The sequence below is a fragment of the Carettochelys insculpta genome, chromosome 15, assembly GCF_033958435.1.
Source record: "Carettochelys insculpta isolate YL-2023 chromosome 15, ASM3395843v1, whole genome shotgun sequence".
Taxonomy (NCBI): Eukaryota; Metazoa; Chordata; order Testudines; family Carettochelyidae; genus Carettochelys; species Carettochelys insculpta.
The window spans coordinates 29,345,266-29,485,945 of record NC_134151.1 but is presented as its reverse complement, the minus strand read 5'-3'; the positions used below and the strand labels follow the sequence as shown (position 1 = coordinate 29,485,945).

At 41.8% G+C, this 140,680-nt stretch overlaps 2 protein-coding genes and 1 long non-coding RNA gene across 8 annotated transcripts; 1 reads left to right on the top strand and 2 right to left on the bottom strand.

Annotated features, from left to right (window-relative positions):
• Positions 1–15,203: 15,203 nt before the first annotated feature.
• Positions 15,204–19,877, bottom strand: WNT8A (Wnt family member 8A). Its single transcript, XM_075009624.1, has 6 exons — positions 19,807–19,877; positions 19,681–19,714; positions 19,324–19,462; positions 17,744–17,869; positions 17,250–17,392; positions 15,204–15,764 (listed from the first exon to the last, which is right to left on the bottom strand). Exons 1-6 carry the CDS (start codon positions 19,875–19,877, stop codon positions 15,204–15,206), a joined length of 1,074 nt encoding a protein of 357 aa, XP_074865725.1.
• Positions 19,878–39,524: 19,647 nt separating this feature from the next.
• On the bottom strand, positions 39,525–54,632 carry LOC142021407 (uncharacterized). Of its 4 annotated transcripts, none has more exons than XR_012647677.1 (4): positions 54,507–54,632; positions 43,424–43,498; positions 42,107–42,318; positions 39,525–41,695 (listed from the first exon to the last, which is right to left on the bottom strand). It is a non-coding gene; the product is annotated as an uncharacterized LOC142021407 (long non-coding RNA). The 4 variants fall into 4 exon arrangements; XR_012647676.1 differs by lacking the exon at positions 42,107–42,318 and having other exon boundaries at positions 39,525–40,239; positions 40,383–41,695; XR_012647678.1 differs by lacking the exon at positions 42,107–42,318 and adding an exon at positions 46,508–46,838 and having other exon boundaries at positions 54,507–54,622.
• Positions 54,585–132,732, top strand: FAM13B (family with sequence similarity 13 member B). Of its 3 annotated transcripts, none has more exons than XM_075010164.1 (24): positions 54,585–54,769; positions 69,407–69,573; positions 70,730–70,920; positions 71,408–71,620; positions 77,418–77,595; positions 78,151–78,295; positions 84,554–84,711; positions 98,786–98,827; positions 101,175–101,330; positions 105,074–105,212; positions 111,723–111,787; positions 112,335–112,389; positions 112,829–112,976; positions 116,278–116,343; positions 117,523–117,733; positions 121,351–121,480; positions 121,869–121,950; positions 122,243–122,472; positions 122,953–123,036; positions 125,895–125,990; positions 126,939–127,022; positions 127,118–127,290; positions 128,500–128,601; positions 129,916–132,732. In XM_075010164.1, exons 3-24 carry the CDS (start codon positions 70,764–70,766, stop codon positions 130,037–130,039), a joined length of 2,838 nt encoding a protein of 945 aa, XP_074866265.1. In that variant the 5' UTR covers positions 54,585–54,769; positions 69,407–69,573; positions 70,730–70,763; the 3' UTR covers positions 130,040–132,732. The 3 variants fall into 3 exon arrangements, with proteins under 3 accessions (XP_074866265.1, XP_074866267.1, XP_074866266.1); XM_075010165.1 differs by lacking the exon at positions 54,585–54,769 and adding an exon at positions 55,087–55,423; XM_075010166.1 differs by lacking the exon at positions 116,278–116,343 and having other exon boundaries at positions 54,588–54,769.
• The last annotated feature ends 7,948 nt before the right edge of the window (positions 132,733–140,680 follow it).

The window sequence follows — 140,680 nt, the reverse complement described above, 5'->3', positions numbered from 1 at the left end:
AAGTATTTGGTAAGATAGAGTTCTCCAAAGGCAAAACACATTATCTGCTTGCAGTCAGGTTTCAAAGAAAAGAAGTCATCAAGCTTTTTGTCAGCAGTTAGCTTGACTATCAGGCAGGGTGGCTAAACATACAAAATGTATCAGAGAGGTAGCTGCGTTAGTTTGTATCTTCAAAAACAACAAGAAGTCCTGTGGCACCTTATAGACAAACAGATGTTTTGGAGCATAAGCTTTCGTGGGCAAAGAGCCCCTGCATCAGATGCACCAAAATGTACTAATCACAGTGACCTGAAAATAGGTTACTTTCAAGATGATTAGGTACAGTAGAATCCTGCTTGAGCAGCACTGTGCTATATATTTAATCAAGGAAGAGGTGTATTTCAAGACTTTATTAAGGAGTTTTGTGCATTTAAAAATACGAGTGCAGGTATCAGACTATCTTGCTCTGGAAATAGGAATGAGTGAGAATTCTTCAGGCTATCATAGCATTTTATACCTTAGCACTAGGATTAATGATATACCAGACCCCACTTAAATACTAACATAGAGTAAGCCGTGCTAGTCTATAAACTATCAAAACAAAAAGCAGTCAAGTAGCACTTTAAAGACTAGCAAAATAGTTTATTAGGTGAGCTTTCGTGGGACAGACCCACTTCTTCAGACCATAGCCAGACCCCACTTAAGTATCTCTTAAAGAATAGATCTTCTAAAACAGTTACTTTATTCCCAAATCAAAATAAATTACAAGAAGGTCCTTACTATTAGCAAGATGGAGTGAATACCTACTACAAAATGTCTCTTCAGAGAAAGCTTTTTATGCCCACAAAGTTGATGGAGTCCGTAGGTTTCTGCAGTATATGACAATTATATAGCGTGTTATATTTATCTATGCATCTGTTATGTTGGCTTTGTATACATCTTTAAATCTCTAAGGATTTTAGGGCTTTGCTAGTGCAATGCTAGAGTGGAAGTGGCTGGTGTCTTCCCTGCTTGGGGAATTCTGCAGTGAGCTAGAGGGCCTAGTGTAGAGCCTAAGGCAGGGGTTGGCAACCAAAATAAAAAGAACCATTTTTTTCCAATTCCGTAAAAAACTCAGTAATTCAAGAGCTGCAATGCATGTGAATATGAGATGGTCCTTAATACATATCGTCAAACTATACTTTTTGCAACCCGTATTTTAAGAACCATGCACACACAATGATTTGTAATGTGATACATGTTTACTGCACAATGTTCACAAACTTTTTACAAATTCTATTTCCTCACACGTATGTATTTGTACCACTGTCTTCCTGACTTGCACTCCCGAACCTTCTCTCGCGCTGGAGGACGCTGGGGGAGTTAGCCAACATTTTGAGATCACATATTGTTTGGTATTTAGATACAAGTTGCTCATTTTTGGGCTTTTAGATGTTCACCATTTATGAAAAATAATCAGTAGTGTGGGGCTTTTTTTTGTTTGTTTGTTTTTTTTTACTTTGCAATTATAGCCTTGGGAGCCACAAAGAAGTCCTTAAAGAGCCGCATGCAGCTCTAGAGTGGCAGGTTGCAGATGCCTGGCCTACAGGCTGCACTATGTTGTTTTGCTGAAGCAGTGGATTTTGTGGGTTGCTGGAGGGGTGTAGAATCATCTCAATACAAGAATTGCTGTTGGATACTGAGTTCAGACCCTAAGTCTTCAGTCCTGGCAGCCATTGTACATTCAAGTCAATACAGATGGTTACAGAGGCTAGCTACACTGTGTGCTTTCACTTGGAGACTTTACTTTTGTTCTTGTTTTATCATTCTCTTAATAAGTCATTTAGACTGAAAGCATCTGTGTGCTTGGTTGGAATGGTGATATACTAAATGAGGAATTACAATTAAATAAAAAGTCAGTTTGGGGGGCATGGACTAGAGGATGACTACTGAATCAGCTGGAAGCATCCTTAAGAAATGTCCTGTCTCTAATAAAAACCATTAGTTACATTCTTCTTACAGATCAGTATCCCCTCTAATCTTTTACATGCATGTGCAGAATAAATTTCTATGTGCACTTAAGGCATGTGTGAATGTGCACCACCAATCAAAACACAAAATCCAGCTATGGGCGCTCTGCTAGTCAGCTGGGCGGCATTTGAATTTCACTTGAGTGGCTGCACAAGCACACAGCTTAATGGGAACACTGCTGTAGATACCCCTTCACAATTAGCCACCTGTGTGAGAGCTGGCCTCACGTAAGGCAGAACATGGCTGTTTCTACTACCAGTTTTGCTGATTTATCAACCAGAATTAGCTTCAGAACCTAAGCCAACACATTATTTCACAATTATAGATATCCACAAGATGAGTTCTCTTACCTCTTCAAGTCACTATGGCAAATTTTAGAGATTACTGACAGAATAAATTTGAATGGTAAAACCAAAGGGGAAAAATAGAGGGACAAGGTTTGATTTTCTAGCAAAATCCATTCTGATTTCAACTGGTTTAGGTTAAGTGTCAATGTAATGATGACACCTTGTACACTTACGGGATTTGCCATATTCTAAAACAGACTCATGATCCACCTTTCAGCATCCTGTCTCCAACCGGGGACATTGCCAGATGTCTCACAAAAAGGTGAGAAACCCTTCTTCCTGGTGCCAGCGGGTGATCAGCTCATGTTCCACATGATAAGGCTAGATAACCCTTGTAGTTCTGATTGCAGTGCAGAGGCTGCTCCTAGGCTTGTCAATGACTGACCCTTTTATTCTTTAGGAGTTTAGTGAACTATTTAGCCCCAATAATACCCCATAATACTGAGTTTTTCTGTCCATCTGTTTAAAATAGGTTGTCTTTTTGATTTAGTAAAGGGCCCCTTTGTTACCTGGAACAGGCAAATGGAAATGTCCCACTGACATGAAAGAGTTTAAAACTGAGTTCATCTTTAAAAGAACATAAGAACAGCCACATTGAGTCCAATCAGTGATCCAGATAGCTCAGTTGTCTTCTGACAGTGGCCTGTGCTTCAAATGGACTGAAAAGAATAGGGCAATTTATTGAATGAACACCATCTCCTGTCATCCAATCCAAGCTTCTAGCAGTCAAAAATTTCTGTCAGTGGGAAGTCCTGTCATTACCATTTCTCTTGAAAGGAATATTTTGTCATAATTCCATGCTCTAGAAATACTGTTTTAGAATTACATCCACAATGAATACGTTCATAGCCATTTGCGTTGTGCCAAGTTGCATTTTTGGAAGGCTTGACAGAGGTGCTCCCAACAGTTATCAAGGAGGAAAACTGCACTAAACTGGGAAAAGCTTCACTCAGGGCACTGAGAGTGAAATAATCCTGAGGTAACCTAAGGCTAGCTCCATATTGAGGTGACATTTTCAGGGTTAAAGTAAAAGAAGTCTTGAGCATCCATCTTTGCCACTCATTTACGTTATCTCTCTGAAGGTACCTGGCTTGTACTTGAGGAGTTCTGAAAACCAGAGGGGCAATTTAGTGCTTCCAGCTGCTTAAAAGGAACTGGACTGTGATTTGTGACAGTTGTCTGGTGATTGAGATAAAGCTGTAATATATGCATGGCCTCTTCCTATTCCCTGATCATGCAGGAAAAGAGTTGTTTTAGATCCTTACAATTGCAGATCTGACAGAGGGGCCTGAACTGATACAGCTAATCTGATTTCAGTTCTTATCTGAACTCTGGGACTGTTTGAAATCTAGCTTCAAGTCCTGCAGCCTGAACTCCACTGCATAAGATGTACATTTGAGAGATGCATGATCCAGTGAAGTGTACATGTCCTATGTATCATGGGAATTAAATCTGTCATGCCCTGTTGGGACAGGGTGTTAGTTACCTGGCTGATTCAGGTAAGAATCCAGGGCTGATTTTGAGCTGTTTCACAGAGGTCTGGCCTGCAGCAGCAGCAGCAGTCACTTCCCTATTCAGTGGAAGTACTCCACCCCTCATGCCACTTCCTTCTTGTCCTGCCAAGGGGGCACTGACCACCCACACAAGAACTCTTTGCCTTGGCACTGACGTGGACTTGGAAGCAGGGAGCCAAAGAGTGAGGCTGCCCCACACTCACCCAGCAGCTGCATCTCCTGTCCTGCAGAACTGGGCCTGCTTCCTTGCTCTGGGCTGGCACTGTGAAGTGGCACACAGGATCATGGCCTCATTCAGGTTTGGGCCAGCAGGGCCTAATGTAAGTGAGTGGCATTGCAACATGGCACATGCATCTCAGCACCCAGAGCGGGGAGCCGGCTGCAGCCCTGCAGGCAGGAGCTGTTGCTGCTCAGTGAGGGTGGGATGGGCTTATTCTTCAGGCCCTTTCCAGGGTTGTTGGTGCCACCAAGTCATAATACCAAAGCAGGTGGCTGGGCCCAGGCCCAGGGGACAGCAACTGCTGCTGCAGGGCACAGGTGTGCCCACGAGCCACCACTAAATACTGCCCTGGTGTGGAAAGCACAGTCCCCAGCCTGCAGCTTTACTTCTTGTTCCAGGGGCTGGGATTGTTCAGCATCTTGCAGGAGGTGCTCAGTCTGTTTGAACAGAATCTGTGGCCTTTACTCCTTTCCAAACTGGAGGAGGGATTGCGGGAACCTCCAGCCTCCTTCCACAATGCCCCTGAATGGTGTTGTGCATAATAATGAGTAGTGCAGCTTGTATTAATAGATAGCAAAAATACCATCTTCAGAATATACAAGGGAAAAGGTTGATCTCACAAACGATAACCACAGCTGGTGTGGGTCTGCACTGCAGCCCTGACCCAAAGCCCACTGAAATCACTGGCAAGCGTCCCACTGACTTCAACACAACCAAGTCCCAGGGGAGCTGCTCCACCTTTCAGAACTCACCACTTGGCCATCCTAGTCATGCTCCAGTTCTGTGAGGAGACGAGCCTGATTTTGAGATCCAGCCTCACTGTCTCCAAATAGAAGAGGCTGAAGCCAACCAACTTTATTTTGCCTATGGACCATATGTGAGCCCAGTCTTAGGTGAAAGGTTAAAGCCTTAATCCTTTGTGTCTTTCCCCACTGCTTTTACTGTCTTTATTCCATCCTCATCATCTTTTATTGCATACTAAGGGCAACTGAAACCATCTGAGGAGGAAATTAAGTTTTGTATACTGCCTAGGCTTTACACACGTGCAACTCTTGAAGATCTGTTCTCTCCTGGGTGTGACCATATAGAGCTTCCATTAATGTTATCAGGAGTCATAGTTGAGCACTTCCATTCCACCAAGGAACCCCCTTCTCTGAACCTCTTCATGGGCTTCCTGGCCTTCCACAACAGGTTCCAGATCCTTGTCCTGACCGTCTGCATCCTGCACCACTCTGCTCCTGACTAGATATCTGTTCTCAGTTCTTCCTTGCTGCTCTCTAGGAAGCCTTCTCCCACTCTAGGCTGCATTCGTCATCTTTATGCTGTCCATTACTCTCGGGAGCTGCCTTCTACTTCCCACAGGATGTCTTCATTACCTGGTCAGGGTTGATCTTTTAGGGTTCAATTTCATGTACCTAGTGTGGATGCATGAAATTGAATTATCAGGTCAACAGTCTACCCGTTCTCCTCAATCTCGCGAGGAGTAAGGCGGTCAACAGGAGAGTTTCTCCCTTCAACCTTCCTCAGTGAGGATGGCCAGGTAAGTCAATTGTAGATAAGTCAATTCCAGCAATGCAACAAACATAGCTGGAATTGCATACCTATAATGGACTTTAAGATCTAGCATAGACCTGGTCTCAAGAATCAGTGGCCCTCCCTCTCTGTATCCTCTTGGGGAAAAAATAGTTTGGGTTCAAAGCCATAAAGTTGGCTCTAGATCTAGATCTCTCCAAAGATCAGGTCCATCTCTTCAGGCAGTACTCTTCACCTATGAAGCCTTTCAGTGCTGGTTGCTCTGAAGGTCCCCATTCAGTGCACAGACTCACCTGTTTCTGAATGACACCTAGGCCACTGAGGTTAAGGGATGGTCTCCTTACTTGTTCATGAAGTAGTGAGTTTACCAGTGGCACTTTAGCAGCCTAAGGGGAATAGCAAATATATATATATATGCTAGTTATATCAAGGTCATTGCCCCAGCTGCCCTTACTTTTCATTGTATTGCTCATTAGCTAAGGTGGCATGTTCTTTAGGGCAGACTGTTTGCCTGCTTCTGGCTGTATAGCTTCTAATCTAGTGCAATCCTGAACAAGGCATCTGGATGCTACTAGAATATAAATATTTAATAATTAAGAAGTTGTCATCTCTAGTCATTAAGAGACCAAATAAAATACTTTCAAATACATATGTTTCCATATATTCTTCCCCCATTTTGAAACCTATTTGGGCAATACCTCTAATGCTTATCCTGGGTTTTGCAAAAAGTAGCAGCTTTGTAAATGTTGAATCCACTAATTAGCAGGAATTTAATGAGATGTAGTGGAAAAGAATTTTAAAAGGTTTTGATGCATTGTGCTGGCTGTGGCCTGTTAGATAGGTCTTGATTGTGAATGGACACCAAAACTGACACAAAAGTACTTCCACTGTCTGAAGAAGTGGGTCTGTCCCATGAAAGCTGATCACCTAATAAATTATTTTGTTAGTCCTTAAACTGCCACATGACTGCTGGTTTGTTTTTGTTAGAATACAGACTAATACAGCTACCTCTCTGTTACTATTCTACATGGACACAGTTAATCTAGATGCTTGCTTAGCCAAACATCTACATTAATAAAATCTTATTTTTGGAGGAAATCTTTGTTGTTAAAAAAAGTCAGGGTTTTCAATGTCTTTAACTTGCAAAATCGCATTGACTAGTTTCAATATTTTTCAGCTTCCTTCCAGCAATTCAGCATAGAATGCTCCTGAATGCAGCACTGTAGGAAAAGAGAAAAAATAACAGGAGAGAGGAAGGGGTTAAAGACCATTGCTAGTGGTGCATCTCCCACTCCCCAGCTCTCCAGAGCCCTGGAATAAGTGCAGAATCTGCACTTCCCTGAGTTAGGCCAGGTCTACACTAGACATTAAAGCTGATTGCAGATACACAAATCTAGCTATGGCAATTGTGTAGCTTGGATCGATTTATCTACAAATGACTTACCTGGCCCTTCTCACAGAGGAAGGTTGAGGGAAGAAACCCTCCCATTGACGTCCCTGATTCGTCACATGATTGAGGAGTATGGGGGTTGACTACAGACCCCAGTTCAGTTTTGTACATCCTTACTAGGTGCATGAAATTGAACCCTAGAAGATCAACCGTGACTGCTTCGGTCTTCTGTGTAGTGTAGACATACCCTTACATTTGTTGGGACTTGGAAATGCTCCGTCGCTTTTGTTTAGGGACCTAATTTTTAGGCCACTTCGATTTAGGGACCTAATTTTTAAGCACATGTAAATATTTTAGCTAAAAATTACAAGTGCGATTTTCAAAGTCACCTGATAAGATATGGGCACCTAACTCTCTTGAATGTCAACAGGATTTTGGTACCTAACCCCTGTAAGATCCTTTTAAAAATCTCAGCCAACAAATCCTGGATAGTGCATCTTGCAGACACCATCATTGTCCTCCACCCCATTCATTTATATGGAGCTGACAGAGGCCATCCAAGGGCTGATTAAGACCCTTTATCTTTGTGATGCTAAAGAAGGTTTTTGCAAGTCGAAAAGGGCCAGTGACTTTTGTTTGAAGGCTTTAGGGAACTGCTGGGATTCAGTGGTTCCACTAAACAAGAGGCAGCATGAGCAGGGAGTCTCACTGCATATGAAAAGGTCGCTCACCATGTTCAAGAAAGGAGATTCTTACACTTGTCAGCTTGAGTGATGGAGATCCTCTACTCTGAGAGCCATAATATTCATGTCATAGAGCTGCCAGAGGTGTTGGTGATGGATGACCAAAGAATATATTTTCCTGACACTTTAATATGATGAGATGGGAGGAGACAGCAAAAGCATTCCATACAGAGTACAGACCCATAGTGGGGCCTTGGCCGGGGTCAGCAAACAAAAAGAAGAGCCATTTTTTCCCAATTCCGTACAAAACTCAGAGAGGAAGCCGTGCTAGTCTATACACTATCAAAACAAAAAGCAGTCAAGCAGCACTTTAAAGACTAGCAAAATAGTGTATTAGGTGAGCTTTCGTGGGACAGACCCACTTCTTCAGACAGACCACTGTCTGGCTATGGTCTGAAGAACTGGGTCTGTCCCACGAAAGCTCACCTAATAAACTATTTTGCTAGTCTTTAAAGTGCTACTTGACTGCTTTTTGTAAAATACTCAGTAATTCAAGAGCTGCAGTGCATGTGCATATAAGACGGTCCTTAATACATATTGTCAAACCATACTTTTCGTAACCCCTATTTTAAGAACCGTGCACCTACAGTGATTTATGATGTGACATGTTTACTGCACAATGTTCACAGACTTTTTACAAATTCTATTTCCTCACACTCTACTTGTATGTTTGTACCACTGTCCTCCTGATTCTCACTCCTGAACCTTCTCGCTCTCTCTCTGGAGGATGCTAAAGGGAGCTAGCCAATGTTTCGAGATCACATATCATTTCTATTTACATATGAGTTGTGCACTGTTGGGCTTCTAGATGTTCATCGTTTATCAAAAATAATCAGGAGGGTTGGTGTTCTTTTGTTTGTTTGTTTGTTTGTTTCACTTTGCAATATAGCCTCAGGAGCCACAAAGAAGTCCTTAAAGAGCTGCATGCAGCTCTGGAGTGGCAGGTTGCAGACCCGTGGCCTTGGCAGAGCAGACAAAATGCCAACCCAATGCACACATAGCCAGGCCTATCCTCTGCAACAGCCAAGCAAGTGAAGTGGGGCTGACCTTAATAAAGTCAGTGGTTACTGGTGATGAGATCATAGTCAGAGAGAAACTGGACGCCTACTGGGTCAGACCAGCGGTCCACCAGACCAGTGCCCTTTCTTCCTGCAGTGGCCAAAGCCAGATGCTTCAGAGGGAATGAACAGAACAATTATTATGTGATCCATCCTCTGCTGTCCAGTCCTAGCGTCTGGCTTCATACTCATTCAGAATGCTTCGTGTTCCTTGGCGAACAACCAGCTGTTTTCCAACTTTCTTTGCAACAGTCCTAACTTCACACTAGCAGTTTAAAGCCTACCATTCATGTTCCCCCACTTCGTTATAGACCACAGGACCAAACCCATTCTCCCTGCAGTCAGAAGCAAAGCTCCTGTTGGTGCCACCTTCCTGCTATTGATTTCACTCACGAGGGATTTATTATGGAAGATTTATTAAGGAAGGAAGATCAGCATAGATGGGATTGAATGAGAGAACATAGAGAACTTCATGTATCCGGAGAGCAACATAACGTATGATCTAGACTGTAAGAAGGAAATAGCAATTAGAATACCAAAAGCAAGAGCGAATTTGAAGGCAGTGGATAAGATCTGGAAGAGCAAAGCAATTAGCTTAGGAATGAAGTGGAGTGCCTTGCAAACGTGTGTATTCAGCAGCATGTTTTACGGATGTGAGACATGGATAATAACGAACGATGTGAAGAGAATAATATTGGTGTTTGAGAGGAGTTGTTATAGAACGATCCTGAGAATAGGATGGATGCAGAAGGTCACGAATGAGGAATTATACAGGAAGATACAGCCTAAAGAGAACCTACTGCAGAAGGTTATACAACAGAATTTACAGCTATTGGGGCACAGGTGCAGAATGAACGATGAACAACAAATCAAGACCCTGGTATTCGGCATAATGGATGGTTCGAATAGGAGAGGCAGACTCCACAGAGAGTGGGTAGAGGATATATTAGATAGGTGTGGAGCTAGTCTACAGAAACTAAGCCACTGTGCACTGGACAGGGAAAGATGGAGGGAAATAGTGAGGGAGGGATCAGACACCAACAGGCGCTGAGCCCGTGGTTGTTGTTGATGATAATGATGATGATGATAAGGGATTTATGCTAGTGTGACTCTAGGTTTCAGTGGACTTATTTCTGATCACACACCTGTATAAACAGAAATGAGCCCAATAGGCACATGAAGGTTATGGTTCTGCAGCTGGCTTGGTCTTTGACTTTCGTAGGTGTTCCTATGCAGAGTGGCTTTCCTGTGACTTACTCTGGCTTGTGAGGAGATAGTTTGGTAGGTTGGGGATAGCAGAGATGGAGTCCGGTGCCATGATTCAGTGGAGTATGTATGTAAGATTTCAAATTGAACTGCTGCTTAGGCATTTGCTATGACACACTTACTTTTAGCGCTCAGTCTTGATCAAAGCTAGGTCAGCATGTCTCCCTGATCTGGAAATTATACCTCCAATGCCAGTGTAGACCTATTCTCAGTGCCACTTGACTGGAGCATAGGCCTTATGCTGGGTCTCTGCAAAGGAGTGAATTCTACCTTTTGTGACCATTGCAATAGACCTGAATTTGGCCAACTTTTTGCTTGGATGTGCATCCATGACTTTGACACCATTCCAGTACAGAATGCCCCTACACCCACCCACTACAACTCAAGTCTCAGGAACAGGAAGAGTGGGGTATCTGTGGACGTAGTTTGATGACCAAATGTAAGTTTGCCAGTTGTCACTGGAAATACTCACACACATGCCCCATTTCATTGTAAAGACTGTAAGGTTCTGAAGGCTTCATGTCCAATTCAGGACTGCTCTAAATACTCAGGCTAAAACAACTCCCCTAAGAATCATCCCTCAGCTGAGGGTCAATAAAACACATCATGCTCCAATTCTGCCTCCTCCAGTCCCTGTCACTTCCCCTGCTCATCTAAAAGGAACAAGCCCTTCTTGTCTCTTCTGCATGCCCCAACAAGTTCCCCACTGGTGAGTGGGAAAAGCGGACAGTATAAAGTTGCCTTTATGTACTCCTTGCACCATGATAACAATCAGTTTCCCCTTTAGGAAAGCTTTAAAGTAACTTTTTCACCTTTGTTCCGGCAACATAAAATGACCTTATGGGGCATTGAGAGTCAGGGCAGGTCTACACTAGACATTTAAGTTGACTGTAGGTATGCAATTCCAGCTACAGCAATTGCATAGCTATAATGGACCTATCTATAATCGACTTGCCTGGCCATCCTCACAGAGGGAGGTCGACGGGAGCAACTCTCCCTTTGACTCCCTTATTCCTCACAATATTGAGGTGTACAGGGGTCAACTACCAACCCCAAATAGTTTAATTTCCCACAGCCCTTCTTGGTGCACAAAATCAAGCCCTGGTAGATGAACCCTGACTGGGTCAATCTGGGTAGTAAAGACATACCCACAGATCTCTAGGTTTGAATTGACTTCAGTGGTAATGGCTTTAATAAATGCAGTGACTCCATAAGGATTGGTCTCTGCAAATGTTTTCTCTCTGGAAGAGAAAATTCCAGGTCTTGAATTGTAAGTTCAATAAAGATTTTGGATGCTTTAGGTTCTATGAATTTTTGCTGGATAAAATGTGGTAAACTGGGCAGCAATTTAAGTAAAATTGCCTTTCAAATAATTAAGTTGGGCTGCTGGATTGGGGGTCTGAACAAGCCCAAGGACTATTAGAATGTGACAACTTGTATACATGACATTTGCAAATGTGAATATTGTTGTAAGTGAATAATAGTGCCCTGGGGTGTAATGGGGCACTGTCAGTGTTGTGATGGATTGAGAGGATCTTAAATTTCAATTGTTTCTTACTGAACCTGGCAGGGATTGATTGAGTACTGTATCTGAGCAACAAGATGGATGGAGAAAGCCTACTGAAGGGCTGTAATACTGAGATTTCTTCAAGGTGCAGATCTGCTTAGTGTGTTTCTCATTTGTGTCTTAGGGTCTTCCCTATGGACTAAGAGACAGCTTGATTATCTTTTCAATGAATTAAAAAGGGCATCAAAGTTTTTGCTTTGAAATACTGTCCTCTTTAAAGTATCGGAGGGGTAGCCGTGTTAGTCTGGATCTGTAACAGCAACGAAGGGTCCTGTGGCACCTTATAGACTAACAGTTTTCTGTTAGTCTGTAAGGTGCCACAGGACCCTTCGTTGCTGTCCTCTTTAAAGCATCGTGATGCCTTTGGTTGGAACATATTGTAAATGTGTGATTATTCAGTGGATGATTATTCATTGTTCATTTAGTAATATTGTTTGGAATGATTCTGTACGAATAAGTAGGAAAACCATATTTTGGCCATATTGTGTTCTCAGGTACAACCCCATGGAAGTCAGTGGAACTGGACTACTGCAAACAACTGGAATTTCAGTGTTCCCTGCCATGGTCCTGATCCTGCAGACAGAGCTGTGTCTTCTTTTTGGCTTGTGAGAAGGCTTACCAATATTATATTTCACATATAAAGGGCGCTTTTCATAATACCCTGCCTCACCTCTCCTCCCAGTATCATCATCACCAATAATAATTAAGCAGAACTCACTGGCATTCACTGGGGTATATCTTGCTGCTTTTTGCAGCACTCTGTAACTCTCAGTCTTATACAGAGATATAAAAATAAGGGCTGTCCCTTGTAATAAGAGATGGGAGGCAAAACCTTACTTATATGTAGCTCTGCTGAATTTCATGGGACTATTTACAGGGGTGACAGTAGGCGCCTTCATAAGAATCTGCAGGATCAGGACCCTAGTTAGACCAATGATGTGACTATAGATTCTGGGGGAAGGAGTGGGAAATAAGACTTAAAAGAGTTGCTTTAAGGAGAATAAAATATAAAGGAGCTCAGACCTTACAGACTGGGATTTTCAAAGGTGCCTAAAGGAGCAAGTTGTCAGCATATATAGTTCACAATCCCAGAAGAGCCCATCCTCCTTAGATGCTTTTGGAAATCCCAGCCCTGCTGAATTACTGTTTTGTGTTCCACATAAAAAAACAGTTCTGTCATGTACACAGCCTCAGATCCCACCCTTCTCGTCTCTCCTCCACCACCCTCCCAGCAAAACCAAAGCCCTTTGTGTGATTTCTGATAGAAAACCTTCCTCAAGCTGCTACTGTTAACTTGCTTTAAGACCGAACATTTTAACACTAAGTACCTTGATATGTTGGGCCCCAATGCAGCTGCGCCACTGTAGTGCATCTGGTGGAGACAGTCTACATTGGTGGCAAAGTGCTCCCCCATAGGCATCATTATCCCACCCTCAGGAGAGGGAGAAGCTGTGCTGGGGGTAGAGTCTCCTGCAGATACAGTGCAGCATGGACATTGTTTGGCTCAATGGAACTTGTCTTGTCTCATTAGGGACATTGACTCACGAAGTTGCATTGACTTACATGTTCATGTAGACAAGCCCTTAGTCTCTCATCCTTCTCTAGGCTTTCCCTGGGTCACCTCCTTTTGGTGGCCGCAATGTTTATTGTGTCAGTCTGCTTCCACACAAGCCCCTTAAGGGCCTGCTCCTTTGTTGAAAAACCTTATCACAATACGATTATTAAAAAACAAAATCAGACCTGATATTTAAAGCTGAACCTCTCCACGTTAATGTCCCTCCTGCAGAAGTTAGGGGTTATCACTACAGACTGTTTGATCACTTGATTACTGTATTTATTACTTGAAATATTTTAATTTTCTACCAAGGGAACCAGACATCGTGAAAAGGTAACTAAATACTTCTATATTTTGCTTCCTGATTAAACCTCATCTCTCAATCTCTGACTGGGCAAAACTAGTAGCAGATTAGCAAACCCCAGAAAACATAGTCAGGCTTTTCTGGCATAAGGCTTCTAGACTCAGGGAAAGGATGAATCTAGCCCATTAAGTTTAGCAATGGCAAAATTATAACTGCAGTGTCCCAAAAGAGGAGGAGGAGGGCAGAATCCATTCTAAGTGGCAGTAGCAAGTGTCTCCTCCTGTTCTCTCAGGCATGCATGGCATCAGGTTGTTATAAGAAGCATCAGCAGGGAACCTTAGCAGACACATTCACAACTATCTCCGAGTTTTCTCTCATGCAGTCTAGTTCAAAGGGCTCATCTTGTTCCTTAGAATAAAGAATTTTGCAACAAGTGCTGACACTTACCACATCAAAGCACAACGGAGTTTGCATTGTTTGGAGAATTTAGGCCATAGACAAATTGAAGAGAGGTGGAGTTTCAAATTTTGCTTTAGCAAACTAGTGCCTGGATGCTTAGTACTCAGGAAAGATTGTACAATAATTGGTAGTATAAAACCCTAGAGATTTAGAGCCTAAGTAACACATACTGAAGGAAGGAAGAAAGCCTTTTAGCTTCACTATGCTTTGGATTAGTAATAAAAACATGGAAAAAGTGCCTGCCTCTTCTTCCAAATATATTCATGCTGTACTTTTATGAGTCCAGGAGGAAAAAGTCATTGCTTTAATGAAAATGTTTATTGCAAAATATAGTCCAAAATCATAACTTTTTGGATACAATCAGAATATATATATATATAGATAGATTGTGTTGAAGTAACAATATAACTTGCATAATAATCAATTATTATGTACAGAGTGTGCCAAATTCTCCTCTACTGACTTCTTTTTTATTGGTGCCCTATAAATTGTGTTGTTTTGTCCAGATACAGATACATAAAACTGTCTGTTTTTATATATATATATATATATATATATATATATATATATATATAGCATGAAATCTGTACATATTGTCTGTACATCTAGGAAAGCATTTGAGGTGAAAAAAAGTTATTGACCCAGACAGTGTAAACCATGATGTTGTGAAGACCCTTCTCACATCAGAAAGTGCATAAGTTTTACATTAAAATTATTTCCAAGCAACATGTGCATCAACCACACAGGTTCGTATTCTGCTCTAAGGCTTGTGCAGCATCACTGAAGTCAACAGGGGAGCAAGCACATATAACAGAGCCAAATTTCAGCTTGGTACAGCCGATTCTGATCTCTGTTATTCTGATGCCTGGAGTTTCTCTGCTACCTTCAGTGGGTTTTATTCCAGACTGACCATGGTATAAGTGATATCTGAATAGGTCTTGATCATCTGATATCACCAAAGTGACCATGAGAAAGAAGTAAGTTACAAGGAAATATAGAAAACAGTGAAGTAGGCAGGAAAGTCCGAGGTCCATCAGGGCCCACGCCCTGCTCTGTGTAATCACATAACATGGGTGATATGGACTATACCTACCTGACCCCAATGGACAATTCCCACTTAATGCTTTAAGAGGATCGGCTCCCCATCCCACCCCCCATGTCCCTCCAGATTCTGTGGAAATTTCTTCCCAACTTCAAATTTGGTGATGACTTAGCATCATTGTCATGAGTCCACTTGCTGACAGCAGAGGGTTGCTGGTTATCTCTTGTGCCCCCTGTTTCGCCGCCTGGTGTAGTTGGGAGAGGAGGTGTCTTTTCTGGAGCAGTAATGCTTGGTAACCACTTGCTTGCACTGCTGGCATTTCACCATGCAGCACCAGTGGAACTTGCAGTTGCAGCTGGTGACAATTTCAGTCCTCTTCTCCTCCACTCTCAGGCCGCACTCAGTGCAAAGCCTCCTGCAGCTCCTCCTCTCCCACTGAGACAGGTTCTTGCCACTCTGCAGGCATTCCCGCCCCTCAGTGCCATGCAGGCCCAGGCTGGCGTTCCTGACGCAGTAATCGGGAGAGTCTTCCAGGAAGACAAGTTCTGCAGCTAGCACAGTGCTGAAGGTCTCCGCCGTGGCCCCACGGCTGTCAGCGCTGTTCCCCGCTCTCATCCTCCTCTTGTCCATCTCCAGCTTGTGGGCCTGATCATATTTGATCTTCAGATAATTTCCGATTTCTCGAAACTCAGCAAGCTGGAGCCAGCATGTTTGGATGCTACAGCTGCCTGATACTCCATGGCACTTACATGTCCTCTTCATTGTTGCCTTCACAGCCTTGGATGAAAAGGAAAAGCAGTGAGGTGCAGCAGAAAACCACAGCACAACAGGGTCTGGTGCTTAGCTAGTGGCATATGTGATCTCTCAGTCACTGGTTCTAATCCAGCTCAAGCTGGTTGTGGTGGAAAGTCAGTGGTGTGTAGTGGCCCATGTGAAATGAATGGGTGGTCTCAGTCCAGTTTCTGATGGACACATATTCCATTGCTAACTGGGTGCTGATAGAGATGCAAATATTCAGTGGGCAGAGTTACTATCCCCTGTAGGAGGGGTCTCGCCAGGTGTCTTGTGAAGAACCTTGGCATGGTATGGCTCTTACCTGTGCTGACCCAGATCTGTGGATAACTTCATGTGAACAGCTGTCAGGCCATCAGTGTTCACTCAGAATATATGAAAAAATCATAGGCACGTAATGGTAATTACTCTGCATTTCTGCAGCACCTTTTATCCAAGCACTTCACCAATATCATTTGCCAGTCACTTTCTATGGCAGTTACAGGGTGCTAACACTGTAGTGTTTATGTACAGTTATTAGGCTTTACCCTGTGAAATACGCATGCTAAATGGTGCCACCCTTATCTTACAGCTAGGGAAACTGAGGCACAAAAAGTACGTGACTTGCCCAGTGATCCACTGTAGCACTGAAATTGCTTTTCTCCTGCTACCAAGCACTAACCCAGTGGTTGCCAGCCTTTTCACTAATGCAGACCCCCCCACCCACATCATCGACCACACACTTTCATATTCCGCTCTAAGGCTTGTGCAGCATCACTTAAATCACCAGGAAAGCAAGCACACGTAACAGAGCCAGATTTCAGCTTGGTACAGGTATGATCATTTTTGTTTATCTTTAATTTTTTTTAATGGACACCCTATAGTAGCCTCATAGACCTGCCAGGAGTCTGCAGATCCCAGGTTGGGAAGCACTGCTCTAACCCACAAACATTTCCTCTCCTAAAGAAAGCCATGAGCTGAACAAAACAAAAAGCAGTCAAGTGTTGGTCTGAAGAAGTGGGTCTGTCCCACGAAAGCTCACCTAATAAACCATTTTGCTAGTCTTTAAAGTGCTACTTGACTGCTTTTTGTTTTGATAGTGTATAGACTAGCACGGCTTCCTCTTTGTTACTATTCAACATGAGCTGAACAGGTACTTACAAGTTATGGGACTGTGAAAGACTAGGTTTCACAATTCTTGAGAAATGGGGTGGCCATTATTTTGCTGGCTGTTTGCTTTGTATGAGCTATTTGAATTGAAGTGCAAGTGAAGCTGCTTGCTGTTTCTGATGTCCAGATTCTAGGGCCGGATTCAGAACTCTTGACTCCTTACTTATGCACATGGAGTAGTATTTACTTCTGCAAGAAGTCTTACTGAAGTCAATAGGGCAATTCAGAGTTGGAAAATGAGACCTGTAAAGCTTTGGAAATGTGCTGATTATGAAGATATTTTGGAAACAGAGAAACCCTTGATTTTTTTTTTCTACTTACAATTCTCCCTGCTTCATTGTTATGCAGATTCATTAAAGCTCTGGCATCTTGTCCTGTCTCCAAAGCATCCACAAATAGTTTGGAAATTCTCTCGCCAAATTCGACATTATCACTGCAGCCTCCCCAGACCCATCCTCGGCCACCTAGGAAAGGATGCATCGTTCATAAATAATGACTATGTGCAGAAGCTTAGGGTATAGGATTTCAGTACAATGTGCAAACCTAGGGCTGTCAGAAACAAGTTGGAGGAATCAGGCTGGCATTGGCAGGGATTAGCTGAATGAGCAGAACCAAGGAACCTTTTCAATGTGTATGAACGTTAAAAGCCAGAGCAGTCCCGGGAGCCAATTTCAAACTCTGTTACAAGGAAGGTAGTGGGGCTGCACAGTTGAACCAGAGTTGAATGGAGCGCTGCCAATTTCCAAGTCTGAAAATTGTGATCCTATCAAACCAAAAGCAGAGCAGTGTACAAGACCAATAAAATTGCAGCTCACCTACACGGCCATTCCTTGAATCATCACAGCCACAGTTGTCAAAGTCTCCCATGCTGCAGTTTCTGGTGAGTGTGTACATTACTCCAGCTGAGCTGATAGCATGAACAAAAGAGGTTTCTCTGGTAGCTGGAAGGAGAGGAAAAGAGAGGCTGGCACCCTGAAGAACAGGAACCCTCTGACCCATTTTAATGGTAAGAAGGCCCCCTCCTGGAGTTTTCAACAGAGCCATGGCTGAGTGTGTGGGTATGGTCTGGGGGGAGGGGCGGGAGGAATTTTTGCATAAAGCAATTAGGACAAAAGATAAGAGTGTTGCAGGAATTAAAACCTCCCTGTTAGAAGATGGCAAAATGCTTGTGAATTTGATCTTCTGTCAGCTTTGTTTCAGTTTCAACAATGTTAGCTGGCATGACAAGGTGTCCCCACCGGACCTGTGTGTATCTATGTATGGAAAAGAGTTTTGTGGTGCAAATGAGCTGTTCTATAACAGACCTGATCCTAACTCCACCAAGATCAATTATCACTGGCTTCAACTGATACCCAATCAGAGTTACCCTGTAGCTGCCTTCTGTCCATGTCACTTTCTTATGCAGTGGCAAGGTCCTACCTGGCCTTCTTGACACAATGCAGTTGCACCCATTTAACATAAATCAGTTTTTAAACTCATGAAAATCCATCTGTGGGCACACTTTTTAATTCCAGTTTATGCATTTTAATTTCTTTTAGTCTTAAACTGGCTCCCTCCATATAGGCTAAATGACAAGAAGCCACACTTAATCAGAAGTAAGAGTACATGTGCATGCACACTGGTTGAACCAATTTGGGATTAAAGTCACATCTGAGGTACATTGGTACAACTTTCTCATGTACACAAGCAAGCCCTTAATGTGAGGCTGTGTCTGCCACTCACCTCCATCTCTCTCACCCCCCCTCTGACATTTGCTGTCATTCTAATGTATGTATCTATGTAGTCTAGATCCTACCTAATTACAAACTGGTTGTTTGGAGGGGTCTCAGGAAAGAAAGGTGTGAGCTCTAAGCAGAAAACTTAGGAGGATGTACATAGCTGGAACAGGTCTAGAAGAGCAATGAACCAGGCATTTTTGGTAGTTAAACCAAAAATAAAAATAAGATGAAAACCAACCAAATAACAGAGGTGCCCACCTATAAAATCCCTACACTAAAATAAATGACAACACAACAAGAGTTTGGAATTGCTATACCGAACAGCCAATGGGTGGTTGAAGATGAAAATGATGAAACGGAAGAAGGCAAATGGAAACGCTCAAAAAAACTGAGACGAAATGAAAGGAAGAAATCATTGTTTAAAGGATACACAGCAGAAAATAGAAGACTAATATAAAATTAAACTAAACACCAAACAAGAACAAAAACCCCAGGATCATCAACTCCAGGAGGAATATGCTGCAAAGAGCAAAGAGGTCAAAGCAAGTCAGCAAAAAAACAATTTGATGTTATACACTCAATGGCAATAAAGGCACAGGTCACTGCAACACCAAGTGTCATCAAAACACCAGTCAGCAGAAGGTGAACGCATGCCTTGCCTCCAAATGCACACTTACCACTCCGCAGTCTGTTATGTGTCGAGAGCTGCAGGGCACTTTCTGGGCAGTTCCAGCGCTCCCAGGTGAACTGATGTTTACATTCTTCAATTCCACCGTGGGCGCCCACAGCTACGCTGGTGGAGTAGGTCAGATACGCCTTGCATAGAAAAGAGAATGGGTCTTAAAACTCCCAAACCTTTCCAAAGGCCACTTGAAAGGAAATGCAAATGGGTTTCAACTATTTCCCCTCATTACACAGAGGGAGTTGGTGTCCATATGCAGATCAATCAATGTGGTTCCTGAGAAAGGCAATAACTGGTTTGCTAACAGGGAATTTCAATGTATAAATTCATAACAGCCCATGTATAAATTTACCTTTGGCCCAGTCATCAGAAAGTTGTTCACAGACCTGTAACAAATAAAACAGGGGAAGTGAGATTATTTAATGCAGACTCAGAAGCAGCACCAAAAAGTCCTCCTTCAGCTGCGCTGAGCCCCTACCATGCGGATGTGCTGAAAATGGCACAGTAAATCCCAATGCTGATGAAGAGGATGAAGGCATTGCATCTCATGGCTGTCACATAGGGGGAGGTTTTAGTCCACTAGCTGATCTAAAGGTCTCTGGCACCAGAGATAGCTGAATGAGAAGGGCAGGTCTGTTTCTCTTCAGATCCACAGTGGGGATACTCAGAACAAGGAAAGTTACAAGGATCCCAGTCTCGGATATTTATAAGGTGAAGTGCTGAATGGCCAATGCCCCCTATTGATTTGCTACCCAATGACCCTATTGGGTAAAGAAACCTCTGATCCAATGGGTGACAAGATAGCAAAAGAACCACCTAATGCTGCACTTCAAAAGCCAAGGAGCAGTTGTCAGCCAGAGTCTGTGATGATTCTCAAGAAGAGTAAACTTCCCTAACAATGGGTCACCTTTAATGCTATTAAACACACCAGCATTCATCTCTGGCTGGCTCTTCCTAGCTAAGGCCCACTTGCTATTTGATCATACTTCACTTCTGCACAGGGCCCACTTCCCTAGTTCCTCTAAAATAACAAACAGACCAATTTCTTTAATGTCCCCACTGTCTTAATGCTCCCCGCTAGGAGAATTTCCCGAAGCACTCGCTGCCAGTTTTATAAAGCTCCATCGGCGCTGGGTCTCCCTGATTTGTAGGGGTTCATTTATAAGCAGATTTCCCACCACCATACTTGCACTGATGGAAGGGTTTGTGATTCCATAAGGGCAACCAGAGGCGGCAACAAATGGCATTTCCTACCGCAATGGTGTTGGGAAATCTCACTAATTTACACTGTTGCAGCTTGCAAACCCTGTGCAAAGAGTGTGCAAAAAAATCTATTCCTTGCTTATATCCCCATATGTGACTCACTTTTTTTAATAGCAAGTTCAGGTTTTGGGGGAAGCAAATCCTGCAGTGTAAAGTTTGCCACAGTGAACATGTAATTGTGTGCTGGTTTCAGATGTGGGAGCCTCTCAGGTGTCCGTCAGCATACGGACTGGAGGAGTTGAAGTCTCTCGCCTATGTGGGAGTTATACCAGTGTACAACTACAGAGCAGAGTTATTTTGAAATAACCTATCCCAGGTGAGATTTTTCCGGAATAGCTTAGTTCGAAATAACGCTGCTACACAGCAAACGCATTTAGAAGTAGTCGAGCACTATTTTGAAATAGAGATATTTGACGCACTGTGGCTTATTTTGAAAAAGCTCCTATTCCCCGTCTACACAGCCCTTATTTCGAACTAGATGCTATTCCTCATAGCCAATTTTGAAATAAGCCAACTGCTATTTTGAAATGCTCACAAAGTTATTTTGAAATAATGGCCACGCATACCCTGTGACAGGAGAACCCGTCCCAAGGAGTGTGTTCGGGGTATAGTTATGGCCAATATTGTTAAGGGCAACAACAAATAATACTGCCAATTGATGACTATTGGTAACAGCAAGCTTTTGTTTATGGGTACTTTGGGGCAGCGGGATCTGTAGTGGGGGGGGGGGATGACATTTCGTAAGGGGGCTCAGCATGACCAGCTGCTGGGTCTCAGGCTAAGATCCATCCCATTAAAAATGTTAAAATCTGTTACTGTTTTTAATGTTTGTGTAGTCACATTTATATACCAATTAATGTTGTTTTTATATTCTATGTTTTTATCTTTTTACACATTCCAAAAGGTTTCTTTTTTTCCCCCATACGAACATAATCCAAACCAATGGAAATTTTGGTTACTTAGGTGCTTGGGGACCCCCAGCTAATTGCAAAAGTGAGGCCCGAGGTAATACCCTGCTCTGAGGGTCTTGGGTTTAACACTGAATTACCGTGTAACTATCGACAAGCCATTTAACCATTCTCTCTGTCTTGGGGTTCCCCACAAATGATGATTAGCTACCTCCCAGGCATGTTGTCTAGTTAAGAACTAAACTAGCAAATTTCAACCCATTTTTGAAATAACATGCAGAGCATCTACACGCAAAATGCAACTCTTTCAATCTGATATTGAATGAACGCAGCTCTTCTTATGGAAGCCTATTCTACTACTGGATCAGGAAGAGCTCATTCTTTCGAAAACTTCTTGAAAAAACAAAAAGTGTGTGCAGATGCTCCATGGGCCTTTTTTTTCCCCCAAAAGGTCAGTCCTCATGGCGCTGGATTTTTCGCTTCTTGGTCCATTCTTTTGAAACAGCTGGGGCTGTGGGGACACTCTATTGAAAGACCAGATCTATCTTTCGACTCACATTTTGGGCATGGACACTATCTTTCAAAAGAAGTGTGTTAGAAGAGATCGTCCAGAAGAACTTCTTTCGAAATATTGCTGTAGTGTAGACATAGCCAACATGAACCAAGTCTTGGTGATCTTCTGATTAAAGGCACCATGGAATTGCAATGGATTAGTTAGGCTGCTCTTTGTTTGTTTGTTTTTCCATTAAAAGACTGTATTAATGAAACGCTTAGCAAAAATATTAGAACAGACTCTACCTCACAGTGTCTGTGACACTCACCCATATGGGTCAGCTCCCTGCTCCTTTGGAAAGCAGAAGGAAAAGAACATTTGTACTTCTTGGCACAAGGTTTATTAGCAAACAACAAAAGAAACCTATCATCTTAGATCTTAAGGTCAGTGCCAGTCCTCAAATCCTCCTAGTGGACCAATAGGCATCCGCCTCTGTGGCAGGGCTTCAGGGGCTGGTTCCCTCAAGCTCCTCCCCCACCTGTGTGTCTCAGCCTGGTCTGCTGCCCCCAGGCAATTAAAAAGCCCTCTCTGGGAGCAGTTTTTCCTGTAAGCTGTGTGCCTGTATAGCCACATGCAAAAAATTCAGATGCCACCGAGCTGATTAGCAAAGCACTCACAGCGAGGTTTTGTGTTTTTACAGGTGGTGCACATTCACGCATGCCTCAGTGCACATAAAATTTATTCTGCAGGTGGATGGAAAAAGTCTGCACATGAATGGAAAAGACTAGCGGGAACATTCTCTGGGACCCCCAGCACAACCACCGGGAGCACAGCAGGGCTGGAGTGGCTTCTGGCTGCTAGCTCTGGGCCACTGCCAGCATGTGCCTGTGGCCTGGAGCAGTCGTCCTGTCCATAGAGCAGCAGCTGCCCCAGTCGTCCTCTAGATGGGATGGTTCCCAATATTTAGGTTAGCCTGCGGGTCTTGGGCGAGTTGCGGCTGGCAGCAGGGGTCAGTAACCCACCTCGCACTCCCTGTGGCAGCCAGAGTTGCCGGGAAGCAGCGCTATGCATCAACCTGCTCCGCTTTGCTGCCCTCGCCCAAGGCAGCCTGTGCTAGGGCTGGGGTGCTCTACTTTCCACTGCCACCATGAAGCAGAGCAACTGAGCTGGCCTGGGAGATGGTGGTGGAGCAGAGCAGAGGTGGCTGAATTGCTCCTCTTCCCTCTAGCTCCCACCACCACAAACCCCCTGGTAATCCCTGAGGTAATCCCCAGGGGAGGGGGCTTGAAGGAAGGGGTGTCATTGTGGGGAGAGCTGGACTCGGGGGAAGAGTATGGACACCCACCTGGGCTGCAGGGACTTACGTGCCAGCAGACATTTACAGGCTGGATTGTAGCATTGCTCAGTCTGCTGGTGGCCCCCAGGCCATGAGTCTGAGACCCCAGCCCTAGATCATGTGTAAGAAAAAACTTGAGTCAGCAGAGCAAAGTTGCAAACAACCATCTTGCAATCTGAGGATTAAAAGTGTAGGCTGGTGAGAAAATAACAACGGCAAGTTAAGAATAACTCTCACAACCACAGCTCTTTCACGGCGCTAGTGGCCTCCTGCGGGGCTGACAAATTGGGACATGTGTCAGCATCTGAACGATAAATGTAATGACAACATCTTTGTCCAGAGCTGTAAAAAGACATGTATTAAAGAGTCACCAGCATTATTTGGAGAAGCTCAGTCATTTAAGCCCAGGTATAATAGCTTGGATTATATGATGCATTTTTATACAGATCTCCTTTCTATTGTGTTTAGTGCAGCTATCGCTGCAAGCATGTTAGTGTTCATTATCAGAGAGAGATAGTGCAATGCAACAAAGGTTTTGGAGCATCAGCTACCTCAGTTCATAGTTGATCCTCCTAACCATGTGATAGAAAAATAGCTTTACAGGGTGTGGTATTCTTCTGGAGTGATTGTGTTGTTTGCAGTATCTCTGTCAGGTTAAAACGCTACATTCACACCACACCTTCCCTAGGCTGGGACATTAATAACAGCCTCTCACATGTGGATCTTAATCTTCTATAACTTTTCATCACCTCTGCGGATTGTTGATAAACAAGAGAATATGTTCTCACAAGCTGGGCAGCTCCAATTCATTATTCTCCACCTACAGAAACATAGCTGAAAACTTAGCTCCACTGTGTGATCATAAGCTGCTTCAGGGCGCAAATAAGACTATGAAACCATAAACATGTAGAGCTGAAATAGTCACATTTTGGTAGAACCCTCCCCTCCCATTCTACCTCCGTTGAAAAACTTAACTTGAGTCACTTGACTGGCATGTTAAGGAAAGAGAGAGATTTCTTCAGATATTTACGGTAATAATAATTCTTTGCACATCTCAAGCTTTTCATCCATGACTCTCAAAGCACAGAAGGGTAACTGTAATTACTTCCATTTTACAGGTGGGGAAACTTGAGGCAGGGAGCAGTGGAATGACTTGCAAGAGGTAACACAGTGAAGTGGTGGCAAAGCTTCCAAGGACATAGGAATTCAGTGATTAGAGCACTAAGCTTAGTTTCAAAATACCTAAGTCTTATGCATGGGTGAAGTTCATTAGCACCTGTGTGAATACTGACAATTTGGCTTTGCAGGGCTTCACAGGGTCTGTTTCATGGATTTTGCTCTCCCTTGTTTTGGCATTACCCAGAAATTTGCTTTGAGTTTTAAATTGAGATAAAGCTAAAATCTCAAAGCAAAAGTTGTCTGTCCTATTGTTGTAGTTGTTTCAGTACCAGGATGAGAGAGAGACAAGGGGGTCCAATAAAAGATATGCCATTGCCCACCTTGTTTCTGAAAGCAAAATTGGTTACTTTCACCTTCTTGTAGGTGAAAACCTACCAAAAGAGACTGGGGTGAACCTTTTGACACACCCAGTCAGAGCAGAACCTCCAGCAACAAGCAACCAATGGGTTCAACAAAATGTTGTTTAGGTGTTTGTGGGTGGATTATCTGGCAAACATCTGTCAATTATGTTGGGCAGCAAGACTGGGTTTCAGTGTCAATTCAGAGAACAAGAAGAAGTCCTGTGGCATAGAGAGTAGAGTCATAGAGAGGTAGCCATGTTAATCTGTATCTTCACAAAAGAGCAGTCCTGTAGCACTTTGAAGACTAGCAAGTCTGTCCCATGAGAGCTCATCACCTAGTCAATTATTGTGCTGGGCTTCAAAGTGCTACAGGACTGCTGTTTTGTGTCAATGTCAAGTTTGCCATGACAGCTGGGAAAGTTCAAAGGGGTTTCAGGTATCACTGGAAACAGTTGATTCAGAGAATGCTTTGTGGTTTGGCAGATATTGTCGAATTTCTGCTGAATGCTATTGACTTTACTGATTAAATGTTAATATGGTGTTTCTAGTTTTCTTACTGTTTGGGTTTGTTAATCCACTCCTGGTCTGCACTTCTCACAGCCCTTGGCACAAGAGATAATCAGTGTAATGAAGTACATGGATGCATTCCCTATCAGCTGTGATGGTCATTAAATATGAAGCCTGTAACGGATTCCTGTCTACCCTGTTGACTTCATTGTGTGTTGTCACCCAGATCTGCCTTCCTTCATGAGTGTATTTTGTGAAATTGTATTTCATTGCCTTTTTTGGTTTTTGGCCAGAAAACTAAAGTCCATGTGTCAGAAATCTGATAGGCAGAGTCCTGTGCAAACACAAAAGGGTTAGTTTTTTAGGTCCTCCATGGGTTTGTGAAGATTGACACACTCCTGATGGAGGAAGCATTGGTGTTTGGGTAGGGATCTGCTGGGTCACACCTGCTCTCACTGGACTGGACAGTAAACGCTGCACCTTGTAGGCGATCAGCATTGTGAGCTTTTGGGCTTTCAAATGTGATGGCAGAATTTGGACCCCCTAGGATTAAAGAAAAAAGCAGGATTGGAGCCACTCTCTGGCATGGTGTAGCTGTCATGTTATCCCAGTTTTGTTTCCTCTTTGAACAACAGTTTTACAAACTCTATATTAAGTGTGGAAAATTTGCATGGAGAGAATGGGAAGAAGGTGCAGCAGGCTGAGGGAGAGGAGGAGAAGGTGGCAGAGGTCTTCGAAAAGACGGCCCTGAATCAAAATCAAGACCTAAACACCTCTGCAATCAGAGGTATTCAAAATCTGAATTCCAATATGGAGTTCGCATTTTGCTCCTCTTTTTTTAAGGGGCTGTAGAAAACAGCCTATACTCTGGAGTCGAGTGTATATGAACTGTGTATCCATCTAGATATCCCCCCTTAGAGATGGCTCTAAGTCACAGCATAATTCTTACCATGGAGATGACAGGAACTTCTGGCTCAGCTGAAAGGGCTGTATTAACTGGAACACTAGTGTTTTTCTCTGAAACATGAATGAAGATGTTTCTGTTCATATTAGGATTTGATTCCAAAACCCTGATTGCTGGTCCTGAATTAAGTTATGAATGTTAACTGGAGGCTCATGGCATAGTAGTTTTTGGGAAGGGCTGAACTGGAGGTGTTTTAGTCAGTTAATGGACAGTGTGGAGAATTCACCCAGCAATAGAGAGACTGGGAGAAGGCTAATGCTTTATTATTTATATACCAGAAGCATTCACAGGTTCCAACCAAGACAAGAGTTTCTTTGTGATAACTGGTTAACTATGCACAGTCCCTGCCCTGAAGAGCTTACAAATTAAATAGATAAACTACAGGCTGGAAAACAGCTGGGATTGGAACCCAGGTCTCATTATAGTCATTAGACCACACTGCCTCCCTGAGGAATATTGGTGAGACATGTGGCAGAAGCAATACCAGCCCTGCAACCACCACTGTGTCCTCCGTGTAATCTGGTTGTGTCTCCAGTCCCATTAGAAAATCCAGGCTTCAGGTCTGATGCAGCAGTCTGCAAGCACTGATATGGTTAGAGCTCTACCATGTCTGGTGATGGATCCCCAAACCCAACCAAACCAATGCAGCTGGGCAGTGGAAAGCTGGATAAAACCAACATTGTCTATATTGTCCTTAGCAAGTGATACATTCAGACCCCTAGCGTCAAATCCTGCATTGCTGGCCCCGTTACAATAAAACTCCACCTGGGTAATTAGAGAGCTTCCCCACTTCCTGGAAGGCTTCATTTTATTGTGTTCACCTCCTGTGTTCTCCACAGGAAGCCAGGGCGAGGTGTAATGCCATATACTTGGTTTGTATACAGAAACCCTCCCAAGCAGGGGGCGTGGATGACTCTTTCTGGCCATGGTTTGTGTTGTTTGAAAACTTGCAGAGAGCCATGACCTGTGTGATGGATATGCAGCTCCTCCACACAGGAAGGTTTTTCTACCCTTTCCAACTGAAGGTCCCAAATCCTGCAGTGAGGGAAGTATAATATTTGCCTTTTGCTGCTGTATTGTTCCCCATCAGTTGCCATGTTTCTCAGGCAGATGAGTAGCCTAATGTTGCTCTTAAGGCCAGACCCTGAACTCCCTGAAGTTAGTGGGAGTTTTGCCTGGGTAGAGATTATGGGTTAATTAACTAAAGGTGACCTGAAGTTCACATAAAAACTGCAACATGCACTTTTTAGGCTGCAGTTTTGAAACCCACTCAAGCTGAGGCTCCTAACTCCATCTTTAGGCACCTACCTAGAAATGACTTGAATTTCAGAGGTGCTGAGGTCAGTGAGAGCTAAAGGTGCTCAGCACCTCTGAAAATCAGGTCAGCCGAGCATCTGGGTTGCACATTTCACATGAATTCTTTTGGTTCCAATGAGTGAGCCAGATTATTCTCTTCCAGGGTCACAAACCCATGGGAGGAATGAGGGAATCCTCCCAAAAGTCCATGCGGCTCACCCAGTTGACAGTCTGAGGCATTGTCTACAGAGTGGGAAGAAAGGGCAGTCTCCTAACTGGGAGTCTAAGGAATCCCAGCCCCAGCACCACAAATCCTGCTGTGCATGTGTTAGATCATTAGCCTCTTCCCATCAGGGCTGAAAGCTCCCTCTGCTCCAGACAGCATAGCTGGGAGAGCAGGAACTGTGGCTGAAAGTTAATGCTGCAAGGCAGTGTTTTCCAATTTTGTCTGACCACAGAACTCTTTTAAACTTGAAAGAAAATTTGCAGAACCCCATTCCCAGGCTCTACCCACCTCGGCCCCCAAACCCCACCCCCATCTCTAGGCTTTACCTGCCTCAGCCCCCAAATCCACCACCCTAAACTCAGGCTTTATCGTCCATCCTGCAAAACCCACCCCTCTGCTCAGGATTACCCCACCCCACCCCCAACCCAGCTCCTGGGACTAACCCGTCTCTGGTGCTGCCTAGGAAGCCTATGCCGAGCGGCCATGTGCACCCAGCAGAAGGAAGGCTGGCATGGATGTGTTCCCTGCAGCCGCTGAAATAATGGAACTAAATTCAGTTGGCGTACCAGATGGATCCATCCCACTGCCCTGCTAGCCATTAAATGAAGTAAATTTAGCTCTACTGTTTGAGCGGTGGCAGGGCAGGGAGCCACAGAGGACTCAGATATTGTAATGGAATTTTCTTGCAGAACCCTTATTTTCACTTTGCAGAACCCCAGGGTTCCATGGAACACCATTTGGGAAACTGCTGCAGGAAACAGAGTTAATTTCCAAGGCAAAAATCGATAGGAATATCCATGATTTCCTAGGGGAGCTTTCTGGCTCCACCCTTTCTAAAGCTGGCCCTGCCTCACTGACATTGGCTGTATCTACACTAAAGAAATAACTTTGAAGTTGCTTACTCTGAAGTAAGCAACTTCAAAGTTGTGTGTGTACTTACACCCTATTTCAAAGTAGGGCACGACTCCATTCCCTGGAACAGAGTAAGGACTTCGAAGTTGGGAAAGTTAACTTCAAAGTAAGGGAAAACATGTGTAGACTCTCTGCTGGCTACTTCAGAGTAGTGCCTAACTTCGAAGTTAGTTCCTGGTGTAGACGTACCCATTGTGATCAGAGTTCCCTGTAAGCCATGGGCTTGTGCAGCTGCTCTCATGAAATTCAAATGCTGCCCAGCTAATTAGCAGAGCACCTGCAGCTAAGAGTTGTGTTTCTCCTGCTGGTGCACATCTGTACATACTTCAGTGTACATAAAATTATTCTGCACGTGGAAGGAAAAGGTTAGCATGAGCATTGATTAGGATTAGCATGCATTTGGGTCCTTTGGTACCAAGCTGTGGAAACCAGCCTTTGGCCCAATGGCCCCCCTCTTTAGAGGTATTTAGGCAGACCTATGCTACTTGCAGCTACCATTGGCCACAGTTCGCTGTTCCTGGCCAATGGGAGATGTGCAAAGCAGTGGCTCAGCCTGTGCTGCTTCCTGCAGCTCCCATTGGCCAGAAGCAGTAAGCTGTGGCCAATGGAAGCTGCAAGTGGCCATACCTGTGGATGCTCAGGTAAATAAAACATCTGGAGGCCTAGCAGGGGCCAAACCTGGTGAACTGCATCCAGCCACTTATTGCCCACCCGTGATCTAAGATATTGTTCTCATGATACTTGTTATGTGTTAATCAGGAGTAACGCTTCATTGCTTTTGCAGGCCATCTACAGGTCCCCAGCCACCCGGCAGCCCCTCCATAATCACTACTAGTAGTATTCCATCCAAGTGCTGCAATGAGGATCGAGTCCCAGTGCACTGAGAACTCTGTGAATGCCTGTCTCTGCCCTGTCATGCTCTTAACTCAGAGATCGCCATGCTCTTTGGTGGGCTTTAGTGATAGGCCCAATCACTCAACCTCAATGCTGTTCCCTACAACTCTCTCTACAACTCCCTATAACCACACAAAACTGTTGGCAACTCATTAGCAGTGCCAGAAGCAGAGCCCTTCGCAGCCCCGTTGTCAGGCAGCTGGACCACTGCGACCTAGTTTCTGGGCAGACCCAAAGGCCAGGCCAACAGTTCACAATGAACTGTACATTTTCTCTCCAGTTTTTTTTACGTGTTACCCTGTAGCCCTCACTGGAGTACAGTTAAATGCTCAGATTAGCCCTGCTTGCTCTGGCTTATCTTTCAGGCTGGTATATGCTCCTAAAACGCATTCTATGGAAATGCCACTGAGGAGAATTTGCAGCCTGTGATAAGATACAGCTAGTGTGAGAATTCAGTTATGTTAAACATTGATCGTACCAGACCATTATCGACATCGCCTAGACAGGGAGACAGCCTCACAGGGGCCTCGGGAACCTTGCCAGCACCTCATTAATGGCAGGACCAAGGCTATGTTAACCCAGTCCATACCAAAGGACATTTGCCCACCTATAAATTGAAGTTGAGTTCCCCCATCCCATTCTCATCATGACATTCTCCCTCTTCCACACTTCTAATTCCTTCTCTCCCTCCCTGTCTCCTACTCTTCCTCAAAGAACAAGCCACGCACCCTCTGACTCCTCAGCCAGGGAGCAATAAGCAAATTAGCATGCAGGCTGAGACGGCTTGATAAAGTCCTGGTGTGTCATTAGGTCTACAGCACAGAGGCACCAGTATTCTGTCTGCGTTATGAGGGGGTGATGACAGTCTTCCTACCAAAATTCCTCTGGTAGTGCCAGTGGAATGAGCAGTTCCTCACTCCCTGGCTAGAAAGCTGGTGAAATCCTCACTCCTTGCTGTTTAAAGGTATCTTCTCCCCATCCTAGCCCCGGTTGAGTTTTAGTGACAATAATTGTATAGCGGAATGCATGGTAACCCAGAGGCAGAGTGTCCAAAGGAAAGAGATTTAGAGATGGTGCAGGAGACCTAGGGGGACAAAGGCACAAAGGACAGTTAGGGATGCAAAGAATCAAAGTCTGTGGGGTACAGGGATTACAGAACAGAAAGCGTCAGAACATGAAAAGACGTGTGTGTGTGTGTGTGTGTGTGTGTGTGTGTGTGCGTGCGCACATGCCTGTGTGCTATGGTGCACAGGGGGCATGCATCACCCCTGTTTCCAAGCCCTTTTTTAATTAACCCTTAATCATGTCCCTCTTGTGGCCTCACCTCATCTTGTCATAGCCTCCTTCCTTTTTGTAGCCTGCACAGACTTTGATTCGAGTCTCAACTGTGCCACTAACCAGTACGGTGTTGGGAAAGTCAGTTTGCCTCTGTGCCACAGATTCCCCAGTCAAAAAATGGGTGTGATGATATTTTTACAAAGCAGTGTTTTCAACCAGGGGTATGAGTACTCTTGGGGGTTTACCAATGTTTTCCAGGAGTACATCAACTCATCTAGACATTTGCCTAGTTTTACAACAGGCTACATAAAAAACATTTGTAAAGTCAATACAGTCTGAAAGTTCATTCAGACAGTGATTTACTTCTACAGCTTCCTATGCTGTATGGTGAAATGTAAGTACAATATTTCCATTCCAATTCATTTATTTATCAATAAGAGGGTAGAAAGTCAGCAAGTTTTCAGTAGTAGACTTCTGTGATATTTTTACATTTTTTTTAAGCAAGTAGTTTTTTAAGTCAGGTGTTACTTGGTGGTATGCAAAACAAATCTGACTCCTGAAAAGGGCATTGACATCTGGACAGGTTGAATGGCACTTGTTTCTAGACCTCATATTACTTTAGGATGATGTTTCTCAGCCACTGGTATAGGTACCCTTAGAGGTACATGAGAGAAGTCTGGGGCTACTCTATAAAAAATGTTTGAGGAACACTGTTACAAAGCACTTTGATATCTTCAGGTGAAAACTGCTCTGTAAGAAGCAATGGGCTTAAACTGCAGCAAGGGAGGTTAGGTTGGACATTAGGAAAAAGTTCCTAACTGTCAGGATGGTCAAACACTGGAATAAATTACCCAGGGAGGTTGTGGAATCTCCATCTGTGGAGATATTTAAGAACAGGTTAGCTAAACGTCTATCAGGGATAGTCTAGACAGCACTTGGTCTTGCCATTGGGGTAGGGGGCTGGACTTGATGACCTCTCAAGGTCCCTTCCAGTCCTAGTATTCTGTGATTCTGTGAACAATGCCACCTGGTGACTCCTGCCTAAGAGTAACCAGGAAGTTTCATCCTCCTTGCCATTTGGTTGCAAATGTTTGATGCTGTTTCCATTCCCAACCCAAACAATGAAATGTGATTGCTTAATACAGTAAACCCTGGATATAGCGGGCCCCATTTTACCAGACATTGGTAATAATGGACGTCTGCTATTCTGCCCCCAAAGAAAATAGGTTCACAGCAGCGACAGGATCCCTAGCCACTGTGGGATCCCTGGGAAAAATCCTGGGAGAGCCACCGCCACCGGGTCCCACCCTGTGCCACAGCTGGGACCACCACATCACAGGATCCCTGATTGCGGCTGGGAGAGCCCCCACGCTCAGGGCAGACCATGAGTGGCTCATAGCTGGGGAGCCCCCTTATTCCACCCTGAGCACAGGTGGCTCAGGGCCAGGAGGAGCCCCTGCGCTCAAAGCAAACCCTTGGATATAACAGACTTTCTGTTTTAACAAACCCCATACCCCCATTAATCCATTATATCAAGGGTTTACTGTATATATTTAAGGCATTTGTGGATCAAGAAGGTGCAGTATCTCTTTAATACATTGAGGACTGTGAATTCTGTGAGATCTGAGAATGTAAGAATGGCTAGGCTGGGTCAAACTAAGGGCCCATCTAGCCCAGTACTCCATCTTCTGACAGTTAGCAATGCCAGCTGCCCTGGATAGAATGAACAGAACAGACGATCATCAAGTGATTCCTCCTCTGTCACTCATTCCCATCATATAGAAAGCAGAGATGAGGAACACATCCCTGCCCATCCTCACTGATAGCCATTTATGGATTTACCCTCCATTAATTTATTTAGCTCTTTTGTTCAACTGTTACAGTCTTAGCCTTCACAACATCCTCTGGCAGAGAATTTCATAAGTTGACTCTATGTTGTATGAAGAAATACTTTGTTTCAGACCTGCTGCCTATTTCATGTGGTCACCCCTATTTTTTTGAGGAGTAGATAACGCTTCCTTGTTTATTTTCTTCACTCCATTCATGATTTTATAGACATCTGTCATATCCCCTTTGTCATCTCTTTTCCAAGCTGGGAAGTCTCAATCTTATTTGTTTCTCCTCATAAGGAAACTGTTCCATACCCCTCATCATTCTATTGCCATTTTCTGAACCTTTCCCAATTCCAATACATCTTTTTTGAGATGAGGTGACTATATCTCCATGCAGTACTCATGGGCTACGTCTACACGTGCCCCAAACTTCGAAATGGCCATGCAAATGGCCATTTCGAAGTTTACTAATGAAGCGCTGAAATGCATATTCAGCGCTTCATTAGCATGCGGGCGGCAGCAGCGCTTCGAAATTGACGTGCCTTGCCGCCGCGCGGCGCGTCCAGACGGGGCTCCATTTCGAAAGGAAGCCACCTACTTCGAAGTCCCCTTATTCCCATGAGCTCATGGGAATAAGGGGACTTCGAAATAGGCGGGGCCCTTTCGAAAAGGAGCCCCGTCTGGACGCGCCGCGCGGCGGCAAGGCGCGTCAATTTCGAAGCGCTGCTGCCGCCCGCATGCTAATGAAGCGCTGAATATGCATTTCAGCGCTTCATTAGTAAACTTCGAAATGGCCATTTGCATGGCCATTTCGAAGTTTGGGGCACGTGTAGACACGGCCATGGTGTGGGTGTACCATGGACTTATATAGAGGCAATGTGAGATGTTTTGTCATATTCTCTGTGCTTTTCTTAATTATTCCCAACCTTTTGTTAGCTTTTTTTGATTGTTGATGCAGAATGAGTGGTGTTTTCAGCCAGAAAACTATCCACAATGACGCCAAGATCTTTCTTGAATGGTGACAACTGATTCAGACCCCATCCTTGAATATGTATAGTTGGGATAATTTTTTCCAGTGTGCATTACTCTGCATTCATCAACACTGAATTTCATCTGCCATTTTATTGCCCAGTCATCCAGTTTTGTGAGAGTTTCTGTAGCTCTTCACAGTCAGTGATATGGCCCAGGGTGACCACTTCAATGTATTTGATATTTTAGCTTTAAAAATGTCTCAGTAGAAAAACAGCAGTTAGAAAATGCATGTTGGCTCATGTCTTATCACCCTCTTTGAACAGGGAATTCTAGGGGCTTCCTTCAGGGTTGATTTCTTCCAAGGGGGGACTTCTAAAGTAAACTGCCTCTGTTAACAACTCCTGGCCCTGTGATAACAAGTTTACCTTAGTTTCTACAGACCAAAATAGAGGGGACACTTCAGTATGAGGCTTCAATAGCTGCTTGCTCCCTTTGATATTTCTGTAAAATCACAACATTTTGTGGGTGGGCGAGGGTCTCCAGTATCTCTACATGCCTGTATCTCTTTAATACCCTGGGACCAGAACCACTACACCAGGACTGCGTGCAAATTTTTATGAGTGCTCATTTCAGAAAAGACAGAAATGTGAATCCCTCAGAGATCTTCTGAAAAGAGATCCTTTTCGTTAAGGTTGATCAAGAACCACCCTTATCATTAAAAAAAAGAATCAGAGTCAATGGCAACATGCTGCTCCCAAAGATGAATTCTACTGCTTTCATGTATTTGCCTACTCTGTTGCAGGAAAGAATTTAAGAATGTGCTTCCTCAGGAATATTTTTTGGTTGAGCCTGTGCAAGCTCAAGACCTCATCGTCGGACATGATGGCCTACCTACGGTATTTTTTTGGTTGCAAAGCACCATCTAGTGGAAGGACCTGATATTCCAGGCACAGAGTTACTTTGCAGTGGTTGAAAGTAGAGAGAACTAGAACTCTTTCAGGGCCAATATATCCTTTTACTCCAAATGTGTAGTTTTTTCTGAAGTATGCCGTGTTGTTGGTTCCTCTGAGTATCCTCTGTCTACATTTTTAGGCTGCCTAAACAGTGAAGGACGTGCAGTTGATGTGCGGTTGATGGGGCTCCTCTATTTGAAGTGAAAAGCAGCTACATTTTAGCAGGATTTTATAGCTTCATAGAGTTAGAAGAGCCTTCAGGAGGTCATTGAGTCCAACCCCCTCCTCAAAGCTCCACTTTCTTTTAAAGATAATTCAAGCTTATCTGTATATAAACTCAGTGAGACCCCAGCAGCTGACAGACTCATGTTCTTGTTTAATATGAATTGTAATCAGTAAGGATCAGGAGTTGTTCACAATAGAGTTAAGAGTTTGGTTATTAACTTAATTGAGAGCAAGGATCAGTGATGATCACATCTAGTTTTTAGGGCATATCTATACTTAACAGGGAGATTAACCTGCTTTTGCACACCTAGTGGGGACACGCAAAATCAAATTATCAGGGCTCAACAGTAAACCCCTGTACTCATTATTATTAGGCATAAGGGAAGTCCATGGGAGAATTTCTCCTATCAACCTCCCTCTGTAAGAACGGCCAGATAAGTTGATCATATCATAGATGTGTCAGTTCCAGCTATGCAATTGTCATAGCTGGAATTGCATACCTAGGATCGACTTTCAATTCTAATTTAGATCTGGGCTTTGGTAGCACTCTTCAGCCTGGTCTACACCAAGGATCAGAGTTGATCCCAGATACACAGTTCTAGCCATGCCATTCGTGTAGCTAGAATCAACATATCAGGATCGACTTTCTTCCCTGGTGTAGATCAGGGATCTTTGGGCACATGCTGACCTCCCTTACTCTGTGCGTCAGCATGAAGTACCAGGGTCAATGGTTGAGCCCAGAGAGATCGATTTTGCCACATCTTCACATGTGGCAAAATCGATCCCTGGAAGATCAATCATGGCACGCCGCCCCCATAAGTATAGACATACCCTGTATCAGGAGATCTCAAAGCACTTTATAAAAGAAGTATCATAATGCTAGAGGCAGAGTTGGGAACAAAATCCAGGACTCCTGTGTCTTAGGCTACTGTGCTAACTACTAAGTAGTCATGCTGCCTCTCCCAGGTAAGGGAATTTAAACAAATTAGAAATTGCTGAAATTTCTGTCTTTTCTTTTTAAAGTGCCTTAAAAACTAATAATGGCCAAGGTTATGGCTTCTATGATGATGACCAGCTGTTCTGTAGTTTAAAACCTGGTGTGGGTCCTAAACTGCGTGGTCCATTTGTGAAAGTTTGACACAAGACCACTGACGCCGATGGAAGCTTTGTCGTTGACTTCAGCAGAAGGAAGATCAGGCCCTAAAACTCTCATCTCCTTGAGGTTGGTGATGTTATTTGTATCTGACGTATGGGCACAAACTGAGGCACAAAAGGCAACGGTCTGATTCCAAGGCACTTAGCACTCACAATTCCAGCTGAAATCAATGGGCACTCTAAGGCCGTTTCTACCTGGTAATACATGGCCTGAAATATCCTAATGAGGCGTGGATGCAAATTCCCCACGCCTCATTAGCATGCGGTCACGTGATTTGGAGTCCGGAAGACCGTTCTTCCGGACTCCAAAACGCCGTGTAGAAGCACTGCCCCAGGGGAGCTTCCAGAAGGAACTCCTTCCGGATGCCCCTTCTTCCAGAAAGTTTTTGGGAAGAAGGGGCCTCCGGAAGAAGGACTTCCTTCCGGAAGACGCCCAGGGGCCGCGCTTCTACACAGCGTTTTGGAGTCTGGAAGAACGGTCTTCCGGACTCCAAATCACGTGACCATATGCTAATGAGGCATGGGGAATTTGCATCCGCACCTCATTAGCATAATTCGGGCCTGTGTAGAAACGGCCTAAGTGTTATCAGGCCCCAAGACATTTTTGCCCAATGTCACACTGTGGATCACTCAGAGGGCCAGGATTATGGTACTTGCAGCATTCCCGGTAAGCTGAGTTCTTGGGCAGCCACCCAAGAGAGATTCAGGTGCCCTCCAGCTCATTAGCAGAGTGCTTACAGCTGGCAGCATGTGTGTCTATTGATGGTGCACATCCACATGTGTCTCAGTGCATGTAACAAAATTTACTCCACACTTGGTGGGAAAAATTTAGCAGGATTATCAATTACTTGCTCTCTGTTTAGTGTTATAATGCTAGATCCCATTTCCCCTGAAATCAGCAAATTACCTCTTAGAGAGGAAGGCTGGGCTGTGTTAAGGGCTGTAAACTAGGACGGAGTGCCCAGTTCAATTTGCTGCTCTGCCACGTGCTTCCTGTGTGACCTTCGATTAGTCTTAGTCTTTTAAAGCACCATCTGTTCAATGGGGATAATACCTCTGCTCTGTTGTGAGGCAAACTACGTGAGAAGCTCATCAGGTGCTCTCCCCAGGCATTATGATGATGGGGCTATATAACTGTGTTAGAGAGACTTCAGCAGGGAAACCATCTCTCCCTGTCCCAAGTACAGGACAGGGAGAGATGGGGGAGAGGCAGCTCCTCCCAGCTCCATCAAGCCCTGGAGAGCTGGGAAGGAGGCAGCAGCTGCTGGCCCTCCCCCAGAACCCCAGGGAAGCAGCAGCTGCTGGTGATCCCCAAGAGCTCTGGGGAAGAAGCAGCTGCTGGCCCTGCCTTGGAGTCCCAGGGAAGTGGCAGCTGCCCACACTCCCCACCACTTCCCCGAGGCTCAGGAAAGTGCCTGCGCAGCTGCTGGTGGAAAAGGAGGGCGAGGGGGAGGGCCCAAATACAGGACAATTTGTCCCTTTTAAAAAATAAATTGGGACACATTTTTGGTGCTCCAAATACAGGACTGTCCTGCCCAGTATGGGACAAATGGTCACCCTAAATTTCAATCTCTAAGGCAGGGGCTGGCACTATGGGTGCTAGGGGGCCGAAGCTGCCTCCCCCCGCCCCAAGCATTTTAATCCAGCAGATGGGAGGCCCCTAGGTCTGCAGAGGGGGTGGAGTTTTACGTGCTGTTCCTGCACCCTCAGGACATTCTCTTAGCTCCAACATTCCAGTTGGCTGGAAACTGGCCAATGGAAGCTGAGAAATTGTGCTGTACTGTCTTGATCCTCAACAAATTCTCTGTTCCCATTGGTCAGTTTTGTGTGTCCCACCAATAGGAGTTGAGAGATTTTGCTGGGAGTGGGGTAGTGCAGCCCAATTTCTCAGCTCCCATTGGCTGGTTTCTGCCAATAGGAGGTGAAGGATTTTGCTGGGGGAGGGATTGGGAAGCCCTGCTCCCCAGCACAGACAGCCATATGGAACAGCCTTTGAGCTGGGACTGCTGGCAATCAGGGAAGCGTGCCTGAGCATGCTGCTGGCTGGGATCTGCTTAAGTAAGTATCTTCTGGTACCACACTCCAACTTCCTCCTAGACCCTGCAACCTTCTCTTGCAGGTCAGAATCCTCTCCTACACCCACACCCACTCCTGGGCTCTGTACCCCAATGCCTTGTCCCAGCTTACAACCCCCTCCTTTACCCAAACTCCCTCTCAGACCTCCCAATGTCTCCTCCACCCCAGTCCCCTACTGCAGACACTGTACCCAGTCTATAAAAGTATTGGAATGGTCCCCATTAAAAATAATTGCCCACCCCTGCTGTAAGGTAATGGCTATATAGAAGCCACTGAAATAACATGGAGAGCAGTGGGAGTAACCAGTGTAAACCAAGGACTGTAGAAGAAATGTTGGCCCTGTGGAAACCAGTGGCAAAATTCCCATGGATTTCAATGGGGCCAAGGTGTTACCTGCTCTGCTGTATGTGGCAGTGAGTCTCATTAGGTTTTCAGTCCTGTGGGCCTAATATTGTACTGAAAAAGGAATGATTCCTTTCAATATAATATAGCGTTATCTTTTGTAATAGTATGTCTTGTCAAGGTTGACTTTGAGCTCATTTGCATATGCAAATCAGTCACTTGATTTCCACTCATGTTATGGAGACCAGAATCTGGCCTAGTTTTTAATATGGACATAGGATCCACCTCATCTATAGTATGTTATGCAATGCTCTGTTATTAAAAGTTAAAAACATTTATTTCCTCCAGGGTCTTGCTTTGCTTAGTGCTTTCAAATGTGAAGCTTACCGAACCAGGCACTTTAAGAAATTATCCTTTATTCCCCCTTAAACAGGCATAAAATATAACTAGAGCTGGGCCAAGACAGTGTGGAGCTAACAATCACACTGTATTCCTAATTGTGGCCAATTCAGTCTTCAATTACCCATTGTGAACATTTGAACAACTACTTGCTTGCAAATAAAGCCAGGTCTGGGCGGGGTTTGACATTTCAAAATAGTTAAGTATTTTTAAAGCACACAGCAACAACAAGCTGTAAAGTCAAATTGGGATCCAAGCCCTAGGCATGGTGAGTGGGCTGTTAAAAAAGAATGCTTGGGACAATAAAATGGTGTGGCATGGGCTTTGGAATGAAGCAATGGCGATTTTCAGGCAGGTGTCTTAAAATGAAAGTTGAAATGCAGGCCAAAAAAAAAAAGCTCCCTTCTTGAGGTTTTGTTTAAAGCCAATTTACATGTGGTCACACCCTTCTGCAAAAAGTGTCTGAGTAACTTAGATGCCCACAGCATGAAAGTGAGGTTTGGGCATGCATGTGTTTGCAAGGCAGCTCTCAGTGTGCTCACAGAATCACCCAGCTCACTCGCAGCAGGGTCGAGCAAACTTTTTTGTCGGGCCCCTTTTTGCATGTGTAATTAAAAAAAACTATGTAGAAGGTAGAATCTTTATTAATTGATCTATAAATGTGAATACACACAAAACAGTAACAGATTTCAACATTTTTAATGAGATGGATGAGCCTGAGATCCAGCAGCTGATTGTGGGAGCCCGCTTCCCACTTTGTGCACACCTGACCTCCAGCCTGTGTACACTTTCCTGCAGGGAAGTGGTCTGCTTTCCCATTTAAAGCCAGCTGCAGAATGAATACATCCTTTTGTTACATCACCAACACCAGGCACAGGGTGAAATACAGACTTCAGTTATACTGGTATAACTCTGGAGTAACTGTGGAAGTCAGTGAGAGGATGACACATTTAGTTCAGTGTGAGAGAATGAAATCTGGCTGCTTCTTCAGCATGTTCCACTCCTTATCAGCCCTGTACAGGACTACCCGAGCATTAGAAGTGGAAAAAGTACCCAAAATGTAACTTGTGTAAAAGAACAGATGCTTTGGGAGGAGGTGAGTGGAATTTGGTTTAGTTTCTGGGAGCTGTTGTTTCTCTCAGTACCAGAAAAATTAATGTCACACTGAGGAAATCTCCTGTGGAGCACCAAGTGGATGTATGAAGTAAAATAATCAGAAAAGGAAGTAGGTAAAGGCCTTGTTTGCCTTCTTGTTTTCTAATAGCACTGCTTTTCTCTGCTTCACTTCTTGAGCTTCTGATTTTCCACCTCTTCTTCCATAGTCACTTATCCTGAACTCCAGCGAAGATGCAAAACAATCCTAAAATCAGGTTTCATGGGGAACATGGTCAGAGGAAGGTATATGGGATTTTTGTTTGGTTATAATAGCCATACATGGCTCATGATAAAATGGCAGTTCTACTGCCAATAGTGGTCTACATTCTGCTCTGTGACGGCAGTTACCTTGGAGTAATTCCATGAATTTCAGTAGCGTTATAGTGGTATAATTGAGATCCCTGAACTGCTGTGTTGTAAGACAGAACACTTTCTCTCCTCCGAAAGTACATGGTCTGGTTTTCTGCTGTCATTGGAGATAATCTTGGACATGACTACAAAGGAAATTTTATTGGCAAATAATACAATCCATGAAGTTGATTTATTTGAGAACCATTAAAACTAAACACTACCCTGGTTGTTAAATATAATGGGCCAAATTTCCACTGCTGCTCAGTAACTTTATCCGGGCTTTTCAAACATTGGGTTGATTGCATGCTGGTGTTGAATGCATATATATTTTAAATAACTCCAGAGAAGTCACAGCACTTGTGTAAATGAGACCAGAATTTGGTCCAGTTATCAACTGCAGTAACCCATCCATGGGCCAGTGTGTGTGATCAATCTCTGCGATGCAGTGAGAGGTATAAAGAATTAACTCATGGATCTACTGCCCAAGGCTTCCCATGGGAAGGCTTGGGTGAGAAAACAGGGCCTCTCAGTTCATCCAAGGGAATCTGTGCATACAGGCAACACTGGATCTACAGAGTTGTCTGCACAGGATGCTCCTCAACACTGCTCCCTCCTCAACCAGGGCAGGAACATTGGCCTGGAAGGTGTTGATAAGCCATTTTTACTCCATCCCTGAATTCCATGCAGCAGTACAAGTGATGGTACCAGGGTGTGCTTCTCTTCAGTCCTGCCTTAAACCCTGCAGTGCCTATGTATGGGGATTAAACTGATACATGGCTGGAATTCCTGCCCTTCTGCACAGGCGCTGGGAGAGCTATGCAAGCAGGTCCCATGCTGGGAAAAATGAAGACTTTGGGGCTTAGTTTTGTCAGACTTCAATATACTGTGATAATAGCCTGCAGCTGGAATTCCACTCTGCTGCTACATTCAGTAAGAACTTCAGGGAATAGAATGTCCTATGTCTATAGTACATCTACCACAGTGGGGCTACAATGTGGCTTGGACTTCCAGATGCAATTTTAAAGCAAAATTGTTAATACTTGGGATGATTTCAGGCTTGTAAACCTCCTTGTGTTAGGTTTGAAAGACCAATAGTTTTTCAGACATGGAAATGCATGCTTTGGGCAAGTAAGAAGGCCATTACAAGACTTGATTAAAAATCCTGCCCCACACCCTGACCAGTTCCAAACAGGCAGCTAACAGTGAATTTAAAAAAAATTGAGTAAACCCTTCCCAAAGGAGAAGTCTGTCGTTTTCAGTTTTATCCGCAGGGGGTGTTCTCTTGGCGTTTCTGTTCAATAGCTGCCAGGCTGCAGAACAAAACAAACATCTCTAAGGTACAGTACTGTTCTGATCAGATTGCAAAATGCAGATTTTTAAAACAAAAATTTAGGGAATATTTGTGCATTTTCTTCTGAGATGAAGTTGTCTCCTTTCTGTTCCCACAGGGCTCATGTTATTTCTGTCTACAGACTTGTTTCGTGTGTGGTTGCTTTGACGGGGATGGGAAATCACTGTGTAGGATTTCACTCTCCTCCAAACCTCTTAAGCAGGGGCAGCCACTGTTATAGGTCAGGAGACCAGCCACTCCATCTCCTCCACCATGCACCATCACAGACCCACTGAGTATTTCCTATCTTTAAATCTCCTCCCCAGATCCCCCATACTGTCACAAAGCAGTGCATCTCAGAATGGATGGTGCCGTGTACAAACTTGCCTACCTCTTGGAACTGAGCCACAACTGCAGTGGGGAGATGAGGGCCCAGGATTGTGGTGGGATTAAGCCTGAGGAGGTGGTGGTGTGCCAGCATGTCAGGAGGTCCTTGTCCCAAGCCAGCCAGAAGGTATTTGGTGGTGGGGAAATGATGCCATTTGAATGATCTGCTAAAAAAGTCAGGCTCCATCCTAGCATATGTGGATGGCAGGACACTCTCTGCAAAAGCAAAGATCCTGGGTTACTGTTCTGTCCAACCTATCCTCTCCAAAGAGAACCCATTGCCAAGTTCAGGCAGGAGTGCACCAAGACTGCCAGGGTAACAGTCCAAAGATATATACATGCTGACCACACAAACGCAGTCATAGGGCTCACAGAATTCTCTTCCATTGGTGGAGGGAAAATAGCCACATGGGGTAGTGGCACTGGGCTAGAGAAGATGGATTAGCAGAGGGTGGGACTGGTTCTCATCCACAATCTAGGCCAGTGGTGTCCAATAGGAGTTCAAAGATCATCACACTTGTAGTCACTATATTATATTATACAAAACTTCTTAGAGCCAGGCATCCCCAGCTTCCTCCCCATTCTAATTTAATTCTGGCGACTCACCAGAGTGCTGGAGCTGCCGCCAGGGTCAACACTGGAGCCGCTGCTGCCGCCATGCACTTCTCCCACCAAGCAATGGGGTGTGTGCGTGGAGCGGACAGATAGCACTCCCCATATGCAGCTCTCAGGAGGAGCCCCATGCGGCTTGAAAGTTGCGGGTTTGCCACTCCATATTCACTACTACGCAGAGTCCTATTCACCACATGCAGCGAGTGATGAAAGTATTGGACATCCCTGATCTAGGCTGCTTCCATCTGCAGCAAGAGCAACAGTCTGACGCATGGTAGCCAGAAGAGGGCAATGCTTGCTGCTAATAGGTGATCAGATTGTATGGGCCTATTTTTTGGGAACCTGTATAGTCTCTTCAATGCAGGATTTTTACAATAGAATCCATCTACCTATGTATCTGTTAAGAGACTGGCAAAATAAGTTAAACCCAGAGTGGCTGATCCTGCTCCTTTACAGGTAACCAGGAATGTTTCCTTTCTCTTCAATAAGAACAGGAGTAGTCTCACAGTAAGTAGAAAGACAAAGAAGTGCAGACAAAACATAAAATCTGTAAAGGCTTGTGTAGCAGAGGGCCAGCTTAATCCCTAGTGTAACTCCTCAAGAGAGGGATTTGGGTTAATTAACCACCTGATTTGTGTTTCTTTGGTATATTAAGTGGGATGTGCTATCTGGAACTAAGCCATCCTGCTATCGACCTCCCCATCACTACCTGCATTTTGTGTCTTCATTTGTCCTGTCAGATTTCATTTTTCTGCAAAATCTGGTTTGTCTGACATGCTGGGTCCTGACAAAGGAAAAACAAACACATTCATGGGTTTATTAGTTGGCGTCTTTATCAGCCATCTCAACTATTCTCTGCTTTAAACATATAAATACTGCAAAGCTGACTGTAAAAAAAAAAAAAAATCAAAAAAAAAAAAATCAGTGTGACTGGGATAAGTCTCCCAAGCAATCAGTTTTTCAGAACAAGCAGAAAGAGAAAGTTATAGTTGTCTGTCTCTGAATAAATGTATAAGAACTTTATTCTAAAAAACAGGGAAATGTCTAAATGTATTGCTTTTCATTAAATATACAACAGTCACTCCTTTAGCCCACACCACAATTTTCTAGAATATCAGCTACCAGTAAGCAAACAGTGAAGCTACAACTCCAATAGGAGCAAATAAAAGAACAAGAAGTTTTCATTTGTCTGAAGCACACTTAAATATACACATGCATTTCTGGCTTAACTAATGTGAATAACAATAAAAGGATTGGTTCACAGAATGCTTGGTTAGCTCTTGCACTCAGTATTCAAGTTTCATGCTCAGTGTTTTACATGTTCCTTTAAAAAAAAATCGAGCAAGCGTACCTGTCTTAAGCACTTTACTTGTCACTCTCCTATACTAAATGCTGCTTTTTAAAAAAGAAAATTTAGGATAACTGAAATCATGTATGTAATTTCATTGACTTCAGTGGAGCTTCCATCATGGATTGACGTGGCCCAGAGACTACAGATAAAAAATATTCCTTCCTTGAAACTGATTTTACTGTCAGCTGCATTGAAGCAACAGAAGCAGATATTCACAAGCACAAGTGTAGAGCTACTGAAGTCACATGCTGTTATGATTTTGCTGCTCTCTCCTCAGTGGCTTCATGACTATCTAAGCTATTATGGTTTTAAGAAGGTCATGCTTATCCTTCTGCTCCATCCTATCTCTATGAATATCGATTAGTTTACTGCTATTGCTAACTCAGCCCTTGTTCAAACCACTGACTATTGCTGGGGGAGGGGGAAGAGGGACTTTAAGGAAAAAAGTGTATAAATAAGTTTAAAGTCTGTTTGGTTGGTTGGTTGGTTGGTTTTTTTAAGCTACTCAAGTAAGGATATTGAAAGCAAAAGTTTTCTCCCTGTTTCTTGTTTAATGGAGCCCAGATCATGAGTTATCCTTGTAACTAGGACTCTAGATTATAGAATATGTGCTGTAGTGCAGAGCACCTGAACTTTAAACTTCATTTAAATCAATAGAACTTAAACATGTGCTTCAATGCTTTGCTGAGTGGTGGGCACTGGAAACAATTTAAGGCTAAATTCTGAGACCACCAATGGCCTGGTAGGGCTATGAGTAATAAGTATAGGGGAGGAGGGACAAAGAATCTCTCCCCAGCAATGAGGAGCTACCAAGCTATTCTGGGGAGGGTACTTTAACCTAAACTCTGGAGAGATCCCCAGCTTCCCTTGAAGGAGAACAGGAGACTTGCCACTCAGCAGATCCTACATCCATTGTGTAAGACTTCCCATACTTCTCCCCTTGTGCAAGTGAATCAGACCAGTTTTGGTGCCAGAGGAACTCACTAGCTTCAGAGAGAAATGAGTATTTGGGAGAATCTCATGTCTGAACTATTGACTTTAAGAACTATTAAGAGTAGCTGGTAACTCTGGTGTAACTTACTCGGCCTTGAAATGCATTTTATCTTACTGGGTAGCTGAATGGGAATGCATAGCATGTGGGATGCAGTTAGTACCCAGCTTTACAACAGTGTCTGCTAATGCCACTGCACTTGGTATATCAGCATCTTTGTGATGAGATAACGCCTACGTCAGGAGGGTTTAGCTGCACCCTTGGACATGCAATGCAAGATTATCTGTATAATCCTTTCTGCTGTTCAATCTGGCTATTCTCAATCCAGCTATTTTAAAATTAATGATTGAAAAAAATTCCTCACTGTCTGGAGCCTGATGCAAAGCTTATTTAAGTCCATGTGGTGGCTTTCCATTGGTGTTTTTTTTAAGTAGCTGTTTGATCCTACTCTGAGTGAGTCTGGAGAGTCACATTTGTGCATACTCCTCCCCTAGTGAATTGCTAAATGGTGCATGTATAAAGAATGCCCCTTTTCTTTTGGCCAAAATGTCATACATTCATGTGTGGCCCTTTTTACCTATAGGGATCAGTATTATAGCTCTCCTACTCACTTCCAGCCTCCTTAATGCTACCTCTTCCTCCTTGAGAACTAGCTAAGCCTTGAGGTATCCACTGGACATCAGCGAACAGAGAGAGGTGCTCTGTAAATGTATCTTCCAACTGTTAGGTGTAGGATCAAACCGTTGTCATTTCTAACCCCATCTCACCCATTGAAAATAAACATTCAACACAGACAAATATTGTCAACCCTAATGAGGTGGAAATAAACAGGCAGATAGACTTTACCATCAGAAGGAACCATTGTCATTATCTAATCTGCTCACATAAGACGATGAAATTGATGTGACCTTGGAAAGGGACAGTCAAGTTGGACAAATGCTAAACTTAGACTGAAGATTCACACAGCAGCCATCTATCAGTCTTAAAGAGTCTATTGTTACAACTGCTCCAGGTAAGAGATTGCTGAGATGCTGTATCACAGAGGACTTTTGGCCAGAGTTTTCAGAAGGGGTCAGCACCCTGGAGAGTTTCCAAAGAGGTCTGATGCATTGTCTGTAAGTGCAGAGCACCCAGAAGCTCACATTCAGAGCAATGAGTAAAATGGGAGCTTTTTGACTATCTAGTCACTGTTCTGGGCACTGGGCCCTTCTGAAAACATGGGCTCCTGTGTACAGTCAGTTTCACCATTTCCTCCGCATAATCAGTTAACCCTCACTGCCACCATTTGTACAGCGTAGATGTTTCACACAGCAAAAATAGTTTTGCTTAATTGGTATGAGAATTTTTTGGGCAGGTCCAGCATTAAAAGTAGCGTTCATTACAATGATAACTAAGCTCAAGAAAGGGGTGGGGGAAGGAGGTCACATTCGCACGTGCACATTCATACTCACGGTCTCAAGCACTGGAGATGTCCAGCTTCTAGCAGGAGAGACAAAGCACTGTAGATGTCTTCCTGAGGCACGATGGAATGCAACGTGAGGGACCACTGGCCAGGCAGTCCGGACGAAGGGCCTTCCCAGGAGGTGCAATCTTGTGAGTGCCCGAGCATCTGGCTCCTTCTCCTTTTAAGGACATGCTCCTTCTGGTCTGTGGCTGGATGACTTGGCCATGTCTGGTTGGTCAAACCCCACCTCTGATAGTGTCCGAGCAGGGGGCATGTGATTGCTGCCTGATCAGGGCCCCAGATGCTTTGTCTACCTGGGAGCTCTGCTGATCTCCCAGCTGCTCAGACAGCCCACACATTCCAGGAGAGGGTAGAGGGAGAGCCATATCCCAGGCATTCAGTGAGAGACAGGAGTGGAGAAGTGTAACAAGCTTTTTAGACATACAGATAGATTGCTGCTGCTCCTACCACACAAGTGAGTGCAGCCTTCTGAGGACTAGGTCAAAGCCTGTGGCTGAGCCAATAAGCTGACACAACTGACTTAATAACGCTGTTAGTGCTGTCTCAAAATAACACACCCACTCAGCTAGAAAAGTGATTTGATTTTCATGAATGTAATGGTATTTTTGGTGCTAAAGATAGATTAATGGTGAGATTATAGAAGAAACATCCTTTTATTTTCAGCATCAGAAATGCTGGGCGTGGGCCTGTGCAGTGCAGAGCACTCCTGTTCTCATTGGCTTCAGCGCAGTTGAGGGTGATCGGCACTTCTAGGATTGCTCTGTCCCTTGGCAGGATTGAAAAAGAAAACAGAGCAGAGCTTCGCTGAAAGGGTTTTCTTAGACCATGCTGTGCCTTTTGTTCCATTTTGCTGCCAATAAAAATATCCCTCTTTGGGAACAGAGACAGGTTCCCAGGCTGAGCAGAAGAATTGTGGGTGTGTAGCTGAGGCAACATTCCCTTGGTTTGGCGGGAGGCTGGTCATGTTCATCTACTGCTATGTTTAGATTACCTAACATGAGCCTTTCATTGATTAAACATTTAAGCCTTATTTATCATCTCCACTGGTACTAATAAACCAGGCCCTGGTATGGACAGTCTTTCTACTCTAGCAGTTACACATGGGGCTTGTCTACGCTACCACCTTCCTTTGAAGGAAGGATGGTAATTAGGGTGTTGGGAGTTTACTAATGAAATGCTGCCGTGCATCGGCAGCGCTTCATTAAGCAAATTCCCCCCCACATCAACTTCGAAGAATTAAACTTTGAAATACGAGCACGGGTCTAGCCACGGCTTCACCCGCCAGTACTTCAAAAAGCCAGGGCAACTTCGATGTCCCCTTACTCCTCGAAATTTTGAGATACACACACATCTCATAGAGGTGGAAGGAACCTCGGGAGGTCATCGAGTCCAGTCTCCTGCCCTTTTGGCAGGACCAAGCACCATCCATTTTTTAAATCTATCTACCTCAGATACCTAAATCGCCCCCTCAGGGACTGAACTCACAGCCCCGGGTTTAGCAGTTGTTTTTAGCTCCATGTCAGTTAGCTGTGCTTTTTAGTTTACTAATAACCACAGTCCCACAATTGTCTTCTGAACCCCGAGCTCCCTATATCTGGGCTCCCTGTTGCTTTAGAGCAGCACAGTGAATGGAGACTAGTATGGATTATATGTACTTAACCTATGCACTAGGGTGTTGTGGGAAATCATTAGTTAGTAAATTCCAAACTTTTCAAAAGTGGACTTTGATATATGAGTGTCTGGATTGAGATACTTTAGGCTAGATATTTGGAAAGGCTGAGCACCCACACCCCTAGCTGAAGACTGAGGGAGCTAGAGTACTTTTGAAAATTACACCTAAGGCACCCCAAAATGGAACACCTAGAATCAAACGCCACCAGTGAAAATTTTGGGAACACATTTTTATAGCTTCATATGAAAGGAGCAGAGTCAACACTCATCAGCCCAGGCCTGCTCTTCTTTAAGCAAACCACTGATAAGAAAAGCACTTCACAGAGCAGCCTGTTGGGAAGTCTTACTGTTTGGCAACATTGAGTAGACAGTGCATGTTCCCCCTTCAAGAATAACATTTTGCCAATATCAAAACAAAAAGCAGTCAAGTAGCACTTTAAAGACTAGCAAAAAGGTTTATTAGGTGAGCATTCGTGGGACAGACCCACTTCTTCAGACCATAGCCAGACCAGAACAGACTCAATATTTAAGGCACAGAGAACCAAAAACAGTAAGCAAAGAGGACAAATCAGAAAAAGATAATCAAGGTGAGCAAATCAGAGAGTGGAGGGGTGGGGGGAAGGTTTGCCAATATATGTGAGATACATATATAGAAAAAGAGAAACCGGGCACTCCTGAATCTAATTAAATACCTCAGATAGAAACATCTGTAGATGGACAAAGTTCAAAACAGTAAATGTTTTGCTAACAAATTGAGATTGTCCTTCACAAATAGGAATAGTTGACACACATGATTGGATGTTATAGGAGACAAAATATCTTGTCTCTGAATTCTGAGGCCCTCCACTACAAGAATGACTTGGAATGAAAACACAGCAGAGCTACTGAACAAAGTGTGCAGAGTTGGAGGTCAGTGTAGAACTGAATACAAAGGTGAAGTATCCTAACTAAGTTTCCACAAGGTCTTGTAAAACACGGGCCATATCTTCAAAGAAGCTCCGTCAGTAATTCCAAATCACTGGTGTGGACTTGGATGGGGCTATTTCTGGGAGACTCGACTTATGTATCTGAAAAGCTGAAGTTTTCAGAGTGCCTCTCGTAGTGAAGTATCGGGGGGTAGCCGTGTTAATCTGGATCTGTAACAGCAACGAAGGGTCCTGTGGCACCTTATAGACTAACAGAAAAGTTTTGAGCATGAGCTTTCGTGAGCACAGACTCACTTCATCAGATGCTCGTCTTGGAAATCTGCAGGGCCAGGTATAAATAAGCCAGAGCAAGGGTGGGGATAACAAGGTTAGCTCGGTCAGCAAGGGTGAGGCCCACCACCAGCAGCCGATCTGGAGGTGTGAACACCAAGGGAGGGGAAGCTGCCCCTGTATTTAGCCAGCCATTCACAGTCTTTGTTTAAGCCAGAGCTGAGGGCGTTGAATTTGCAGATGAATTGTAGCTCAGAAATTTCTCTTTGGAGTCTGGCCCTGAAATTTCTTTGCTGTAGGATAGCTACTTTTAAGTCTGCTACTGTGTGGCCTGGGAGATTGAAGTCCTCTCCTACGTTTTTTTGTATATTGCCATTTCTGATGTCTGATTTGTGTGTGTTTATTCTCTTACGTAGACTGTCCAGTTTGTCCGATGTATATAGCAGAGGGGCATTGCTGGCACATGATGGCATAAATTATATTGGTAGATGTGCAGCTGAATGAACCCACGATGGTGTGGCTGATCTGGTTAGGTCCTGTAATAGTGTTGCTGGTGTAGATATGTGGGCACAGCTGGCAACAAGGTTTGTTGCATGGATGGGTCCCTGAGTTAGAGTGACTGTGGTTCGGTGTATAGTTGCTGGTTAGGATTTGCTTCAGGTTGGCAGGTTGTCTGTGGGCAAGGACTGGTCTGCCTCCCAAGGCCTGTGAAAGTGGGGGATCATTGTCCAGGATGGGTTGTAAATCCCTGATGATGCGCTGTAGAGGTTTTAGCTGAGGACTGTAGGTGATGGCTAGTGGTGTTCTGTTGGTTTCTCTCTTGGGCTTGTCCTGTAGTAAGAGGCTTCGTGGCACATGTCTGGCTCTGATCTGTTTTTTCACTTCCTCAGGTGGGTATTGCAGTTTCAAGAATGCTTGGTAGAGATCCTCTAGGTGTTTGTCTCTGTCGGAGGGGTTGCAGCAAATGCGGTTATATCTTAGTGCTTGGCTGTAGACAAGGATCATGTGGTGTGTCTGGGATGGAAGCTGGAGGCATGAAGGTAGGTGTAGCGGTCAGTAGGTTTACGGTACAGGGTGGTATTGATGTGGCCATCGTGTATTAGCACCATGGTGTCCAGGAAGTGGATCTCCTGTGTGGACTGTTCCAGGCTGAGGTTGATGTTGGGGTGAAAGTTGTTGAAGTCCCGGTGGAATTCCTCCAGAGTCTCCTTCCCATGGGTCCAGATGATGAAGATATCATCAATGTAGCGTAAGTAGAGACGGGGTGTTAGTGGACGAGAGCTAAGGAAGCGCTGTTCCAGGTCAGCCATGAAAATATTGGCATATTGAGTGGCCATGCGGGTCCCCATAGCTGTGCCGCTGATTTGAAGGTATATGTCATCGCCAAATCTGAAATAGTTGTGTGTGAGGATAAAGTTACAGAGCTCAGCCATCAGATGTGCTGTAGCATCCTCAGCGATACTGTTCCGGACAGCATTTATTCCATCTTTGTGTGGGCAAAGGTGCAGATTCTGCAGTTATTCCCATATAAATCAAGATTAACTCCCCCTAAAGTCAATGGGATTGTTCCAGGGCTGATTTAGAATCTGACCTACTCAGGTGCTTTCTGACTGCCTAGATCTGCAAGCTGTGCAGGATTCTTGAGCCGAGCAGCTGTGGAGGATGCCCTAACACTCCAATCATAGAAACTGGTGTTAATCCTAAATACTGGGAAGTCCTTTTAGATCCACCAGGCTATTTAATTCTGCTCAGAAGAGACCTATGCTACCTGATGGTTACAATGTTGGTGGCTGTTGGCAACTTCTCCATACCAATTCTCTCAGCTTTGCTACCAGTAATAGCAACACAGGCACATGCTAAAAGTGTCTCAAGGAATTAGGCCTGCCTAGGCTACCATCAGGGATCATGCACCTTTTTAGGTAAGAGAGACATGAATGTACATTGTTGTTTCACAATCTTTTTTCTCCGATTTTTGATCCAACTTCAAAGTAATCAATACTTTTGCTTAATTAGGACTGTCTGATCAGTGTAGCCCACAAGTCACCAAGACCTGAAGGGAAGAAGAACAGGTACTCCTTCTCAATTGGACATGCAGGGTAAGAGCAATATACACAGAGTACTGTAGTGTGGTACCCAGTCTAAGGGCAGAACTGCAGGACTAACATCTTAGGCAGTTAACTCAGAGGCCAAGGAGAATACAGCACTGTAACAAAAGTAGCACTAGCCTTGCAACTGTGATACCTACTACTTTATTACTGGCAGTGCAGTGTGATGTTTTCAAAACCTGTACGGTTGATACCGCAGAAAGAGATTAGTTATTTTATATTTTTGAACAAACTCATTTTTCTGAGCTGTTTTTTACTGACTTTTTGAGTAAGTTTATGAAGCACCAGAAGTCTCTTTCCCTTCAAAACTTTTGAAAAGAGGGAGTTCGGATAGAAAAAAGAATGTATTGGTGAACAAATGAGACAGTGGACAGAAAAATAGCCTAAAAGCAGCAGCTTAAGATTGTATATATTTTTCCCCTGCTGAGAATGTTGGAGATATATGAAAGGCTGTAGGAGAAACTGGCATAAAAATGTGCACTTGGTGCCAACTTGGAATAGGAGTATACGGTTTCAGACCCAACATAGCAAAGCCAGTGCTGTTCCTACCTATCTAAGAAGAAGACTTGCCACTGTCTCCCTCCCCACCAGTTGTGTGCCATCAGTTGTTTTTTTTTTTTTGTGCTGGCACTTCTGGGTACTGAGTACCAGCACCTCAGCAGCCCCAGCTGTAGGATTGGCTGGGGAGGGGGGTGGGGAGCCAGCTGAGTACTAGCTCCACTTTGTTTACAAAAAAAAAAAAAAGTGACTGTGCGTCACATTTCCTTTGGTTTTATTCCTGTCAGTTGGCCAACCTAGCTGTAGAAGAGCCAGCTGGAGTCCCTTCTCTCATGAACTGCATTGTGCATCATCAACAAAACTGCTTACAATACAATACTTGTATTGCTACTTATGAGGCTGTACAAATCAGAAAGAGCACAACTTGAATTTCATACACCAGCATGAGCTCAGTGCTATACAGTGAGAAATCTTGGTAAACATTCAAGTGGAAAAATTGCTGTAAAAGTCAATTGACAGTGAATGAATATAGACCCCACTAAAAGGTAGTTTTCCCTGACCATAGCCTCACGTGAAAAACTTAGGAGCTCTTTTGCATACTTGGCTTAATCTAATTCTTGACTCCCCCACCCTTCTGCCCCTCTACACTCTGATTTGTTCACCTTGATAATATTTTTCTGATTTGTCAACCTTGATTACTATTTTTGGTTCTCTGTGCCTTAAATATTGAGTCTGTTCTGGTATGGCTATGATCTGAAGAAGTGGGTCTGTCCCACAAAAGCTCATCACCTAATAAATTATTTTGTTAGTTTTTAAAGTGCGACTGTTCTGCTTTTTTGTTTTAACTCATATAATTATACTATTTTGGCAGAAAGACCGGGCATTAAACATGGGAAAATTTCAGATGAAAATAGGACTTTTTTTTCTGTCAAATTTTGAATTCAAAACTTCCATCAGATTTAAAAAACATGTTTAAAATATTTACATAATTTTCCATCGTCTTTGTAAGATGTGGTCCTTTCTGAAAGGGTTGTGATTAAGTAATTTTAATTTACTTAACACTTTAATAAATCTCCAGTATATGGCTGCAACCAACTAATACTTAGTAAAGCCACTGTACTTGTATAGTCTGTGTGCGTAATGTAACTACTGATTACAAAGAATTGGGGTGCAAGTTTGGTTTTTACATTGCCACACTAATCTCTACAAATCCTTAATTTAAAAGAACTTTTGTGATTTTTAGTTTAGGAAATTTTAATTCCTAGATTTATCTTTTGGTCAAGTAACATTCTAATTATCTGGTGATACATGTACTTTTCAGAATAAAATACTCTCAATAAGCTGTTTTGATTCAGAAAATGGTGTTATCAGTTTTTCTGTACACTATGGATGAAAAATGGGCAGAAATATTGTGAAGTGAAGTAATTAATATAAATAATTTGTGGCCTTGGATCTCAATAGTGTGGGTGGAATTTTTAACTTGCACAGAGACCTACTGATTTATTGATGTCACAATCACTGTAAGGTTAATAAGGTGTTACAGAAAGATGAATTCTTACTTTATGTGGGTCATTGCTTAAATTTCAATCTCAAATGATCATGTTACTATACACTGCTGGTCATTTTGAAAGCAGGGCCAGCACCCCCAGTTGTAGTTATTTGGGTAGCATTAACTGTGCAATGCCAGGATCATCTTTTGCTGATTCTACTGACTTAGTGAGAAAGGATTTGTTAATTTTGCTTGTATAAACAGAGGCCTTAACATGTGTTTTCAGCAATCCTACTCTGCTTGCAAAATTTTGCAGTACTTTTGTGGTCACCTAAAGAGCAAGGCTCTCTCAAAACATTTCTTGAAAGGTTCAATTAAGTCTGTTCAACCTAATTATCTGCTCCGATGTCTACTAGCAATAGGCTTGGCTCTGTATTATACACTGAGTCCCACAATCACACATCTCTCTGGCACTACAGGCCCTGCTCGTAAGGCAAATGCCTTCCCTGGGACATTGCTTACGTTTTAAGAAGGTGTGGGGGTCACATTGCGTTGGGACACACGTAAAAAGAAATCAAAGCTGTCTGACTGAGGACTTCACTGGGCTGCCAGAGACTCGGACAGAAAAGGGCTTGATGCCCACTCCAGAATCTCCAAGGCACATCGTCTCCTGTTCTGCTTCCTCCCCCTTGCGATGTACTTCCTTCCCCTCCTGCACTCCAAGTCTCCCTTCCCGTCCATCTTAGCCCCTGCTGCCTCACCTTGCTTTACCCGAGCTCACCCACCCTTCTCTTCCAGCCCTACCCTCTGCCTGCCCTCAGCTCTCCTAGGCCCATCCCTGCCTACCCTCAGCTCCCACCTCCTGCCTCCCTTCGGCTCTCTGCGCCATCTGCACCCCAGCTCCCTTATCGCCCCTTCCCCCTACAGCTCTGACCTCCTCTTTCCTCCTCTCCTGCCTCCCCCCCACGGTCCCGCCGGTGCACGTGACCCCGGAGGCGGGGCGCGCGCGCGCGCGCCCTACTGCACCTGTCAGTCACGTCGTCACTTCCGCCAGTCGCTGCCGCCGCTAATCCGTTGGGGGATCCTGCCGGCGGAGGAGCTCCAGCGACGGAGGGGCCTGTGGGTCATACTGTGTCGGGGCCGGACAGCTGCTTCGTGCTCAGCGGCAGCTGCGGGTAGGACAAGGCGAGCTGAGCGGCGGGGCCCACACGGGACCCCGGGGTAGAAAGAGGCGGAGGAACCTGCTGCTGCTGAGAACGGCGGGGAGGGAGAGTCATCACCTGGCAACGGTGAGGGGGGCCTGGCATCGCGCATGCGCTTCTGGCGAAGTGGGGGGGGGGTGATAAAGAGGCGAGGGGGCGAGTCGGGCTGTGTGCGGGGGAGGGGAGAGTCGCGTTATGTTGGGACCCTGCGCGAGCAGCTCCGGCCTGTGATGTGACTTGGGGGGGGGGGGGGGGGGCAGATGCTCCGTACATGGGGCAACGTTGGGGGCGCGTTAACTTCCTCCTCTCTCTGCCCCGCTCGCTCTCCGCCAAGGGCAGAGGAGGGCGGTGTGGCCCGGAGTTCCGCGGGCGCCTTGGGCTGGGCCGCTGGACGAGGAGAACGAGCATTTCATTCCAGGGGCCTGGAGCTGGGTGGGGCGAACTTGCTGTTTGTGCTGCTTTGGGACATCTTTGTCACAGAGCCCGGCCTTCGTACTCCCAGCGTGCACTGACAGGCAGCGGAGCTGAGCCTCATCCGTGCTTCCCCCCACTGATCTGCCTTACGCCGCTGTGGAGGAACTTAGGTTGCATTTGGGTTCAAAACTAGGCAAGTTAGGAACTTGCACCTAGGAAGTGGGAACTGGGTGGATAGGGACTCTGTGGCAGTAGTGCCTAAGTCTTCTAAGGGGTCTCAGACCTCATCAGTGCTAAGACTGTTCCGAGGATTTGTCTTCTAATCTGGTACGAAATTCAGCTTCTCAGAAATGCTCTGTGGCAGGGGCCCTTATTGATACTGGAGCTTCCTAGGGAGTTAAAGTTTATCATCAAGATCTGGCTAAAAAATAGTGAGAGAGAGGTAGCCGTGTAAGTCTTTAAAGTGCTACATTTCTGCTGATTTATTCAGTGATGTGCTTTCGTGGGACAGACCCAGTAGACCAAGTTATGTATGTTGCTTACCGCTGTAAAAGTTCTCACCCAGTCTGCTCTAGTTAGGTTGATCCAACCTTAGTGGAAATGTGGCTGGGTCAGTGGGATGGTTCTTGTACCAGCATAGCTACTGCCTCTTAGAGAGGTGGATGAACATGTTGGTGAAACCCTCCTTCTTTGTTAACCTAGGAAGCACTGTGTCACTGTAGTATGGATGTGTCCAAAGGCACATCTTGACACCAAAGCACTGTGTTCCTTTTGGAATGAGTTGAATTTTGTGAAAACAGTGAGTAGTCCTGTAGCACCTTAGCGATTAATGGATTTATTAGGACGTAACATGGGTAAAATCCACTTCATCAGATGAACAGATTCATGGTCCCTCACTGACAGGGAAGTCAGTGTTGCAACATAAAACAGTTGGTACAAAGCTACCTATTTTGTAGCTTCCTTAGCCCTTGAGGGAGAAGCATGTTGTGAAAATATTGTGATTTTGCTAGTAAGCATAAAGGAAAGAAAATGAAGTGGCAGGAAAGTTAATATACTGCCATAAATGTTGAGATTTGCTTAGTACTGCTGTTCATTGGTTGCAATTCAGCCCCTTCTTTGTATAGAAAGTGAAACTGAACATATTAAAACTGTTGATAGTTTTCATATTTCTGAGAAGTACTCAAGGATGGAACATGTGGCAATAAATTGAGAGCATCCAAACACTAGTAAATATTACCTAGGATGACTTTAAAGCAGTTAAGGTGCAATAGTACCTCTGTAGGCAAGGTAGAAAGGTGAGGATAGCAGAACTTTCAGCAAATGTTCTATAAGGGGTTATTATATTTGCCAACACTCAGGGGGAAAAAAACAAGTTTTCTTTTTTTTTCATTTGGAATATGGGGATTCTATTGTCTGTTCAGCTATTTAATAATTTCTAGTCCAGTTGTCTTTCGATACTCAATAATTTAACTGTTCTTTTGGATGCATATCAATATTTTTGGTAACACCAAGATTCTTCTGCTGATCATGAATGACAGATAAGACATTCTGGACCACCTGCTTGAATCTTTATTGAAATTTTGAGGGATTTAAATAACCATATTGAACAAATCCTCAGATGCTCCAATTTAATGTTGCATTGTTTCTTGTTTAGCCAAGTCCCTTTATAATATCAGCAGGGAGATTTACTTCTATACCTGCATTACTATTTTGAAAGAGAGAGGTAGCAAAGCTCTGGTGTATGAATTTAGCTTTCTTTCTCACCTCTGGAAATTTTGCTTAGTCTTTTTCAGGCAGAGTAATAAATGGAGCATGGCCTGAATAATTTTCTGGTGTCTGGGATGGGAGATAATTTAACTTAAAAAAAACAAAAAAAAACAAAAACAAAACCTAAAATCCTCTACATTTTGAATCTACTAACCTTGGCAGTTTTTCTAGAAAAAAAAGTTAGCCAAAGTCTTGGATTTCTTAAGACATCTGAAGAGTTGTGTTAAGAAGTTTTGATTACCCCTAATCTGCTTATGATTTAGAATAATGTTGAAAATAATTGTAATTTGTGCCTTTTTGAAGATGCATAGTTTTGAGAGGAAGATCAGTGGCTTGATGCCCAAGAACACCAATAAAATTTATACTGGTTTGTTGGCTTATAAGCATTAATGGTGCAACTGATATGTTTTATTTATCAGCTTCTTCCATTTCTGATGTACACTGCTTCCAAGAGTGAATAGTCAAGACGTATATTTTGAAATAAGGCTAATTAAAACCCTAAAGTTATTGGACAGCTCTGTGGAAGATTTTTCATAAATTCCAAGAACCATTTCATCAGAGAAAGTACAGTGTGAACCACTCCTTAGTTCACATAGTTAGATGGGGGGAAAAAATCTAGGATTCATCACTGATTGAAAAATTTCATCTGCATAAGTGATTTTTGTCCCCTTTAATACTCCAGGCTGTGCAAAAGTAGTAGAAATGGACATTTAAAAAAAAAAGGGTTAAAAAAACCCTACATTTCATGGTGGTCATGCTGAAAAAATCTGAAGCTATCCATCCTACCAGAAACAGATATTTGAAATTTAAGTGGGGATTCTCTGTGTCATTAATATCAGTGCAAGCATTAATAGTCAGGCAAAAAGTGATCTGTGTTCTTTTATAATACTGTGTTAAGTGAATGATTTTCCTAAAAATCTAAGCGCCACACACCTCTTTCAAGGGAATCTAGGAAAAATAATGAAAAGTCATTAGAACAGACACAAAATCTGTTCCTCCACTCTTGACACAATTGCAAGAATAGAAGTAACACATTTTACGGTCTCATGAAATGCGGTTATACTTATCTTGGACAAGTGAATGAGTAGAGTTTGTATTTCTTGCAGAAAACAAAGTTGAAGAAATAGGCCTTGCACTTGGAAAAAAGGTGGGAAGGCTTGTGATGATCCTTTGGGAGTTCATTTCTTTTTGAATACATAACCGTTGGTATATGCGTTACCTGTGGGTCACAAGCTTCCTCATGAGGTTCATTGGAAGGGCAGCACAAACTGCCACACAGTGGGTGAATAGAATTTTTCAAAACTGAAGCTGTGAAAGGGAATGAGCCTGGTAATCCTTTTTTCTGAAAAAGAGGCTGCAGATGTGAAAATGAGAGGTCCGTGCAGAATGACAAACTACTTATGTTTTGTGTGTAATACAAAATAACTTTTGTTGCCAGCTAAACACCAGGATAAAAGAAATAACTCACTATTGGAGGTCGAGAGAAGTAATTTCTTACACAGCCATTACGTGTTTAGATTTTGAACAGGGAAAGTGATACCTTTGAGAGAAGGGATATACAATTCTAGAATCAGTTATGTTTTTGCTGGCCACTCTAGGAGTGGATGCTGTTCTTTAGAAACATGTTTTAATGCTTTTGCAAACCTTCTGAACAATTTATATTCCCCTCTGCTAACATACTTATATGTTTTTTAAAGGAATGTGAAGAGCTATGGTGGGGGTTGGTTTTTTTGTATGCTGTTCCAATAAGGATCTGCTGAATAATCTGTTTGTAGTTTTTCATGTTGAAGTTGAATTCTAGCCTAGAATCTAAGTATTATTTCACTTTTGTGAGATGCTAGATAACCTTTTGCAACCTCCCCTTTGTGCCTGTTTCTCACTGAATATGTCATTCTGCACTTTTTTGAACACATTTGTCTTTGAGTTGTATGGTATATTCCTTGGTAAAATTAGGGATTGGTTCAATTTCTGGCATATAATACAGTAATCCCCTGGTATGCGTAATTTTGATTTGCGTTTAACTTGTGTTAATACAAGTTAAGTGCAAATTGAAAGTGCTCCACCTCTCCCAGCTGGCAGAAGCCCAGGGAGAGCTGTAGTCTGTCTGCCAGGTTCCCCTAGCTGCATGAACCCAGCGGGGCTTCTCCCCTGCTTCTCCCAGCTGGGGAGAAGCTGTGCTGCAGCACCTGTCTGCCGGCCAGGCTCACCCAGCTGGGGGAGCCGGGTGGGCAGACAGCCAAGGTGGTGTGGTTTCTCCCCAGCTGGGGGAGCCAGGGAGAAGCTGCACCTGGCTCCTGCAGGCCCAGGGAAGCTGGGATCCAGGCTGCCACCTGGTTTCTAGCTCACCCCAACTTACATGAATTTTGAGTTATGTGAGGATGCACAGGAATGCAACCCTCACATAACTCGGGACTCCTGTGTATTTCTTGATCTGTATTTGGTAATTGTGACAGTACAGTCAACTCAGAACCATTCTTCTGAGATTACACAGAGATCAAATAGCAGATTTTTTTTTTCAGTACAGCTTCTATTTATTTTACTTTGGACTGTTAGAATATAGTTCTACAGTACTGCATGTCATCTTAGTTTTATAAAGAGAGAAATGCATTTGAAATTGGGTACAATGAGTACGCCCTTTATTTGCAGTGCGGGGGTGGAGCAGTGTAATGTGAGAAATGTGCAATATGTTGTAGTTATATCTAGGTCTGCTTTTTGGCTGTTGCCAAATAAAGAGCTTTTATGTGCTGTGGTAATTGATATTCTTTTTTAATCTATAGTTCCTGATCTGTGCATGGGTAAAGTGTTCTAGTCTCTCTTCTTTGGGTGTTCTGGATATTTGACTGAAGTACAGCATTTGTGTTGGAATTCAGACAAATTTAAATTAAATTTGTTATTGCAGCATGTTTAAATTATTTCCATTACAGTAGAGATAATGACCCCATTCCTGCAAACTGTACATTGGCAGGTGGTTAGCCAGAGCCTCATTTAAATTTAAGCTGACCAATACATTTTTATATTTAAAAATTACTAGCAAGCAGCAATTGTAAAGATTTTAATGGCAATCTGTCTGTCCTGCAGGCTTCTGAACTTGGACTCCCTTTTCCATGGCTTTCCACATTGTCCTGCAGTATATTAATTAAAACTTTGCTCATATGTGATACTTGGACAGTACTAAGAACACAAAGAGTGCGTTTACATGAGCCGGCTACTTTGAAGTAGCTGGCACAACATTGAAATAGTACGCATCGTGACTACATGCACCATGCGCTATTTCGACGTTGAAATCGATGTTAGGTGGTGAGACATTGAAATCGCTATTCCTATCTGAAGATGGAAATAGCACCCTACTTCGACATTCAGCATCAAAGTAGGGAATGTGTAGACGATCCGCATTCCGCTACATCAAAATAGCGGGGTCCTCCATGGCAGCCATCAGCTGAGGGGTTGAGAGATGCTCTGTCCAGCCCCTGTGGGACTCTATGGTTGCCACGTGCAGCAGTCCTTAGTCCAGGGCTTCTGGTGGCGGCAGCTGCTGCTGCTGCTGCTGGGGGTTCATGCTGTGTACACGGGGTCTGCAACCGGTGGTTGGCTCTGGATCTTGTGCTGTGCAGGCTGAGTGTGTCTGGGAGGGGCCCTGTAAGGGAGCAGCTTGGGGCTTTGCTGGCCCCTTATTTCGACGGGGAGCGTGTGTGTGTGTGTGTGTGTGTGTGTGTGTGTGTGTACACTCCGCATTTCCTTCTGGGGCAGCTCCTTTCGACGTTCCCTGTTGCTACTTTGACATTGAACGTCGATGGCACCAGTCCTGGAGGATGTGTAGACGATGCACGTCAAAGTAGCCTATTTCGATGTTCTTACGTCGAAATAGGCTACTTTGACGTAGTATGCTAGTGTAGACGTAACCAAAATAGAGCTAAATATATTATGTTTGGAAAGGCAGTTGGTTTGTTTCTTCTTCTTCCCTACCTCTTATCCTGAATGTCTATAATGGGGTAACATTATTTATAAGTGCATTACTTACATTTCTTTTCTTTTTTGGGGGTCGTGGGAAGCCATGTGAAATAGCTTGATTTCTGAATAGCAGTTAATCTGTAGCAGTGACAATATTAAATAGTCTTGTTTACACAATGTGAGCCTCTCAAATTTCAAAGCTCTGCTGACATTTTCTTCCTGTTAAAAGGTTACTTTTTCTTTATACTGCCATTAAGTTTATTAGCTCTTTATTATCTGATACGGGTGGTAAGTGCAGGTGCTTGTTTTATGGAATGCTGTTTTTTACTGTTGTAGGGACAAGGAACGCAAACATACTTAGCTCCTACACAAGATACAAAAGGCTTTTTATTTATTAACTAGTGGCTGTTAGGAGTGAGATGGGATCTGTGCTAGCAGGACTATTTTTTTTATATTTCTGCACATGAGCATGGGCCATTTCTGAGGGAGGGAATCTGGCACAATTTAGTGGTGTGTGTAAATCAGCAAGCAAGAACCTCCACTTTTGTTTTCTGGCATATGTGGTGGTTTAATTCATTTTTATTGATTTAAATTAAATAGGAATCTTGTTTTTGAGTTGCTGAGATACCAATAAAATTCCTCTGGATTTGAACTACTTAGGTATTTATCGTCTTAAAATCAAATGACTCTAGACTAAATTGTAAAGAGAAGAAAATATGTATAGAAACACTCACCATCCTTTAGTTTGTTTTAAACATTATTTCCAAACAAGTATAGTTTTATTAATATGTGATTTAAAAGTACTGCGATTGATTTGTTTGTGGTTGCAATGCAAATTTCATAAGTGCCAGTTTGGGCTGATTCTCACTGTAAGTTGTAAGGGGCAGTATTGGAATGTTTTATTTCTGACTTATACATCATTCTAATACACAGTATTTTGTGTTTATTTGGTATATTAGAAGGCTTAAGTAATTTCTGATATTGTCTGGTTATTCAGGAAAAACTCTCTTGTCAGGGTAAGCCAATGTTTGGAGTCATTCAGTAGAGATTGTCTTGTGTGTGTATATATTGATACTAACTTTGTATTGCAATAGAAGAACAAGAATAATCAGTGTGGATATTTCTAGTTATTTTGATGCTGCACAAAATTACTGAGGATTGTTTCCTTACAGCCTGCGTATTCCAGCTAACTAGTTAGAGTATGTGAATTAAATAATCATCAGGTTAAGGGTAGAGAAGAAAGGTTAAATGTTAGCATCTACTTGATGAGGCAGTCATTTCTGATTACACTATAAAAAATTCTCATGAACCATGCATTAGATTAGACTTTGCACCACTGCTTGGCCTAGATCATCACAATAAACAAGTTCTTAAAAGTAGACCAAACTGTTAGATCTACACCATGCTTTTTTTTTGTGTACTCGGCCAGCTCCCCGGACCCCATCCCACAGCCAGTCCCATGCCTGGGGCTGCTAAGGTGCCTGTACTCAGTACCAGTGCAAAGAAAAGCACTGGATCTACAACTGTAACTGAACACAAGCCTTTAATTGGGGACCTGATAATTCAATTTTATGCCAATATCTACTGGTAATATCATAATTTACAAAAAGGAAATAGTTACAATATACTATCTGTTCTTTAAAGCACATTTCATCTTTAGATCTCAAAATGCTTTAAAATGATCAGTAAGTAACATAACTTAGTATTTAGTTTTCAAACATAAAATCAACAGTACAACGTCCTTACCTTTTTCATGCACTCTAAAGTTAATTTAAAAAACATTATTTCACTGGTGGGTGTGGAATACTTGTTGGCATTATCTTGCTTAGATAAGCAAATACCATTAAGATTTCAAAAAGGAAAGTCTGTAATTCTGTTTTCCTATGGAACAGTGAAGGATTCACTCTGGAAGGATTGTAATATAGAAGTAAGTCATGCAAGTACAGAATGAAACACTATTTCACCCAAATGCATAGCGAATATATTTAATGTGACTTACTGTTTTTCATCTAATACTGTAATAGTCTGTAATACTTAGTCACATTAGGAGGACTCTCTCACTTTTGTATAATTAAAATGTTAAGGGCAATGTTAGCATTTTATTGTAATCTTTGGGTGACTTGTGTAGAACGTATCCTTACAATATAGAAGGTATTCCAGAGTTGGAGGACAAACCCACATTTGTTTTTTTTCCACTAAGGCTATGCCAAGTTAGAGGGATTTGTCAATAGAAGTTTTGTCGGAAGATGTCTTCTGGCAAAACGTCTGTTGACAGATTGTGGTCAAACTGCCAAGCGAATCGTAAGAGCGATTCTCTCTTGACAGATAGCAGCTGGACCACCTAGCCGCTCTGTCGGCAAAATGGCTAACTGGAAGCACAGCAGACAGGGCTGCCTGGTTTCCTAGAAGCCCTGTCTGTGGACAGAGGGCCCCCCCAGAACGTCAAGACTGGCTTTCTGTTAGAAAGGCATTATGTTTCATGAGGAGTGGGATTTGGCTGTCAAAAGTGCTGCTTTCTGTCACTTTACTGTTGACAGAATGCCTTGGGAATATGGATGTGCCCCAGGTTTTGATGACAAAACCCTCTCTTGTGTAGACATAGCCTAAAAGACTGCTAGCAGATTTTAGTTTAACTGTTACATCAGGTCGAAGTATTTTCATTTACCCTTTTTGAAGAGGATGTAATTCCATTTTTATTGTAACATGGGGGTGATGGGGTCATTTCAGGGTGCTATTGGTTCCTAACCCACAGTGGCACTCTTGCTTAGGATCAGTGAGATATTAACACAAAAATGAGTGGTGGAATTTGGATGATAACTAAATTTTTTGGTTACTGATTTGTTCAGTATCTTGCCATATTTAACATCCCTTAGTGGAAAATGTTTCCTGTCTAGGAACGCAGCTGCGTTTTTCCTTTTTCGTCTTTCTTGAATTCAACTCCTAATTTCTCCCTTCCCCTTCTGAACTGTGAAAATGATTGATTGGAAATTTAGTAATACAGACATTTAAATGGTCATGGTCAGGCTTTGAGGTCAACACTGACATGATTAATGGACGACAAAGGAGTTAACACTTACGGGTTGTTGTTTCAGGTTGTCCACAGATTCTCAAAGACAATATTGCATCAGCTTATTTTGGTTATTCCCCCAAGTTATTGGCTGATGTACCATCTTCTAAAAAAGTTGTTTGAATTTATGACAAGCAAATTTCCCCTTTTTAATGCACATTTACTTTAGGTGTCATAGACTTATTCTATATATATTTCCAGACTTCAGGCTTTTTTAGTCGTTTATTTTACTATCACTTAATTTTGAAGTGTTTTTGTAAACATCTCAGATTTTTATACAGTGCATCAGAAAGAAACGCAATGAAGCAGACATTATTTGTCTTGTGTATTAAAATTTCTAGAAACAAATCTCATAGATGACATCTTGGTATGTAGGAGAACTGCATTCGTAGCTTGACTGTAACTTAATTCATTTTAAGTTTGAAGTTCTTATTCTTTCTTATCTAGATTATTGTTGAACACAAACCAAAATTCACTTCCTGTGTTAGGAAATTTAAATATAAAAAAATTCAAAATGTTGTGAGTGGTTGGGGGGTGGTATAGGGAAACAGTGCTATTAACCTTGGGGGGGTGGGGGGGTTGTGAAAAGGCCAAGGGCCTTTAGGAGGGTTGGGACTTTTTGCTGAAAGTTGAGGGCTTTACTTGGTTATCAGGCAGCTTCCACCCGCAGAGACTTCTTGCTGTCCTCTTGCTCCTGTCCTGGTTCTCTACACTGCTAGACAAGCTACACTGAGGCTCCTCCTGCTGGGAAGAGAATCAAATTGCAGTCAGCCCTCAGTTCTGCTGCTGAAGAACAAGGGATACCCCCTCAGTCCTGTAGCCCCTTTTTTACTCAGTATGATTCTTTTCACCCTTCCCTTCCCCACTTCACTGTGGAGATGAGAGAATTCCCCATGCACACACCCCATCTCCTGGTCCTGCAAGGGCTGGATTGCAGCCTCTCTGGGGCAGGAAGTGAAGAAAGGAGTTCCTGCTGTGCAGCAGCTTCCTGTGTGTGTGAGCTTTTTCATCTTGGGGGACTATCTCCATCCAGACATTTTTCAGCCACTCTGAACCAGCCTGGCATCTCTTGCTTGATTCCAATAGCGTGGTATTGAACTTTGGGAGTTCACCTCAGTGTCTTGATGGAAGGTAACAGCTAGGCCTAGGAGAAAGTCTCCATCTGTGGACATCTTGACAGTACTGAAAAATATCTGTGCTCTACGTTATGGCCTAAAATGACAAGGAGAGAATGCATTTTCTTCCCACACATTTCCAGCCATGTTAGTGTGTACACATCTGTGTTTTTTTTTTTTTTGTGTTTTTGAAATGGGAGAGATTTTTTCCCCCTAAACTGCTTTTAGCATAACACCTTTAACAAACTCACATTACTGATGGTACATGTACACTTTGAAATTCTCTAGTCTTGTGCATTTTGGTTCAGTAACATCCATGGTCTGGGCATGATTTTTAGTTAGACGGATGTCCACTTTTGGTGGGTCTGGCCAAGTTTACTGTGGTCCCGTAAAGTTTATTTACATCCACCGGTCCTGACATTCAGTGTTCTGTGCTGTTGGTTAGCTCTAATTTTACTCCTAAATGTCTTCTAAGAGCCCAGTAAGCAGTGCAAGTGTTGGTAACACTGCTAGACAATATTGACCTCCCATGGTTCTGCAAATTCTCTGGATAGTTCATGATTGTAACTAAAGCAAATATGGAAGGTAATGATCAATATTGCAAATTGGTAATGAGCATTTAATTTACAAACATCAGTGTCGTAGTCTGAATCTTTTTATGGATTTATCCAACACAAGACATTTGGTAGGAAAGTAGTAAATTGAATGAATTTAAGCAATGAAATAGATAATTTGTCTATTGTGAAATAATAGTATATTTGAGTTGCTAAGTAGGAAGGCTGAAGAGATTTGTTCTCTCTCGTTTTATAGAGCCAGAAAGCTATTTCTTCTGAATCTTCAAGACATGTCCCATTGGCTAAAACTTAGTTTATTTGAAATGTATCAGAAAATATTGTTTGATGACTCTAAAAGGTAGATATGCCATCTTTGCAACTTCATAATCATTGTTGGAACACAATCTGGTAGCAGACACTCTTCTTTCAGGCCTTCTCGCACTTCTTTAGCAGCATCATTCAGGAACAACCTCTCTTTGTCTTGGACACCTAAAAATGACAAATTAAATTGGTGATTAGAGCATAAATTAAAATTCTGAATGAGAAAAATGTAGCTCAGGTTTATACTAACGTCACTTGCAATGTTGCAGAAAATGGGCAATATAGAGAAATGGGTGACGCTTTGTCCTGGATATATTTTTCCAGGCGCACGCAAGATTGTCTGACTTACTGCTAAATGCTGCAAGTGATAAGATAGAGGAGAAGGAAGAATCTATAAGAATCAGCATTAATAGTTCAAAGAACTCTGGCTAAACAGGAGAAGTGACTAGATCATTCTCAAAGGTTTCCATCTCCACAGGAAAATTTTATGCAGTTTCACTTTAACAAGACTGAAAAGGAATTCTGCAGAATATTATGTCTAAGTTGCTGATGTCTGAGAGTTCAGAGACAACTATGCCCAGGAGGACTGTCATTTGCTCATTTCTTATTTTTTTGAGAGAGAGATGCCACCTAACAGCTTTGAAGCATGCTGAAATTTCAAATTTCTATAAATATCACCATCCTCTTCACTGGATGCCTGAAAAAGCGTTGATCATCCACTTTTCCAATTGCATTTGGTAAAACTCAGGGTGATAGTGTCTTTACATCTGTATGTTAGCATCCATCTACTGTAAGTCTGAAAATTGTAAGCCTATGTTTAGTAGGCTGGGGACTTCACAATTGTGTTCTTACAGCATTTTAAGCCTTTCATTCTAGACAGGATTTTGGAGAATGTGCGAGGATGGTACAGCATGGTCCACCAGGATTGGGGCTCTACCCTGCCCTCACACCCATGACCCTGCATCTCAAGAATCCCCCTTGAGTGCCCACCCCCCAATGTAGGGACTGCAGCCCAAGAGTGCCTTACTTCCATGAGGAGGGTCCCGAAGGTGGAGTTCCCCGCACCAAACTGGTTTCACACAAAGTGGTAGCTGTCAGGGATGGCAAGCTTCCAAAGAGTGGTGACAACCTGCTTCTCCATGGGGATGGTGGACCGCAGCCAGATTTCCTGTCCCCAGATGGTAGGGGCGAGCCAGGCACAGAGCTCTAGGAAGGTGGCCTTCTTCGTGTGGAAGTTCTGGAGCCACTTCTGGTCATGCCAGTGCCCCATGACTAGCCAGTCTAACCAGCCGGAACTGGTGCAGTGCCCACAGATCTACGTGTGCAACTGGGGGCCCAGGCCCAGGTGTGACCATCTGGCAGCCACAGCGAGTTCCTTGAAATTGCTGTTAGTCTTGCCCTCCATGAAGAAGAGGAGGACAGCCATCAGCAGGTGCTGAAATGCTTCTGGGTGAGGTCAGTGCAAGCCTAGGAGCTGCTCTTGCACCATGGCTTGCTGGAAAGAGCTCTGTCTCAAAGCCCTGCTCTAGCAGCTGTGCTGTCCCTCGTGGAGGTAGGCACGACTCAGTATGGGCAGGGAATAGGTGTCCCGCGGGGGGTAATTCCTTTCATCTTGCTGGGGCTCCTGGAAGGGATTGCTGGCCATGCAACCGTGTCTGACTGTGTTTTGGGTGGCTGTTTTGTCGATAGAGCGGCCAGGCAGTCTACTCTCTGTTGGCAGTGGAGAGCGAAAGAGCGATCTGCTGGGCGATTTGGTTGTGATCTGTTAACAGAAGTTCTTTTAGAAGATATTTTCCAACAAAAGCTTTTGTCACCAGATCAGTCTAATCTAGACATAGCCTTTGAATTGGCTTTAATAAACACACATTCACTTTCAGATGATGCAAAAAGGAGATTGTGGAGAGCTTGGAAAAATTTACGAGTTAGTGTTATGTGCGTAACTTTCCCTGGTGAGTGGAGGTACTGAAGCCATCCGTTTCTGCAGAGCTAAGCTTTAATTTAAAAAATATTCCTCTAAGCTGTCTACTTTAGAAAATCTACTCTTATTATAATTTGATACTTATAATTGTAATGTTGCAGACAACTCCAGCATCTCTCATGCTGCTTATAGCTTAAATACCAGCAGAGTAATATTATCAAGACCTTTTGATTTCACTTTCAAGAATTATCACACTGTTGAGCTGCTTGGGAAAGCTGAACAGCATCAGAGACAGACTTGAAAAGAAAAAAGATCTGTAAAATTATGGCTATCGGAGCAAAATAATGAAGGACCCTGACCTTTTCCCAGCAACTAAGTAGCAGATTTTGGTGGTTGGAAAAAGCGTTTACTGGGTTCCCTTTTTAGAAGTTGGAGTGAAGATTTAAATGCACATGAACTACTAGCCATAAGCAGATATGAAAGATGGACTTTCTAAGCATGGTGTAAGTTCCTTTCGCTTGAATTTATAGTCAAAGTGCTTCTGACCTCAGTGGGTTTAACTGACAAGAAGGCCATGGCTAGACAAGGAAATTGACCAGCATATCTATTGCAGAGTTAGACAGCCACATTATTAAAGTGCTAGATATTTGGGAATGTCTCTCTGTGTGGACATTCTGTTCAGGAAGAAAAGTGACCATTATTCTGGAATAAATACTTCACTTTGTGAATGGAATAATTATTTGGAATAAATAGATTTGAGTCCTAAACAGTGTCCCCACATGCAGAGCTATTCTGGAATACATGTGTCTGTGTAGACAAGACTTAACTCAAAATCTTAAACTCAGATATTGTTTTTTAAAATGGGTGTCGATTCTAATGTAGAGTGTACTTTAACGTATGACTCTCAGAAATGTTTGCATCCTGGTGATTAGTGCAGTGCTCTGCAATCTGTGCCATGGCACACAGGTGTGCTGCCAAGTGGCGCTTAGCCTGTCTCAGAGCCGCACACAGAGAGTACCATCCGCTGCTCTGCACATGTGCCCCACTGCTTGGTGGGAGAAGTGTGGGGTGAGAGCAGCAGTGGTTCTGGTGAGTCACAGGTGTCGAGCTAGAGCAGTGGGAGGGGGGCTTGGGGGGCCCTGGCTATGGAGGAGAGTTGCGGGATTGGGTTATACATATTGAATGTGCCATGAATTATAACGAGTGCTGAAGTGTGCCACAGGGGGATAAAGGTTTCTGAACACTGGATTAATGTGTAAGAAAAATGAATGTCATATGGGATTTTTAAATTTAAATTTCATGTTTATTAAAACTAAGGCAGCACATAATCAAATCTTAATTAACTATTGCGTGAACAAAATCCATTATACATATGTTGTGTATTCCTGAATGTGAGCCAAGTTGGTAGAAGCATTGTTGGTTCTTAAAATTCATATTTATTTCATCTTGACCCTGCCAGTCTTTCAGAGCTATTCCTAGATTAGGGACACCCAGAGTATGGAGTTCAAGGGTAACAGAAGCAGTTTATTTTGGGACCTCTCTGAAATAGTAGTATGCACTTTTTAGACTTGCAACTATTTAAAAATATTAACATCCATACAATATTTCTCACATTTTTAGATTAACTGCTGAAGTACTGATCGAGTTCTGCTCTTCTTCAATGAGGAACTACCGGCTGATCTTCTGCCATAATCTCAAACAACCATAAATGACAAAAGAATGCTTAGTCAGTGAGGGCAGCTGGCACAGAAAATATTTTTTAAACTTGGGTGTTTAAGTACTCTGAGGTAAGTTTCCTTAAAATGCTGTTAACAGTCTTGTTTTCTAAAAATTGAAGTAGGAAAGTTTGTGGATTCTGATCTGTCAAGTGAGTTAGTTTGACAACCCAGTCATAGAGTAAGGATAATCCATGACATCTAAAACATGCTTTTAGTAACTGTCAGTACTTAGAGCAAGGGATTTAAGCCTGGGGTGGGCAGGGGGGCATTTTGGGGCTCTGAGGGGTTTAAACCTGAGGATGGGATGCGGCGGGGGGCGGGGTGTGTTTGGGGCTATTTTGTGTCCCTGGAACATGTAAAAAGTTGCCATGTGTCTGCAGATTTAAAAAAAAAAAAAAAAAAGTTGGACCTCTCCCAGTGGAGAGAATACTCATTCTTTCTCTCTGTGAGTGATCTAAGTTCCACGCCATGAGATGGAGAACTACACCCAGTAGGTATATGGATTACACTAATATGACTAGTCATTGGTCAACCTGAAAGACCCTATTCATGGGAATTTTCAGTAAACATATTTTAAGAGGAGACGGGCATTAAAAGTGTAAGAAATTAGTTTAAACATTAAATAAGGCCTTTCGCAAAGCCACATTTCATAGAGGCTGAGTTGCATAGTCTGCAGTGACTTCAGATTCCATAGAAATTCTGGTCCCATTGTAGCTGTAGATTAGAACACCAATTTTTAACTTTTCATATAGCTTTGTTGACAGAACAAAGCTAGACAAGACTATTTCGTACTGGCTGTTTTTGAAAGTCCTGTCTAGCTGCATTGCTCTTCATCAGGGTTGGTGGATGGAAATTCAATTTACTATATTCAGAATGAACAAGCTCTGTTAGAAATAGGGTGGGAAAAATCAGACTTTCTGGAAAGTGAGTTGTGTGTTAAATAGTTGTCCAGTAGTGGGAATTTTCCTGGCTGTCAACTAGCTTTGCTGCTGATAAATCTGATCTGGTTAGAACATATCTACAGAGGTTAAGGATCAAGAGGAACAATCTCCATATATTCTACTATGCTTGGATCAGTGATTTTAATGAAAATGTTGTCCTATTTGTGACCCAACAAAGGTTGGAAAGTATTAAAATACTAATAAACTTAGATGTAAAATATCAGTGCCTAGTCTTCTACACCATCATAAACTTTGCCTTAATTTTAATTTCTTTCATTTGACAGAAAAGACAGCTTTGATTTTTGGCTGCAAAAAGATATGAGGAAGAGTTCCTCCCCTTCCTTGAGTAACTGCAACTCTGTTCTTGCTAACAAAATATTTGGAATTCCACTTGATGAGCTGCAGCAGGAAGGGCAACCAGACAATGAGGTTCCATTCATAGTCCGCCACGTTGTGGACTATATCGAGGAACATGGTATGCACTTGTCTACTGTATTTTAAAGGAGGAACGTGTGTGAACTTCTTTTGATTTTAGCATTATTATATTCATATTTTATTCTTGCCTTAAGAACTATTAGGATTTAATGGGTCAAAGTGTTTTTAGTTTCAAATTTCTATGTTTATGTTTCACACCTTCTGAATACTGTGAATTCAATCAGATGTAACTACAGAAGAAATTGTAACCAACCAAGTACTGTACATTTTAAGAAATTATCTTTTGGACTTGGAGAATATTTTATCTCGCTATTGTACTTTCATATTAGGTATAAGCATGTTTAGGGATTGGTTTTCCGAGAGATTCTATGAAAACAACTTATATTCCCGTGATCTTGTAAAATGCATGTGTTTAATGGTAAATCTACAATTATTAATTGTAATTTGTAAGATGGTGGATTTATAGTAAACATCAGATAAAACAGAATTGTCACTGAATTTATTTTTGCAACTTCCCACATATTTAGGAGGTCTGGAACAAGAAGGCCTTTTTCAAGTCAATGGGAATGCTGAGACAGTGGAATGGCTTCGGAAAAGATATGATAATGGAGAAGATGTGGACTTGGTTAAAGAAGCAGATGTACCCTCAGCCATTAGCCTTCTTAGATTTTTTCTTCAAGAACTTCCAGAGCCAGTGATCCCAGGCAGCTTGCATATTCACTTGATGCAACTTTCTCAAGGTAAAGATAATTATTTTGAACAGGATTTGGGTACTAATGAGTGGCTTTAAGGCATCATTAAATACAGTAATCCCTCAAAGTACGCGAGGGTTGCATTCCAGTTAACCCTCACCGACCTTGAATTTTGCGTAAGATGGTGAGGGCTTAGGGGCATGGATTGGGGCCCTGCAGGGGGACACGGAGGTTAAGCCTGGGGAGGGTTAGGGCTGCAGGGGGGTGGAAGGGTGCAGTTGAGCTGGGGCGTCCAGGGTGTTGCAGCAGGGGTTGACCCTGGCCAGGGCGTAATGGCTGGGGTGGATTGGAGCTGGAGCCCTGCATGCACGTGCATGGGGGGTTGGGAGCCCCAGGCACAGGTTAAAGCCCAAGCCCTGCCTGCTGGGGATGTGAGTTGCGGGGGCGGGGGGGGTGTTTGAGCAGGGTGAACCGGGCATGGGGTGTTACCTGGGGGAGGGTAGAGCCTCATGCATGCCTGCAGTGGCTGGGAGCCCAGTGCATGCTGCGGGTCAGGGGAGAGTGGGGGGGTGGGGGTGGGACATTGAGCCGGACAGAGTGGGGATTGAATGGGGGCAAACTGGGCTGGGGATGGGTTGAGCTGGCATGGGGTGTTGAGCAGGTGCTGCACCGGGGCAGGGTGATTGAGTCGGGTGGGGGTGAGGGGTTGAATGGGGATCCACTGAATCAGGGGGTTTGGAGTCCTGTGCGTGCGCTGAGCCAGCTGGGTGGGTGGGTGTTCGGGCCCAGGTGCGTGGGGGAGGGTTTGGGGCCAGGTCCATGGGGGTTGGAGGGGATCCCCCTGTGGCAGGTGAGCCGGGGCTTGTGGGGGGTGGTGAGCTGGGGCCATGGGGGAGTTGGGGGAGTAGAATTGAGCCAGCATAGGGGTTTAATAGGATGAACCGGTATAGCTGTCAGGCGGTGCCGCTCTGGAAAGCATGAGGAAGGAGGTTTTAGCCCCCTGGCTGCCCACAGCAGCAGGCAGCTAGTTGGGCTAATAACCTTCCTTCTACTTTCCCAGAGTGGTGCCTCTGAGAAGGCAGGGGAAAGGGCTCTTAGCCTGCCTAGCTGCCCGAGAGCCCAGCAGCTTCACATTGTGCAAAACTCACGTTTAAAGCGAGTTTTGCACAATGTGAAGCTGCGTAGAGGAGGGGATTGCTATATGGATTGGGGTCAGCTGCGTAAGAGTGGGGTCACATATTTTGAGATCTTACAGTGTATCAAGTGGTTTAAGTGACTCCATGATTTCTCTTTAGTGTTCTGTATGTGTATCAATACACTTTTTATTTTGAATATAATTCCTCTTTCATGTAAATGGGCTCTGATCATATAACTATGGGCTGAGAGATGGAATTCACCAATTTCTTGTAGGCAGACAGTGAAGCAGCTGTTTAATTTACATATTCATTTTTTTTAACCTCCCTCTGCCCCCCACCCCCCAATAATCCTGTACATATATTTGTGGGATGTTGGATACATACTTTCGGGGAGGGCTACAGAATCCCACTCAGTGGTCAGTTTAGAATCAGGCTAGAACACATTTCGTCTTCTCCCCATCCCTGCTTTCTACCCACTGAGGCAGGTGGGGTCTTGAGTAGACCTTCCATAGTGACGCTTTTAGTGGATTCAGGTAACATGCCATTCCTGCCAGGGGTTCTCAGCCTTTTCCAGGTGGGGACCCATTTTGACAATTCAGGAAGACTTGGTGACCCAAGGCAATTCAAAAATGGGTATGTAAGTGGGGGCTGGGGGTGGGTGACAGTGCTGTAACTAGCTAATTTTGTGCCTGAGGCAAGAATATAAAATTGCGCCCCCTCATGTTTCTGTATATTCATAGTAAAACAGAAAAGCAGAAATGTTGCACTTTAAAGACTAAAAATGAATTCTTCAGTGATGAGTTTTGAATAAATAATTTTATTAGTCTTTAAAATGCTACATTTCTGCTCTTTTGTTTGGTTGGAGCACAGACTAACATGGCTACCTCTGTTCATATTCATGTTAGTTATTTCAGAGAAAATGGGAAAATGTTGTTAATAAATTTAGTGTTATTATTTTATTATAGTTAATCTGAGTTGTGGTGGGGAAAGACACTCATCCACAAACTGCTCCCCCTGGCTTAGATCCCACACTCAGGGGCTGGAGGGGGAGTCACATTCGGAGGCTGGAGGTGGGTAGGGGAGTCATTTGGGCTAGGGGAGTCACAGGTGGGAGATGGGACCCAGACCCCCCCGCCAACTGTGGGAGCCAGCTGGGGCAGAGCCCTGGCTGGTAAGCACCAGCTGCAGGAGCCTGGCCAGGAGTGCGGGAACCCCAGCTGCAGGCAGGGGAGCCCTGACCCCCTCCGCCACATTGGCTGGAAGCCAACTGGGGCACAGAGCCTTGACTGGCTTTCAGTCCCTCCCCCTCGCTTAAGCCTTCCAACCCCTGACCCCAGCCCCTCCACTTAGCTCACCTGAGCTGAGCGCTGGTCCTTCTCTTACTCCCTAACTCTCTGCCCTATACCTTTTTTCCCACATGCAGAGGCAGTTCCCTGCCCTGCTCACCCTGCCTTGCAGCACTGAAATAGTATTCAATTTAATTGATTGGTTTAACTGCCTGACAGTTGTTAAACCACTTAAGAAGTTGAGTACTACTGGAGCTGCCCAGCCGCGGACCCTTTTTCAAAGGTAGTGGCCACCCATGGGTTGGGAAACCCTGCTGTAGAAGGTGTGGTGATCAGTATGGAATGGCGGACTTTTTCTGTCTGTCATAGAACCATTTTTGTTCCAATTTCCATATACATATGTTGACACCTTTTTTAATTCCCAAATTTTTGTCTATATGTATCCACTCTCCTGGGTCTTGGCTTTTGCTGTGTTGTGTTGGAGGAGTTAATTCATAACTTGACTAGTAAAAAGTTTTGTCTTGCAGCACTGCTATCAGTAACACATTGTGTGTTCCTCAAAGGGTATATAGGCATAGTTGTACCACATCTCGGAACATAACTGGTGCTTTCTGTAGTTCCCAGTGCCATCTGTATGATTTGGACATGATTTCTCACTATGTTGATGATACGTTTTCTTTTCAAGTGTGATATTTTTCCTTTTGTAAGTTTATGTTCTATTAGAACACATGAAATTTTCATGTTTAGTGCTATGACAAGCACAGTCTCGACAGTTTTATTGGCAGAACTTCTGTTGGTTTATAGAGGGATACAGCATTGGGCGTAGTTTTAGGACAAGTTTCCTAGCACTGTTCTTTTACTTGCTGTGTCAGTGCTGAAGGGAGAAGGTAGTTCAGTTTCCATGCCTGTGTAGCTGATACCTTCACTGAAACATTGACCACAAATTGGTTATCTGGATAGCTGGTAGACAGAAACTGAATGCCAACTCATTTCATATAGACACCAGTATATTCCTGAGATTATAAACTTTGGCCACTAATAACTTCGGCCAGATTTGAATGGATATCCTGAAGGTGAGGCACTCGTATAGGGTTTGTTTGAGCAACAGTCCCATAGTAGTAAGGAGATACTGAGATGGACAGCTATGGACAAAAATTATTTTTACTATGACTGAGGTTTTGCCTCAATGTTTATGCTAATTTCTCACTTCACCAGATTAGCTAGTGGTGATTCATATGATTAATGTATACCTTGTAGATTCTTATTTTATGTATTTATATTTTTGCAGAAGAAGATTCTGTAACCAAACACTGTTAAGTAAAGGGGGAAAAATGAATGGCTGTAGTTCTGTTCTCCATTATAACTGTCCATCCCAGTTTCTCATTGTTTCTCAATTGGAGTTGCAATGAGTAATTTCATTTATTCATCTAGAGTGAATTCACATGCGCTCCACATGTGACATGTGGAAGTTATTTTTCACATGCATGAAAATTGTGTGTTTCAGATGAGAGTGCAATCATTTCGTGCTTTGTAAAAAGAAAAAATTATAATGATTTCATGAAGCTCTGGAAAGTGGGTTTTTTATTTTCTGGATGTAACTAAACATTCAAGCCACTAGGCAACACAACATTTACTAGAAAGATTGATTTTCTTCTTTTTTTTTGAGGGTGGAGTTTTTTAATAGCATTTTTACATTTTGAATGTCTAATAGAAGCATATCTCTACTACTTCGTTTTCAGGATTATAGATCAATTACAACTTTAGGAAAAGCAATTACTGAAATAAGCAGAATTATCAGAAGGTGTTAATGAGTTTTGGTACATGGTTTTCTGTAGCATCCTCCCTCTTGAAGTGGTTCATTCTGCTCTGTAGGTTTTGTCACTGTAAACGTAACTTGCAGTTATATAACAAGATGTGGCATATGTACCCTTTAAGGCTCGTTCTATGCAGGCCTAATGGTGGTTCCTCGAAGGCAAGTGTCTTTACTAATTGAAGTGTGAATTTGACCCTGATGCCATAGGCCATGTGTCTCAGAAGTGTATATCCATGGTCTACATTCTGAGGACTTCATTTATAGATAAGTGCTTTCTGACTTTAGGTCTTTGTGTTGTTTAGACCCTAAATTTTAGGCAAACAGATTTTTTTAAGGGCAAATCCAGTTGTGATTTTTGTGGGAAAGTGTTTTTTCTTCTTTGCACTGCTCTGTTTCCCCAACTTATGTCTAAAGTGAAATTGAGTGTGTTGTATGTTAAAAGCAAGTATTACCACTTTATCCAGCTCTGTTTTACTGCACAAAAGAGAATTGTTTTTCTGTAGCTGGTTGCACATAGGTTCAAATCCTATAGGTGTATTACTTCCTTTTTCATTTTCCCCAGACTTACAAATCCTACATAATTACTAAGTGGTACCACTACACTTGTGCTTTTACAGAATAGTGCTTTCAGTTTTAATTTGTGATGTTCCAGACCAAGGTCCTTCTCTGTTTTTTTTGGCCTTGCTGGCAGAATGTCCATTCACTAATTTTCAGACATCTCTTTCTTTACCCAGAATAGGAAAAGCTTTAAAAGGTGTAGAGGGTTTCTCTCAGAGGAGAATCCTATTTTGGTCCAAATTGTGACCATTATGCTCCTCCTATGAGACTTTTCGTTTTAGTCAGGGAAGCTCCTTCTACAAATTGTTCAGCAGTATGGAACTCTCCAGGGATATATAGCTTGTTGCTGATAACTAGTTGTTAGACTTCATAGTGATTTTAAAAGTGTCTCTTGTTTCTATTTAAAACATCCAGAAGTGTGTTAAAGTGTGAGAATGAGTACATCTGAAAAAAGGTAGAAGCTATAATTGAAAGGGGAGTGTTTTTGGAGAAGGACCCTGGCAGATGGTGATTTGGACTTGCTAGGTAGAGTAACTAAGCAGCAGAGAAGAACCTAGTGGGCCAGATTATCAAATGCTTTGTTGCAGAAAATCAGTTTACAGTAAGGAAAAGTCACCTGAAAGCATCTTATAAATGCAGACTGGAGACTAGTATATTTCAGTATTCTGGTAGCACCTTTGAAGCATTGTGTAGGAATATGTGGAAGTTCCTTTCCCTCTTCTGTCAGCAGGATAGGGGGAAATCAAGTGGGGAAGGCTAGGTACAGGGACTGAATGGGGCAGGGGAAACAGTGGAGATGTTGTGTTGGCAATCAGGTTTGTAGCTGTAAGTGTTCCCCATCTAATTTGTGGGATGGATTCCCCCCTGCCCCCCATTTGGAGGAGCATGAAGTCAGAAGTTCTGGGGCAGCAGGTTGTAGAGCGGTATATCTGTTTGCATTTCAGCAATGAAATGGCTTAATTTTAGTCATAGTTGGAGATGGTAATATCAAATGTGAAAAAATATCTCAACTGTATTAATTTAGATTAAAATCCTTTTATTACATGTTACAGATTATAATAATGAAGATGAATTTGGAAGAAAGTTGAGATTCCTCTTGCAGCAGCTTCCGCCTGTTAATTACAGTTTGTTAAAGTTTCTGTGTAGATTTTTAGCCAACGTAGCATCTCATCATGAAGAGATTTGGTCTGCGAGATCTTTGGCTGCAGTCTTTGGTCCAGATGTTTTTCAGTAAGTAAATTCTGCAAATTCATTCCATCCTTTTTGCAATTCTGGATAATCTCTGTATTATTGTAGTTGCATCATTATTAATAAGAGAATATTTTATTGTATAGTGTATTTATGCAAATGATATTTAAAACCCTGTAAAATCTATAGGGATGGGACAGAGTTTGTTAACTTTGCATAATAATTGTTTCTCTATCTGGAAAATGCCATTCTTTACTATATAAAGATCTATTTTAATTAGAATAGGTAGTTATGTAAACTCGTTTAAATCAACCTAGTGTGTGTTGCTTTACAACTCTTTAGGTGTAAGATACGCAAAACAAATTATTTCTATTTTTATAATGTACCCCTTGAAGACAGAGCTCATATGGAACATCATATAAGTTGATGCATGGTAATTCTGTAGTTAAACTTGTAATTCCGTGTATTCAGAATATGAATCAAGAGTCCATATAAAACATGGATATCTAGTTCATAATCATGAAGTTATTTTCAGTCATTTTGTGAGCATTAGGTGGATTTAGTTTTTAAACTAAGATAGCTTGGAATCTTTATTAGCATTTACACAGATGTGGAGGATCTGAAAGAGCAAGAAATAGTTAGCAGAATAATGGCGGGACTTCTGGAGAACTACTATGAATTCTTTGAAAATGAAGAGGAAGATTTTTCATCGACTAATGATTTAAGTTCAATAACTGAGCAGGTGAGAATATTTAAGTAGAAATATTCTATTGCATAAAACTTACATCAGTTTATTTTATAAAAGATGTGTTGGAGTAAAACTAACTTTAATGTACTGTTGAATGTAGTCTTTTAGCAGATATGCTGTTTAAAAATTTGATCTCAATTCTTTATGATGTGACCTGTTTCAAGAATGTATGTACAGGAGAATGATGAGCCATAGAATGAGGACTAAGATACGTTACCCTTATGCAGAGATGAGTCTTGTTCAGTGTTCCCTTGTATCCTTTCCATCCAGCTGTGGATTTTTTTTTTCCAGTTTTCTGCAGAACAAATGTTTCACACGTGCTTCAGTGCACATAAATGTCCACCACTAGTAGAAACAAAAAACCTAGCTGTGGGTGCTCTGCTGATCTACTAGACAGTATTTGAATCTCTCCTGAGTGACTACACAAGTGCACAGCTTACAAGGAATACTGGTTATGCTATGTTGAGTGAAAAATATAAAGCATTCCTAGATGTGGAAAAATAATCCGAAAGAGCTGGAGAGCTAATCAGGCAAATAGATCCAGAACCACAAAGTTAGTGATTTATGCTGAAGGGTGTGGCATAGTACATGGAGCAGTGGTTTGGAACGCAGTCCTGAATTCTGTTCCTGGCTGTGCCACTGGCTTGCTATGTGACCTTGGGTATATGATTTCCTTTTTCTGGCCTTTAGTTTCCCAATCTGTAAAATGAGGACAATGATACCTCTTTTGCCAAGTGTTTGAGATTGAAGGAAGAAAAATGCTGTGTAAGGTTGAGGTGATCGTGTTTAGTGCCCTATGATCTGGTTGATGACGTTACTGTGTTTGGATGCAACTTTTGAACTTTTCACCCAATGAGTTCCAACATCTCCCTGGATGTTCTGGGCAGAACCCTGTTGATTTTGGAGAGAATAGAAAAAAATGCAAGAGGTACGTGGAGGACATATCACAGGGTTGGAAGGGACCTCAGGAGGTCATCTAGTCCAGCCCCCTGCTTCAAGCAGGATCAACCCCTACTAAGTCATCCCAGCCAGGACCTTGTCCAGCCGGGACTTAGAAACCTCAAGGGATGGAGAATCCACCACCTCTCTAGGCAACGCATTTCAGTGTTTCACCACCCACCTGGTGAAGTAGTTTTTTCCTAATATCTAACCTACACCTCTCCCTGGTACCTGGTTAGCAGAACTTACCTGTTTCAACCAATTTTGTAATTATTGATTTGAGGGCAGCTATTAACATATATCAGCATAAGAGTATTCCTCGTCTTAACTCTTTCAACTTTCGAATAAAGTTGAGACCCTGAAAAAGGGGTCAGAAGAAGGAGGGCAGCAAGATGGTGCACACAGGACTCTCTGTTGTAGGATAGATAGGAGAAGTGGAGAATGAGGGCTAGGGGGTTGCACAGACAGGGTGACAAGTTTTCAAAAAAAATGTTGGTGCTGCCCAGAACCCATACCCCCGTCTCAAATCCTCCCCTCCTTTCCCCCCTCCTGCCTGCGTAAGGCTCTGAGAGAGAGAGTTTGGGTGTGGGAGGGATGAGAGGTGGAGTTTTGGGGGCTTAGGTGCAGGAGGGGTGCAGGCTCTTAGGGCAAATATGGCTGCAGTTGGGGGCTGCAGTTGCAGTGTTCCCTGTAAGCTGAAGGCTTGTGCAGCTGCCCAGGAGAGATTCAGATATTATCCAGGTGATTAGCCCCCCTGTGCCCACCATTAGGGTCTTTTTGTGTTTCTGCTGGTGGTGCACATTCATACATGCCTCGATGCACATAAAATTTATTCAACGTATGGATGGAAAAATCCACACATGGATGAAAAAGATTAGTGGGAACATTGGTCTGGGGTTCAGGCTCTGTGAGGAAATGTGGGCATTGGCTCTGGCCTGGGCAGGGAGCGGGGGCTCTGGGTGCAAGTGGCAGTCTGGTGTGCTGGCTTTGGGATGGAGTTTAGGGGCTGTAGGAGAAGTGGGGGAGAGAGGGTGCAGCTTTTGGGAAGGAGTAGAGTGCATTTGTGGGTGGGAAGTGGGTAAGGTGTGTGCCACACTTATCAAGGGGCACCCTCCTCTGGTGTGGGTTTCTGACCACTGCTCGCCCTGTCTACTGCCTTGGGCAATTTAGAACAATTTCAAGCCACACACTCACCCTGGCTGCCGCCATGTGCATCCCTGCTGCTGTGGAAGGGGAGGGAGAGGTCTCCAGGCCATGTTCTGCTCTGTGTCCTACTACAGCTCTTACAACCCTACAGGGTCAGCCTCAAATATCCATGTCCTCCTCCCTGCTGTGCCCCCGGCCCAGCTGCCCATGTCCTACTGCAGCTCCCTGATGGGGTCTTCCCCTCTAACACCTATCTCCCACTCCCTTTACCCCTTGGCCCCAGCTCTCCCTGTTCAATATCAGCTCCCCCCTGCAAGATCTGCCCTCAACACCCATCTCCCCCTCCCTGCAGCACCTCCTTGGCATGGCCAACGTCCTACCAAAGACCCCCTCCCACAGGGTTTGGCCCCAGCACACATCTTTTCTCTCTGCTGCACTCCCCTGGCTCAGCTTCCTCATCTGACCCCAGCCCCTGTCCCAGGGTGTCTGCTCTCAACCCCCAAGTTGCCCCTCACTGTAGCCTCCCACTGGCGAGGAGTGCAGGTGGTCCTTGTCCAGTGTGGGATGGGGTGGTAGTTGGAGTTGAGGGACCTCTGCAGGACACTCACCCAAGAAGCCCCCTCAGGCAGCAGCTGGTCAAATGTAAGGTCCTTCCTCTTCACAGAAAAGCCCTCCCAACCCCAGGCCCCTGCGGGAAATGGGAGAGCCAGGGGAGGGGAGCGCCAGTCATGTTCCACCCTCCTCTTTTCCTCCCTCCTGTCCATAGCTGCAGCAGTGCCTCTGCCACTGCTCTTGTCTGCAGCTCCTTTGCCGCTTTCAAATGCCAGGGATAGAGGTAACAGCTTCCCTCAGGCTGGGGACAGACATGGCTGCAAATATTTCTGGAGCATAGCACCTGTCTCTGAATATTCATGGTGCCGGGGGAACATTGGGCGCATATAACTCACACTTATGTGCACAGAGGCTTTGGCATGAGAGTGGGAGTGATTTCCTGAAACAGAGAGGTGTGTGTGCTTGTTGAGGGGGAAGCAGAAGGGGTGCAGGAAGTCACCTGATTTGTGCAATGAGCTTGTGCTGCAGAAGTAGCAACTTCTGCAATTTCTCTCCCTACCCCACAATTCATTTTAAAAATTCTCCATGTGCAATTTGGATTATTATCCACTCACAGCTATTGGTCTAAGCAAGTGTTTCTCAAGGTGTTGTACATGTATACTTGGGGTGCCCAAGAGAAGTCTGGGGAGTATGTGTGCTGGATCTGTACACGGCTCTTTGAGCAATAAAATGTTCATAGTCATGAGAATGCTGTGCGCATGAGTCCCTCCCTACTGCTTGGAGGGAGAAGAGTGTGGCAGTCGTGATGGTGGCAGTGGCAGCTCCAGTGAGTTGCCAGCATTGGATTACAGTGTGTGGGAGGCGCATGGCTCTGGAGGAGGGAGAGGGATTGGGTTTAAAGTGGGACGCTGGGAGTGCCTGGCTCTGGATTATTACACTTGTTATCTGAAGTAAGTGATAAAATTGCTATTTGTACAATTTTAGTATTTATAATTGCAACTGGAAGGTTTTAAAATGGACTGATTCCTTGTGAAAACAAAGAAATAAAACTGCAGATTTGGAGGAAGATAGTAGACAGGAAACCGTATCAGAAACATTAATTTCATTATAGCCCTTAACAGTTTGAAACCTAGGTTTGAACATTTGATTTCATCCTAACAAGCTCAGTTTTTGCATTAAATTGATATAGTTTTCCTGTCATTTCATTGATCACTGTTCATTGATGCGTGCATAAAAACATATACATATGTGAATCAAAATTGTCCTCTTTGCACAATCGTAAGTACAATGGCAAGTTTATTGACTATAGGCAATTTCTTTCAACCAACCAGTTACAATTAAGTTGTTTAAACAAATGTGTTGCAATAGTAGAAAAAACATTGTCTGAAAATTGTGGGTACTGGGGGTACTTTTAAAAAAAAAAAAAAAAGGGGGGGGGGCATATTTTATTTAAAAACAAACAAACAAACCAGGTTGAGAAACACTGGTTTAGGCTGCCTGTTAGTCTTAGGGAGATACCCCGAACTTTGTTCATAGGTTATCTTTGAAAGCATAAGGGCTAAAACGTTACTTTTTAAAAAAAAAAAAAAAAAAAAAAAAAAGTTAAAATTCAGCTAAAACTTTTCAGCTGCTGTTGGATTCTACAGTTAGTGGTATAGAATTGAAAAATTCAGTGGGCACTGATGAAGATTTTAATTCAGTCTAAATCTGTTTATTACTCTGAGGCCACGTCCACACTTGTCCCATACTTCAAAGGGGCAAGGTAATCGGGCAATGAATATGCAGCACTTCATTAAGCTAATTCTCCACCATGGCAACTTCTAAGTGTCAGACTTCAAAGTGCCTGTGGCTACACGGCATGCTGGCAGTTTGAAGTTTGACACTTCAAAGTTGCCACGAGGGAGAATTACCTTAATGAAGTGCTGCATATTCATTGCAGCACTTTATTAGTAATCTCCCCTCAGCCTGATTACCATGCCCCCTTCAAAGTGTGGGGCAAGTACAGACATAGTCTGAGAATTCTTGGGGAATCCAACACTGCAAATCACTTTACTCCCTTGTCTCCAGTGCAAGGGAATCTGGCTTGTGTTTAACCAGTTGTCAGCTTCTTTCTGTCCCCTAGCTCATCAGCTCACCAGCACAGTTCTCTGGCTCATGTCGGCCCTATCCTGTCAATGTATAGAAAATTGGGAAGGTAAAAAATAGTCAGTATAGTCCCATATAAAATTTAGTAACTTCATAAAAATTTCTTTTCTCCTTATTTCCCCATAGTAGCTGATCAGAATAAACATAAAAGCTTGATTGGTGAAAATCGATAACTTGTTTCTAAATGAAACAATCAGATGTATACATGGATATTGGGGGGAAAAATCTGTTTTGAGACCATCATGTAAGTGTTGAGGGGGTAGGGAAAGACAAAATATTGACTCAGAAATTAGGAAATTCATCATGATAGTAAATATTGGAATTAGCTTGATAATTGAATGGGCAAATATTTTGTTTCGTTACTTGAAAATTTGTATATTCCATTCAAAAGAAGTAACTCTCCTTGGATAGGGGTTGATAGGGCTGTTTTTAAATGAGATTGCAGTACCAGACAGATGGAGAAAAACAGATATTGTTGAAGGGAAAGGTTTACATATTCAAGTATTAGAAAAGCCAACAAATTTAAGATGGTCCAGTTTTTAAAATACAAGAAATTGCACCTGCTGCATAGTTATATTTTACTCTTAATAGCTAGATTTTAATATGCTGAACTTGTGCATCTGTAAAGAGAAAAGTTTGTTCGGGTTCCTTGATAAACTACTAAATCATAAAACAGCCTGTGCACAAATCTGGGCTTCTATGTTGTTGCACTTGAAATTGGTGAATTACTTTGAAATCCTGACTTAGATTGAAGGAGCTGTGGATGTCCATGCATTTCTGGGATTTTTCAAGTCTTTTCAGACATCTAACAGATAAATCTTGAAATACCCTGTGAAGTAGGTAAGACGTATCCTGTCCCCTTTTGAAGGTGGGAAACTTGGGTGTGGTGTCACATCACCTCTATCGCAAAACAAAACAGCAGTTATATAGCACTTGAAAACCAAACAAAATCATTTATTAGGCGATGAGCTGTCGTGGCACAGACCCACCTCTTCAGGTCTGTAGAATTTCTAGTCCAGACTCCAGTTATTGCCATTTTTTGGACCTCTGTGCTATGTAAAAACTGACAAATCAAATACATAGAACTGAAGGAGGGGGGTGGGGGATGTTAAGTTTCTTGCCTGAGATTATTTCAAACATCAAAGGAAGGGAGGCAGTCTTTATAATGTATGAGATAATTTCTATCCTTGTTAATACCAAATGTTAATGCGTTGAACTTGAGTATGACCCCCGTTCACAAATCTCCCTTTGTAATCTGTTTCCTCTGTGTGTCAAATAAAAGAATAGATACCAGATATCCTGACTACTCATTGCTTCCTTTTATAGATCCAGTGTTTTTTAACTTTTAAAAACATGAAAAAAGTTTCTCTCAAATTGTTTTATATCCCATAACACCACATACTTCCAGCTCTATAAAATTAGTATTTGATTTTTTAAATATCAAACAAAATCCTATTAATTTTTCGGTAGATAAATGAGCTCTTGGAGGAGGAGGAAGAGGATGTGAAGCTTGAGAACCCTGAAGAACTTCCAGAAGATAGCACAGAGAATTCTGAGGAAAGGGCAGATATGGTACATGATATGACAGAGAGCATCTTGGACTCCAGCAGTGTTACAGCATCAACAAGGTAGGGATTTATTTACCTGAATGTTAGCTAAGATTCAGATTTTTATTATGGCTCTTAAATAGTCACATTTTTTTTACTTGCTAAATCTTCAGGAATTTGATATTTTTTTACACTTCATTTGCAGTGCTTCTGAAGGGAGACATGAGTTTCCGCCAGTTTCTAGTGTATGCTAGTGTCCCGCCCCAGCCAGGTCCCCCAGGTTTGCACCTACCAGCGGAGCTCCACACCCTGGCCAGCTCCCAGCCCAGGGGCTCATGGGGTTTCCCTGGCCCCGGCTGGATTCCTGGGTTGCAACTGCAGGTGGAGCTCCATGCCCTGGCTGGCTCCTGGCCCCAGGGCTGCCAGAATTCTCCCAGCCCATATTCCTGGGGCTGGAGCTGAAACGGCATCTAAATTTTCTGTAATAAAAATGTTTTTGTGGAAGAGAAGTTCGAAAGTGAATGATTATTTGAAAAAGTTGGCAAATAATTAAAAATAATCTGAATATTGATAACTTAAAACAACCTGATTTTTCTTGTTTGTTTTAGAGCCTAATTAGAATATGTATTTATATATGTAAATCAGGGGTGTGCAAAGTGGTGGGGAGTGCGACATTTCGTAGGTAGGAATAGCACGATTAACTCCCCCGACCTATGGCTTCCATTGCCTCCCCAACCCTCTACTTCCTCCCTTGCAGCCTCTGCCACTACCCTGGTCCAGGGAATATCCCCCTGCCATTGGGCCAGTGGGAATATTCAGAGACCCTGACTCAAGTGTCAGGGCATCACAGTACCAGCATGGCTGAAGAAGTGGTGGAGGCTGTGGCAGGAGCGACTGCTGTGTGTGTGCAGAACTGGTGGTTGCCCGAGGGGTGGTGGTGCCCCCTTCCTGAGCACACCCCCTCCCCCACCATCACCTGCATCCCTTCCTGTGGTCCTCCCACAGGTGGGCGGGGGGCTAACTGCAGGGACAAAAAGCAGGGTGCGACCTAAAAACTTTACTTACCCGTGTTAAATTATTTGAAGACCAAACCTATTGTACAACAAATGCAAAGTTAGATTTTTGTCATTTGATTGGAGGGTGGAAGATCCCAAAAGGCAGTATGTCTAAGAGTTTGTTGTAATTAGTGACCTGTGAAACACGTTATGTACTAGAACAGCAAGAAGTCCTGTGGCATGTTATAGACTAACAGATATTTTGGAGCATAAGCTTTCAATGGGCAAAGACCCGCTTCGTCAGATACATGAGTTTGCCCATGAAAGCTTATGCTCCAAAATATCTGTTAATTTATAAGGTGCCACAGGACTTCTTGTTGTTCTCGAAGATACAGACTAATACGGCTACCTGTCTGATACATGTTGTTTACTAGTGGCTCATATCTCATTAGTGCTCATCTGCACGGAGGATTTTCAACTATTACAGGTTGAACCTGTCTAGTTTGGCACACTCAAGCATCATGGCTCGTCATGGTTTTAGTTACCTGGATAGCCAGTTACTGAGGGTGTGGCCAAGTTTCCTACAGTCCCGTGAAGTTTGTTTACAGCCACCAGTTGTGGCCCTGTTCAGTGCTGTTATTTAGCTCTAAATTACCCCTAAATATCTTCTAAGAGATCAGCAAGTAGCAGAAGTACTAATAATTCAGCTAAGCAAAAGCATGTTTTTATGCTTTGTATATGTCTTACATAATTTTTTGTATTAAAATAAGGAAACAGACAGCTCTAACACTTATGAAGAAAGTAGGTAAGACTTGTGTATAAGTGTATGCTTTTTAGGGTATGTCAGTACAGTCATATCTTATTAAGCAGTATTGCAAGCATTGTTCCATTTATTCGCTTTGGTGAAGTAAAAATAGAGTGCCAGTTTAGAGAGATTCAACCTATATTGTTGTTAGTTACTCCAGTAGTAACCCTGCTGAAGAACCAAGTCAGTGTCAATATGTTACATGACTGGATTAGGTGTTTTTTTTTTTTTTAAAAACCTAGGAAATTATCCACAAATTTATGTTAAAAGAATGGTAAGGTTGCACAATCAAGCACTGAAATGCTAGAAAATGCCAAATTTCACCTTGTCTGGTCTTCTACATTATATAGAGTGTTTACACAATCACTTATTGTACTCATTTCACACAATCCTGCCTCATTTGAGTTCGTGCTGGGTAGTGCTCAGTTCACGAGCAGTTTTGTTCATTATTTCTTGTTCAGTGTAAGGCTCAGAGCCGTACTTACTGCATGCTGTTAATACCCTGCTGAATAGTCTCAGAAGGGTAGCTGTGTTAGTCTGTAGCTTCACAAATAGCAAGCAGTCCTTTAGCACCTTAGAGACTAACAAATTTATTTGATTGTATCTTCAAATCTAAACAAGTGGATCTTACCCAGAAAAGCTCATCACCTAATACCCTGCAAGGCAGACCAAATTAATATCCTCATTGGTTTTTATATGACGCTCCTCATACAATAGCCAAGTGCTTTACAAACAAGTCTTCAGAAAACCTGTAGGAAGTGACTGGGTAGTAGCAGTATCCCCATTTTACAGATGGGAAGGTGAGGCACTGAAAGATTAAATGTCAGATGAATCTGCAGACTTTGACTACCCCATCTGAGCTGACTGACCTGATTTTTTTCCGAATACATAGCATCATGTATTGTACTTTGTTCAGAATATATCTCCTGTTCATTTTACTTGCAGTTGTGAATACTTCTTGAAATTGGACACCTAAAATATGAGGAACACACAACTGGTGGCCACCGGTGGAGAGTTTAGTTTAAGTGACTTGCATTGCATAAGAACTGTGTGTCAGGGAGAAACCCGTTCTCCAGGGCAGCATTCAACAGGCTTACCATGAAACTTGTTTGTTTCTCTTCTTGAATTCCCTACCTTGTTCGCTGTATATCTTCTAACTTCTATAGTAGAGATGGCTGTTGTCTGTTTTTATTTGCTGTCTTTATTACATATCACTTGTTCCTCCTGCACACTGAATGAAGTAGGTGTTCTTGTCTTAAAAATAGTACATGATCACACATAAGCAAAGACTATATCATAATGCACCTGCTCAGGCATTCCAAACTAAGGTTTCACAGGCACCCTTAATTCTAGCTTTTCAAAACTAGAGTGCTTGACTTTAAGGTTTCAGTCTTTTAATGTGGCAGTGTGGGGGTGTTGTAATTAAAATGCTTTCTTTACTGCATACTGGCACCTCTACATCAATGTTCCCTCGGCCAGGGATCCTATGGCTGAGGCTACTGGCAGGGCTCTGCACCCCAGCCAGCTCCTAGCTGTGGGGCTGCAGTCTCCCCCAGGCCCCTTGCCCAGCTCAACTGATTGCAGGTTTTGGTTTTGTTTTGTTTGCTTTTTTTTACAATAAAGCACTGGTGTTAAACTAAAATTATGGAACCATAATATGTGTGCAAAAAGAAAACTGGCAAGTAGAGTTTGTTCAAAGGGAAATTTTGAATTGATATATGTTTGTTTTATTATTTGGAGAGAAAGATGGTGGTTTTAACAGTTAAAATATGAGGTTGAATTAACAGACCTGGGCTCTGTCATTACAGGGATTTCTTTGGGCAAGTCACTTTATCCTTTTGTGGCAGTTCTCTAGTGTAAAAGGAAGAAACCACTTCCCTACTTCACAACAGTATCATGAAGGTTTATTCATTAGTATTTATAAAGCAGTTAATGTTTCTCTACATGCATTAAAACATGGCCAAAAATAATAGGCACTTATCCCTTGTTACAGACTTCAGGGGTGGATGATACTCATGGTATACACAACATAATGGGAATTGTATCAGAGAGGTAGCCATGTTAGTCTGTATCTTCAAAAACAACAAGATGTCCTGTGGTGCCTTATAGACTAAAGATATTTTGGAGCATGAGCTTTCATGGGAATTACATGTTTATTTTGTAAAATTCAAATTTAATGTTTTTAAAATTTACGTTTTTAATAAATTGTGACTCAAAGAACATGTGCAAAGCTAAGTGCTACATTAGTCAAGTAGATGTAACTCCTATTGAAGCCAGTGGGAATTTTGCCCAAGTAGAATGGAAGTTCACACCCATGCAGTAAATTATGTATTGCCTAGCCATCAACTGATTCTAGTTTTTTAAAAAAAAATTCTCTGCCATACTTCATTTGGACTGAATTTTAACTTTGATTCTAAATTAGTGAAGACAATTTTGTAATGAAAATGTGACAGTTAGATTTCTACAGGTTTCATATGTGTGCATGGTACTTGACAGACAGCTGGGAATAAGGTCCTGTGAATCAATTTGCTTCAATTAACTTAAGGCCCTGATCCTATAAAAGTGTCTGGTTGGGCAGACTCCCATGTCCACACAAATCTCCTTGCAGGATTGGGTCCAAATTAGCAAAACTGCACCAGAATATGACAGAAAGTGGGATTGATATTAAAAATGGCTGCTTTTTAATTTGCATGCTTTTAATTTTTGTTTATAAAATTTTACCTATGGAAGCTTCATATTTTTATTGGCATAGTGTATTATAGTTTGGGGGAGCAGAGCCTAGCAAGAGGGCAGTGAAATGGATTGGAAGTCCTCCTCAATTAGCACAGACAAATTCTTAAAGGAGATGCATCAACTTGAAGAAAATCTCATTCTGCCTGAAAATATACTTACTCTTGTCACTGTTAGGATGTAAGATTATTTTCCTGGTGTACTTTCAGTTTTACTTCATGTGGTTAGTTTTGAAACTTCCTCTTATTCTGTTTTCCATCAGAGCATTCCACTTGCTAGCAGGGGAGAGAGATACAGGAGTAGTGCCAGAAACTGACCTTTTACCAGAACTTTTGAAACTGGCTAGGTTTCAGGTCGTTGCGTTCCTTTAACGACGTTGACGTACTTGCTTTACTAATTCACAGAAAATTTATGCCAAGGTAAATGTTTCTAAGAAAAATGGTAAAACAGCCAAATGGGAAAAAAAAAAAAAGTTGTTCCTATAATTCATGTGACATTTGCTGTGCTGTTAAAATTTCTTCGTCATCATGCAGTAGTCGCTTAACTTGCTTAAAAAACACCAAACACCCTTGTCCTCAAAAATTCCCAAGCCATTGACTAGGCACGCACTGTAAGGAGATTCTTATTTCAATAGCTGTTTAAAGTGATTGTAATATTATTCATAAGATATTCACATTTTCATTTGAATTTTATAAATATGAAGATAATATAACAAGGTATTTTTTTCTGGACTATCATGTTTTAGCTCCAAGATTCCATCTGATGCTGTTTTAGGATTTATTAAAAATTTAATGAGTAATCTTTTTGCTTTAAAAATAAAATCCTTTTAATATTGGGCAAAAGTTGGATTGTTACTTTTTTATTTTAATCACCTTCAAAACTTATTTTTATAGCAATTAAATTAATTTTACATATGTTATCTTGATTTACATTTAAAAATGTACCGTTTCTAGTAAAACTGGACAGGCGATTGAACAGTCTAACCTAAGGAATGGATTGCCTGTGCAAAAGGCAGTTTGAACATCTTAGCCAGAAGATAGTTTTGTTAATACAATTCCTGAATATAGAACTTTCTTGCACTTCAAGAGATTGCATTTGGAAGTGTTTACTAGAAAGCAGGAAGATGTGTTGTGCAACATATTAGCTCATTAATGCTATTTCAAAATGATTGTATAAGAATTTAAAAAAAATCTTGCTCTGATTAATTAGTTGTCTTGAACTGAAGAAGGGTTTTAAAGGACTACCCTTTGAGTCACCATAAGTGTTTTTGTGTTCATGAAGTAAGGGGTTTAAAAACTTGCAGCAGTTTTATCCCACTATTCCATGTGAGAAAAATAGTGGGTTGTAACACAGACAACATATACACAAGGATTAAACCCAGGCTGCACAAGTACCCTTACTTCTCTCATTTCCTAACTTCTGAGAACATTTGACTTGGCAAGCTTTGTGTAACATTTAAAAAAAAAAAAAAGGCGCAAAACAGAAATTATCCATGCAGACTTGAAAAAAATTCTGTCATTGGCATCATGTTGACCCAAGCGTGGGTTATCAGCAGAGTTGGAACTTTTGTGATCCATCACACAGACCTCTCCTGTTTGAGTGAACGAAGTGATTAATGTCTTTTTTTAAATTGTAGCTACCATTTGAGGGGGGATGCTATAGGTAGGGGAATGGACTAAGTTCTCTCTAAGCTGTATGGCCATGCAGCTGTCTATTAAGCCTGGCTCAGGGCTGCAGTGAGGCTCCTCCCTCAGTCTCAGTATCTCCTACCCCTTTCCCAGCTCCTTGTCTCAATCTCTTTGGCCATCCAGTCCTCATTCTTCCCATATACCCAGCTCCTTTTCAAATCTGTCTCCTCTACCCTTTCTCCCCCTACCCACTTGTACTCTCTCCCAGTTTTTTTCTCCAGCTCGTCCCATGTTCCCTCATCCAGCTGCCGGTCTCCTTTCCTAGCCACTTTGTTTCCTGAGCTACTCCAACTTCTAGTCCCTCTTCGCAGGTTCAACTCTTGTCCCCTCTGGATTTGAATCAGGCAGTTCCCTGCTTCCCTACTGTCAGTTCAGATGGTGAAACCAAGAACCAAATTGGCTGCTGCAGTTGCAAGAGAATTCCTGCTCAGTCCCAGGATGGAGAATGTCCTGTGTAGCTATAACCTTGGGAGATTTTTAATTATTAAACTTTGGCAAGTCTCTACTGTGCATGAATCAAGTATAATTTTTCAAATATTTCCAGTGTGCCCAAATTATGACAGATTTTCATGGAAATGGCAAAAAGCATATCCTCCACCCGCTTCCGGATTTCAGGTTCCTGCTTCAGATTATAGGGGCAGGGACAAAAGAGAGTTTTTGGTTTGTCCTATTAAAGAAAAGGTTGCCAGAATTCTTTAACATGGGCAAAACCATATTTATTCCTAGCCTTAATCTTTGAAAGAGATGAATTATTTTGGCTAAAATTTGCAAAAAAAAATTCATCCTGTAGCAGACCCATGGAATGGAAAATTTCAGCTCAAATTATTAAAGTTTGGCAAAGTTTTTTAAACAATTGAAAATATAATCTTGTAATGGCAAATGTCAGATAATCTTAAAAGTGCTGCCTGTAATAAATGTACTAAACTAGCTAGTGGCTACTTCATTATCCAAAGGGCAAGTAATTTATTATGTCCCAGTCACTCTCCTCTTGACTGCTGTTTTCATTTTTTTTTGTGTTGTATTTACGTAAACATTGATATACATAGGTTTATTCTTCTTTTGAAGATCTAAAACATTTTAAGTTTGTATTTTTGAACAATTAATATTGATCTTAGTTATTTTTATTTTTTCCTTCACTGTTGTATCAGCTTGGTAAGAACCAAAAGCTTACCTTAAAACGTAATGTTCTTATAGATTTATACAAGATACCATAAACTTCTGAATGAGAATTTTATCATCTTTTTGGGAACCAAATACACTCATCCCTCATTAAACGAGTACTTTACTTACAAGTATTTGCTTAAATGAGGGGCGCACATACTTACCTTTTGTTCACATGAAGAGTGAACTCCCCCCACTAATATGAGCCTTACCCCCTCCCCGTGGCTCCAGCTCTTTGCAGCCTGCTGGCCCCGTGGCCCCAACCTGCACCCCCTGCCGGCCCTGCAGACCACAAACTGCCCCAGTCTGACACTGCCAACCCCCCCTGCTGGCCGTGTGCACCCAAACTGCCACAGCCTTAACACATACACACACACCCCGCTGGCCCTGCGCACGCAAACTGCTGCAGTTTTAACCTGCTCCTGTAGCACCTTGAGCCCCACAGACCCACTCCGCCAACAGATGAGAGTCCTTCCTCCTGCTCATGGCCCCAGACTGCCCCCAGCCTTTAATCCTCCTCAACACCCCGCCAACCCAAAGTTCACTTATCTTTCAAAAGCAACACCACCTGCTGCCACTCCTTTGCCGAATTAGGAGCACTAGGAACCAGTCAGATTTTTACATGTATTTTAATGGTAATTTAGTGTCCCTCTTATGAGATTTTGCCTATGAGTAGAAAGTTGGGAACCAGTTGTGCTCCTATAGCAAGGGATTAATGTATCAAAAACTTATAATCATAGATTTGGCCTTGTAGCCTCTCTGCAAAAACTACCTGAAAGGGAAAGGAAAGCTGAGGTTGTATATGTCTCAGATTGTTTCTCTGACTTGATAGAGAGAACAGACTGTAGTGTGAAACTGCTGAGCTGGAATTCATATGCAAACTTGACACCATCAGAATTGGTCTGAATAGGGACTGGGAATGGCTATCATTGAGTAATTTTCCCCTTTAGGCATTCTCACCACCTTATCCACACCCACCTGGTTTGAGTTAGCTCCGATGTTACACTCCCATTTTTGTTTATTTTGCTTTCACTTCATGTGCAACTCAGAAAAGTTTATGCCATAATAACCTTGTTAGTCTTTTAAGGTACCACAGAACTCTTTGTTGTTTTTGCTGAAAGAGACTAGTATGGTTAGCTCTGTGAAACCTGATGGAGAGTAATGACACCTACATTAGACTCCATGAATTGGAAATTCCTTTAAATAATTTCGAACATCATGTGCTGTAAATTAAATTAATGTGCACCATTTTCCTCATCTTACTCCTTTTACTTATTTGCTTTTCAGCGCATGGCTTTAATGCTGTTTTCGGTCTTTGCTTATTATTTGAAAACATGGGCAGCCATCACTAATACAACTTAATTTACTGACTTTTGAAAAAGTTACTCTAACTTTCACATAATATTTGATTAATAATCCATATTACTCAGTCAGATGAACTACTTGTACATTAGTGATGCTACATATTAAAAAGAGTACAGAATGATACTTCTAAATGAATCTTCAAAAGCCTGTAACCATGGCACTTCAATTCATCTGCTCCACTAGTGCTGACTTCCTTGTGTTGTTTGCTAACTCCCTTTTGCAAAGTAATTTTCAAAAGATCATATTGAGATAATCACTAACATCCTTATCTATTAAAATTCATGCAGAATATTCAGCATTTCTTTTCTGCCCTTAATGCTGTTTCCTCTTTGCATTTCATTCTTAAAGTTCTAGGTTTGTTCTGTTTTTACTGCTGTTAAACTATATTGTGTATTCTGTGGACTTGCCAAGGTGTGAGATGCACAAAAAATAGGAAGTCCTTACCATTTCTTTGCATAAGTTTTTTTTTTTAAAAAGTATTTTTCTATACTTATAAACCCAATAAAATATATTACATTAGAGACTTTTAGTGAAGCAATTTAATATCCCTATTGGCTGATGAGGAGGGCATATTGAGTACATACATTCTTTCTTTGCTACTTATACTGTTACTGATTGAATTAAAAAAACTAGAAAATGAATTACAATATTTAGGTTAAGATTTGTTACTTAAAAATACAGCAAAGGCCCTTGTTTCACACCTAGACTAAATAGTGTGAAGTGCAAACGAGGAAAGCTTTAGTGTGTTGATTGGGCAGCTTATTGTCAGTAGTGACCTCATGTTGCAGTCTGTTTCTATTTAGACTGCAGGGTTTAGTGCAGCACTCCAGAAGTACCGTCTGACAGGCAGCCATAGAAGTCAAGCGAGCAGCAAACATCATACTTTATTGTTTTTTCAAATACAGTATTTTTATATGAAGTGCTCATTTGGAATAGCAAAAGTAATCAGAATGGCCTGCAAAGTTCTGCTGCACAGGTAAATGAGTTAAAAATACTAACTTGAAATGATTCGAAATAAGACTCCTTTAAGCTAGATATGTAATATCAAGACTAAATATTTACTCTTGGGCGGGTTGTAAAATGATATGAAACAATGGAGAGCTATAAACAAGCAATCAATAAAAACATTAAAAATTCTGATTTTTTTTTTGCTAGTAGTATTTTTGTCATTTCTCTTTTTAACGGGGCTAATTTTGGGCAGAAAAAGAGGAGTGGTGTCAGTTACTAGGTGTGTGTTAGTTGCCAAAATATGGTAGCACTCTCAAACCTAAAGATACATTTACTTGTGATCATTTGCTGTGTCATTCTGCATTAAGTCTCTGTATACAAGCCATCATGCACTTTACAACACAGAAGAATTCTTTCGCTGGTGGCAGGTTCTGAAGTGTAATATACTATGAGCTAAGATTGATATGCTTTTCAAAAAAATATTTCAAAAAATACTAATTTGCTCAGTTGTTTAGCATTAAAATCGTAAGAAATTCCTTAAAAATAGATTTGTTCAGACTTAGTAATCGTGCTGACTTATGCACATCTTTTACTGAATACCACCAGTGCGTCCTAGACCTGTATTAAGAGCACTACTGAATTTTATGAAACGGCCTGCGTGAAGATTGTCCTTTAAAGTTGGAGGGTTTGGTGGTCTCAGCATCATCTGCAATAATTTGGACACTTTGTAAAAATGCAATAATTTGGACGCTGGTTTGAAAGGCAAAAATGTTGCCACAGCTGCCGACAATTTGAACATGGACAGACAGAAATCTGTGTGAAACTCCACATCATCACAGTTTCCTAAGATGTGTTTGTACTAGAGCCCTTGACTAAAATTACCCTTGCTCCCCTCCTCCCTCTAGTTGTTTTGCAATATGCTATGCTCTGATCATCTCCTCAGCTTCTACACACCATCCTAGAGATGACTGTATTTTAATGATGAAGTAATTTGTTTGTCAAACATTTCAAAATAAAATATCTGTTTATATATTTACTAATATTGTCTAAGCACGCTGTTAATCAGTGTTTAAGTACACTGGGAATGGATTTGATTTTTTTCTTCCACTAAAAATATCACCCACTAAACTGGTTGCAAAATTTGACTACCCTTTAATAAACATTTGAAAAACAACCCATTTATCAGCATCAGCCTTTTTAAAAGTCCCATCCTTGTACAGTGTCGGCTAATTTACTGAAGAGTTTGTATTTACACACCGACAACATACAAGTCATGTCTGTCTCTGCTAGTAATAAGGCCAAACCTTCCTCATTTTAAAAAAAGAAGTTTTTTATTTTTCTGTCAGACAACCTTTGGTAGCAAGTCCTGTCCTTCATGTAATCCTGTTTTCCAGCCACATTCTGTTGGAGCAAGGAAATACTTTACTTGTTTGTATAGTTAGTCCAGGCTAATTACTGAACTTTGTAACAGCAGGTACTGAGGAGCTGGCTAATATAATACTTACCTTTCGATTAGCCAGCCCAACAAGTCTAAGCTTGGCACTTCCTAATATATTCAACCTGTGGTAATGTCTACAGGGAGATCATATGAGTGAATGCTGGTACCACATAAGGCTGACCTGTGCTGGCTAGATTTTGGTTAAATCCTCTTAATATAATGGCAAGGAATAGAACTGTTTCCACTAGTGCGCCAGGAATCCATGTATTCATTGTGTGGGGAAACAAATCACCAAATCTTTTCTGATAGCTTGTTCATGTTTTCATATGTTGAAGTAGCTGCTCACTTCCCCTCCCCCCAGGGGATGATTTGCAAATTGCCTAGAACTTGGGTTAAATGCTCTCTCCTCTTCCCCCACCTTTCTTTTAGCTGAAATAAAGAGAACATTTCTCTGTAGTTTTGTGTATGCAGTAACAGTCTTGTCATTGTCTGTGAAAGAGGCAAAATGAGGCTCTGATGGTCATTGTCATTTATGGTGGAACTTAGTTTTGTTTGAATTCACTACAAGCATATTTATTCAAGTCTGTTTAAAAACTCATTTTGGAACAAATATTTTATGCACAATTGAAGCTTTGTAATTAGAATTTGCAAAGGAAAATGTTTAAATGGGGTATATTTTGCTCAGAAATTTAGTATGCTTCTGAATTCAACAATGCTCATAATACTTTGTGTGTAAAGAATTAAAATACATTGTGCTTAATAACAAGTAACAAAGTCTAAAAAATCCCATGAGGTTAGTTTCTGGGATGGGCTGCAGCATATTTCCACAGTGCTCAGTAAAATTATGCAGTAGTTTCACAAGGAGTAAAGAGCATCTTAGCTCAGTGGTCACCAACCAGCCGATTGCGGTCTACTGCTCAGTCCAGGGGAGTTTCCCAGCTGATCATGATCAGTCCTTATGCCACCAGCCCATTCCCAGGAACAGAGTATGGCTCCATGTCTGTGAAGGAAGGGTATAGGGGGGTGTCATGAATGAGTGCAGGGAAGAGGTTGATCTCTTGATGTAACTTGAGCCCAGGTGAGCCACTGTGAGTGGAGTGACTTTTTTGAACTCAGAAAATTACAGTTTAAGGGATATTTTGTCTGCTGGAGAGGCAGAGAGAGTGGAGGGAAAAGGATGTCTCCCAGGCAACTGAAATGAATCCCATAAATATCCTGGCTGTCTCAAAATCCACCATAGAGATGTAAGTGAAAGGGAAATGTATAGTTAGATACGGTCAGGTTAAGGTTATTTTGAATTTGGTTGGACTGGCTGTTTTCTTGTTGCCTTGTTTTGTTGCTATGTTTTTGTTGCTTTGACTTGATGGTTTTCCTCCCTGTAACTGTTAAGCTGAATCCTGGGGAAGTATTTTCTCCATGTGCAACCCCACGATTTATTTTCTCTTGTTTTTGTGAATAACTTACTGTTTTTAAGCAATTGATCTGATAACTGTGTCCTGGCAAGGGTCGGTGAATGTGTATGCCTTGACCTAGAAGGCCCACTACTAAATTACAGTTCTTTGTTCTAAATACTCTCTGGATGGAGGGTTAAGAGCTTGGGGGTACGCCCCTGGGAAGATATTCTCAGGACTGTCTTCCTGGGTTATGGGGCTTTTGTCTAACCTGGGTGGTGGCAGCATACCTTCCAGGGATCTATGACCTTGAGAAGTTTTAAAGTAAAGCCTGTATATAGGTAAGGTGTTTTAAATTTTGTTGGTTTCCACCTTCTGTGCTCGGGGTGCCAGAGTAGGGACAGGGCCTTGACAGGGGACAAGGGGTCTGTTTCTTCCTTCTACAAGCACTTTCTAGCTCCTATTAGGCACATTTTTCTGTTCCCAGCCCATGGGAGCTGGCAGAGAAGGGGCATGCACTGACCCGCATGCCCCCTCCCTTTGGGGTCATAGGGGGGCCCCTTCCAGGAATGGCATGTAGAGCCCTGCACAGGTACAAATGTTTGTGTGGGTAGACATTGGTATCCACTACTCCTTATGGCTCTGCTTCCAGCAGAAGCCGCAGCCAAATCAGAGGAACGTAGTGCCACCACTTCCAGAAGCCACTGACCCATGACAGCAGCTCCATTGGCTGTGCAACCGCACCACTCCAAGCCCTGCCATGTCATCTGTCTGGAGTCATACATCCCCTTCTGTACTCCTGATCTTCCCCCTTCCAAAGTCAGTGCCCCAAGCCCCCTTCTGCACCCCAGGCCTCAGCCCTGGGCTCTCTCCCAGAGCCATCATCTGGCACTCCTGCCTTGGTCCTCCTTCCAGAGTCAGCACGCCCTACCCCTCTTGCACCATGAATCCCCTGCTGTACCCCAAGTGTGTGCTGCAGCCCTGCCCCCGCCCAGAGCCAGCACCCATTTCTTCTCCCCAACACCTGCCCCAGCTCAGTGAAAGTGAGCAGTGTTGTGGTGAGTGGGATGGGGCCTTGGAGAAAAGGCAGGATAGATCTTGGGTTGCCCTTAAATTCAAAAAAGTGGTCTTGTCCATAATAAAGGTTGGGGACCTCTGCTGTAGTGAATTGGAACTCTGGAGGGAAGGAAGGTAGTCAGAAAGTTTTGGAATTTGCTGTGGGATATGAGGTTAACATCTATATTATGTAAAGTGTCACACAGCCTTTCAAGTGCAAGTGATTACAAACTCTCATGAGAGAGACTGTGCCCACAGCAGCTCAATGCTCCCTCAAATGTTTGGGTTATTGGTTCTTCAATTACTTTAACTGCAGAATTGCTGCTGCCACCATTTTCTGCAGTATATACCTGTTTTAAGACCCCCTTTATCCAATTATTGATCCAGCTTTAGTCTGTTTTCCTTGAGGTTGGAACAATGGCACATAATGTTGCTGGCCAACGTGTTCATTGCATGCCTATATGTATTTCTTTGAGCTGCTATTTTTAGTATCCTCAGAGCTCCCCCTTGTCTTCAGAATGCTCATGTAGTGTTGAAAACCTTTTGTAAAGACAGCCCATTTTTCTTCTTTATTACAGTGCTCATCTCTCTCCCATAAGCATCTTGCCAGCCTCTACAGAGTAAGTATGTCTAATATATAAAGTCTGTGTTCCAGTACTTAGCCTTTACCAGTCTGCCATAGTTAACATGCCTGCTTTCAAAACACGTGAGTCAAATACATGGGACCGTAATAGCCTGTACATCAGTTTTTTAGTACTGCATATGTGCTTTAGGAAATGTAATACAGCATTTAGAAGTAAAAGAAGCTCATTGTATTTATGCACAGTGTTATCAACTGGATACGGAGCCATAGGCTTTTGTGTTGCAATAGTACCTGTGTTGCTAAATATCCTGTTTCATTATTTTTCATTTTCTTTGGGTGGATGCTTTATAAACTCTGGTATTCCTCCAAAGTTGTCATTAGGTAATTGCAGTCACCCTTGTAGTTCTACAGTTTCTTCTAATTGGCAGTGTGAGATCAAGTTCAATTGGGTTGCAGCTGTGATTGGAGAGGAAATCTAACCACAAATCATTCCAGAATAGGTAGGAGTGAAGCAGTATAGAACAGGGATTCTCAAACTGGGGCTTGTAACTCTTGAGGCGGGAGGAGACAAGGTTATTAGGTAATGAGCTGTTGGTCTCCACGCCCAGCCCTGCATCACCTTCAGCATTTATGATAGTGTTAAATATAAATATTTTTAATGGAGGGGGAGGTGATTAGAAAGATTTCACTCAGAGACTTGCTGTGTGAAAGTGATCACCAGTACAAAAGTTTGAGAGCTACTGTTCTAGAAGAAACTGTTTTGACTCCCTCTGGGAGCACTTCTTTAGAAGATATGCTGTCACAGCTAGTCTGCATGAAAATGCGCTGTTTTGTTGCTCTCCCACCTGTCCTCTTTATTTGTGCCATTCACCTGTTATGTCTTACTGTTTTTTTCACTTTATAAGCCCTTCTGGCAGGGATTTCCTACGTTTGTACAGTGTCTAGATCTGTAAGGTTCTTATCTGTCTGTCTGAGGCCTCTTGGCCCATACCATGTTGCAAATATACACTCATCCCTCATTTAATGAGTACTTTACTAACGAGTACTCACTAAAACAAGGAAAGTACATACCTATCTTTATTCTCTATATGAGTGAAATTCCCACACTTATATGAGCAGGGTGCCTGGATGTGGGGGGCAACGGAGCCACAGCTGGAGCCTCCCTTCCCTCAGACATGAAGCTGGCTGACAGCCCTGTGGCTGGGGGAAGAGAAGAAGGCTCTTAGCCTGGTTCACTCCCCTGCAATGGCAGGAACGTGAAACTGACCACCCATGAGCTGATCAGTTTCCCCGACCCGCAAGCCATGGGGAGACTGGAACCAGCCTGCCTTGGTTTCTAGCTCCTGCCACTCTGGGACCCAGGAAACTGACCAGCTCTGCTGGTTCCCGGTTCCCTTCCCCTTGCAGGAAAATTCAAGTGTGATACAGGGCTAAAACAACCCCTGGGTAACTCGATGGTTTACTGTATTAGTCCTGTTTTTCTCCCCCCCCCACCTCACTCTCAGCCAAGTTTTTAACCGCCTCCCCCCCACGGTCCCAAACTGCCTCCAGTCTTAGACCCCCACCCCCCAGCAGCCCCAAACTACCCCCAGTCTTAGACACCCCCCCACCGCATTCCTCAACAGTCCCAGCCTTAGACAGTCCTCCCACCTTCACCCCCAGTAGCCTCTTCATGGGGTCTGTTAGGCTGGGTGGCTCCCCCAGCCCTCCTGCTCCCAGCAATTAACTCAAGTGTTGAGGTAGTTGCTATTCTCTGGGAGTGGAGATAGCTGCTGGAAATGGCAGCTATCGCTATTGATAGATATCTGCCTGAGGCAGCAGTGTTAAAAAAACTGCAAATGGCTTCTTTAACAGCTGCATGCAGTGGAGAACTGCCCAGCTGGTAACCTTTAACAAATCTAATGGGACCCATAGGTTGGGAACCCCTGTTCTACATACATACAATATATCCTATATCCTAGTCAACTACATCAGGAAAGTACCTAAAGTCAACTGGTTTATGTCAAGTTACAATCACTTGGAATGAATTGGAGATTTTTACTTGTATTTTAATGGGAATTTAGTGTTGCTCTTATGAGTTTTCACTTACGAGCAGAAATTTGAGAACCAATTGTGCTCGTATAGTGAGGGATGAGTTTATAATACATTATATAAATTTCTTGCTTGTTGTTTGGTGTGCAATTAAAATTCAATTGAGTAAGCAAATGACTCCAGTTACTGTTGTGGTCACATTTGAAAGATTAATAGTTTTGCCTTTTCTTGATGTATTGGGAAGTCTCGATTTATGTCTCCCAGGTGTTCTGTTTTTTCTACTTTACTGCCCATACCTATCCACTGATATCAAAATATGTTTTTAACATATTTCTCTGGCTTTTATTTGTAAGCATTTTAGAGAGAACAATTAGAGCAGCTGTGGAACAACACCTTTTCGATCTACAGAGCAGCATAGATGACAATCTTAAGAATTTACAGCAACACAGACTGGTCTGTAACAATGAAGCACAAAATATTAATAGGGAGGAGGAAGGATCTAACAACCAGTAAGAATTTTTCTCTTTATAATGCTCAGGAACAATTATTTGAATTCAGACTTGCTAAAAAACAATAATAGAAGTTTTGTGTGTTTATAAATTTGAATGTGTGTAAAATGAACTCAAATTTCACTTATTGCTGTTCTTTGCCCTAAACTTAGTATTTTAATAGATTATTAAAGAGGCATTTAAAAGTATGATGTGCGCATGTCAATGGGGACGTAGTTGTGTATTTCTAGATTTTTTTTTTTTTCCATGGTGTTACAAGTAGACCCGTGGTTATAGGCTCCCCCTCCACCAGTGATTGCATAGGCGTAAAGCCTAAATTGCTCTTTCACCTTAGCTTTGCTCCTCCTTGGTAGAAGTTTCTCCAAATTCCAGATGAGATGATGAGCAAGGCCATGTGTGGAGCTTGTACTTCTGCTCACGCTCTTAATCTAGAGCCTTACAAGAGCAGTAAATTACTTAAAACTCATGAGCACATAAAAGTAAAATTATTTTTGATCAAATTCCTATGTAAACAGTTTGATTTTAAAAAAAAATCACAAGCTGCAGAGAAACATTGGACTGGAGTTGATAATTTTCACAACTTCATGGTAACTATAGTCATCACTTTTGGGTGAAGATCTCCGTTTCATTCCTGCCTGGCTTGGGTTTAAGGGCTTCACAGCACCCTGAGTTGGACGACAATATCATCAGCAAGCCAGAGCACTTAAGGAGGCCGGTGCCTGTTCTTTCCTTTCTCTCTGACGGCATAGACCAATTATTACCTGCAGTTAGGAGTTATCACACAGCTCCTTGTAAATAAGCATATTTATCTTTAGCATGTTTTCCTCTGTAATATTTTTACTGTAAAACAGCAAATAAAATGGGGTACATCTACTCTAAAGGGAAGATCAGCCCTGCTGCAGTCAATCTTCTGGAGTTCAATGTAGCACACTTAGAGGGGAAGCACTAAATTGAAATTATATGGTGCCCCATCTACTGGGGTATTCCTGCTCCTTTTTAGGAATAAGGGACATCAACAGGGGCCCAGACACCCATCGACCTCCCTTAGTGAAGATGGTGTGGAAATCCGAAATGAAGTATGTCTACTTTAGCTACGTGATTAACATAGTGCAAATTGCGTACTTTAATTTGACCTTCCCCTGTAATGTAGGACTGCCCCAGACGCATACTAAGTAGCTGTCATCCCTATGTCTCAATGGGGCTGTGTAGTCAAATCTTTCCAACCCTTTTTCATGCACTGAGGCCCCTCTGTTGGACGGAACTCCCATTGATTTGCGGGATGGGAAGGAATGCCTTGAGTTAGTGTTTAAACTCTAGCTATTAGTTCAAAAAATTTTGGCTGCTACTCTCTGGAGAACCTAGATTCAATGTGTGTATTTGAACCTCCCCAGGAGATGATAGTTCCCTGCAGGGTTATAACCTGGCTAGTTTGCCTTCCTCACCCACTGTTTCTAATTCAAAGACAAGTTATATTAACAGCACTCCAGTCTTCTAAGCTAAAAGCTCTGTAGATAGACTAGTTTATAAGTAATACTGTCCTTCAGTCATGTAGCATTTTAAGGACTGGTCTTTAAAGTGGTACATGGCTGCTGGTTTGTTCTGTTAGAATACAGACTAACACAGCTACCTCTCTGTCACTAAGTAAAACTGTGTAATCCTCTGCAAATCCCTCTGTCCAAAAGCTTCTCACCTTCAATACATTATGAGCATTTGTATAAATGGGATGACCAGGCTTGGAGTGTGGACTCCCTTGTTTATCTTAAATCTGGAACCAATAGATGTTTTTGGCATTGGTGCTGCAATTCACCACTTGTATTCATCCTAGCCACTGGAGGATTAATAGACACTCCATGATAACATTCCTTCTAAAGACATTGTGAGCCCTTTAAACACTGCAGCCAGTGGATTATTTGTACTATGTTCCAGGCCAAACACAAAGAAAACATGCAAAGTAAAAGTGTATGATTCATAGAACATATTACTAAAAACATAAAAAGCTTAATTTAAAAACGAGAATAGTTACCCGTAAAACTTAATCTATCTTATTGGACAACTGATGCAGGGATAACACTTGTTAAAGGCTGTTTGAAGTTGCTCAGCAGGCTGGTATGTTGGAATAAGCCCCTGGAAGCAGAGGGGTAGGAAGAGGGAAGGTGAAGCAGCCAAAGGTTTATAATCTATTGTTATCACATAGTTCTGTGGTTTATCATATTTATACTGCCTGTCCATATGCTGTATATATGGGGCAAATAATCACCTCTCTTAAAAATTCTAGAATGTTTCAGAATTCTATTTTTGCCATTTATTTGAAGTGCATATCGGAATATGTAAAATTTTTTGCACACATTTATAGCAGTTGTAGGGGGGAGGCATAGCTCAGTGGTTTGAGCATTGGACTGCTAAACCCAGGGCTGTAAGTTCAGTCGTTGAGGGGGCCATTTAGGGATTTAGGGCAAATACATGGAGAGAAAAAAAAATCTGTCAGGGATGGTGAGAAGTCCTGCTGTGAGTGCAGGGGACTGGACTGAATGACTGTTGAAGGTCCCTTCCAGTTCTGTGAGAGAGATATAGCTCCCTATATATAAATAAAAGGAAGGTGAGAAGAATTTTTGGAAGGAGTTTTTTTTTGTTAAAGATGTGGCCAAGTCTACTTGTGCCTACCACTGTTAGGGTCTATGACCAACCCTTCCATTTTTGTGAATGGCAAACTTAATGAGTGTAGTCCTGGAGAAATTAACAGTTGCTTTTATAAGGCTCTTCAGTGGACAGTTAACCATCCCAGTCCTCTCAGACAAATGTTGATCCTTGTTCTGTTTGTAAGACTTAAAAAATCAAAACAAACAAAAACCCAATAAAAACAATAAACACTTAACTTTCTGTCTGGGTGTTATAAGTGTGGCAGATTTGCTAGAAACGCAAGCAAGGAACAGCTAGTCTTTTAAATGGTGAAATACAAAAGTCTGAAATACCAACTGAGTAAAGGGTTTATTTGATTTTTTGATCTATGGTTTTAAGGTAGTTTAACTCAGTTCTTCAATATCATTTTTTGGTTTCTGATCTAGGAAGTGAATGTCACTCTAATATTTATACCCCCAATACAGACCAGCTGGTCCATATGGAAGTGTCCCATTGCATGTCAATATATCCATTTCAAACAGAACTACATTAATATGCACTAGAAATATTTCAGCACACACCAGCAGAGTCCATGCAAGCCAGTTAGTATACAAAAGGTAGTGTGCGCTAGAATTTACATTGCTTTGTGTGAATTAATCCACAGTGTATATGATCCTTTAGTCTTTTTGGCCTTCACTATACTGTGTTCTAATGACGTATGGTGATACTGGAGAGGGAATGTGTTGTTGACCCCAGTGTTTAAAGTGAAATATGCTTGCCAATACCTTGATCATTACTGTGAATCTCACCATTAATGATCATTAGAATGTCAACTGATTATAAAATACATGTGTATCCATGAAGTAAGTCCTGTTCCAACATTTTTATCCTTGTTCTAAGTAGTTTTATTACAATAAATGTATTAGCCTTTGACATGTTACTCAATTCTCCAGTTCGTGCCTGTAGTTTTGTCTTTCAGGATAATTGTGTTGCAAACAATCTGCATGGTTCAAACTTTTGTAAGCTGTCAGGATTTTTAAATAATAACAAAGTAAAGCTTTTGAAAATGTTAAGCTATAAAATAGGCTATAATAAGCTCTTCTGAGCTGCTTGTTTGTTTCTTTTAGGAATGATGATGATACTAAGGATGATGATGATAATAACTTTGAGAATACTAGAGACTGCTTTCAAATGTTGGCTTGCACTGATGTAGGTGGTGCAGTTATACAGCCTGATTCTGTATATGAGGAAGAAGAAAATGATCAGGTAAGAGGAGAAGAGAGCATACATTCTGTATATTAGAGCAGTATGGTCCTGTGATTAGAGTACAGGATTTGGACTGCATACGTGGGTTCTCCTTATGTATCTGACACTTCTTTGCTTTGCTGTATAGCCCATGGGTAAAATCACTTGCCCCTTCTGCCAAACTCAATTTCTTTTTAAAGTCTATATGGCTATGTCTACACTACGAGATAAATTTGATTTTGTAACACTGGACTTTATAAATTTAAATTTCGGTATACTCACCCCCTCATGAAGTCAAGTTAGTGCTGTAACACTAAATTGCCAAGCATCAACTGTTGCAGCAGTGCATTGTGGGAACCTGTCCCTCAGTTCCCTCAGCCCTGTAGCATTCCGGGTTTGCAGTATGGGGAGAGAAAAGGTCCCGCAAGTGGTTGTGGGTATGTGTTGTCATCTTCCCACATTGTATTGCCCTCAGTCCCTCCTGTGGAAAGCAAGTCGCCATTTTTTCAAAATGAAAGAAGGAAAAGTAGGGAATCCCAGGCAAAGGAAAACCGATTAGGCTGGCTTCAGAAGGTGCGGTGCTCCAGGCAGAGTACTGTCATACTGCCCTGGGATCAACTGACCCTCCAGCCTCTGCCTCGCCCCCCCCCGCCCCTTGAAACCAGGAACATCCTCCCTGAAAATACACAGGAACAGATTACTTCTTGAGAAAAGAGTAGGATAGTAAAATTGAAGAAAGTGCAAACCCATAACAACTAAAGCCACCTCTCTAAGGCAGGGAAAGAAGACAAATTGTGGTTCAGGATTTTTGGCTTCCCCGTTCACTACACAGATGTGCCCAACATTGGGGGGTGGAGCTCACCCAGTTTCCACATCCCAGAATGACTCTATGCCCTGGGATCACCCAGGTATCTATGTCATCTCAACTGGCCCTCCAGCCACTTTTGCTCCCCTTAAAAGCACCCCTGCTCCTGAAAATATTATAGGAAAAGGTTACAGCTTGTGATATCTGTGCCCCCCGCCCCACATTCTGTAATAACAGAGAGGAAGCTGTGCTAATCTATACACTATCGAAACAAAAAGCAGTCAAGTAATAGCCATTTTGCTATTTTGCTAGTCTTTAAAGTGCTACTTGACTGCTTTTTGTTTTCACATTCTATAAGGGTGTCGGAGGGTATGAATTGGTTGAAGGGCGACTTGAAATGGTCCCTTCAGCATGTTGCTGTGGCAAGAGGGCCAGCCCTGACTGGCTGTGGGGTCTGCCCTCCACCCCATTCTGTAAGGGGTGTCATGGGGTTGCCGGATATCACAAGCTGTAATCTGTTACTTGGCAACAGCAAGCCCCTGAAAATCTTCACCGCATGGAGAGAGACTCTGTTCCTTCTCTTCCTCCACAACAGCAGGTCCCAGAAAATCTTTCCGGCCTTTGGAGCCCTCAACAAGTGCAAGCCAGGATATGGTGCTGTCTGGCAGTATGGTCTGCACACTGCTGCAGGCACATGCATTTATTGTGTCGGGGGCTAGCCATGTGATGTGGCTGGGCATGAGGTAGACCCGGACTGCATGGCGCCTCTGGTGGGGGCTTCCCCTGTACAAATGTGAACTGCAGAAAAAAGGTTTCTCGGACTCTCATACAAGCATGCCCCCCCCCCCCCCCCGCCCAGCCTATCCGCCATGTGGTGCGGTGGGGCAGGGGTCAGCACCAGTGCTGAAAAAAAAAAAATCTTGGCCTCTGCTGTTATCCTGTGCAGGAAGGAAGCCACCACTTTGCGCTGGGGCTGTTTTGTTTTTTCACGGGTAGATGTGGTCACCGTGCTGATAACAAAGAAGAGTTTCTCAACCTGTCATGAAAGCATGACTCCCACAGCCTAGCCACTATGGGCTTCCTGTTACCTAATTCCTGCGCATCTGGATGTAACGCCAACAGACCCCAGGGATAGAACCTGCAAGCATAGGGTCTAAAGCCCTGCACTCTACCACATGAGCTAAAGGCCAGCTGGCCCTCAGCCAAGCTGTAGAGCAGAGACTTCACTCACCCCAGATAAGGTCTCAGTGCCTCTGGGTACTACATGGAGAACAGCAGAGATGGAAGCGACCAGAGCAGACAACCGTGGGGCATTGAGAGATACATACAGGGCACCTCTAGAGGCTAAGAATGTTGATTTAAAGGGATGACCTTTCCACTCTAGCCTTCATTTGGAATTTTAAATTTGAACTTGATGCTGTGTTGACTCACTTTGTGAGTGTAATAATATTGACCTTAGTGCTCCCTCAAATTGACCTCATATTTATAATGAAGACAGTGACGTAAAATCAAACTCACTGCCTTAAAATTGACTTTATATAGTGTAAACATAGCTTGTGTGTAGGTCTGATCACATTTTATTTTTATTTGCATTCTTCCTCTTTCTTCCTTTTCACAGATATCAGCCCCTTATCTTGCTCATATTAATGTGTGTATTATTAGGGATAGGGTGAGCTGGAGTAGCATCTGTGTTAGCAAAGGCTTCCTGAAGATGAACCTTCATCTGAAGTTGTGGTGTCCAACACATTAGCTGCTCGCCATGTGTGGCTGTTTGACTGAGAGTGGCTAGTTGGTTTGAACAATAAACATTTCTCAGAATAATGTGGCTAGTTCCCTATATCAGTAGTCACTATAGAAAATAACTTAAATCTTTTAAACCCAAGAAATAAGCTATCATAAGCTCTTCTGAGATGCTTGTTTCTGTAGTGGCTACTCCTTCAGAATTGGTTGGACACCATGGCCTAAAGAATCAGACTTAGGCTGTGGAGAAATGTGCATGATGAGTAGAAACAGGGTGCTCTGCTAATCAGTTGAGTTGACCTCAGAATCTCTCCTGAGCTGCTGCACAAGCACGAAGCTTTAGGGAACACTGTTTGTTTGTGGACACCTACTGACAGTATAAACATTTGGTTTTGTTGTTGCATGTTATACTTAAATTAATCATGCAAAATCAGTACTGTGCATAAAGTTGAGCAGAAGCATAACACTATGCAGAAGGTTTTAAAGATTTATTACTTGCTTCATATATTGCCTGGTAAATTTCAGCTGCAAATTACGTATCTAGTTACACAAATGCAAACCCATAGATTAGGGAGGGTCTGATATATGGCCTGAGATTGCCTAACTCATAATCCTAAACCTTTCCATCTGTTTTATTTCTGGTGGAACATAGGTTTCCCCGTCCTCTGTATACTTCTGAGATCGAACAATGTTATTAAAAGATACGTGCCGATTAAAACCGAAGCAGCTGACTGTACTATGCAGAAAATAGCCTGTCTAGGCCGTATAAACGATAAAAACTTCTGAAGTAAGAGTACTACCATCTGATACTGGTTGGTTAGATGATAAGCAGAGTACTGTTGTTTAAACCAAAATATGCCAACTTTAGTTTGTCCGTCTCTTTCACTGTCGGCTTTCTCCACCTGTTGCTATACAAAGCTTGATGATAAACTGTGTACAGGGACACTGTTCTTACTTCATGTTCACATAGGTCTTAGCAAAATGGGGCTCTGACCATTGATTGAAATTCCTCAACACTACTGTAATATAAATAACTACTACTAATGTAATAAAAATCTAAGTATCCTGTTCTCTTCTCAGGACACACAATTGCTGCTTTTCAATTACTTTTCTCTTAAACCATCCAGGGAACTGATTTTATTTCTCATGTCTTATGAAGTGACGTCCCTTAATTTTCTCTCTCTGTATTCTGTTGCAGTGATACCAGTATTTTCCTTTTTGGTATTAATTTTTGAATAATTAAAATTTTTGAACATATTCCTCCATCTCCATATCCTTTCTTTTTTCTTTTGCTTCGCACATTTGATGAAGTGAATTTCAGCTCAAGAAAGTTTATGCCATAATAACATTAGTCTTTAAGATGTCACTGGACTCCTTGTGTTTCTAGATCCTTTCCTTGAGTTTTAATACTAAATCTCTATATAAAGAGTTCAGTGAAGTGCTGTGCGTTGGAGTAAAAACTAAAACACAGAAAATCAAATTTTACAATTAGCCACATGGAAAACCTGTCTCTTTGTAAGCAGATTATTTGCCCTTGACCCCACCTTGTTGTGTGGGTTTTTTTTTTTGTGGTTTGTTTTGTTTTTTTTGGGGGGGGGGATAAAATGCATACTAAGCTTTAGTAAATCTAGTTATTTACACTCATATCAAAACACTTAATACCAACAGTCTTAGCTAGATTGTTAAAAGGTAGTTTTATACCGATACCATAAGAAGAATCTCTTTTCATGCTGGTGAGGTCCATACCATGAAATAGGTCTTTCTGGAGACCAAATGTTTGCAGTATCTTAATGGGACCGTGCCATTTAGGATTCTCGACCTGTAAAGACCTTTACATATGCTTAATATATGTGCGTTTCCACCTATTCTTACTTGGCTTGTGAGTATCTCTCTGTGAAGCTGCAGTGCACCAGGTTATATGCAGCCGCATCAGTCTGCTATATAAGTGCCAGTTCCGGAAATTTGAAAGGAAATTTGTAAGGAAAGGTGGAGTAACCTGTTGAATTTTGTTCTGTGTTGCTTACTTGATATGTCAGTGAGAGCGGACATAAAGAATTAAAGGGCAGTGCATTGCTCTTTATTTGATTACTACAGTTAGTACTTCTAATACCTGCCATTCCAAAAAGATTAATGCATGTCTGTTTCTTACAGTGAGATGCCCAGTGACATATAGTTGACTAAAAATAGTAAGGTGACATCGCTACAGTAACTCTTCCAGATTCTGTAGTCAGTGTGGATTCCAAGATCTGCCATCCTTTTTCCACTTTTCAGAGACCTCAGCTTCACAGGATTTGTAAGGGAACTGACAGGGTTTTAGAAGCCGACACCTTCTTATGCCTTGATGTAGGATTATAAGGAGGCTCAGGGTTTGAGCACAGCATTGGTGCACGAAGTCTGGTATCATTTAAATGGGTGTATGTGCACCCACAGTAGGATCCACATTGACTAGCATCTTGAAAGACAACAGTTACTGTGGAATAACTAATTTGTGCTGTTTTTTAAAGAGTAAATATTCCCTTGCAGTGTCTGAAGTTCAGATGCTAAGAACCAGAAGCAGAATCTTACCTTTTTTAAAGTATACTGAAATGGCATCCTCTGGTAGTCTTCTCTTATTATCTGATGTTCAACACGGGAAATCCTTGAGACATTTTTGCCTTTTGAAATACATGCACTGTGCCTGTTTATTTAATTGGCAGTGTTCTACATATCCACGAGCAAAGGTTTTCTTTAGATATTGGGATTTTGTAGCCTCTCATTAGCATGATGGCTCAGATTATAACAGCGTACTGTACTATTACATGAAATACCATTTGAAAATCTGTGTGGCATTTTTTTTATCCCAAAGCAGATGACAACTTATTGTATAGTGAAAACTTACCTGTCCTCCTATGCCAAAAATTGTATATACTCATAAAAGTGTTTTGATGGGTTTTAGCTATTCAGCTGAAAGGGAAACTTAGCTGACAGAAATCATCTCTCTGGATTGGAATGGGCCCAAAATTCCAGGACTAAGACTGTATTCATGTTTACAAAGTAATTCAGCCTGCAATGGCCCTATCTGAATGAAGGCTGTCTATTTTGTGGAATTGGCTGCTATTCATGAATTTGTATTTATTTGAACGTACTGAGTAGCATTCTGTTTTTAACAAACTTTCATTTGATTGATTTGAGAACTGCTGTATTAACTCTATACTTCAGACACTTACATTAATTTGGTGGACTTCCTTATATTTCATACTCTTCTGAATAACAATCCCAAATGACGCACTTGCTTTTTAAAAGGGTATCTTCCATGGAAATCTGTTTTCATGTCACCTGGTTACAGTAGCATCTACTCTTTTTTCATACTCAGTGAACTCCAAGTTAGAGGAATCCATCTGACCTGCATTAGGCTTTAACAAACAAACAGGGTGATGTGTATCCATCTAACATTCCTTTCTGAGATGGTGTCATAGTAACTGCCAGGATTTCTGCGTCTCTTTACAGCCCTGTGGTTGCTTTATTTAGTAATGGGGATTAATAGTCTCTTTTTTTAGAAAGTCCGTCAGAAGTATTTCATTTTACACATACTGAGCAGAAGCCTTCATCCAACATAATTATCTTAGACTTAGGTAACGTTGCAGTCTGAACAATATTCAGATCCAAAATTTGCCCTAGGTTTGGCACACTCCAGTGAATAATGCTGCCCACATCCTAAACAAATGTAGATGAACAAAAAGCCCTTAAGAATGTACTGAAAATGGAAAGCTACTGTTGTAGTTCTAGTACTGTACATTGTATGTTCTCTCCTTATTTATTTGTGTTAAAGTTTTACTGGTTTCATTTGACTGCAGAGAAATCAGGCAGTTGGACCTTTGTTTACATGAACCACAAAAAGCTTTTATGTATTCATTTAATGTGGGGGCAGGGTAAGGAATGATTATAGGAGGATTTTCAATTTGCAAAATACCATTTTAAAAAATCTACATTTAATCTTTTGTCCACAGACTGTTGGCATACTGTTAAAGCCATGTAATGAAGATGAAGAAGGTGATGAAGAAAACAGTGAAAGGTATGCTTTTCAGTTTCACTAATATCAGATGGCAACTGTGGATTATTTTTAAAATGTGATGTTTTTATCATAATTAATCACAATGCACTAACATAGAGGCAAAAAGGAGCTTTTATGAACTTTCTACTTAAAAATATGAAACGTGAGGCAGAAAAACTTTCTGCAGTGTTGGCATCCAAAATTCACAGAACATGTTTTTTCATTCAAAAAGAGAGATTGTCTTTGTATTTGCACATCCATGTATCCTGGAAGAGGAGATGGGACTAAGGTATCGATAGGAGCAAGGAGTTTAACTGACATAATTTTAAGATTTTTCAAAGTGGGATGGTCTTGTTACCTCTCAAATCTTAAGTGTTGGGCTGGGGAGGAGTAGACTGAAGAATTCAAATACGAAGCTCAGTAATATTTGCTACCCAATTTTTTTCGCCAATGTAGCATTATCTGGTAGTGGTTTTTGTTACCTGTGATGAGCAGAATATCACCAACCATTACTATTAGTTAACAGTCTTTACTTAAAACTATAATTAGTCTGTCTCTTTATTTTTAGGCAGGATTGTCAATCATTTGATGATGATGATAAAATGTCTTCACAAATGCTTCTGGTAAGAGTTTGTTGCTTTCATTTTTTTTCTTATCTTTGTATACTAAAGTTTTCAAGAATTTTTTCAGTGTGTCAGCAAACTTGGACTGATGTTTTAGTTTCTCATGTGTGTGTTTGGTATGTGCTTAAGGAAAATCGTATCAGATGGTTTGTGCCTAGATTTCTACCAGTGAAATATTCTTCATGAACAATTAAATCTTTGCTTGACTAACCTTTCGATATTTGTATAGTTCCTTACACTTTCAGGGTCCAATCCAAATTTTAGTTACTCTTATAAGGTGGTGGAAGATTTATGAAAATATGCTGATTTTTCAGATAGGGAAGCAGACAGATGTAAGCTACACAAAGGCTTAATGTCAGTCTTAAATTCGGCTCTTGCTAGTTCCTACTGCCCAGTTTCCAGTGGAAGAAAATAAAATGTATTTTTTATTTAAATACAGGATTCTAGTAGCAAGATTTGTGACCTGAATGCAAATACTGAATCAGAAATATCAGGAGATAGAAGTGTTAATGCTCTTGAGGAAGCAACATATATCCAAGTACCACATCTAGATCTGAAGAATGTGTCTGATGGTGACAAATGGGAAGGTAATTTTTACTCTGATTTTGCACTACATTCAAAATTGATTGTAAATTATTAGAACTGTCAAACTACTAAAAAATTCATCACAATTAATTGCAAGATTACATAAAATAATTGTGATTAATCACTGTTTTAGTTGTATTGTTAAAAATAGTATACCAATTTTCCATTATTATAAATATTATGGGATTTTTTCTACATTCTCAAATATGTTATTAATTACAACACAGCATTCAGAGTGTACAGTGATTACATTGTTACAACTATTTGCCCTAAAATATAAACAAAAGCATAGGAAAGGGCCAGTTATCTGGCATCTGGATAATCAGCACATTTGGTTAACTATCATGTTGAGGGGCTGGTTGACCGGCCAGGGACAGCAGAGTAAGCCGGCTGCCTGATGCCCAGCCGATTGGGGCAAAGTGGAACTGGCTGCCGACCCCATTTCAAATAACCAGCACATTTTATTATCCATCATCCCCTGGTTTCCCATGGGTACCAGATGATAAAGCTTGTGCAGTAGTCGTAGTTTTCAGTTCTCCTCACACGAGTATTGTAGAGCAATCATTTTATTGTGAAAGTGCAACTTTTATAAAAATAGAGTTTTATACAAAAACTGCTCACAGATAAAACAATGTAAAGCCTACAAGTCCACTCAGTTCCTACCTCTTGTTCAGACAATCACTAAGACAGATGAGTTTGTTTATATTTACAAGAGATAAAGCTACCCACTTCTAATTTATAATGTCACCTGAAAGTCAGAACAGACCTAAGCATCATTGCAGGTATTTTCATGGCAGATGTGCTAAACATTTGTATTCCCCTTAATGCTTCAACCACTGTTCCAGAGGATAGCTAATAAATCTAGTGAATTTGTTTTGCTTAATCTCTTGAGTAAAGTATGATTGATGGCCCTGTAAAGAAAACATTTTAATTATTAAGAGGCTAGCCATTTGATCACTCTTGCTTGTTTTTGCTTCCATTTTATCTGAAGAATTCATATTTACACCTGAAATGATTATCATCTTGTACCAGACTTTAAACTGCTGAACCAAGAGGTCACGGACAGTCTGAAAAGGAAAAAAAAAAAAAAAAAAAAAAAAAGGAAGGAAAAAAAAAAGCTGGAAAGGTTAAATTTAACAAACAAAAAGTGCCAAGCAGCAAACTGCTGGGTTTAGGATAGAGATCTGCTAAAGATCCTAAGGAATTTTAGGTGCCCCAAAAACCTGTCATGTAAATTCCTGGTGCTCATTTGAAAAATCTTTGCTCTACGTTATAAAATATATAAGCAAAGTAATTTCTTGTGAATTACTTTTTTTTTTAACTTAAAGTGCATTAGCTCTTAATAGTGGTTTAAAGTGAGCATAAATATTTCTATATTGAATTGCTGTACTAAGATATTAAACACTATCCATACAATTGGCTTCTGAATGCGCCTGAGCCTTTAAAAAGAATCTACCTTAGAAATATCAAGAATGTTAAATCTTGTCTCTGCTTTTCAATTTGAAATCATAAAATTGTGTATTGAGAGCTTTTCAAGTTTCTTGTGAAGAAAGGTGTTAAACTTTTCTTCCTGGCTTTCAGAAGTTCAGGTTTTGTAGGGGTTAGTTAGTGTTTTAAAATATGAATAAATATAATCTCTCAGTTAGGTTAGCTTGGAGCCAAAAGGAACTGTTTGTTCTTTTTGGCTGCATCTACACTGGCAAGTTCTTTCAAAAGATTTAGAAAGTAAATTGAAAGAATGCAGTGCTCCTTTTGAAACTGCTCTTCCTTTACTGTTTCAGGAAGAGTGCCCCCTTTCGAAAACTTGTTTTAAAAAAAAATGAAACCAAAACAAAAAAAAAACTTGTAGATGCTCTGCAGGCCCTTTTTTTTAAAGAGCTGTCATCATGAGGCCCGATTTTTTTTTTTTTTTTTTGATCCCTGGTGACCCATTCTTTTGAAAGAGTGCGGCCTGTGTGGACATTCTTTCAAAAGAGCAGATCAGTCTTTTGATCCGCTTTTTTGTTTGTGGACACACTCTTTCAAAAGAAGTTCTTTTGGAAGAGATCTTCCAGAAGGACTCTTTCGAAAGACTGTTGAAGTGTAGATGTAGCCTTTATGTTGTATTAACTGCCCATTTATACTCTAGAGTGCTAGTAAGATTTACAGTTTAAAGGGCACACAATTTGATGCGTAGGATGCTGAGGCCTTGAGACCAAGTTTTCAACCTTTTCTCAAAGGTTGACCTCCAGTTGTGAACGTTTTGGTCTGTGCATAGATAAAGACAGATAATTCACATGTTTGCATTCACAATTGCTTATTTATATTCTGTTGTACAATGTCAGCATTAATCCGTTCTCATTATATTTTCTTAAAGACCTATGTGGCTGTCATTTTTCTTTGTTTTCATGAATTCTCAATATATAAAAGATGCCTTGATTTTATACATCCAGTTCCTATACTACTAATGTGATCAGTTTTGTGTAAAATATGTTTAGTAGGAATGTCTTCTTTACATGCTTTTGGGTTGTAAACTCATAATAATGTATGCAAGCCAGTTTGCTTTATTTTGTTGCTGCATTGTTCTAGGTTTGGATGTTCTACAGGCCTGTTTAAAATTATCATTAGGACCCCAGTCTTCCAAGCACTTACACTGGTGCAGTCCTTTTTGTCTTCCTGTTTAAGCCAATGAGTGCAGGCCCTAGGAGTGCAGCAGTCTTCTCTAGAGCAACTGTTTGCAAGATGGGGCTTCATTTTCATTATAACATTTTGTTGGCACAATCTTAAAAGATTTGTGGCCAGTCAGATTCTTGCCTCCTCTAAATGGCATTAAAATCTTGTTCTTCTAATGGGGGGGTGGGGGGGAGCAAACTCCAGGAGGCAAATAATTTAATCTTATCATTGGGGAGATATAGGAGGAAGAAGCAGCTTTCCATGTTTGTCCTGTTTGTATAAGGATTGCTGAGCTCTACTACTTACAAGTTGTGAACAAAAGCTGCATTTTGAATGTGTGTTTTTGTTAAAATGCGGAGGGGCATGTGGGGCTTTTATTTGAACTGTGGTCAGTAATGATTTTCTTTTGCTAAAACTGTGTGAAAACCCTTCAGGTAACAGCCTCATCTGGCCAATGCTGAGAACCCTTAACTGCCACTGAAGTTACTGGGAGTTGAATGTGCTCAGCACCTGGCCCAAAATGAGCAGTTGATCTTTGGGAATGCTTTCCCATGGTACTGTATCTTCCTGCTTTACATGTTATGTATGGTTTGTTCTGACTGTGCTGTGTGTTCACTTTAGTATTTTTGCCATTCTTTTTCATTTTATTAGCGTCATGCCCTATCACTTTCCCCCTCATTGATTTCAAAACAATGCATCTGCAGAGAGAAGGGGAGGGTAAGTATGGTTAACCATATGTTTTGTTATCTGCCTTTTTGATGGTTTATGGTATGCTTTTTAACTAGCCCTTCACCTGCTGTCCCTGCGTCTTGAGACAATTCTCATTTTCAAGTAAAAAAAGCTTCTTTTTTTGTATGTTACCCTCTTCTTTAAACAGTTAATTTATTATTTTCTTTTTCAATGGGAAGCAGGTACAAGGGTTACTTTCAAATGTGACATTGTGGGTTTATTGTCATGCTGCACACTTTGAACTCAGTTTTCAAATTCCAGACTTTTCACTGGAAAATACGGATTCTGTTATCTATTGAAAAGACATTATGTTTTAGGAACATAAGCAAAGTGCTAGGCAATATTTGCTTACTTAAACAATACCTAGTAAGGAAAAAAAATAGAGAATTTTTCAAGGACAGTATCAACTGACTCGTTAGGGTTTTAACTATCTTGAAACATTTTAAAGTTTCTCTGTTAGTTTTGTGATCACCTATGTAAAAGCGGTCTCTTACAACAAATTTTCACTACTTTTAATGAAGCTTGACATTTATATTTTATTTTTGTTTAGTTCCTTGTTTGTTCACCAGCAAAACCAATTTTACCTGCATATTATAGTGTCAAGAGTAGTGTTGAACTTTGACTGCAAGCCAACATGTGGAAAAGACTGGAGTTGTAGTTCATATAAAATATTTAATTCCCCTTTTATAGAGGTGGATTTAAGTAACCAAAAATTTTAATCTTCTTTGGGGGATTTTTTTAAACAGCTAGGCATTGCTCCTAAACTAATTGACAGTGTCCGTTTTACTATTAAAATGTCAAGAGGATAGCTATATAAATAAATTGGATAAATACTGTGGAAGTCCATTGGTTCTGTAATTTACTGCAACTCTTGCTGAAAATGCACACTTCTGTAATGTCCAGGTTGCTAAAATCTAGAAATAATGTGCAAATGAATTGTTGATTTTTGCAAAACAAAGGCATACTCATTAGATAAATGTTGAAATACCTGACAGAATTTGTAGCTTTCTAATGTATTTCACTATATTTATTCACTTTGTGTGTGACACATTGTTTATAGCATACAAGATTAAGCATTGGATACACATTTATTTTTCCTTTTGACACTTGTTTTATTATTCTTTAATATACTAGTGCCATTTTTGTGTTCTTGTTTGTATTTTGTAGAGCCATTTCCTGCCTTTAAATCTTGGCAGGAGGACAGTGAATCTGGAGAAGCTCAGCTCTCCCCACATGCTGGAAGAATGAATAATCATCCTTTGGAGGAGGACTGTCACCCGGTGTTGTCACATCGTAGTTTGGATTTTGGACAAAGCCAGCGTTTTTTGCATGATCCAGAAACATTAGACTCCTCATCAAAAGCACTTTCTTTTGTTAGGTGTGTATATTAGTGGAATTTGGGAAAAACTGTTACCATGAAAATAATAGTTGTTGAAAGGGGAAGCACTTAACATTAGAGTTTCTGAAGGAGTCACGCTGTCAAGTAGAAACCAGGGAGGTGAAAGGCTGCCAGCAATGTTCATAGGTGCTCTTACTTCCACTGGATCCCTAAGATCTTCAGCTATAGGGGTCTGAAAACCTAGCATTTTCTGCTGAAAGGGTTGTGTTTCAACTTAAGGGGTTGCCAATTCTCTGTGTGGTAGTAATCTACTTGGGGGAGGGAGCATGACACTCCAAGATAACCAATGTCCTTTTCTTTCTAATACCATTACTCTGAAACGTAGTTCTTTAAAAAAGCTTGAGTATGTGTTGAAAATAGTCTTCTTGGAAATGGAGCAATTGGAACCAGGAATGACCAGATGTGACTCTAACTCCAAATCCAGATTTAAATGTTTTGACATGACAATTTTTGTCTCTTCTCATTTCCCTCAACGAAGTCAAGAGAAAATTAAAAGTTTGAAAAAGACCTATACTGTGGTGCAAACTGATGAATACATACACCGAAAAGTACATATCAGATCATAAAATCTACACTCTTATACTGTATATACTCTTCATAGCACTAGTCAAACAAGGACACTTTTTGAGGCACCAGGTATCCCAAATATTACTAGCTATGTAATGATACCCCATTCTGTATGCTACAGATAGGTTCATTAATGGAAATTCTGCAGTTACTGATTCTTGGTCATAAAGTGTGGAGGTTTCAGCTGTATTGGATCCCCAAAAGCTGAACAAATGCACAGTGAAATCAGGATGACGACTCCATCTTCAAATCTCTCATTATTAAACCCTGGGGAGAGTAGGACTTTATATATATATATGGTGGATGTGTGTCTTTTTAGCACTGTAAGCCTTGAAAGCTGTTTTAATTTGTAAAATACAGGTTGAAACTCCTTCATCTGGCAACCCCAGGAGCTCACCTGTGCCAAATGAGAGAATTTGCCAAACTCCGGGAGGTCAATATTGTCAAGCAGAATGACCAACACTTACACTGCTGGCTGGGCTTTGAGAAGACATTTGGGGGTAAATTAGAGCTAAATAACAGCACAGAGCACTGAGGCTACGTCTGCACTACAGTGATCTTTCAAAAGAACCCTTCCAGAAGATCTCTACTGAAAAATTTCTTTTGAAAGAGTGTGTCCACACACAAAAAAAAAAAAGGCAGATCAGAAATGCAATCTGGTGTTTTGAAAGTGTGTCCACACAGGCCCCATTCTTTTGAAAGAAAGGGAAGGGCCAAGAATTGAACTGTCAGATTCCATGAGTCCTGCTCTTTTGGAAAAAAAGGGTCTGCAAAGTGTCTGCATGTTTTCTTTCGAAAGAAGCTTTCAAAAGGGGGCGCTGTGCCTGAAACAGGAAAGGAAAAGTGATTTCAAAAGGAGTGCTGCATTCTTTTGATGTACTTTCGAAAGAACACTTTTTGTGTGTAGACGCTCTGCAGAATCTTTCAAAGAGCCCTTTTCTTTCAAAAAAAAAAAAAAACTTTTTGAAAGAACTTGCTAGTGTAGACGCAGCCTGAGGGTGGCTGGAAAGAAATTTTATGGGACCACGGGAAACTTGGCCACACCCATGATAAGCAGGCATCCAGCTAACTAAAATCATGCTGGATTACGGATATTGCCGGATGAGTGTGTTCTGGATTAGAGAGGTTCAACCTGTAATAACTGGTATTTTAGTTCATAGCTTATTTTCAGCAGCTCTGATTTTGTCACCAAAAGAATATTTGTATTAATACTAATACTTAGTTTAAAAGGGGAATATTTGTTTTCCTTTCCTAACTAGCATCTTGATTAAGGGCAACTTCAGAGAATGAATAACTCCAAAGATTTGAGCAGAATGGACTCATTGATAATGAGGAAAGAGTGGTTTTAACCCAGTCAGATCCTCTCTCATCGAAGAGTTCAGTTAGGCATTAGGAAAGCGATCTGTGCTTTGTAACAGAGGGATAGCCATGTAAGTCTGTGTCTGCAAAAACAAGAAGTCCTGTAGCACCTTATAGACTAACAGATTTTTTGGAGCATAAACTTTCATGGGCAAAGACCTGCTTCATCAGATGCATGTGTGCTTTGGAAGAGTAGCTTACAATACTACAGAATCACGATTTTTGCATTAATCCAGAACAGTTCAGGTATGTATAAATTTAAAGAACAACCCTAGTGCTACAATACTTGGAGTAATTCCTATCAGCACTTATTGCAAGTCTAGGGCTGTTCTTTTCAACATGCATACACTCCTGAATTGTTCTGAATTAATGATGTTGTTCCTGTACGTCTGATCATATAAGAATTCATCTGTAATGTCTAATCTGAGTTTTTCTTTAAATCACTGACACTAAGGATGAGTGAGGAACATTACTGCAGGGGCACCTGCTACAAATTCCAGCACAGGAATTGATTTTAGGAAGTATGCTCTTTTGATGCAGGGATGTCGTCCTCTGTGTTTATGAAGAATTTAATTTGTTTTGGACACTCCTGCAACATAAAATAACATTCATGGCAACATCAACCAGAGAGTAGCAAGTGCACAGTGAAGCAAATTGTTGGTCAAGAGGAAAATCTCTTGAAGAACTCAAGAATGGGATTTTTTTCTGTGTTTTTATTTTCCTGTTTGTGCTTTTACTATTAACTTATTTCTGTAGAGAGGATGGAATGGACATGCTGTCTATGAATAAATGAAATGTCTTGCCTGTTTATTTGGAGGTACCATTTTCACCAGCCTAATCTCACATTTGTGTTTAAAGGAAAGATTATAAATTTCCTTGTAGAAGAGGGTGTTGTAATAACATGCTGGTTTCTTACATGTTATAGTTCACAGTTTTTTGGATGCAATCGTCTTGTGGCGAGAGGAAGGGGTAGCTCTTATATGGGATTCCACAGTTAAATGTCCATATTTATCTGAGCACAGAACAACATTACAGTGATGATTAGTGGAAATGTAACGTCAGGGAATAAAGCTTAGTATGTAAGAACGTTTTCCTCTTCATTCTACTTAATCATAGATCAGTGTCTTCTGCAGAATTCCATGTGACCATTGAAATTCATATAAACATACAGTTACTTGCATTGATTGCTGTAGTAGTTTCCAAACATTTTCCGGATATGACCTCATATTTATATGTATTGCTTCCTGTGACCCCAGACAACATGGGCTCGCCAATCAAAAATGGCATCTTCATGCATTGTGACTGTTCATGCACTATATGTACAAGGTCACGCCTCGTAGCGGACACCATTTGGCTTTATAAAATGGTATTCTTTGCACAGCATGACATCACATGGATGGTGTATGAGGTCATGCTACATTTTTATGTTACAAAATAACAACCTCCGTGAGATACGACAGCACGTTTATGATACATGTGAAGTTACACTTTGTGGAGGATGCCATTTTGTAAAACAGCATCCACCACACAGAGAAGATTATTGTGATCCCATCTACATATGGAGCGATGCTGCTTGGCGTTGCAACCCACAGTTTGGGAACTGCTGCATTACCATCTCTAAAAATACAAAACCTTTGACTTTTCTCCCCTCCCCCTTCAATATTATTCAGAACACGAAGAGCATCCTTTAGTTCAAAAGAGGACAGAAGGCAAGACAAGACACCATATCAGCTGGTCAAGAAGTTGCAGAAAAAAATAAGACAATTTGAGGAACAATTTGAAAAGGACAAAAACAGCAAAGTAAGTGATTAGTTGGCAAGTTAACATCCTAACAATTTTTAAATACCTGCATTTTTTTTTCATTTTTCAATGTCGGCGTCTGTTAGCTTATTCCACAAGCAGTTCCAGTAAAATTAATGTCTACTTTTGGAGTAAGGTCTGTCTCCAATGTGAGTACATGCCCAGGCTTTATGTAGGGGCACTGACATGCATGCAGGTTGGTGGGAGCTGTCAAATGAGATAATGTGGCTGTGGAGAATAAGGAGAGGGACAAAAATGACTTAATTAGAATGATCTAGGTAATGTAAAATGTTTGTAAAGGTTTCACTCAATGAGCTTTAGAGAACAAACTTTCTTTTGTGTTCTTTGTCTATATGCAAATGTAGTTTTGTATATCTATTTCTTCCAGCCCACCTATAGTGATGTTGCAGCCAATCCAAAGGTTTTAAAGTGGATGACAGAGCTTACCAAACTGAGAAAACAAATTAAAGGTATGGAATGCTGCATAGGTTTTGTTCTCAAAGATAAATTACACTAAAACTGAAATAATTCACACATTTAAAAACAAGCAGAAGGTTGGTAGAAATTATTTAACTTCTGGAACCTGTTTTCCAAAACTAGGAACAATTTAGACTTCTCTGTGGGACTTCAGAAAAGGTTAATTGAAAATAATTTGATTTGCATGAAATTAATTGTCATTTTGTCAGTTCTTTTGGCATCTGTCTAAGTCGAAATAGTTTTTGAAATCTTTTTTCTTTGGGATTGGGGAATTTTCTTATCCAGATGAAAAGCACAAATACTCAGATGGAGAATTCATACCTCAAACACGTCCACGAAGTAACACTCTTCCAAAAAGCTTTGGCTCTTCTCTTGACCAAGAAGATGAAGAAAATGAAGATGAGCCCCAGGTTATGCAGAAAGAGAAGAAGCCTACCAAGGAGGCTACACTTGAACTCATTTTGAAAAGATTAAAGGAGAAACGACTTGAAAGATGCTTGCCAGAGGACATAAAAGTAAGTCTAAACTGACATTTCTTAGAAACATCGGCTTAAACTACTGTGTAAAATAGCAATATAAAATATTAGCCACTTAAGATGTAATTTTTTCAGTAGGTTAACTTATTTTTCTGGCAAGAAAATTAGATATTTCAGATGTCATTTAATTTTAAAGGTGTAGCTGAGTAAAATTTTTTTTTATTCAAAACTTCAGTCTCTTCTCGCTATATTCTTGTTTATACTGGTGGTGGAAAGAAGATGATTGTACTATTGTCAGAAATGTTGATTATTTTTTAAGCCACTTACAAAAATGCCTCCATGTAACACATTTTGTTTTGCCAAAATATTCAAGCGAGTGTTATTTCTATTACTTGAGGAAAGGACAGAATTATGATTTATTAAGATGCCTGTCATTTTGTCAAATTTCCTTATGTAGACTTGCTATTGAAGAGAGATACTTTCATGTTTGATATAGATGTGAATTATTTTGTCTAACAGAAAATGACAAAAGACCATTTGGCAGAAGAGAAAACATCTCTCCAAAAAAGTCTTCTGTACTATGAAAGTCAACATGGACGGCCGGTAACCTTCTCTTATGTTCCTTAGAACTACTCTAAAATACATATACGAGGCAGTAACTGGGATCCAATGAGGATGGGAGACTGTTAGCAGTTGTTGTACCAAGAGATAGATTACATTGTCATTTGTGCTAACTACTTTTCATGTTACCATTGCTTCTACTGGAATTATACGTAGTTTTAAAATTACCATGATCACATTCACTCATTATGTAGGACTGTTTTCTAAGCAAAAGTGTTAATGTTGAAGTAAGCTATGGAATGTAACGTATGTATAGTTTTATAGCTGTAGAACTGACTGCCCCATAGACTTAAAAAGAAAAGAGAAATCTAATGTGAGAAAATACCAGTGTTTTGGGGATTCAAGCCTTGTTTCCAGGAATCAAATCACATAGTTGTGATTCAGATCACTGAATTTCTCACTTAAATTTGCATGACCAAATATTTTAAAATTTTTACAAAAATAGAAAATTCCAAAGGTACACATTTAGTGTATTGTTGTCTTACGGTCTAAATATATGACACACAAAAATCCCTGTATAGAAGCTAGATCAGATCTGTGGCTTGGTTTTGAAGCATAATGCTCAGCCTGCATACTACTATTTACATGAGACACAATGATTTGCATAACTATAATATTAAGACTTTTTATTTAGTTTGGAAGCTACAAGGGACAATAATCCTCATTATGTACAGTTCATTTGTGACACAGAACTAGTTTACTGGAAATAGTTCTGTTGCTTGTAGTCATTACGCTCATCCCTTGTTTATCAAGTACTTTACTTACAAGTACTTGCTAAAATGAAGGATATACACACACCTTTGTTCACTATGTGAGGGAACTTATCCCACTTATATGAGCCAGCCATGAGGTCCCTGGTTTGGGCTGGGGGAGAGCAAGGAGACCCTCAGCCCCGTGGCTGGCTCAGCTCCAGCCACAGGGTCCCTGGCCAGGGTGCGGGGATATCCACAGCCCCAGCCTGGCATGGTCCCAACACTCCCCCAGCCCACAGCTTCCTGCACACACCCCTGCCCAATCCACTCCCAGCACCCACCCCTCCCGGTCCCCGAATCCCCCTCCGCCCGCCACACCCCCCACAGGTACTGCTGCTGCAGCCCAGAGGAACAAGCTGCCACCTCCTCCACCAGAGCTGCCACCAGGTTTTAACCCTCCCTCCCACTCATGGCCCCAAACTGCCCCCAGCTTTAACCCTCTCCAACCCGCCCCCAACCCAAGGTTCACTTACCTTTCAAAAGCAGCACCATCTGCTGCCACTCCTTCCCTGAGTTGGGAGCACTAGGAACCAGAGACTTTCACACATATTTTAATGGAAATTTAACGTCCCTCTTAAGAGCTTTCGCCTTTGAGCAGAAAGTTGGGAACCAGTTGTGCTTGTGTAGCGAGGGGTAAGTGTACTTCATATGTCTAGTTATGCATGAACTTAGCTATTCTATCATTGTTCATGATATTCTAGCAAAATTGTAATGCTGAAAACCAAACTGAAACCAGTTGGAAGCAATATTTTTACATTCAGTATTCTTGCTTCCCCCAAAAAACAGTGCCAATTGCGCTAGTGAAACAGTGATACAAATGTGCTATAAGCCACTCCCAAGTTCTTTAAAATACAAGATATGTCCAAAATAAAATGCAGCAAGACAACTTTAAAATGTATTAGTTCTGAATGTCTGTACTTGATGATACAAGAGGGCTTATGTTTTCTGTTTATAATCTTGGAAGGACCTAGGTCTAAAATTCTACATTTATTACATTTTCTTGCTAGATGATTTCAGCAGTAGTATTTCTCTCTCCACTTACATTCATAGTTAATTATCTTATTGTGTTCTTGATAGATCTTCTTCCCATCCAGTTGTCTTTAGCTTGCATCCGTATGTGTGTCCCTGATTGATCTCACTAGTTTTCCATCCACTGCATGTTCCCAACCTCATTTCCAGTTGCTATTATCTTCCACCTCAAGGGGCCAATATCCTGATGGGGATTACCAGTGTGCTGTGGTACTTTGCTCAGACGCTTTATGCTAAAGTGCAGGTAGGGGGAGGTATAGAAGTTAGCTGTTTTGGCTCTACATTACTCAGGGATTTCCCCATACTTTTCTAGCCATTTATACCAGCTTTCTGGCTTCTTTCTGCTATCACAGTAGTGTTCTGAGAATCTTCAGTGAAACCAGATGTTCTGTCACAATAGCATCTTTCTCTTACTTTGCTTATCATTTCTAGAGAATTGTCAGAATTCATCCTTAGCCTGCCTCTCCTGTTATCACTAGTCACGGCTCCAGTCTTGGTCCTTTTTTTTCTTTCCCATGGCTCTTTGCATTCTACTCTTTATTTGAAGTGTCTTGTCCACTGGGAATTCTTCCCATCAGTTTTTATTTAAATCATTCCTGAAAGTTGTATCTTTTTTGGTGTGTGTTCCTCTTAAGTTTTTTAATACTGGCGGAACCTATCTAATCTGGTAACCTCGGGACCTATCCGGTGCTGGACAGGAGAATTTGCTATACCACAGAAGGTCAATCTTGTGTAGTACATTACCAACACTTCCACTGCTTACTGGGCTCTTAGACATTTAGGGGTGAATTACAGATAAATAACAGCACAGAACACTAAGAGCCAAGACTGATGGCTGAAACCAAACTTGGCCACACCTGTGGTAAGTGGTCATCCAGCTAATTAAAATCATGTTTTAATTGATGTTTGCTGGATGAGCATATTCTGGATTAGAGAGGTTCAGCCTGTATCACGTTAAAGGTAAAGCACATGATATTACAAGGCCTAATTGAGCAGGATGTCAGAGCTGATGGCTGTGTGAAATAAGCTCCTTTGTTACATATTTCTCTCTTTCTTTAGGTTACCCGAGAAGAAAGGCATATTGTTAAACCTCTCTATGACAGGTACAGACTTGTGAAACAGATGTTAACTAGAGCAAGCATTACTCCCATCCTTGTAAGTAAAGCAAATATTTCTTCATGTGTTAACCCGACAAATGTTTTCAAATAGCTAATCTGCAAAACATATCCTGAATGACAGTGTGCTATTCTAGAGTTTTTCTTTTGAAAACTATAGAGCTTAGTGCTTGTGCTCAGGGTTGTGGAATATGAGAGATGACAATGGTGGTTCTAAGCCACCTTTACCCTTGGGGACAGCCATTTTGCACTTCTGCCTCTTCTTGGAATATTGTACCTGGTCTCAGGCACCAGGCCATCTGCAACCAGAAACATCTGGTGAAAAGCTGGCTTTGTTAGCTTTGAACAAGATCAAGAGGGCACCAATGCTGGACGAAGCCTCACCCACCTCCTTTTTAAGGCTGACATAAGGTTCCTTTGTGCCGCTCAGATGGTACAGAGTAATCTTTCCAAAAAGCTGAGGATACAGCCTGGTGTAGCAAGGCTTTCCCTAATTGACTATGCATTTTGGTGTGCATCAAGCATAAAAATGTGAATGGAAGTTCAGAAGGCAATGTTTGAACTTTATAGAGGTTGTCTGAGAGACCACGTGAGATGGTTTTTACTTCATTTTAAATGTAGTGATGGCCACAAGATTGTGTTTTACTAATAAGCATTGATCTTTGTAAGAGAGGCACTTATGACCTAATGCTGTAACATCCATTTCAATTCACTGATCTGCTTGGGATAATTCATTATAGGACATCTTTTTTTTTTAGGGTTTACAGATCTTGTTTTCTTAGCATTCTAACACATTTGAAAATCGGATGTTTGTATTTTGTGGCTATATTTGTTGGTATCTTGTTTTCATGGATGCAGAAATATTTAGATATTTCAGCAATGTGCAAAAATGGAATTGACATGATTGACTGACACCTCTTTATGTAAGAGTTTAGAATACCCAACATCCATTTGTATGTAACAAAAAGAAAAATGTGGAATATTTCAGGGGTCACCATCAACTAAGAGACGAAGTCAGATGTTACAGCCTATTATAGAAGGGGAAACTGCCCACTTTTTTGAAGAAATTAAGGTAAGTATCGTATTTAAATATTTCAGCTCCTCCTTGCATATTCAAGAGAAATGTTTTAAACCTATATTTTAAAATTCCACTTTACCACAATGCAGGAAGAAGAGGAGGATAGTGATAGTTTATCATCAGAATTTAATGATATCTTAAAAACTACTATCCAAACACAGTCTGTTTCAAGCCCTGTCGAAAATTCAGAGTCTGATGTTGAAGAAGGTCAAGAAAAGCTGACTCGGGACCTCCGACTGTCAAGTACCAGAGCAGCTTCTATGTACGTATAACTAGGAAGTAACTAGTACTTTTGAGAGAGTTATTCTGAACGTACTTAGATCTGTAACACCAAATGTTGAGTTTCTTAGTATAAACAGTTGTCTTTCTGTATCAACACACAATTGAGAGATACAGATTCAAATGAAAAGGATTTAATCTGTGTGTCCAGCTGTGATCCTCGACTGTTTAACTAAATGTTTAGTTCTCTTAAGCTACATCTACACTAGCAAGTTCTTTTGAAAAATCAGGCCCTTTTTCTAAAGAACATCTGGAGCATCCACGCACAAAATGCATTCTTTCGATCCTAAATCAAAAGAATGCAGATCTTCTGAAAGCCCCTCTGCTCCCAGATCAGGAAGAGCACCTCCTTGCGAAGGTTTCTTTAGGGGGAAAAAAAAAGCATGCATAGATGCTCTATGGGCCCTTTTTTTGAGAGAGCAATCCTCATGGCACTGGATTTTTTTTTATCCCTGGCCTGATCGTTCAAAAGAGTGGGGGTTGTGTGGATGCTCTCTCTCAAAAGAGCAAATAGACCTTTCTGTTGACAACAAGGCCATCCCTACTTTGGATTTCTGAATGTTCCAGGTATATTTACATAGGTATGAGTTCATCCATGATTTCCCAGGTAAGTTCATACCGTAATGGCATTAATACTCAGGCATGATTGGATTATAAGTGACCGCTGGGGACTCCAACAGTCATTCCCTCAATGTAAGTGAATGGACATGTGGTGGTTTGAAAAGTAAACCCATTTCTAATAACATTTTTGAGGTAAAAACTTCATGATTTGCTTGTGATAAGCACAGCCACACATAGGAGGTGACCCTGCAATACACCCCGAGGGCGGGGACATCAAAAAACCCTACCAAGAGATTTTTAACACTTTCAATCTGCTTTTTTGTGTGTGGACATGCTCTTTTGAAAGAGGAACTTCCAGAAGATCACCTTTTGAAAGATAGCTGTAGCGTAGACACAGTCGTAGTAAGTTTCAAATGATTCTGTGTCAATGACTGAAGAACTGCATATCTTTTATGAATGATTAGCCTATGTTGGTATTTTTCATCCAATACATCCTTGATCCCAAACTGCTTCTGAGCAAAATCATTGTAATATCAATCCACCTAGTTTATTCACTCGGTTTTTAAGAGTGCAGATGAGTTTCATTCGGATTGCTTGGACAATGCCTTATTCTTTCTTTGTTAATTTTTAGGCCTGAATTATTAGAACAACTTTGGAAAGCCAGAGCTGAAAAAAAGAAGCTACGCAAAACTTTAAGAGAGTTTGAAGAGGGGTTTTACCAACAAAATGGGAGGTTAGTTTAAGAAGCCAATGAATCTCAGGCTGGTGCTTCATTATTTATTTACCATTGCAGTTTATTTATCGTATTTTTTTTTTAAAAATTGACTCCATGTGGGAAACAGAGGTATTAATTTTTGTGCCTGGGTATCATCTTAATGTCCACTTAAATATGACCAGCCTTCTTGAACTTCACTGAAGTGTTCATTGTCAAAATATTTTACTTGTCCTTCCATATTAAACCAAGAATCCTAGCAAATGGAATCTAATCTGTCTTGCATCAACAATCCATGTATCTGTACTCTTTCATTATGCATGGTCTCAGAAGGGATACTCATTTAAATACAGGACTAGATAATAAAACTAGTCCAGATTTGTCAGTGCATTTTAGTAGTGAAGGCAATGAAGTGTGACTGGAAATCCAAAGAACAAGCTGACATTTTATAAAAACAGGATACTCCCTCTGTTTTTATCTAGTAAGACTTTTTGAGCATGAAACGTGTAATTCTCTAGAGTCCCAGTTTTCCATTCTAAACAAAGAGCAACTGCTTCATGAGCAAGAGGGGGTATAATTTTTATACCTTTTTAAATATATAGTAATTCTGTCCTGCTGTTTAACTGTCTCTTGTTGTAAATTTGACATAACTTGCTTCTGTGCCTATATTAAAATGGAGTAGCTGATTTTTTTTCAAGGTAGAAGTCAGTCCATACCCACATATTAATATAACGTGACAACTGAAAAAAGTAGATTATCTTCTTGTCTGGCAGAATTCATCTTGCTTAACCAAGATTTATATTTATCTTTTGGCCAACTGTAAACCCACCGGTAGCTGTAGCTACAAATTTCCATTAATAGGGCTTCATTGTATGCTCATTAAAGTGAGGGGCAAAACATTAACTTCAGTGAGTGAATGTTCAGGTGTGTAGTGAATGGCAAATAACTTTAATTATTTTAGATCTATTTATTATTCATTCTTACCTTAGAATTGGATTATAATTTGTAGCTTGACATGAAATCACTTTTTAAAAAATACTGGGAATAAGTCAACTATGAAAAAATTTTACAGAAAAGCTGGAGGTATTTTTGCAAATATGCTGTTGGTGATTGTACTGAATTACTCTATTTAGATTTTTCTGTCTCCCCAGTATTCTTAGTTGGTTATTCTACCAATTTAAATAATTTAACACAGGGGCAATTGCAATGTATCTATTATCACAGTTTACATGCCAAAAAATCATATAGACAACTCCTGCTACTTCTGTGTGTGATGTTGACCTTCTGAGTTGTACAAGATTTTCTTGGAATTTAAACATTTTCTTCTGTTTACAGGAATGTACAGAAAGAAGATCGGGCTCCAATGCTTGATGAGTACAGAGAGTACAAGAAAATTAAGGCCAAACTTAGACTTCTAGAAGTCCTTATCAGTAAACAAGATTTTTCAAAATCAATATAAATTGTTCCTTAAAATCACTGAATAACATCATGTTTTCTCATATTACCATAGTACTTATTAGGTGCTTGTCTTCATTTTGTCATGCACTGTTGAAAGAACCTAGTTTGTGCACTTTATTATGGTGCCCCTAGAAAATGTTTGAAGGGTAAATAGGTCCTGTTTCGAGAGCAAACAAAATGCTCTAAATTTAAGAGACTGCTCTATCCAACTTTAGCAAACACATAGTTTCCATCAGCGTTTTATATTACAGCTGCATCTTTGTCCAGAAAGACTATAGAATGTTGTCATTTAAGCATTCAAGAACTTTGGAGATTCAACTTTTTGTTAACAACTTTTTGTTACTTCAAACTTCTTGCATTACTGAAGAGATTAAGGTATATAGCTATACCTTAATGCTACTCTGAACTACTCCTCTTGCCTTTTTATTGTGGCAAAAATGAAAAAAAAAATCACATACAGCTCTTTTTCCTGGAACACCAAAAGCAAACAGAAATTCCTTTCAAAGAACTGCTGTGGAACACCTTTGTTTGATTTCTGGCATTCTAAATTACATCCATCACATGGTAATATGCATTATGATCAATGGAGTTTACTACTTAGAGGTCACATTTCCTCCTCGATAAGGATGACAATGGACAAACCAGAAAGTGACCTTGCTTAGTATATTTTTAAAACCTGGAGAAACTGAACAGTTATATCACATGTTGCCTACAGGACTTACGTTACTGTTCATTTTATCATTTATTGTTTATCAAATAGTGGTCACACAGTGTTTTGTCTGAATTGGATACTGCATCTCACCCTTCAGAAGATCCGAGAAACAAAATAAATAGCTCAGTTTATGGGAAATCTGATGGTGCTCAGATATATACAGCTCCAGCACATAAGAGCTGGCTTAGGTCAATTGCATAATTTTGCTGTATCTGAAACAAGTTTTATGAAGGGCTAAAATCACTGTTGATTTAAAATGCACCTGAGAATGGACAGAGTCAGTCTTGGGGTGAAACTACTGCTGTATATCACAGTGTGTTATGCAGCTAGGGAACAAAAATAAGTGGTTTAACTCTTGTGATATAAACAAAATAGTACCTGGGCCTTGCATGATTCCGCTTCAGAATTGATACTAAAACAATATTTTGGTGATTACTTCCACTGTGTTGAATGATTATTTAGCTTGCTTATGCTATATAATGCAACAGCCACCACCAATGGTTTTTGATCTGGCAGAAACTAAGTGTTAATTTTAACTGGTGCTTTTTGGATTTTTCAGCGTGCATCAGTTTGTTTGCGGCCATGTTTTGCATGCAACTATCTCACTGCATGTCTTTATGATGGCTAATGCCAACAGATATTATTCACGCTGCTTTAATAAAAGACCAAAAATGAATTTTTTCACAAAGTTACTAAGAACTGACAAGCTAGCATGCAGTCTCATAGGTTAGTTGTTCTGGCATGTAAACACGCGGAGTAGGTTCCAGATGGGATTTTTAGTGCACCTGGTCATCTGTGTGCTGTGGAATACCTTCCTCCCCCATCCCCCCACTGTGGTTATTGACATGTGACTTTTGGAATTCAGAAGAAAGCACTAAACAAGTTGGGCACTAGTGGTTTACCTTTTTCTACAGCAAGAGGATTTTAGTGGGTCCTAGAGAATTGTGAGGTTAAGCTAATCTTGAGACCATTTATCCATTTTATTCAGCTGCATTGTGCAATGTACACTCCAGTTACTTTTCTTGAGTCTGCAGATGCGGGTGTATCCAGACATTGAAACTAATGTGTACTGTATGGTGTTGTACATGAATGTTTGTGTTTTATATATACCACATGCAAAATGTCAATATGCACTATTTAAATGTTTTAAATAATATATTCCTCCTTTATAATGCTTAAATCTATATGAGTCCAATATTTTTATAAGTGAGTGAGTGATCAGACTGGTTCCAATTCAGAATTAACAGCTGCTTTGTGTGTGTTATGCAGTGTTTGGCTGTTTATTCAGTATAGTAGACAAGCATGGCAACAGTTATGCTACCAGTGTGTTTTGTGCCATCCCTGTTGAGCAATAAATAAATGGTAGAATTAGGCATTTTGTGATATAACATAGTTTTACTTTGGTACACGTAAAAACTATATATCTATATACCAACATATAGATATATAAAAATATATATAACTGAACCAGATATAATTGCATTGCTATGTCTGGCATTCATTGTATAGACTTTTATAATAAAAGTACCTTAACTTGTGTTGTCATACTTCATTGCAGTAGTTTCTTTTTGTGACCGTTTGTTCAATACAAGGTCTTACAAAGAATGCAGTGTCTTTTAAAATCCCTGTGCATTCATACTGTGGTCTCATTCACTCTTTAGCTTGATCCTGAACCTCAGAACGTATTTTTGGTTTAAAAAAAAAATATAAAGTTCTGCGACAATTAATCACCTGCCAGTGAGGTCATAATAAAATGTGCACTTCCATGTTTATTCATCCTGGCCAGCAAATACAGCCATTGCACACATTTTTGTAAGTACCAGAAGGATTTTGATTTTGTTTTTTTAGAGTTGTTTTGTAAGCATTTGTTAATATATGATCACACCTACAATGATCTTTGACTGTATTCTGGTCTTATGAACAAGCCATTCTGTCATACTTGTTGCATGAGGTTATTAATAAACCTGGGTTTTGTCTCGGAAGACTTGTACCATTTTATCATGATCTTCCAGACTTACTCTTGCTCTTCTTTCTGTGAAGATACAAATCTCTTCATGTATTCTGAGGCTTAAGGAGAATGGGTCACCTATTGTCTTGGTTCCCATCTTAAGTTTCTGGAGTCCCACTAAGACTTAAAACAGCTGTGAAGCTTCTGAAGTACTCAAATCAAACAACTTGAAAGATAGTCTTTTCACATAGTGAACCTTCCATGATTGTAGTTAAAGTATTTCATACATGAGAAACCAATTGAAGTAAACTATTAGGAGGATAAAAACATTGGTTTGCTATTTTTGGTAAACAGCATCCAAAAATCTATCACCATGCTGCCAAATTAAATTTTAAGATCGTCTTCACTTCCAGAAGACTTGACTTTATAATTTTGCTTTGAAAATGTTTTAAATTAATTCAGCATGTTACTAACTTCCTAAAATATATACAGATTAGAGTGGACACCTTTCTGTTCAGACGGACTGAAGTATTTGAATATTATATTAAGGAAATCCAAAACTTTACTAGAATATATAGTAATCTGTAGCAGATTTCCTTTGGAAAAGATCTTGACAGTGCAAAACATATTAAAACAGTTTTACATTGACTCTCGTCTCCATTAATTTGAAACGATTCCTGGATGCTCATGATATTCTGAAAATGACTGCGGAAAAGATGGAGTAGGGGTGGGGGGAGGCCACGAGTTACACCACACTGACAATATTCTGCCTATATTTGCTCCTATGCACCTCCAGCAAAGGCAACATTGTAACTGAAGGTACCATTACACTACAATGGAAGACCACAGCACCAAGACAGGGTCTGGGCCAGTTAACTCATGCTTGTAGCGCTACAATCGAGGGTTTAAAAATGACAGGGCAGAGGCTCAGCCTGGGGTCTGGGCTAAGACCCACCCTTCTTATGGGATGTCAGAGCTCAGTCTCTTGGATCAGCCCTTATGTGTACATGGCTTTTTAGCCCTATAGCCCCAGCCTGGGGAACTGGAGTCAGCTGACCTGGGTTAGCTGTGCCTATGTCATAGGGCTCCTATTGTGGTATAGATATGCCTTGAGGAGATATTCCGTGCACACGTGCCTGCTATCTCCTATTCCTGTCAATGCTAGGGCTGGCCGTTGGTCTCTGTCAAAAGAAGTGATGCTTTTTGTTCAGCAAAGATGGAACAAAATGTTTCCAATATGCTCACTTCAGGATAGATGATGACCCAATTGCTAGGTGAGAGCTGGGCAAGGACCAGGGGAATGTGGAAGGGCCAGAGATGGGGCCGAGGGAGGCAACAGAGAAAAAACGTAAGGATGGGGATAGGAACCAAAGGTAAGGCAGATGGAGAGAGGCATGCAGAGTGGTGTGTGGCACTAAAAAGGAAAGGGAGGAAGAGACTAAGTGGGAGTCGAAAGACTGAAATAACATGCAGGAAGAATGAGTGGAGCAGGTGCCTAATCTGCCTGTCTACGGAGAGCAAATAGGAGTTCCTGCAGCCTGCGGGAAAGAGAAGGTCACAGTCTCCCAGCCACTCGGTGAACAGCTGCCTCAGAGCCTGCAGGCAGATTGACCCTGTGATGATTGTGCCAAACTGCAGGGCTTCCTATCAAAATGGGAGGCATGGAATCAAAATGCAGGCAAAAAATGAGCATCTTAACCATGGGGGTCGGAGGTGTAATTTGCCTCAGATTGACCTGCTGGTCTTTGGCAGTATTTTGAATACAGGACAGTACTGCAGAGCTTTGCAAAATTCACTCAGCCACTCATAAAACCAGAGCAGCTTGACTTTTGACTGGTCCAAAGGACCCAATGACAATTCCTAAAAGCAGCTGGTATTGAACAGCCTGGAGCAAGAGACACTTGGGATGCTGCAGTAAGGAGTGACCACCTGAGATGGGGAGTAACAATGTGCTGTTAAAGCAAAGAGACAAAATGAACCTAAGTAGACAAGGATAGTGACACAGAACCAGGATGAGGGAAATCCCCAACCATAAATCTACCACTCCACACTGCAGGTGCGGGGCGAAAAATGCTAGGGGACTGTCAAAATAAGGCAGTCCTGGGCCAATACAATAGGTAGCCTGGTATTAACTTCTAGTATTCTAAAGGTCTGTGGGGAGAGGTAATGGCTGGAGGTTATGTGACTGAGTGAAGACTAGCTGCATGGCCTTCTGGGAGAAAGGGCCCAGGCTATAAAAAGAATTCAGACCAGTTGGTGAACCCCTGTGGAAGGAGTGTGTGGAAGTCTGTCAGCAAGGGCCTACGAGGAAGTCCTCTGGAAGCAGGGAAAAGGCCTGCAATGGAGATGGCTGTTGTAGGAAGTAACTGAGGAACTGGCAAAGCAGGGCAGCCTGGGAGGTAAGGCGAAAAGCTCTTTTGTCATTTAGGATCTCTAGGCAGTCCCTTGTCTATGATACCATCTAAAGTTGGGGAACCTCACAACAAAGGGGAAGGGCTGGTATGGAGGACTTTTTACCTCTGCCCTGGAAGAAGAGGTACTCTCAGCTCAGTCTGTGGGATGACTCGTCAGCTCACTCGAATACCCAAACCAATGGTAAACTGAGGCATGGCTCTACCTGGGTACTGTTTTGAAGTAAGTGACCCTATCACAGATGCTTTCCGAATGCTGTAATGTGGTATTAAACATGCACAGCTGCTTCTCTTGTGTCCTTTTGCAGACACAGCTGAGACAGTTCTTGGTACTGAAATAGTACAGGCCCTGCTGTGCCTTATTTAAGCTCTGGGAAAGATGCATACCAACATGCAGGCCCTGCCCCTAGGAATCTCTTTAGGAGAAAGCCCAGTAGATGCTGGTGGCAGGGACTGTTTGGGAGTCTTAAGCTTCCTCTGAAAATGGTCTATTGATAGTGTTACTGATGTGAGCTGATCTCCACACTTCCCTTGCCAGGGAAAGATGATAAACCCTCATCCTTGATCAGCCCAGCTTAGAACAAGGTTTGGCTTCTTCGTTTTTGGCAGCGTTTAAGCTACAGTAAACGTTTTCATATCTGGTAGCCCCGGGACCAGGAGGTTGCCGGATATTCAAATATTCTGGATAACAGAGAGGTATCTCTAGCAATGCACAACACTAGAGAAAAACAAGATTAGATGTTAAGAAACAAACAAATGTATGCAGAATACTTATTTACCAATAACAGTAGTCTTGTACACTGTCAACTTATCTTGTATTTGCTGTATATATTTGTATTTACTTTTCCTAGACTGTACTTATGGAAAACATAACTAAAAATTACTTATGGTTAAAATACCAGTTAGTTGAGAGTTCTGGATGACAGAATGGCTGGTATGAAAGGGTTTACTGTAGTAATAAAGACAAACCTGGGGCGAGGAGTCTGGGCTGTTTCCAGTATGTTTGCTTTGAAGGACAAGACCCCTCCCCAAAAATGTTCAAATTACGCTTCTTGGCATTCAGGTATCTTCTATTTGGTACTTCAAATACTTCTGATTCCAGTGCTAATGTCAGCTGCAGGAGGCCCACACCACTGAAAATCTCTCTAGGGCAGGTACACCTTGCCAAAGCTCATTTACCTCACTGACCAAGGAGGTGTCCTTGCTATTGGTGACTTTGAACCACAATCACTTCCAGGAGGCTGAGAACAGCAAGTTGATGGTGGTGGTTCTTAGTCTTGCTTGTTTGTCAAAATAAAAATCTTGCTGTCTGTCATCACTCCAGTGGGTGTAATGCATCCCTCACTTGCATATCAGAGAATTGCAGGACAGCTAGGCAGGCAGTGAATGTTCAGTGGGTGGGCGTGTTTTGGGCTTAGAGGGTGGTTTCATGATGGTTAGGAGGAACAGCATTCCTCCTCACATGGACTCTTTGTAACAGGAATCAGGTCACTAGGAGGAAGTGTTGAGAGGGCGAACACGAACGCATGATGAACACCACTGGGTTTTTTACTCTTGTTGAGATTCCTGTCAACACCAGATAGCTGCGTGGGCTGAGGGCAGCTGAAGAATTTACTTGTTTGTGCTAGGGTGGGAGGGAATGTGTTGTCTCAGAGAGGCCAGTCCTTTCTTATCAGCATTTATACAAGGGGTGGGGGAGGGGGGGACATGAGGAAGAAGATAGGTCAGCAGAACTATGGAGAAATAATAATTAAATCTGTGATTCACTGAGGGCATGAATACCTGTAAAACGGACTACAGAACTATAAAACCATTGCTTGGAATGTCATGTGGTATTTATTTTTGTATATCTGTATGATATGTCCCCTAATTTGTACTAAACTCTCTCTACAGTGTAGCAATTTTCCAACAATGGGGGCAGTAACAAAAAAGAAGCAAGCTAATGTGACACGTGGCTTTTGATTTGTTAATTCTAGCCAATGTTTGGTTGTCCTTTTCACAAACTTCCTTCCCCCCAAGGGGCAGGATAGCTCAGTGTGTGAGCAGTTAGTCTTTAGCAAGAACACCATCGTGGTCATAAATATTCAGGTAAGAGCCATCAAACCAGCAGTGACATTTGGTAATGTGATTAATAAGCTGCCTCTTTTTGCTCAGACCTGAAATGGGTTAGTGCTGTACTTGACAGCAGAAAACTGAAGTAAAAGGTAGATTTATGTGTATTTATAGTGTTTGTTCATAAGGCCCACGGGTGCCTCCCCCCTGGGTACAGGATGTATCTTCACAAGAAAGTAAAATTCATAATGCTCTAATAATTTCTCTGATAACTACAAACTTGGTAAAAAAAATCAAACAGCTGCAGAAAAGTTCTGTCCTGGTACTTTTTTACTGCATTTTACTGTAGAGGAATTAACATTTTTGGAAGCTATGATTTGACTAAGCAGCTATGTGACTTCCACCAACGGAAGCCATGTGTGAAGGGGGAATTCAAGTTAATAGTTGACCTTTCTTGCCTGAAACATTCATAGGCATCTTTTCTAAAATGCTGCTTATCTCTACTTCTCAGTTAAAATAACCTGAGAAAAGGGGTGTTTTTGTGAGGTGCATTACATGCTGTTATATAGTACATCACTTCTAGCCATTACTATGCCCTCCATCAGCCACAGCTAAAGGAGAATGTTTCCTAATTGAGGTGCGTATCAATCACTGCAGCATCTGGGTTGCAAATTAACTTTTGATTCTTCTGGAGCAGACAGGAATGCGCGAGAACCTCTCTCCTTAAAAAGAGAAGGCAGTTTCTAGCCCCTCAGCACTTTCTGCTCCCAAAAGGCTCAGAAAACCAGAAGCCAAATAACCTTAGGTTTTGATTTTATTTTGAATCTTATGACTTTAGTTGGGAGTTGGGGAAAGCAAAGTCTGGCTCATGTTTTTTAATAGATGGGATTGGTGATACTACACCCTGATAGTTTGCAGAGACAGTGAAACAAAATTTAAACCTCAGAAGGTTGCCTACTGGCCAGGGACTCCCCTGGCAGGGTGGTAAGCTGTTAGAAGTGGTGTGTAGTATTCCCTGATGACCATCGCTCAGGCTGATGTGGTGCTTTTATTTCATTAAGCCCAGTACTCTTGTTGCTTGGGCGATGTATAACTAGACTGGACAAAGCACTGCTAAATACAGTGTAGACAACAAATGTGCAGTGTTGGGGGAGATAGAGAAGATGACCTTGCAGGTCTTTAGAGTGCCAAATCTCTATTTGCTAGGCTCTCTGATTTAGTTCATACCCCACAATGAGTTGCTGATGTAACCCACACACCTATGGCTGTGGTTCACCATCCCATGCGGTGGCACCGAGACCAGTTTCGCAGAGAGAGAATGAGTCTCACCTACAGCCGTAGACGAGAGACAGCGGGCTTTCAGCTCAAACTGTAGCAGTTCTACATTGAGGTTTGAGTTCACCTGTGAGCAGTTACTGTCAGCTCCCTAGACTTACTCAGCTTTATGTTCTTATTTGGGTTTTCACTTCTGGAGGCTTGAGCTCAAGTCTGGCTTAGGTAAGAACTGAATTTAAAGCAGTATTTTCCATTTACCAATCATGGATGTTTGTCTCCATCACTTAGGTCTTGTCTGTACTACGCAGTGAATTGATGCAGCAGTGATCAAACCGCTGGCTGTCAATTTATTGCATCTACTGTCGATGTGACAAATTGGTCTCTGAGCTCATTCCCATTGATGCTGGTACTACATTAAGACTAGAAGAGTTGCTGGCATTGACAGGAGGGCAGCCTCCGTCAGCCTTACTACCGCTTCTTGCATGCGGTATGTCAAATTCAGCTATGCTCTTTGAATAGCTGAAGTAGATCCATGGTGCAAGTGAGTGTAGACAAGGCCTCATTGACCAAGTCTTGGGGCAAGCAGTGCACTCAGCTGACTAGCAGTACAGGACTCAAATAGACCAGGGAGTGGGCCAGGCTTGCATCGAACCTGGCTCAGTGCTGGTGCACTCACTGCCTGGCCAGAGCCAGAACATAATTCTGAGTAGGAATTCAATGACGGTCACTCTCGTTTCAGGCCGTAAAGAGAACAATGGCCATGAGCATTTCCTGCATTCAGGAGAAAAATGCATGCGGACCCTCAGGAAACGGGAGGATAGACACACTGCGTTTATAAGTTCACAGCTGTCCAAGACCAGCTAATTTGACCTGTTAAATGGGATGTACAGCTTCAGGCTCGGGTTGGTGCCCAGGTTCTAGGACCCCCTGTGATGGGAGGCTATTACCTTACCTACCTTGTCTATGCTTACCAGCATTATCAATCTACTTCAGCTACACATATAGCCTAGTTGAAGTCCACATACTCAGTGCAGCATCTTGTGTGTGGTAAGGCTGACAGTGGTTGCTCTCTTGGTGACACGCTGACATCTACAAGAGTGAGCCTGAAGATTGATTTATCAGGTCTACAGTAGACACAATAAATTGATGGCCAGTGGAGTGATCACAGCAGCCTGGATTAACAATGTAGTGCAGACAAGGCCCAAGACTTGGTCTGTGCTATTGGAGGGGGCAGCATCAATCTAAGTTATGCTATTTCAGCTACAGCTGACGTGGACTTACTGCCATGTGTTTACTGTAAAGAGTCGATGTCAATGGGAGGTGCTCTCCCATCAGCTCTGCCTGTGCCTCTTGCTCCAGTGGCACGCTGGGTGAGCACTTGGCTGATTTATTGTCTCTACTAACGGTGATAAATTGACTTCTGCTGAACTGATCACTGCCTATCAATCCAGCAGGTAGTGTAGACAAGCCCGAATAATCTGGGATGGACAGAGCTACGACATCACTGCATGCAACTTTCATGTGGGCCATTATGTGATGCTGGGCCATGGTGGGAGACTGTTGCAGCTGTGCCTGGTTGATGCTTTCCATGTGTGGAAGCAAGTATGGGGGTAGAAACCTTGCTTCCAATTTGTCCTGCCCATCCTCACCCATCCCTTGCTGGGAACCAGTCTCTGTTTTCTGCCTGGCTGGCTCTGTTGTTAATGGGCTTCCTTTTCTTGCAGCAAGGGGGAGTCAGCCTGGGTCTCCAGCCAAGACTAGGTGCCTGGGCTAGAGGCTCAGAGCAGCGCTGAAGGAGCAGTTAGCTGCACAGAAGGACTTGATTGCTGAACAGTCTCAATGTGCAACCTGCATAGATTATCTAGGGCAATCCCTCTTGGAACTGAATCCTCTCCACTCTTTTCAGTGCTTTAGTCTTTCTCTGATTTATAAATGGCAACCATCAGAATGTGCTAAATTTAGATACAAGATAACAATAGAAAGCTTCACCACCAGCCAGAATGCTATACTCTGAATAAGCCAGTAATTTTAGCAGGCATGCAGTTAAAAAAAATCAGCTGATATTTATTTGTCCATACCATTTGGGAGCTTGGCACTATAGCTGACTAGCTTTCCATCTTCTGCAGTGACTGTGTTCTTTCAGACCTAGTTGTGTAGAGCCACTCACCAGTGTGTGTGGGAAGTTTTGGAATATACGATTTGTTTTGTGCAATTTGCCTCCCTGAAGCTGTAACCAGGAACAAG

Bases quoted from the DNA above. Each gene is read 5' to 3' on its own strand.
- WNT8A (XM_075009624.1), bottom strand. From the start codon at position 19,877: ATGAGATGCAATGCCTTCATCCTCTTCATCAGCATTGGGATTTACTGT. The intron at 19,715-19,806 runs GTAGGGGCTCAG...TATTTGTTACAG, and splicing joins ATTTTCAGCACATCCGCATG to GTCTGTGAACAACTTTCTGA. The intron at 17,870-19,323 runs GTAAGTGTGCAT...CTCTCCTTCCAG, and splicing joins ACATAACAGACTGCGGAGTG to CTACCAGAGAAACCTCTTTT.
- FAM13B (XM_075010164.1), top strand. From the start codon at position 70,764: ATGAGGAAGAGTTCCTCCCCTTCCTTGAGTAACTGCAACTCTGTTCTT. The intron at 105,213-111,722 runs GTAAGAGGAGAA...TTTTGTCCACAG, and splicing joins AGGAAGAAGAAAATGATCAG to ACTGTTGGCATACTGTTAAA. The intron at 127,023-127,117 runs GTAAGTATCGTA...ACCACAATGCAG, and splicing joins ACTTTTTTGAAGAAATTAAG to GAAGAAGAGGAGGATAGTGA.